The sequence below is a fragment of the Diadema setosum genome, chromosome 7 (assembly GCF_964275005.1).
Source record: "Diadema setosum chromosome 7, eeDiaSeto1, whole genome shotgun sequence".
Classification (NCBI taxonomy): Eukaryota; Metazoa; Echinodermata; class Echinoidea; order Diadematoida; family Diadematidae; genus Diadema; species Diadema setosum.
Window position 1 is genome coordinate 16,797,310 of NC_092691.1, and position 119,833 is coordinate 16,917,142.

Below are 119,833 nucleotides of genomic sequence, written 5' to 3' on the forward strand. Positions count from 1 at the left end.
GATACAGCGCTATAAGTATACTTTTTGGTAGCTTTTCAGTACTGCAAATACTGGAGAAGAGTTTAGGATGATCAGTTCGAACACAAAGACGTGGTGGGGGGGGGGGGTGGAACCCTGGAGGGGCTGAGGAAGGATCTCCTATTCATGACAGTACATTTCTGTTTCAAATTTTATTGTTGAAGAGGTCAGTTTGAAGAGTGTTCGTTTGTTGTTGCTATGTCAAACAGATACAGAGATTACAATCAATCCAAAACTCTGCTGCACGAGTAGTATCCAAAATCAAGAAACATGAACAAATTTCACCAGTTTTAAGAAGCTTACACTGGCTTCCAGTGAAAATCGGATTCAGTTTAAGATACTGTTATTAGCATTTGAATGTTTCTATATGTCTGCTCCACATTATTTAAGGGAGCTTCTTCAAATCTACACACCAGAGAGGAACCTTCGTTCAAAAAGTAAAGATTTATTCGTTATTCCACTCAAAAGGGAAGAACCAAATTTTACGGAGAACGAACATTTGCTTTTAATGCCCCTACCTTATGGAATAATTTACCTCAGAAATTAAGACAAATCACTGATATAAATAGATTCAAATCTGCTTGGAAAACGCATTTGTTTACAGTGTAAGCAAACATGAAGTTCGGTACCATCACTGTAATTGGAATTCTTGTATGTTTTTGTATAATCTTTTCATTTTTTGAGTGTATAGGGACATTCTCAATTCAATTCAATTCAAACTTTATTTCATTTTTCGAAAAGAACATAAACATTTCACTTTCATTGGTAACAGAGAATAAGGTTACATAATCAAAACAAAGTAAAATTGAAAAGAGAACATAATTGTGGAACCTTGGGGTAACAAATAATGTTGTAATGAAAATTGACTGAAGTGATATAGACGATATAACATTACACAAAATATCACTTTGTGTTATGCGCTATATAAGCACTGTCAATTATTATTATCATTATTATTATTTTCAGGAGCAGAATGCATTCATCTAAACTATTGTTATTGTTGCAACAAAACCTGCAAAGTTCTGAGATACATAAACGCGTTCTTTTCTTTCAGTCTCATAATCTTTTCATCAAAGCAGATGACATGTATATCAGAGTACCCTTTTCACAGGAATCCACGTTCTGCTAAGTATGCGAAAAGGTGGGGGTTGATGATCAAGTCTCTGGACATCACTAGAACCCTAATGGAAAAACAAGTTCGAAGGTGAAGTGCTACATGCTAATGTGGCTTCGGGGTAGTGTCGTTCACGCCACGCACTACGTGGCGGCAATTTGCGTCTCGTATATAGGCAGTTGTTTTGGTTTTTGTTATGGGGTTTTCCTTCTGACAGGACCTAGCTTAGAGATTATGTATGATGATACAGGTTTACGGTTAGGACTTGCGCCAACGGCAACAGAGGGCAGTATTTGCCGTAATTCGGTCGTGAACATTAGTACATGTACACGTAAATCTTGATCGGAGCTTTTGGCGTCTGAGCTGAGGAGCTAGAGCACCAGACGTTGTCTGGCGGCATGCCCTTTGTGCATGCCATTGCTATACAGAGTTATTATGATAATTATTATTGTAGCAGCTCAAAACTTTTCTCTCCCTCTCTCTCTCCACTCCGATCTCTCCGTCTTTCCCACTCTCTCTCTCTCTCTCTTCCTCTCTCTGTGGGTCATTGATCCTCTCCGCTGGTTCTCCTCAAACAATCAGTTTCTCTATCATATATTATTTCAGTTTCTCTATCATATATTATTTCAGTTTCTCTATCATATACTATTTCAGCCAACTCTCTAACAATACACAAACACACACACATCTGCGCTCACTAAAATATCATTTAGTGTGTGATGACATGAGGAAGATTGCAAATGACAATCAATCGTAACTAGCTTTATGCAAGTAATGCGTTTGATTTTGATGCAGGTTGCAATCTATCTATGCTGTATAAAGTTACGATGGATTGCAACCTGGATCAAAATCAAACGCATTAGTTGCATAAAGCTCATTGCGATTGATTGTCTATTGCTTTGATTCTTTATATTATCTTTACTACAAATAAATCATCATGGATCGACTGGCACAGAAATCAATGTCAAACTAAAAATCACGAGGATAGCATAAAATTATCGTCTACACGTCCCACTGGAAAACCATGGCGAGTAGGCCTGCCCTACCTTGAAATATGCAATCTATGGTACTCGTCATGTAAGATATTAAGACTAAGAGATATCTTTTAAAGTTTTCAAGCAACAGTGTTTCGAATAGTGATACAACGTCCTAACACGTTTAATCAGGTTGCTAGTTAAAACACTCTACATTTTTCGAAACCAGCTTTTCTCAAATATTTTGGCACAGACATAGAACTCATCACTGAGCTGAGATAACATGGAAAAACGTATCACAATTATAATTTACATTGTACCAAGAACAGTTCTTGAGAAATTTTTCTCGTGAGAAAAATGAAAATTAGCAGCATTTTGTGTACAAATCAAATGGAGAGCTGCTCAACATCTACATCACGCAGAGTTGCTAATTTGTCTAACTCTCAGTTTTCACTGATCTTCTTTTCTGATTTTTCTGTTTTCATGATTTTATCAGGAAGGAACCTTCCTTTAATCACTATGCATTAGCAAATGATTAAGAAAAGAATATAACTGGTGTAGATTAAGATGAATATTCCATTTTATTTTGCCATACCTTATCTAAACCCCTAAAATGATTGTTGAATACTCCTACAGACACAAAAGACCACTGTATACACTAAAGGAAATACATTGTATTGCACTTAGGCCTATATACATATAAACAAGCAAGAAGAGTGTTCAGTGTTATATTCTAATATAGCCTGCTGCATAATTATTCCTCGCCACATCTTCATTGCTATACACAATAATCATTAAGTTGAAAACTTATCGGGTTGTCATACAGATGGTATTTGAAGGGATATTATAAACCAAAGTTAAGGAAAAGAGTGCGATGAAGAGAAGGGGCATAAGTAAAGGAACAATAAGATAAAGGAGAGTTTAAAAATTATTTAATTGATTTGATTTATTCTCTGTATGCATCTTTTCCAAGTATATCATTTTTCTGCAATTTCATTAACAATGCACAAAATAACAGTAATATGACTATTTTCACCAATTATCGTCAAATATATACATCTGTAAGATAATCACATGAGTTACATCTTAATTTGCATAAGAGCGATTGCCAAGAATAAGCACAAAGTTTGACTGTTTTGAAACCGATAATGAATAACATTAATACAATAAAGAAAAGCAAGGGGTCCAACATGATGCTCGTGGAATAAGGGTTAGGGAAAGAGAGAGAGAGAGGGGGGGGGAGGAGATGATAAAAACCTCCCTATACTAGTCTTGCCAGATCAACTCGTCATACTTACATAAATACACACATACATACATGCATTTACTCATTGATTACAGTGACGAATTCACATAATAAAGAGAAAGAGAGAGAGAGAGAGAGAGAGAGAGAGAAGCAATCATTAACGATTTTGCGAAGCATAACATTCTATAAGGCGAATCGCCCTTTCAGGGCATAGAGAAGTATGAAAGTAGAGTTAAAGAGAAACAAAGAGAAAAAAAAAGAAGGGGAGGAGAAGATGAAGGAGGAGAAAGGAAGAGGGCAAGAAGAAGAGGGCAAAAAAGGTGTGTAAGCAAACAAAGAGGTGAAGGACTTTCCGCCGAACGATGGAAATAAGCTATGTCCATTATATATTAGATCGGATCGTCGCACGTGCATATCATTGCACAAGGCAGAGATTTGTAATAAAAAAGCAACAACATCAAATAAGAATAAATATACAAGACATGCAACTGACCTGTTCTTTACGAGCCTTGTTCGGCAGTATGATTCAAAGATTTTGTTACTGTCCCTATAATTATGATACAGTGTATATTTGTTTGTATATATATATATATATATATATATATATATATATATATATACATATTTATATTATAGCAGAGGGGATTTTAACGAAAGTAATACACAATGAATGTCTACTTTGTTTGCTTGTGTGTGTGTTTGTTTGTTTGTTTGTTTGTTTAGATATTACGCAGCCCTATAGCATTTTCGAAGGCCATGTATTGGTCACCTAGGATGATACGGAAGGCTCGTTTTTGTTTTGTTTTATTTTTTACCTTTTCAAGGCTTTCGTATTTTTGTTGATGTTGTTGCTTTGTTTGTAGGATCATAATGGTCTGGGGGTACATATCCATTATACATTGAGACTAAGGCCCAGAACACAATGACGTTTTCGATTTTTTTTTCTTTTTTAAACTATATATACCACGTGTGAATCCCATTTCAGGTCCTGTTGAATCAGTATACCCAGGAGAACAGATTGCAAATGGAGGAGGCATCGACGGAAATGCGAAGTGGAATTCCAGGGTTTCGTGCCAAGTCATATCCCTGGATGCTGTCGTGGCAGCTATTTTGTTAGCCACTCGCATAAAATGAAATTTATCATTAAGCAGTCTGTCGATTCATGGATTATCACAAAGAATAAAATATGTCACTGCATAATATAAACACTGGTATAGGCTGTTTCGTTTGCGTCGTATAGGTCCTAAATGCCTTGGGGCTCTCGGAGTTATCGTGTATACTCCTCTTATATAGCATCGTATTTGTGACCAGCCTAACAAACTTCTTTCATCTAATGAAATACAAGTGTATTATCCTTTTTCATTTGCTCGCAGGCAAACCATTAGTGAATTGCATTAAAAGTAGCTTCCGGAATCAATCCAAAAATGAGTAATCACAAATTTCTCCTTTTAATGATTAATTCCGTTAAAATAAGCTCAAATGGGACGTTTATTGACGTCAAGAAAGAGTAATTTTAGTAGCATATAGCAACATATTATTATGGACTTCACAAAGTGTATTTACGACCAAGAAGGTTAGTTTAGATGACTGTATGTTGAATTACTTGGAACTATAGCGTTCTTATGATTCCAACTGCTTCATGTAAGTCCTAAATCGGTTTGGATGGTCATTCGCGGTGGAAGTGTCCGTTTTCACATTGATATATAGGAAATCCATCTTATAGTGTGGGCACGCAATTTGATTTAGTTCATTTTCCTGTTGTGCTGTTGTTGACCTCAATGCACTCTTTTGTCGTGGACTAGTATGTATATTTTGCACGTCCGCCTGAAGCCGTTCTACTATTCCCACTCATTGCAGATACACTTTCTCTCCTCGTTTTATCTTTCTGGAACTTACCTTAGACGTTTGGCGGAGACTTTTGTCTTGACGTCCGTGTGTAAAGCCCGCCGCACACTATACGATCCGACCAGTCGTCACCAGTCTTGCCAGTTTCCAGTCGTACGACTGTCTTAGTGCCAGTCGTAGAGATTTGACATGTTGAATTTCCACGACCGGTCGTAGGCTTTCAGCCAATCAAGATACAGTAAAATGCAAGCGCACGCAGTAAGATGTACTAAAGACAGAACAGTCGTAAGCCTACTCGTAAGGTCAGATTGTATAGTGTGCCTTGGCAGGTCGTATGACTGGGTCTTATGGTCTCAAGGTCGTATAGTCGTAAGTCGTATAGTGTGCGGCAGGCTTAAGAAGACTTATGATTTCTCTCTTATTCAAGGGTAAGCCTGCACTGGCCATTGGAGGCACGGGACAAAGATCAACAGTAAAGTATTAATATCATAGGTATTAACACGCAACGATAGAGTGCGAGTCGTATCACGGGGGAGAACTCAACTTTAAATATTGGTGCAACACAGTCTCCGTTCTTGAGAATTGAATTCTGTAACTCCACGTGTTGAGGACGAAAAGACGAAATGATGAAATGACGAAATCGTTTTTATGACAAGAACTGCAGAAGACAAGCTGTTCAAACTCGGCAATTATCCTTGTTAAGACCCAAGAAGACAGGTTGCTGAAATTTGTCAGTCGACGTTCTTACTGCGAGCGGACCCTATACGTGCCTACAACGAGTTAATAAAACTGGGGAGGTAAAGCTTTGTGGGACAAAAAGCCGTCTGTTTAGGACAAGAAGACCAGAAGACATGTTGGAATTAGCAAGTCAATTCATATCAGATGTGAAGACAAGTTGACATCCAGAAGTCGAATTGCCCAGCTCCCACTTAATTCCCCATCACGAGTTTCCAAGAGTGGAGTACGAGCGAGTCATGCTGGGTTGCCCATGAGATTAGTTACCCGTTTAGAACGAGTACGGCGACTGACAGCGAGTTCGCTCGAGCCTTTACCGAAATACAGCGAGTTTTGCACTTGGATATACTTGATGGCGGTGAGTTATGAGCTGTATAGAGTTCATCTCGAGTTTGTCACGAGTAATGCGAGTGTATCACGAGTTTAGCACGAGTTGCAACAAATTGGTAAAATCTTTGAACATGTTCAAATAATCTATATTGAGGACTTACTCGCGACTTCACACTAACTTCGACGGTAAGATCTATGGGGCGCCAAGTGTCGCCTTGGAGCCCCATAGAGCTTATCTTCGAAGTTAGCTCATCCTTGTGGTTAAGGATAACCGTCTGAACGTAACTAGTGTCTTATTCATGGGGTTGAAAATTGCCTTCAATACATATCAACAAAACTGCAAGTATGACTGTGGAATTTGTGGAGTGGAAAAAAGGTGTCACGTAAGAAAATCCGTCAAACACTATTCTGTTCTTTTTCATCCTTTGCTGCTGCAAGTTATGCACTCTGGTTGCTAGATACGCCATTTTGTCTACGTCAAGAAAAAAAAAAGGTTTTTCACTCAATAACGCCACTTTTGGTTATACTGACCATGTGAAAAATCAGTTGAAGTGAAATCATAAATTTCTGTCACAATGGTCAGATATCTAATCATTTTGGGGCTCTATTATGTATAGACAAGTCCTTGCATGTGCACATGAGTGTTGTTCATTATAGCAAAATAAAATGCATTGAAGTTCTTTCAGCAAAATTCCATCTTGAAGTTATCTACTTTTGAAAATTCACATTGAAGGGGCATTGCAGACGATGTCATATCATGTAGTACATAAATTGACAGTTCCATGTATAGCTTTGTGGAATTAATTGCGGTCCTCGAGCAGAGAAATCAATACTCTAAAAAATCTTCAACAAATCACACTGAACAGTGTTCATGACATAGGAGCCTCATATATTTCAGAAATGTAACATTGTAATTCCATTACAATACCGCGTGCTTAACAAGTTTACCTATTCACTACATGCCTTCTTCTTTTGTTCTGCTTCCTTGAACCCTAAGGGTGGGATTTCACGGAGCACGCGAACGATTTGCGAAGGACGCGAATGACAAAATCCAACATTCGGAAAAGTTTTTCTCCGAATGTTTTCCGACAATGAAGCCGAAAACTATTCTTGCGCAATTTGTGCGAAGTTCCCACGACGTATGTGCGATTGTCGTGTGTATCATTGCTAAAGTACAGCATGTTACGTACACGAAGAACACGCGACGGAAATGCGAACAACGAAACATTTTCAATAATCATGGGAGAAAATGTAGCAAGGAGAGGTGGAAGCAAGAAAAAATCAACTCAAAAAGCTTTCTTGAGTTGATTTTTTTTCTTTCCTGTATTTCTCCTTTCTTTTTCTCTCATTTCTCTATCGTGTGTTTGCCTACATTTTTTTCCCCTAGGACGTATCTCCACTAGTAAAGCATTTGTTCCTTTTTTTTTTTTGCAGTTCCTCCAACACATAATCTCTATAGTTCAAATGAAATTTACATACTTAAGATTGATTTTAAGTGTATTCTGCGATTTTTTTTTTGTATATCAAATATTCTTTCTCTTTGCTAGTCTTTAATTTCTTTCGTTACTATAGTTGTTAATATTTAATTGTTTGATGTTTAGATGTATACTACGATTTTTATTTGTAGAAAACGTACAGGGCATACATCCCCAAACGTGCGCTAAACGTTCGCGAGAATGTCTCAAAAGGTACGCGAACAGTTCGCGATTACGTCGTAAAATGATCGGAAAAACTTCGCAGATTTCGCGTAACATACGCGAGACATTCTCCGAAGTTTCGGAGTCTGTTTGGGGTTTCACGAACATTTTGCGAACATCGCGCGTGTCTTGCGAAGGTCTTGCGCATATGACGAAGCTTTAAAGACACTTTCGAGAACAATTCACGAGCAAATCCCGACTAAGTGTGCGGAAAAGGTTCGCAAAAAATTTCAAACTTTTTTGAAATTATCGCCGAAGTAAAAACGACATTCGCGAACAATAATTGACGACGCTTCCGAACCCTCACGTTTGTTTGGCGATCTTTTGCAGACTAAAATGCGAATGCTGGATTTTGCCATTCGCGTCATTCGCAAATCGTTCGCGTGCTCCGTGAAATCCCACCCTAACTCATTCACTCTTATGGTGAGACTGCCATGTCATCATCCTTGTTAATTGCAATTTGTTATACATATTGAAAACATTCTTATTCCTCTTCCCAATCACTATAGATTCTGAAACTCTGTACTCAGTTAAGTAATTTATAGTTGTTCAAATGTAAAAGTCTGAAAATCATCCGTATCAAAGTTTCCTTTAACTCCTCATTCCACATATTAAGCATACACTTCTGTCTTTATCCCAAAGTTGATTTATATCCCTAGGATTATGTCAGGTTTATGTAAGCTTCTGACAACACGAGCATTAAATATTAAGGGTCTCGGGGATTAACACCATACATAGCACTTCCCATAGCCCAGTCGGCAAGAGCAACGGCCTACAAATCTGAAGGCCTTAGGTTGAAATCATTTTTTTTTTCACTCATTTCCGATCAGAAAATAAAAGGTTGTACTGTTGTATCAACATGTCTTCGCTTCCATTGATGTCTCCACGCCAAAATGAGAATTGCATGAAGCCACTAATTCACATGAAGTCACAAGGAATTAATTCATCAATGTATGTTGCTGGATCGGGCTAACCATGGGCAATTCTTGAGCAAGTTTAGAGTTGCCATTGAAGAGTGTGTTAGACATGAGCTCAAATTTGAACCTGACCTATGGAATCACCAATCTATCATGGGGCTTGTTTATTGTCTGATTCTTTACAGGCAGGACAAGTCTTGGGCTAAGAAACCCTATCCCCCCCCCCCCCCCACCTCCTCCCTCTACCCTATCATGGATTATCATTATGAAATGTCTATTCATTGACAACCATAGATATTTGTAACTTTCTGATTATTGGCTATTGGTCATGCCGCAATAAAGGATTCATTGATAAAAGCCTATGGTCAATAATTTACCAGATAGTGATTCTTTTTATATACATATATTAGCTATGTTAGACCAAAAAAAAAAGATTTCATGAAATATGGCCAAACCATATATCATTTTAAAGGTCTCAGCGAGACAAATCCAATGGTGAAGAGGTAATTGAAATTGGATATTTATTTACTGAGTTATGGCTTGTCGAATGTCGCACTCAACTGTATGTCTTCTGCGGCAATTTATGGAGAATTGCTTCTCCTTACTCTATTACCCCCCTAGGGCCCTATGCAGGTTTTCGAAACAAAAAAAAAAAAGATGGTTTTATGCACCAAAATGAAGCTGTTTCAATAACATGTATAGAGACAAAAAAAAGATGTTAAATAGCAAGTTAACTGTACTTCATCTTAATTTATTCTATTGTTTTTTCATACGGTTATATTTTTTTTTTCATTCACATTGTTAATGTTACTGATCGAGGAAGACTCCAAAAAGTCAAGTGGAGTTGGTGGGTATTCCACTATTCCTTTGTGAGTTTTACAAGTGAAGTACGTTGAATTTCGTCCCTCCTCTCCAATTTTCAAATCCTGGATCCACTGCTGGATAAAATGGCCTGAAAATATTGCAAAATTACATTTTAGATTAAAATCATAATATTCTAATCAATTCTAATCAATTAGGCATAGACTCTATGCCAATGTTATGATTAACCAAGTTAGTGCCTGACAATAAAACATTGATATTACTAATAAGCTTAAGATAAATGTTAAAACAATAATTGGCTTAACTGCAGAATACCCCGCCAAGATCTCCAGACGAGATTTCTTGACTATACTGATCGACTGTGCTTTATTTCGTCCGGGATACTACGCACAGAGTGCACAAGAAAATCTCGTGCATGCCTCAAAAATCTTGGCGAGATATTTTGCAGTTGTTAATGATAATACTAATGTTAAATATTGAATAATAATAGTAATTATAATAACAATACTGCCTAGACCAATGATAATAATTAATGATTAACCTATCTAACAACAATCATGTTCATACATACAGAGGGGCATTGGTAAACATTTGTACTTCAAAGTCAAAACCCAACATCTTCTTCATCAAATTAAACTCAAGACAAGATTGAATTACTTGTAATTTGCCGATTTAAACTTGGACTTTGTCTAACTGTTACATGTAATGTCAGAATTTAAAGATCTGAATTTGAAAAGTGAAACCTACATTATCATAAAGTTTTCTTCAGACCTGACGTTAAAAAGTCTATTTAGTAACTGGTTAGAACTATTGGAAGTGTTAGTGTTATACTAGTGTTAAGGTGGTTTGAAAGAAAAAAAAAAATACTTTACAACTACTGAACAACCGGCTGACAACGAAAACTTATTTTGGAAACGATCATTGTGGAAATCAATTAAATTCTATGGCAAAAACGACAGAGTAATGAAGTAATTAGCACAACACGTAGTAGCAGGCCCTTCACTTGTAACGGTTACACGTAAGGTGGCCTTAAATACGAACCTACGTAATCACCTCCGAAACCGTGATTCTGCGTCCCGAAAAATGCCCGAGAGATCTCCCGACACCGGCTTGCTTATCCTTGTTGCGACTGTTGCGACTGTAAATGCAAGTGGTTTCTAGTTTAAAAACATCCACAAAAATCAAATAAAGACCGGTTTTTTTTAAAACCCTTGAGATTTTGCCATAGAAAACAGAGTCCAAAGTCACAAAATTGATGCCTCTTTATCCAAACTTCACCAAAATACAAGATTTTTAGGGGGAAAACGAACTGCTCGTCGAGTTCTGACTGGTCATTTCTCATGTGCAACATGTGGAGATGTACCGACGTAAATATCTCTAAACACCTACGTCATATAACCAGGCAAGAGAGAAAAAAACAACCCGGAAGCAGAAATAATTTGGGGTCACTTTATTCAAGATGGCTACTTGCATGACGTACGTCGTGTAACGTGGAGCTCCACGATAATGTCATCGAATGCAAGTTTCCTGATAATTTTGGTGATCCAAATTAAAGTTTTTGTTTTTAGTAATTTATAGTGCATTTTATTGATATTTCTTAGAAGAATTAAAGCTGTATATATAGCCACAGTGCTTTGATGAAAATTGACCTTTTAACACGTCGGCAGAATAGGTGTGTTAAATGTGACCCCGCTGACATCGCTACATATATATATATATATATATATATATATATATATATATATATATATATATATATATATATATGTATATATATATATATAGAAGTATTGGAACAAGTTCACTCGGTTGACATCAGGTTCATCCGTATTTGACATCAGGTTGAACCTGATGTCAACCGAGTGAACTTGTTCCAATACTTCTGTCTAAAGCTCTTCCTTTGAGGATATCGAGCACTCTTCATAGAAGGATAGAACCACCAAGTGTGTATATATATATCTATCTATATATATATATATATATATATATATATATTTATCCCTAGTTGGCACCTTAGGGAGACATATTGGGGGGAAGTGTCTTCATTAGGGAGACAACTGGTCATTAAGGAGACAATTTTCGTGTCTCCATTGCGTAAATTGCCATTGAACATGTATTTAAAAATTTGCATATAAAACAAATGGAAATGTCTTCCAAATGACCCATCTAGGAGTATATATATATACATACATGTGTGTGTGTGTGTATATATATATATACATATATATATATATATATATATATATATATATATATATATATATATACATGTACATAGTTTATTATGTGTGTGTATGTGTTTATATGAAGAGTGAAAAATGGATGGTGACAGGGATACAGCAACCCACTGAATGGATATTTTTAGTGGGTGTGATTAACATAATTGCACATAGATACAGCAGTGAACAATATGCAGGACAAAATGGAGGTAGTGATAGTAGCCACAAACGTTTAATAGGGTCCATGACATTTTGGCGTAAAAAATTCCTATACAAGTATATACATTGACTCACACAAGAAAAATTGTGATCCCCTGTGTAACCTCTCACTGGGATAACGTGTACAAGACTTCAAAGTACCAAACACAATCACCTTTCACTAGATTTTTTTTTAACTTACTGTAACAGAATAGCCCTAATGTAGACAGAAAGTGACAAAGTCTGCCGATCAGTTTTAACCTTACTGACTCTGCCAAACATAAACACAAATGAAACAAATTTTGCATTTCTTCACTTGGGAAGTAAAATACCACATACACACTTTCCCTTATAATCCATTGACCAACCATGATAACACTGCTTACTGACGTTCTTTCATGTCAATTGTTCCTGTGTACAGACAAATCCACAAGATTGTGTAAAATGTCTGACCAAACCAATAACTAGGGTCTCTCATAACAATAACACTCATAAATCAAAGGCACAGTAGAAGTGAAACTTGTACAAACTTACTAATTTCCACACTTTTAGAGAGGGAAATCACTGAATGCTACTTCTTTAGAGCACAGGTCCACAATATGTGAAAATGAGCATCTGTCTTAGAATATGTCAAGAAAAATTTGACATCATAGTGTTGATATATGTAGCCCTGACTGCTACCTTTGATGTGACCTTTCTGTTCTTCCTTGACTCATCTCTGTGTAATGAGACAGCGCCTTATGATTGCAAAGTCTTGTCACAGGCATCTACTTGATCTTTGATCCCTGATCTTTAAGCCTTACTGTCTAATCATTTCAAAATGCCTTAAAACAAAATAAAATGTTGTTTTGGACAGTGTAAACAAAGCATGTGACCTTTGATTTCTAACCTGGGTCACATTTATATTCACCGTGTTCTGCCTTGTTCATTTATATATCGGGATTGTTTTAATTTTACCAATTACAATTTTATTTAGAGCAAAATGATTTCACATTTCACATGCTGAATGTTGGCCATTGACCATCACCTGCTCACTGAACAATCAAACTGAAGATTGCCCTTTTGCAATATCCTTGTCTTGCTAAATTTTGTGACACATATTCAGGTATTGTGTTCAATTTACAATTTCATAATTTCATAATGGCTCCTGACCTTTGGCTTTTAACAGCAAAAGCAACAACCTTCACTGAATCATATTTACATGAGTATACATGAAATTCATTGCTCAACCTTCAAGTCTATGTAGTTCATTGCGGTGACAAGATATGATTACAAATAATCTATTTATGGACAACCCACAAAAACTCCTGCCATTACCACGTGATCAAGGCATACAAAATCAATGAGGTGAGAAGAAATTCGTGAAGAACACAATATTATTTGGGCCAAAGAAATCATAAGAAACCACTGCCTCCTTTTAGATAAGATTATTGCTCCTTAGTGAATTTCTTAGTTTATTTTCTGCACTTTTCCCTTAGTAGGTATTTCCCATCGTTTTCATATACATGTATGCTATACACACTGTCAAAGTCCTAAAATATAATCTGCTATAGAAATTCTGCCTGATAATAATTTGATGACTTTTTTTTGTGTTGTCCTTTTGATAAATGACCTGTATTAATATGCATGTGTGTGTTTGTGTGTTCATTCATTTCACACCAGTCCCAATGGAATCCCATTTTCTTTGCTCACTTTTCCACTAATAAAAAAAAAATATGAGGATAAAAGATCTCTGCAAATCATGAAAGAAATCTTAATGTGTGGCTTTCAACAAAGGTTTTTGTTAATATCATATATTGATGCCATCTAAAACAAGCAGTACAACATGATTTCCTAAAGTGCCGGCATAAAGCTTCTTCCAAAATCTGATTCAATTCACAATACAAAGTGTAGAGACATTATTGGGGGAAAGAGATAGATAATGGCACAGTGTTGACTGGCATTCTTTCGTCTTGGACAATTTGAATTGCCAATACCATGAGAGCAGATTTGAAAAGATGGGTAACAGGAGCATCCGCTGGGATTAATAGACCACATAACTGCTGATTCAATGTTTGCTCTACTAGTAATCTGTGAGATAGCTACATTGCTCACAATGAAGATTTCTAGAGTAAATTTTGATGCTCTTGTTTTGAAAAATTTCATTTTGTTTGTAGTATTTTTCATTCATTTTGATGCCAACAAATATGATGTCACCATGGACCTGAAGTAGCAAGTGTCCTGTTGGTCACTTTAAATCTTTATTTCTCAAAAGTTCACTTTCACAGACCAAGGAATTGTCGATTCCAAACCCCTCTCCTCGAACAATGTCACTGTGATGTTGTGTCGACAGTAATTTTTCAAAGACATACACAAACACACATCACACAAGCAAAAATACAATGTACGTACATATACACCCCTAAACACACACGCACTGTCATTTTGTTGCTGCCCCCCCCCCCCACTTTAATCCCGACAGTGAAAGTGTTATCTTATATCAAGTGCATACAAATTCTGCATAATCTCTTGCATGTGAATACCAGTAAAGGGTTTGAGTACATGAAGTGCAACAGCTTCCTAGTTTCTTTACACATTAATTTCTCTTGAAACACCGAGTGGTTGCCTTTTGGCTTCATCTGCAGAGAAATTGACATACATGTATCACATATATGCTCTGAATCAATTTACAATTACGAGGTAGGCAAGATACCAATACATGGAGGAAAATCAATGAAACCCAAACTAACTTATCTGTTACTTGTCCACAATGGGTAAACAACAGAAAACCATTTAAACCATACCACTTCAACAGTAACTTAAACAAACAAGGCATCACATCATGTCAGAAATCTGCTGCCACTTCTAGAATGAATTATCTTGGACAATGAAGAGCAACAATTATGTTCCTTTTCAGTTGGTTAATCTGAAGTGCTCTTCCATGGTCATATCATACTGTTTAATGCTTTTCCGAGAGTTTCCAAAGGGGCATCCTTAAGAAAATCAAAGTCATTAACACTGGTGGTTACCTCAAAACAAATTCTAGAGATAGTGATGCTGAAGCTTGTTTTGTTTTGTTTTGAGGCTTCATCACTGCAATCCTTTGGTGACTCTCCAAGAGAAAGTGGTTGGTCTCTGTCACGTTGCATCATATTACTCCAAGATTTACATATAAGCAAAGAAATGGACAACATTTTCTTCATAGTACATCTGTTTCAAGAACATCAGAAGAATTTCTGTGCATTTTCAAGAGTCAAAGCTTTTGATGCACATTCCATGGCCCAACCGTGGTTGATGATGCTCAGTTTGACATGCCATTAACACACAAAAGGCATCAGCACTGGCTCCCTGTCACCATACATGCTCCATACATGTTCCATAATGGCAGGGGTGGCATAAAATTTTACACAATTAATTTGGTCCACTCAAATGCCAAGATACGGTCAGCTGGGGAGAGAAACAAGGAGCAAGCAAGCAAAAAAGAAAAAAAAAGAAAAGAAAAGAAGATGTCACAAAACATTCTAAACGGGAAATGTCCTTTCTGCAGGTTCTGTGTGGTCAAGCCAGTGACTAGCACACTTCACGCCACTCAGGTGCTTGAAATCAAGCTGTTCTTTTCCTTCCAGTCAAAGTATTAGTAAGCTGCACATTTTGAACTCTGAAGTCCTCTAGGAGTGCTGGAGGATTGTTTTTCCTGCTTCTTCTCTCTCTCTCCCATCAAGGAAAAAGTTATTGTTCATCGCCAATAGGACAGAAAACACAGAGGGTGGCTTTAGTAGATGACCTCATAGACTGTTGCTTTCTTGTCACCTGAGCCTGTGACGATAAACTTATTGTCCACTGAGATATCACAACACAGCACTGATGAGGACTCTTTGGACTGAAAAGGAAAAAGAAAAACAAACAATAGCATATCTGGATCATTGTGCCTTGAATCTACTGAATATCACTACAAATACATTATTTGGTCTATGTATCCAATTCATTTATATCTAACACTGTCTACGTTTACAGCAGACTTCAGGTACTGAAGCATGTTCAAATTTTTCATTCAACTATTTGCCTGAATCTATAAAATATTTTGGGAACAGCAAGCACATTCAAGTATAGGTCTACTGTAAAAGTGGAAATTTTCGCGGTGTTGAAATTTTTGTGCATTTCTTGCAACTCGAAACTAGCGCGAAAATAAAAGCACGTGAATATTTTTGCTTGCCATATGTTCCAGTAGTTGATGTCTTGATTCCGCGAAATTAAAAACATGCGAAACTCTTCTTACCCTGCCAAGCGCGAAAAATTAGTCGCGTGAAAATATCCACTTTATACAGTATTCTATACAAGCCATTTAAGAGACTGCACTGAGGTATTAAGTGAATAACCACATGACCTTTCTTCTAGTGGCAGATTGCAATAATATTCCTCTTCATGAATGGATACATTATCAACCCTGGCAGAAACATGGGAGATTGTGATAACTGTTACTGTAAAAGTGGAAATTTTCACAGTGTTGAAATTTTTGTGCATTTTGCGCAACCAGAAACTAGTGCAAAAAATAAAAGCACACAAATGTTTTTGCCTGCCATGTGTTCCAGTAGTTAACGTTTACTTTCTGTGGAATTAAAAACATGCGAAACTTGTCTTATCCACCCCCAAAGCGCGAAAAATCAGTTGCACAAAAAAATCCACTTTTACAGTATCTTTATGATACTGTCCTTCACAATATGGTTCATTCAAAAGATAAGTAACATGATATAAAGAATGCTCAACAAATGCTGAGTGTTACATCTTTGCTAAGCTACATGAGTTATCAGTATGACAGGAAATAACCAAAGGAGAAAATTCAAATGCTCTTTCCCTTGAGGTCCTTGGATCAACTCTTTACACTGAGAATTATTTCTTGAGGATTTTTGTTCATACTTTGCAAAGATATCTGTAGAAAATTCAAACACAACCCCCTGTCTTGGGACCTGCCTCTTCTTTGTTTGACTGCACTGCTCATAAATATCTTCCTTCACATCAAATGAGAGAAATGTAGGACAGTGAAGGCACTAACCTGAAATATGCTGGCCCCGTACGGAGTTCTCCAGGCGTTGAGCAGGTTGTCCTTGCCTGTACTGACAAACCACTTGCCACAGTGGGCAAACTTGAGGGAGAGCACACAGCTCTCGTGAAGGTGGAGCTGGTATTTGTCAGGCTTGGAGTGGTGCAGCACCTCCACATTACTGCTCTCCATCCTAAACGTGAAAACAACAGAGTATGACATAAACATAAGTAAACCTGTTTGCAGAAACTGGGGATCATCCACAACAAAGCTCACAGGAGAACTTTACGAAAAGATTCAGTTATCTCACAGAGAAAAGAATTGAATAAAAGTAAATTATTGGTGAATGCCTGGAACAAGATAAGACAACTAACTTTGAGAACCTCAATATCAGTGAAGTAATTATGATACATGATTGCAGATGTTCCAGTCATTTGCTGTACACTTCTTTTCAATGCTTCCAATTTAATCTTGATTAATCTGCTGCATTTTCACTTCCCTATTCATCCCTCCTTACCCTATAACTCTCTCACACAAATTTAATCAATAGCATATCATGAATCACAAGGTCTTTCAAGATAATTAAAATAAGTTTTGATGACTTTCTGGTACATGGAAACAAACCAACAATACAAAAAATGGCTCCAGCCACGCGACACATAATACAAGTTCGATGACTTTCTGGTACATAGAAACAAACCAATAACACAAAAAATGGCTCATGCATGACTCAATTTTTTTCCATTGGTACAACTGAATATGCCATTTGCAGGCAGCAATAAATCCTACTCCCACTGCTATCAGTACATTAGACTTTAGGGACAGTGTCTTGATTCCAGCGAGAGACATCAATCACAAATTTTGCACCATATGATTATACAAAGGAATCTGCTTTACAGTCCATATTTTATCACATTAATAGCGCATACTTGACAGTATATCATAAACACAGCAGAGGCATGATTACCCAAGGTGAACAGTTGCCAATTCATTGAACCTTTGATATAGTAGAGATAATAACTTTTTAAACTTTTTCTGTATTCATAATATGATTATCTGTGCAAGTATTCGCGTGCATGGTGTACAATTGTCCACCATTCTAAAACACAATAAATGTAAAAGTATGTCAATTAAACCAATTGCATCATCATCTTGTAATACCCTACATCAGCACATACTGCCCTCTAATCCCGTTGAGGTGAACAGTTTGAAGGAGCTTGTGTGGCTGACGTGACAGTTTATCACCAAGATGTTTAGCATTCACAAATCTTGAAAATAAACTTTTTACTATGTCAGTCCACTGAACTAAATCTGAACAATTGGTCAGAGAAATACAATGTAGTCTGTTCAAGATGCAAGCTTAGACCCAAGCACAGTGCGTACCCCTAGCCCCCGCAACACACACAAAGAGATAGAGACAACTCACCCAACGGCCAGCCAGTCACCAGAAGGGCAGTAGCCAAGAGAGAAGATCTGGGAGGTAAAGTCATGCTGCTGCAGTTGTCTCCCTTCTCTCAGGTCCCAGGAACGCACAGTGTTGTCCAGGCCCCCAGTCCATAGCTTTGACCCATCTGGTGAGATGTCAATGCAGCTGGCACCATCTGTATGGCCTTGGAATTGCCTAGTGGAGAAAGACATTCCAGCACAGAACATCAAACACTTAATAGCTTGGAGGTGCAGAAATTGCTTGTATATTAATATGTAAATATCAGTCTCAGTTATGAAGATATTTGACTCCTGTCTTTCCTGCCTTTGTGTGCACTGTCACTGTTCTAAATCTTGACAACATAATCTGGATGAAACTCTAAATCCATTTATGCTTCCAAATCCTACCAATCAAATATAAGAATCAGGTTGCAAATACCTAGAGATTGATAGATGTACGACAAGCCGCTGATCATTGCAAGAGATATGGGTGAAGAGATAAAAATACAGTGGATCCCAGTAAAATAATTTAGAGCTCATCTTATGTACATGGCAAAATTATCTGCTGGTTAATGCTATTAGCCACTTTTTTGTAAAACAGTTATCTTTTGCTGGAGGGCACCACACCCTACAAACAAGTATATCCCATCAAGAACCAGTCAAATAAATTTTCTTTTTCTCTCTTTTTTTTTCCTTCAATTAACCCAAGAAGAAAATCTAGATTCGTAAAAATTATGAAATCAGCTTCTTTTGCCTGCTATATCGAAGCTCTGCCTCTGGACCCAATTAATCTGAAAAAAAAAATGTATAAGAACAACTAACAAGCATCGATGATTCTGGCAGAATCTGGTTAAAATCCAGACCTGTATTTTCATGAATGTCTTGAAAATGTCCTTGCTAGTGCTCTCTCAAATGAGAAGTTAAACCCTACTTGTGAAGGATATATAAAGCTCATTCTGGAACCATCCATGAGAGGTGCAGTTTCCAGGATATCAAGCACACAGGATGACTGCAAAATTTGTTTCCACAAACACAGTCTATGTCTGCAAAATATCATTCTCATCAGTGGCGGATCTGGGGGGGGGGGGGGGGTGCACCAGGCGTGCACCCCCCCCCCCCTTCAATTGTGGAAAGGCACTCTTTACAGAATTCCTGGATCTGCCCCTGCTCATGGTATGTTTTTCTGTAGCAAAAATGCAAATGGTAGTATGCTGGCACATGTTACGTGGTATACCATATGAAACATTTCAAAAATTTAGAGGCTTAGAATGGCAAGCCACTTTTCAGTGCTTATTGACCTGCTGAGTACTACAATGCTCACTCTTGTATGAGCTTAACTGCCAATGATCTATGCTAAAACATGTGTGCAACCATGCAGACAGCAATAATACTGCTGAACCCAATGACGGGCGCAATAGGCATGTATGTTTTGGCTGGGTTTGACCCTCATTCAGGACATCGGCCTGGCAAAAAAATGACGGGTGAAATATTGTAGAGAGTGATTTATGAGAAAACTCTATAGGGTCTACACAATTTTACCCATGTGACATTTTTAGGGAATAAGTTTCCATTTGGAAGACTGCAATCAATCAATGCACTAAGCTAGACAGTAAAGTCATAGAGGTTAATATTAGTTTGGAAAAGGTATGCTGCCCTCTTTTGACAATGGGCATACAGTTGACAATAGTCACTGTGGTCAAAAGTATGCTCACACTACAGAAACTACAAAAACCAGTATTATTTGAGTACTGTCTTGTAATTGAGTAGTTATTCCTTGATACTGAGCTAACTTCAAAGCCAAAACCTTACAAAATAATGTAACAGTACTAATTTTTTGAATATAATGACAATGCAAGGTTCAGATGTACTTATAGGTTCCATGGCAACTACTAAAATATGATTTTTTTTTTAAAAACTGGCTTCATTGAGGATGCTGTTACTACGTATGTGTGGTAAATAGACCAGCAAATACGGTAATATTCACCTTAAGCAGCCACTAGCAGTTACAAATTATTGTCTATTTATGATTTTAGGACATTTGTGTGGACCGGCAAATAAATCGCCGAAAGGTTACAACCTTCAGTATTCTACTCAACCATGACTACATTCCCTATCAGACACCAATACAATTTATCATGTAGTGATTTCAATTCTTCCTGGAACACTAGATTACTTACTAATACAGGGGAGGATAGCAGCAACAACATATAAATTAATGCAAAAAGCTGAAATTACTGTTTGCACCGAAACAACTACACAAAGCTTTTTCAAATTCATGAAATTCTTCCGTCGAGATGTTTTCATTGCAACTGATTGACAAATTGCCCTACATCGACGTAAATAAGCACTGAATTGATCAGTGTTTTATAGGAAATAGGAAATAGTGCTGCCCCATCTTAAAATGTCTCAGCTCCTCATTAGACATTCATGATGGGTATGTTTTATACCAATTGGACAGTAATCAAGCTGGGTGGACTTCCTGCCCCCCCTCCCCCCCCCCCCACCCCTGCTGATGTAGATGTGCATCCACCCTTTTTAATATGACAACCGACCAAACTGACACTCACAGCCCCCCCAACCACGGATGTGTAGAAGGGGCATTTTTATGTATTTGGCGAACTGATGTTGAGCAAAGCAGCCATCCCAATTAGCTTGATAATCTTCATTTACATGACCCTTTCTCCTCCCGTAAGGTAAGGTTTTTGTATCTCGGGTGGTCTCCTGGTATAGTAAAGGGATAAGTGCTGAAGCCAAGTTCATTATTTATGTTATGTAAGTGCAGTGGTACTGTGATGACAAGATCTGAGTCCGCTGGCCGAATACTATTATCAAATCTGAAAGTTGATTGTATGCAATTTACCTTAATTTTCAGGCCTACTATACAGGAAGGTAGGCCTCAGAATAAATGTGCCGTCATTCACTTAGGTCCCACGTAAATTATGTCATTTTCCATTTTGTAACTGCCTTTACATTTGATCTATATTGCCTTTCATAAAGTTGTTATTTGATGGTGTTGTCTTTTAACAAGCCCCTGACCAGTGCAGGGATTAGCTATACAGACTATTTTAACATCAACCTGACCTTGTATCTGGTCAATCCTACAGTAAACTAGAATTATCACTGAAGGTGATTAATACCCCCGCCCCTAGTGTTGCTTTATAGTATGTGATGTCATGAGGGCAATGACGTTAATACCAAATTTGTGCCAACTTGTCGAATTGGAAACAGAATAATTTTAGTTTACTGTAAATAAAACTTACAGCAAATGGAAACATGCTTTCCCCCAGCATCACTACACTTAAAGACCATCATACACACCAAATTGCTTGAATGGTTTATTTTGATACAAAAATGAGTGGTTATGATGGCAACACATTTTCCTTAAACTAACACATTGGTGTCTTGCAAAACTACACTTCTAGATCATGATACAGGTAGATACTAAATTTGACTTTAATTGCTTGAATGATGAAAAAGTTATTCGATCTGCAAGGTTTGGTAAAATTGTGGTTACCATGGCAATGGTTTGTGTGACAAACACAAAAATTATGTGTTCCACATCTATACCTCGGGCCATAATGCCTACAAATTTGGTTTCAATTGCTTGAAAACTGTGGAAGAAGTTCACTCCACAGGATTTAAAAAAAAAAAAAATGCGGTTACCATGGCAACGCATTGTCCGATACAAATAAAAAGGACATTTTGCAAAACTACACTTAAAGAGCATCATACACACCAAATTTCACCTTCATAGATTAAACGGTTCAATTCGATACAAAAATGAGTGGTTACCATGGCAACACATTTTTCTTATATTAACAGGCCTGCCAACATTTGAAAATGAAAAAAAGGAGTCCACTAATTGCGCTATACGCTGCAATCCTAACGGCAGAGGTCAAGGGGCCCGCCTGGCGGGGGTGCAAGGGGGCAGCGCCCCCTTGAAGCTTCAGGATATTTGGGAAATTTCACCTTAAAAAGTAGCCTCCTGGAGCCGTTTTTATGCCTTCTCCTTTGCCTTCTCGGTCTTGGGGTTTTCAAGAAGAAGATGAAAATGTAAAAAGTTTACGCACGACGGACGACGCACGACGGACGCCGGACGAAGGGCGATCGCAATAGCTCACTTGAGCCTTTGGCTCAGGTGAGCTAAAAATGGATAATCCATGATAATAAAATTAAAAACAGCATGGCAAATTCCAGTCTCCAGCAAAAAAAAATCACATTCGCGAAATTAGTCCATCATGAGTCCGAGCAAGTATGAAGTAACAGCGCCGTCGGTACATACGAAAAGCTCCGAAAATTACACCGTACCTATATACCGGCCGCGGCCGTGTGTTTATTGTACGGGTATTTCGGATTTTCGGTACGAAGCTAGCAGCTATGCAATGTGCTACACATGTGTGACCAGCCATGCATATTGATTGTAGCTCCATGCATTTTGCATTGCAAGTTGTTCACACACTAAATAAAGCACGAGCTATGGATCCTCGCGACGGGCTAGCTGTCCTATGCCAATACACACGGTTGGTTTCAGATCACATAGCGCACTGATCGTGCACACGGTGCACACAGATATATCTAGCCCACAGAACTACGCACAAGTTCTGTGATCTCGCCACTGCATGCACTGCGTTGTTCTTGCATACGTACGTGTACACAACTAACACGTACGTAAAAATGTAGCATATTTTATGCATATCATATGTACGGAAGAGATCCTAGAGACACGGAAATTTACGCGATGTGTAAAAAAAAAGAAAAGTAAAATACAGGGAAACCGGAATTCTCCGTTTATTGGCCGTTTTAAAATCTTAAAAACGGAGAAACTCCGGGAAAAACGGAAAAGTTGGCAGGCCTGTATTAACACATTGGTGTCTTGCATAACTATACCTCCCGATCATTATACATACTAAATTTGACCTTAATTGCTTGAATGATGTGGAAGTTATTCAATCCACAAGGTTTTGGTAAAATTATGGTTACCTTAGCAACGCTTTGTCCCAGAAACACAAAAATTATGTGTTCCACGTCTATGCCTCAAGGCCATAATGCCTACCAAATTTGATTTCAATTGCTTCAGAACTGTGGAAGTTGTTCACTCCACAAGATTTCGAAGAAAACATGCGGTTACCATGGCAACGCTTTGTCAAGTACAAACACAAAGAGTGTCTTGCATAATTACACCTATAGATCATCATAGATACCAATTTTGAAATTGATTGCTCAAATACTATGGAAGTTATTCAATCCACAAGGTTTTGGTAAAATTATGGTTACCATGGCAACGCATTGTCCGACAAACACAAAAAACATGTCTTGCACATCTATACCTCAAATCATCATTTAACCTAAGTTTCATTTAAATTGCTTCAAAACTGTAGGAGTTCGCGACGCAAGATTTTGCAACAGACCGCCCGACCGCCCGACCGCCCACCCGCCCGACCAACATCAAGGTGATTCCTATATACCCCCTTCACACTATGTGTGGCGGGGGTATAATTAGGAGTATGCGGTTAGGGTAGACAAGAAAAAATATGACCCTGTATCTTGTCAACCCTAGAGTCAATTAGGGGTATGCCATTAGAATTAGGGGTATGCCATTAGACAAGAAAAATATGTACAGTATCTGGAGACGTGTTTGATCTTTTAACGACAACTGAGTGTGGGTATACATGTCAACCTTCATTTCTTGAGCCAGCTTACCTGACAAGTGTCTGATTGTGCAAGTCCCAGACAGCGATGTTCCCATCACTGCAGCAAGAGAAGCAGACCTTTGAATCTGGACTGATGGCCAGGGCATAGCAGGCTGGAGCACTGGACGTAAGCTCTGCTTTGATACGAGGCGTTGCCTGGACAGAACAAGAGAGACAGTGACAGAGAAAGAAAAGTTTACAGCTGATTGACACCCACTTTCCACACACTGACTATCATCACAAAGGTAAATCTCACTGATCAATGTGCTGGGGGGGGGGGGGGGGGGACAGCAATCATGCCTCCCATGGTCCATTAGCTTCATGCTGAGCAGACATTAGAACAGAGTTTTGTAGCTGTCCATTCATTTTATATCTTACTGTATGCCTTATATTTACCAAGTGTAAATTTCTGTAAATCAGGACTTCCTGACAATTTCAGAGGTGGTTAAATTCACGGCCATGGAGTGCTACAGTATCATAAAACACCTTGGTCATGTACTGAGTACAGCCCATCAGTACATGTATGCATGCATATCACATTCATGCCTGGATCAGAGTTGATATTTTTGCAAATAGCACCTAACTTGTGAAATTTCCGAAAATGAAAACCCAAAAAAATATATGGTGTATGCAGTAATTTCAATGTCTATCTGTGATTGCAGTGGTTTGAATATTCTATACCGGAAAATTTTCTTGTACTTTTCAGTTCTCACAAACGTTCGGTCTTCACACACTACTCAGCCCCAAGAAACCCTGTTAGCAACTATCAATTACTCACAACTTACTTGCTCTCAAAAAAAGATATCAGGAACCCTGTACTTACAGCAGCTAGGTCCCAGATGGAGAGAGTGCTGGCTTCACCACCGACCAACAGTGTTCTTCCATCAGGCAGCAGCTTGCAGGAGCGTATGTAGTTATCCCGGTTTAGGCAGTCCAGCTGGGAGACAGGACTCCTATTCCCAGACTGACTGATGTCCCACACCTTCACACAACCCTGTGCCACAGAATAGAAAATACATCACTTATTTGAGAACAGAACGATAGTCAAACAACTACACCATGCGGTAGACTTTGATGCCTCTGGGTTCAAGAGAATCTTCTCCTTGATGATGTGAAATGCTTTGCATGTGATAAATGACATTTCTTGAAGGGGGAAGGGACAGACATATTTGATATAATGAAATCATGGACAGTATGTCAGGAAAAATCTGTAAAAGAAAAATAGCATGGATTTAAATTATTCAATTTGCAGATGTGCCAAAGATCCATGGAAAATGTGTGAAAAAAGCAAAAAAAAAACCACTTTGCTACAGGCACATACCTGCTTGTAGAGGTAGCACCAGCAACACTCACAAGCACTCAAGAGCACTCAAGAGCTCTTTTGCATCTACCCTAAGTGGAGATTGAGACATTTTCTGCTCCAGTCCTTTCTAAGCCTCACGTAAACTGCCCCTTCCTCTGATCTACTACCCACTCTTTCATGACAAGGTCTGAATGTATCGCATTCCTCTCCCTTAACTCCAGCTCTACACAAAATGAAATCTTTGGGCAAACTTACCTTTCCTCCAGTGTAGACGTGCCTGGTGGGGTTGCTAATAGTAACGGCACACACCACCTCACCATGGTTGAGCGTGTTAATCTGACGGGCGTGTCTTGGGATTCCCTGGCCAATCAGAGCGTCATGGGGGAATGGCACGGGCTGCATCTGACCGTCAGCACTGACATGAAATGAATAGGCCCTGGAGCATTTGAGATGGCAAGAATGCAACAACAACAAAAATCAACAGCAAAACAACAATCACAGTAAACACCAAAACCACTAATAGAAATTGCAAATGGAAATACAGGTAGTTTAAACCCCTTTGTAAATTTCTCTCTATAAGATACTTGCTTCCTTCCCCTTTTGATACCAATGTGAGTCTCTCATTCTCAACTGTCTTTCAACATTACATTTTTATTTTAATTTAGAAATATTGACTTTTCAGACCATGGAATGTTGTAAGATCTTAATCACAATCTGTAAAATAAATAAGGTAACTTGTGCCTAACATACACAGATTGAAAAATATTCATCTGTCAAATGTTACCATAAGATGCATGTCAAGAATAGATAATCATCACCCCCCCCCCCCCCACGTCAGCAGCGAACTTGTGACACATATTGCACAACCGTGCTCATGAAGGTGTAATCACATGACACAGATGGCTTAGTATAATATCAGCATTTGTTGAGAGACTTTTCAGTCTTCCCAACAGGTAATCTGATTACTCACGGTTTGCCACCGGGTATGCCTGGAATGGAGGAGATTCTTGTGTGGGCATGGGGGTCAAAGGGCACTGGTCCTGCGTTAAACTGCAAAGTAAAATCAAACCATTATATCAATAGAAGTGCTTCCCACAGCCATCAAAACTAGGCTGGAATGTCTTGTATGGACAATGCAGTAGTTAAACTACACTCCTGGTTGTACATGATACCATAAAGGATATTTCTGGACCAACAATATCTCGATTTCAAAAATTGGAAAAAAAAATATATGCAGACTAAAAATAAGAAGAATATGGAATGTTAAAGACAGCTTTTTTTTTTTGCAACAAAACAATCCTAGAACAGTTGATATAAATATGCAAATGAGCTGACGATGTCATCACCTAACAATTTTCTGTTGACCCGTATACCAATGAAAAAAAAAAAATGATGGAAATTCATTTTTGTTACTAGAAAGTGTAAAACAAAATAATGATCAATCAGGTAAATTACAATTTGTGACTGGGGTTCAAATAAGTTTACAAAAAAAAAAATGAAAATTTCAAGATTTTGTGTACAAACCATATGGCAAATTGTGAGGCAATGACATCGTCAACTCACTCACCCATGTATTCATATTGACTTTTCATGAAAACTTTTTTTTGAAAATAAGCAAAATAATTTATTCACTTTCCTCATTTTTCTCAAATTTTCATCAAATTTTCATTGTTGGGCTTATGAAACTGTACTCTGTCATTTAAGAATAACTTTTATCTGGTCTGGAATTGTCCATAAAGCTGACTCCTCAATTTTCACTCACCTGTACATTAAATCAGGAAGCCGTAAACTGTTTACGTCTGTCATTACTGTTTATGAACTACATGTATTTGTGTCGACAATTATTGAAATGCTAGTCCATACAGGATTTAGGGAATTCACAGAATATTGTCAGTCTCATTGCAAATCCAAGTGCAAGTTTGTGATATAGTTCAGCAAATGATATTTTGATACTTGAAGAAAAACCTTTGATGATTACTCCAGTAAGTTCACGCCTCAGATATGATGCAGATGGCTAACCATCTCTTACCATATCACTCTTCTTTACTAGTGTCCTTCTACTCACTATTGGGTGTCTGTAGGGACCCAGAGCTCCTGGAGAGATGTTATTGTGCATCCCTGGAGGCATGTACGGGTTGTTGAGCTCATGGTTCATGCCCTGGCCTGGTAGAAAAGGATAGGATCCTGTGTGGTGTAGGGCACATACATCACAGCAAGTGTGACGAAAGCGGGTTGCCGAACTTTCGCATACTTGAGTGTTAGTAGACTAAAGTTCAAGAGCTTTAGTATACCGATGTGCCCCGATGGTTAAAGACACTGTTCAACATTGTTTTGGCTCACTTTCAGAAAAAAATCTTACTTAGCTGACTGAGCTGTATGGTAATATTCTAATGGAAGAAAAATACTCCAGCATACAAAAGTTTTGAGAATTATGCTGTCACCATTTATGAAAAAAGTAACACCTGCATTAATAAGTTAAAAAACAAATACTTTATTCTAACACTTTTGTCCTGGGGGAAATGTTGGGCTGTCACTGACAGACATTCACTTTCTTACAGAACAAAGTGTTTACCCTAAACCCTAAGTTTTCATAGCTTCACATATACACAATATCAGAGACTCTGGCTGCATGTTGGGCCATTTAGCTCAGATTTTCAGATTGGAAACAATGTCAAACAGCGCCTTTAACTTCACAAATCATGTACATGTACACACCTTTGATTCACAGAGACATGTATTTATATAACAATGCCAACTCATGCTACTGATGATTTTGGCTCCTTATAGATAGAGAGGGTATGCAATGAAAGGGATATGGGCTATTTCTTTTGGATCACACCAAATATAAGAAGTATGAAATTTTTTTTTTAAATGTTGTTTTTTTTTGTGTGTGGATCTGGCTTTAATAGCAAGTCTAGGGAGGGGAAATAGCCCCTCTGGGACTGTACTAGCTACATATTTTAGCATGACATATGTTCCATAAATTATATGTGTTACACACAGCATATCAAAATTGTAGCAAGCATAACTCTAACTCTAATGAAGGAGCAGCTCATCCTAAGTCCCCTTTCCATGAGAGCACCATACAGGCACATACATTCATGTGTCAAGGACAGTGACAGAGGGAGTTGAAGGGGTGGGGTGTAACTACTGACATACCCACTTACCTATACTGGGAGGTACTTTGCCCACAGGAGGCTTAATACCCTGCACACTGCTGCTGGATCCTGGGGTAGCTGCCCCACTACTGGTGGGAGTCTCAGACTTTGGCGGGGCTGGAGAACTTGGTTTATCATTCTGAAAGACCATAGTAACATCAAACATTGAAAATGATGGGCTGTACATGCCAACAGTCAGCACAGTATCATGACATGGCAAATTCTTTTGTTTACAATGACTGCCATTTTTATTGTTTTGTTTGTGTTGATTCAATCCAGTAGGAGAGAACATCTATTTTTGAGTATTAGCTGTAAGTAGAGGACAACCATATCCAAGCCTTAACGGACACAGAACAAAGTAACCTTGCTCATCACATGCGATGTACTGATGATACCCTGCATACACATATACACACATGCACAATTGTATCAATGTGACAAGATGTGGCAATGAGTACATCAGGACCACATACGAGATCCAAAGTGATATTCAGAAAAGAAAACAGGGCGATGACATCCACCCGTTTTTGTTTTTTTTAATTCCCCTTTTTCATTCGTTATTTACCAACTTCTGCCCAAACATTTGTCTCTCTGATAAGTGATCTTTTGTTGTCTCAAAAGACCCTGAGTAAACAGGCCCCACCTACTCCATCATACTGTGGCACAGAGAGACGGGTCAAACAAATCCAATCGTTCAAAATAGCGTGTCACTGCACACAAAGTAATCACTGGAATTTACACAATCGACCGTCTGTTAGTATGTTGTACTGTGTTTGCTTTCCAACCAAAAAGCAAACATATTCAGATGTCTGATAGAGGAATTAAAGAGGTTGTGAATCACAGGTGTTTACCGTCAGCCTCGACACCTACTTGAATTTTGAAACCATTCCCTTTGCTTATCACAAAGCATGTTTGAGTTCTATCTCCTTTTCCATCTGCAAAAAGGATCTAAGTATTGAGATTATGAGAATGATTAAGTGCCTCGATGACATATATATTTTATGTATTCCTAAGGTAAACATGTGATAAATATCAACTGATTGCTAGGACAAATGCCAATTATGGAAGACACCTACAATGATGTCAGCATGTTATTTATTTTAACTTTAAACACACACACATGCACACACACACAATCAGGCTAAATCCAAACACACTATTCAATACAGTTACAGTTCTCCAGAAGGCTGGCTTGGAACAGTTGATTGTTAATAGTTTGGGTTCTTCACCTTATAACTCCAAAGATACGTAAACTTCTGTAAACAGGCAACAGAGAAGCACAAACAGTGTGTGTTTGCCTGTGTAAATAAAGCCTTATCACTTGACATAGAGTGAAAAAATTTATTGTATTCAAATGATGCCGCCTGAAACATGTTATCAGACACAATTTGGTATTAAGACACTTCACTGGCATTCATATTATTGAGGGTCATATATTGTCTAAGGAGGTGATAACATCTTGTTTGTTCTAAGCAATTACCTCCAGGTAATGCAGTATCTCTGGGTTGACACTGCTTGATAGTACTAGGTTCATACAGTGCATATCTCCTTGATATATGTATATTAGGGTAAATGATTACACAGGTCACACAGCTCAACTGAATACTATTCACTATGTCAGCAGTCTGTGGGGTATGATGAAATATTCAATAATATACATAGTACGCTTTGTCGAACCCAATTCTAATTCACTAGTAAACATCCAAACCTAGGGGTTTAAAGAGAAACCTTCATATTTCCATGGCCCTCCAGCCTACTTAATTCCTTTATGATGGTGAAAGTGTATCACAAAACATAACTTTGGCACATTCACATCTTTGCCAAATTAACCGCAAAGGGATTCTTCAAATAACCTAACATCACTATAAATCATGACTTTATATATACATCAAACTCACATTTTGTACATCCACTATTATGGTTTTGTTGTGATCGGAACTCTTTCTTTTCAGACTTAATTGTAACTGGTCCTGAATTCCCCCTTACATTCATATATATGCATCATATGTAGCAATCTAGACCTTCTTAAAATGTAGATCAAAGGAGAAGTCACAGCAGTATACACAACCTCATTTGACCTCCAGAGTATAAGCCAATCAAAAGAAGAAAAAAAAAAGAATGAATTTTTGAGAATCCCCCTGTGGTACAATAGCACACCTCTTTGCAATCATCCACAATACAAGAAAGCTACCACATTTTAACATGGCATCTGCCTTTAGGTGGGTGGCAAGATGATGGTTGAGGGGGAGATAGATGGATGATCATCTTGACAGCATCCTTACCTCCTTTGGCTTGGATGGTGGAGAGCTTGCACTGGATGCGATGCTATTGGGTGTGCTGGACCTCTCCTTCTTTGTTCTGTGCTTGTCAGTATTGTTGTCTCTTGGTGACATTTGATTCCCATTTGGTGCTGGGGATGGTGGGTTCTGAGAAAAAAACATAGGAAAGATGCCCTTGGGTTAACAGCACCAACACTAAATGCTAACACTCCAACAATCAATTGTCCTTAACAGTCTGGCCTGCTAAGTTTGTCAATAGCAAGCAATACTTCTTTAGCCTTGCCAAGATCTGTTAAACATAATCCATCAAAACAATTAGAACATCCTCTGCTATCATGCATACTGTACATGTCTATTTCCATTTGATCTTCTGAACCTTACAGCAAAGGCATTTCCCAGTCTTCATGGATGACCATCATTCAGTTCAAGAAACTTTACAAATTAATTACTAGGAAGGGAGACAATATGAGCTCCCTCGTGGAGACGATATGAGCTCCCTCGAGGAGACTTGGTATGCATTTAATATTCTTGTTTATATCTCTTTAAGATCTATAATGTTTGTTTTATGTTATAAGTGCTGTCTGGGGCAAATTATTTGTATAGGGCCCCATTTCTCTCTCTCTCTCTTCTTTCGATCTTTAAAATAACAACAACAACTAGGAAGGGGTCTTTGATGGAAATCAGCTTACCTCATTTGAAACATCCACAATCAACTGGTCGTCACTCTTCTCCCCATCACTATCCTGAATGGAAATGAGAACATGAAGTTGTTTCACATAAAGTATTCTCCATTTGACATCAATGTATGTTAATGAGCTAACACAGATAATCAACAAGTGTTTGTGGCTTGACCATATACTGACAATATAAAGTACTGTAAAAGTGGAAATTTTCGCCGTGTTGAAATTTTCGCGCATTTCGCGCAACCAGAAACTAGCGCGAAAATAAAAACACGCGAATATTTTTGCTTGCCATACGTTCCTGTGCGTGATGTCTTGATTTCGCGGAATTAAAACCACGCGAAACTCTTCTGACCCGGCCTAGCGCGAAAAATTAGTCGCGCGAAAATATCCACTTTTACAGTATCTAAATTTCACAAGCTTTCACAATGATATATTCACATCCAATGATTCTACAAAAGAATGCACAAGTGATGACAACCATCCCTTTTGTATCCCAGCTCAAAACATGAAGAACTGATACTACAATTTCCGATCAACTGAAGTAATGCCTTCAAAAGTCTATTCCTCAAGCTACAGTGAAGCATTTGAGGTTTATGATCACTTGAAATGGAGTTTTCAATTCCCTGAATAGGTAACAGGAAATTTAGTATCCCTTTTTTTCTCTGTCACAGGTTTGACCAGAATAACATAACCTCCAACATTTTTTAAGCAAACATAGTCACATATGACTTCTTTATATGGAGCTACATTCGTACACAACCTCTGAGGCTCTCTACTTAAAAAGAGCTTGCATTGATCAGCTTTCAAAGTATGGGTCAATCTGTAAAGCACTCTATTATATTACTAGTGTTGGTACTGCTGAAGAAGCTATCCCTCTCTGAACCTCCTGTCTTCATTTCCACATGTTCAGCATCTCCTACTTGTCAGCTTCATTTCAAATAAAACTACACCCAGCACACATTGATCTGTGGCTGTACTTAATCCCCCTTAGCTTCTGAGCAGTCCCTTACCTGAAAGATTCATTGTGCATATTATTTATCAGCACAGAAGCACCAGATAAAGCAAACTTCACGTAAAAGGGCAAATCTTAATATGATGATCTATGATTCCTTGAACATCAGCAGGTGCAGCTGCATTTTACAGTAACTAGGATGCTACTGCAAAAGTCTCTGGAATTTGATATTCTATTAAAACAAAACGTTTTCTTTACACGTCATCAAAAGACATTATCACTTTCATGTACCCCCAGGCTATAATCCTCTCTATACATAAGATCATCATGCAATGAGTTCCAGTAGTTTTAACAAGCTCCTTCACTGTTTCATTCAAGCTCGTGACATGGTAGTCACCAATGAGCAGAGTTGCTGAAGGCTACTCTCAGGATTGGTAGAAATCAATTAACTCTCATTAGATGATAAGAAGTGAAAATCACTTAAATACAAAGGTGTAGTGAGCCTTAGTGTGTGAGGAGTGATGAGATTCTATGCAGATTTCAATCACATAGCCTTGATGCCAGCCCCTCCAACAGTGATGATGATACAGATTACTGTGCACTATGTTAATGTGACCCTCCTCCATTGTTGTCCAGTCCCATATTAAATGGATTCACCTGCTGGCATCAAAACTTAATGCGTGATGCAGTCAAAACACAGTACAACTTCTAACAGATAGCTTTAGAATGCGACATGTTCCAGTGTAGCGCCATTACTAGTTACTGACTCCATTATACTCTCCTGCCATGCCAGTGTTACTCCAGTGTAATACCATAAAAGCATGCACTTGCTGTATTATGTATATATCCCAACTAGATAGCTCTCACTTTAATCACTCACTGCTTTCGTGCTCATTATTAATAAGACACTGAGTGAAATGCATATTTCCACTATGAAAAAAAAAAAAAAATTCACTGATCCAACTTCACACAAAATACATAGTTTGTTGTATGTGCACAAGTATTGCAATTAAACTGGAAATATCAATGGTAGACTTCAAGTGGAGAAAAAAAGAACACATGTATATAAAACCACCCTGTACAAAGAAATCTTAATGCCCACTGAAAATTATAATATGAATGTATACATTTATACATCTGACATCATCCACTTTGAGGTAAGATTTACTTTCGTTACATCTTTAAGCACAAGTTTGGCTGGAAAGACTTTCACTATAATAACAGCAAAACGAGGCATTCTAATGTTCAAAGTGTAAGATGCACTGCATAAACAACAAAAACACCCACTCACCCCTGAATCTTTCTCCTCCCGTTTTCTCTTCACCATATTTTTTCCGCTACCGCTGCTCTCGCCATGGTCTGAGTTACGGGTATACTTATCTGAATTGCGCTCCATTGGGGAGATGGAATTCTGTGGTGAAACAAATGAAGAAAAAAAAAATGTGGGTTAGGTTCTAACATGTTTTCCATTGGTTAGATACAAAGGCAATTGGAATCTCACTGATATTTAGGCAAGCAATATGATCCTTAAGGTTACAGTATCAAATTATCCTTCTCTTGTGTAATTTTTATTATTTTTCTTTAAAATGATTGGAAAATAGTTTCTTTCATTTCAACTGCCTTTGCAATGTTTTGGCACTTGATTATGACAAATTCTGTCCATAGCTTCACCATGATGTTGAACCTCAGAATTTAATGTAAGTTATCTCTTCAGAGTCCCACATGCACCTTAAACACATTTTAAAGTTCAGGGAGCTACGTACAGCCACTGTAAACAACAACAAAACATGAACTGCTTTAGTTACATTATGTTCAAAGATCCACCAAAAATTTCGCTGCTTTATCCACTGCACATCTGCCTACACCATGAAAGTTTGAAGAAAGAAATATGACAATTGCCAAGATGTTATGGACATACAATAATAAGATCAGTCTTGATAGACAGAAGAGCTGCGGGGGGGGGGGGGGTGCAAAACCATCTCGTCCCTTTTTGTAAGTACTGGATTATGTTTCAAAATGATCAACCTGAAACAATAAATACCTAAAGCATCACAAGTCGTGTATGTTGTTTCATAGTTCATTCCATCTGAGCTTAGTTGCTTGGTGACACATTAGTGAAGGGCTGGTATTTTGGCACTCCTCTATTTTCTTTATCTCCTCATCACATGACATCATACACTGACACACACACTAACACACATACCTTCATACACAGGCTCATCAAACAGAAGAACATTCACACACACAAAAATGAGCACTGCTCAGAGTGTGCATACATGGTATTGGATGAAAACTATAGGCATAATAGCCATGGATGCTCAATAATGAAGACAGCATTTCACTCGGAATCACGTTTTACTCCCTAACGAAGGTTGGGAATTTCGTATTAGAGCTATTGAGCCTTATTACTGTGAGGAAGTAGATGGTGGAGAGACGTGTGGATGGAGGGTATGGTGGGGAGGGGGAAGAGGGACAGTCTGACATAGGTTTAGTCTGTTTGCTAGGTAAACATCATAACCACTCCCAGCATGGAGACACCAAGAATGGTGCTATGTCAACTAGCCAGGGCTTTCAGCTGAAGCACAAACACTGGCCACAAATACAGCCAGGGTATGAGGTCAGAGTGCCAATACAAATAGATGCTCTTGGTCAACAGCAACTTAGTCAACAGCAAAATGAATGAAAGAATTAAATGAAATGAATAGAACAATGAAGTGACATTACCAAATGACAGGAAAAAAATTCTGATGGTCCTTCATGATCATCCTTCAAAAGCATGTAGTTATTTGCAAAAATACCTGTACAATTTCACTCCACTTCATGTTGCAAAACTATACACTGTAAAGCCAGAATTGTTCGTGTGCATTTTTATTTGGCAAATTTTGCAAGAACCAAGATTCGCGAAATTAAATTGCATGCTAATGCTCTCATCTACACTATTATGCACTAGATGTCAGTGGCAGTTCACTAAAATTTAATGAGCACTGCAAAAAAGGCCATTGGCACCAATTCATGAAAACTTAATGTCGCTAATATTTCTTGCTTGACAGCAATCTTACAAACTATGTACGCATGCATATATCATGTACACAAATCACATACAGATGTAAGACTGCTGAAAAGTATGCTGACAAAGAGTTGGTGTTAACTGTGAGAACACAATGTATCCCTTTCCAAGGTACATAGGTAGCATAGATGGAATTATTTTCATCCCTGTTCATATCTTTCTTTTCTAGTGTGTGTTCTGGGAGACATGATCTAACAATCAAAACACTGCTTTCACATTCTGGGCCTTCTTCTGCAGTACAACACAGTGCCGAACACTAATTATTATTGTCAGCCTATAAATCACCTGCTACTAGAAGGAAAATAACCTGAATGATTATTATAATGATCAGGATACAGCCAGCATCTGTTATGAGTAGGCAACACTACAGCCCACAGAGAGAGAGAGAGAGAGAGAGAAAAAAAAAGTGAGAGTAATGGGAGATATCTGTGTTCATCAGCAATAGCTACTGTGGACCTCTGAGTTACCAGACAGTCATTTCACGCCTCTACCCTCAGCAAGCCAATAAGTACCTCGTGAGTACCACGCTCGACGCCAGCCAGCATGCAAAGTGCCTTTGTTCACGTGTCTCATGTCATAAGAGATAGCCTGTAATTGGGCAGTGTCAGCTTGCACATTATACCTGCTGTCACTACTGACATCATGAACAGCTCTGATGCACGACATTCTCTGTCATTTAATTACAAAACACACACACACAGATAGACACACACATACACACACACACCACACACACACAATCCTCTAATTACTCCTGATTACCTCAATATTTAGTTATATTGTCAGAACAAGAGTAAACTGAATTCACATGACTGTAAAAGGGTAATAGTGTATGCTTTCACAACCCATATAGGGCAATCCTATTAACACTAAAATATATTACATAATTATCCTTTATTATCCATCCCTGGTCCAATTCCAAATTAAGCTTCCTTGTGATCACCTTGCATAAAACTGATTTCATACACTGGAAGATGTGGATATTATGACAATAAAATGAGGAACTCTAATATTCACATTAAATACTATGCATGTAAATGTGCTGATTTTAAATCTGTCTTTTTCCATTCCTTCTCGAGAATTGACCAGGCACACACAAGTCCCTCGTGGAGCCAAATGAAAAGCAGCCACACTACTTAAAGAAATGTTAATGAATGCAATTATATTTCCTTCTCTACTTCTTACTTTCATTAACAGCATAGATTAAACTCATCATTACCATCATCATTACCATCATCACCATAAGTATTATTATTACCATCATCATCATCATTATTACTGTGATTTTAAAACCTAAATATCGTTCCACAAAAAGAGCTGAACTAAGACCAACAAAAAAAAGAAGAAGAAGAAGAAGAAGAAGAAAGCAGCATATTTATAATCATGTGACAGTGATGACTGCTTTATCCTCTGGTTCAGCAGCATACATATCATACATCCTCATCTGGTGGAATCCCCTCATTCTTCCAGCAATAATATGCTTGAATATGAACATATCCCCTCAACCCTTTCTTCTTTAAAAAAAAAAAAAAAATGAATAGAATGATTTGTGATACCACTGACTACGGTGACATGGCATTTGCTCGCGGGACAATTGCTCCTGTCTTATTTCTCCAAAGACTTATGGTTAGGGTTGTGATAGGGTTATAGGTTTGATTTGATGCAAGGATTAGGATTAGGGTTAGGGTTATGTTTGTACGTAGAATTAATGTTTGGCTAAGCATGCAGATATTGCATGGGAATGATTGTCGCAGGAGCAACTGTCATAGAACCTTCCACTATAGACATGAAATCTTTATTCTTTTTTGGACTAGCAGCATTCGATCTATGGTTCTTATTGTTGCCTGATTAAGAAGTATGTTGCCATGATGTTAATTCACGAGTGTGACACCCTGATGGTCTCTCTTCCACACTCCCACCCCATCCCAACCTCAAGACCAATTCTCACCCCCTACTCTCAACTCCTGCCTATCAGCCCACACTAGACAAAGTCTGTGTAAGGTTCACAAGAAAACATAGAACCTGAAGTATTGTAGGGTATAAGGCAAAGCACGAATATTTCAAATAATCTACAGTCAAACTGAGGTAAAATGTGTGAACTACTGAGCATTTCTACATTTTTGTGTCACATTTTAGCAATTCTGGCCCATACAAAGCTTAGTGAGATACGTCTGCCAAGTCCCATACGTATATAGAATCTCACAATTTACGCAGAGATGTATGATTTTGGCATTACCATGGTGTTCGGTAATACCATGTCTGGCTATCCACATGATTTGAAATTCTAAACTGGTGAATGAAATTATTTGAATAAGCAACAAATGCTTAAGTTAAAAAAAAAAAAAAAAGGTTTCACATGATCTAGCCTATCCTTTGATGATTGGAGCAGAGAATAGCCAGAGCATGTGGTGGCCTTTTTGGCTTGGATAGAGTCATGTACTGCGTGGTGGCCTCTGTGGTAATTGTGGTTGACTGGATGGAGCTAGGATGGCTGCAGGCTGAGGGCATGAGACACAGGCACAACTCTCCTGCTATGTCTCTACCCAAATTATAAACTGAGAACTAACAGGGCATTCAGATGCATTCAGACAACAAGGCAAGTGCCATAATGTGTCTCGCCCATTCGCGTACAATTTCGAAATTGTACGCGAATGGGGTATAACAGATAAAAAAAAAGAGATATAACAGATAAAAAGAGATATAAAAGGGTAAAAATTTATGGCAAAAAAGAAACTTGCCATAAAAACTTAACATTGGGCTCTAAAAGTTTGTTGACCCATGCTTGTGACCACTGACCTTGTGGTGACCATCCACTCCCCAAGGGACATCTACCATCCAAGTTTGGTCACAAATGGAGTTATGGATCAAAAGTTATGACCCATAATAGAAATGTGCCATAAAAACTTAATATTGGGCCCTAAAGTTCATTGATCCCTGCCTGTGAGCTTTGACCTTGAGGTGACCTTCATATATGGTAAAATGTGAAACTTTGTACGACCCCTCTTCCCTTTGATTGCAATTGAAGCCCAGAGTAAAGAGTTATTAGGCGCGGTCAGACTGTATGGCAAAAGATTGAGAAGTTTAAGATCGCGAAGTTTGGGCCATTCGTACGCGCGCAAGAAAGAGTGCGCCGTCCGATGGCTAGTGATTGTGACGTAACAATGCACATCTGTACATGACAATGGTCTCGCGCTTCGCAGACACCACCCGCAAACAGATCGAGAAATTTCGCAAGAAGTTTCGCGGGAAGTTTGCGGTCACACTGGCAAAACTTCAAGATCTTAAAGATCGCGATCTTAAACTTCTCGATCTTTTGCCAGTCTGACCGCGCCTATTGAAGTTTTTGTAGTGTTACGGGCAGATGACGGACGGACGGACGGACAAACGACGGACGGACAGACGCCGCAGGCGATCCCCTCACCTCATTAGATATTGAGAAACCTATCATGCACATCTTATGAAATTAGTGAAATAGATCCATGAAAGTCACTGTTTTTTCTCAATTTTTGGATGAAAAAAAAAAAGTCCTTCACTGCGTGAACGCGTCCGGATAATAGAGATTTCCGGATGAAAGGAGGCCGGATAATCGAGGTTGATCTGTACGTCGTTTCGTTATCGAGTCTTGGTATAAAATGCGTCTGAATAGGGGGTACGGCTTCCATCTCTCCTTTAGAAGTAAGAAAGAAACCCCCTCTCCTCTCCCTCATAAATAAACAACCGACCAACCAAACAAATAAACAAACATCCAACAACTAATAATAATGCCTACGCTAGATTTATATTTCACAGAAGTTATGGGAGCTCAAACATGTTTTACCTATGGCTTATCTATATGTGCACACCGATGTGTATTATATTTTGTATCTCGGTGAATTCACTACATTTTTATCTAAACGTGTAATTTGCTGTACATCAAAAATATATGACAACAGAAGGATGAAAAGAAAGGACAATGATGCATGAATTAATGTGTTGCCAAGTTTCTCTTAAAAACCTGATTAACAGAAGCAGCAGAATATACCTGCACATCCAGTTTGCTTTCAGTATGTAGGCCTATCACTCTCCCCCCCCCCCCTTTCCCATTTGAAAAACAAACAACACAAAAACACACACAGCATTCAAAACATTAAAAAGTTTAAATTAATCATAGTGAAAAGAACTATTGATGATGGATTGTACATGTACATGTAGAAACACAAGACAAAGTGCTATCAGCCACCAACTCGGTTTGAACTTTTTCACACAATAGATCTAGTTGTTAGATACCACAGTATTACACTTGTATTTGATAACATATTTCAGGTTTGGGCCATAGCAAACACCATCTTGCTACATTAACTTTTAAAACACTGAGAAATACTGTGGCAAGCTTAACGGTGCATATGATGATGTCACAGAAATAAACCCCATCATACCTATGTGTAAATATAAAAATTGACCCTGAGTGCCATATTTGCCATCACCTCAGTAGGTTCAATATAAAAATGTCCTCATCCTTTCTCTGCTGCCATAGCAAACCACAGTCTGTATCTCTGGTTTTTAGAGCAAAAGCTTCCCCATCAACTGTTGTATTTGTTCAGTCAATATGTGGTTAAACATGGCCTGTGTGTGCTGAGAGAGGGCCCTGCACCCACAGTGAGGTGGAGAGAAGAGGAAAATGGTGGGAAAGAAAATACAAACAGAATCCACCTGGTGTGATCAGATCGTGGTGTATGTACACCACCACGCATGCACACACATGCACACACACACACACACATGCTCAACACACGGACACAGCAGCCTACCTAGCTTTGTTTGACTGGAGCAGAGTCAACAGAAACACCCACAGTTTTCAGGTCTCAGACAAGAGAATTACACATTGCTCACACCAACAATGTACATATTTCTCTTCTTTTTTTTTTTAAAATTCATAAATAACTCTCTCTTTCTCCACAGGAACATGAACTTTACTATTTTTTCTTTACTCAACCGTAAGAACAGATATTGCAATATGCAAACAAAGCTGAATGAACACTTATAAGAGCATCCTGTGCAGCTATGCAGTGTGCTTTGAGGAGGTTCAATGTACATTGTACTGCTTTTTTTTTAATGTTCTTGTTTATGGAGTATAACTCTGTATAATATGCATGATAATACCAGAATGTGCTATCTTTCTAAGCATATAACATACCATTACAGTCAATAACCACAACCTGTTATTATAAAGACTAAATAATGTATGAATGCTTCTATGGTAGGTTTATGGCACGAGCAAGCAGAGAGGACCCTGGTGTAACTTAACCACTTCCAAATAATAATAAAAAACAAATGATTCAGAGAGTATAATGAAGGTATGTCTACTTGTTGCTAGTACTTCTGTAGGCACATGATACTCTTTGTGCTGTCTGCTCATTCTGTCTCTCTCTGCCCTTCTTGCTGATACATTGTAGGTCTATTATTTATATTCATCCCTCTCATGTTCTTCCTCCTCCATCTCTTCCCTCTGTTGTATTACCACCTCCCTCCCTTGCTTTCTCCCTTGTACTTCATACAACTGTAAAACATGATATATTCGCGGCATGAATTTTTCGCGAATTGGAGCCGACGGCCTTTTTTGCGACATGAAATTTTCGCGAACTGCCACTGGCATTCAATGCATATAGTGTAGACAAGAACTTTTGCGTGCATTTTAATTTCGCGAATCTTGGCGCTCGCGAAATTCGCGAAATTAAAATGCACGCGAAAATTCCTCGTTTTGCAGTGACCACATTTCTGGCTCAAAGAAAATTGATGAGTAAACTAGATGTATGTAACTGTCCCCCATCAGCTCAACTCATGTACAAAAATTGAAATTCACACTTTCACCTTTGTCATACACGTAGTTAATTAAGAAAGAGAATAACAAGGAGCTAGGGAACAGAGTATGTATACACTGAAAACATATATATTGTAAGACTTTGGGCAGGACTGCATGACAAAAAAAAAAAAAAAAATCCCCACAAGAAACTTCACTCAATATTCTGGTTGGAAAGGGTGCATACATGTAAGAAAACAATTAAAACAGTTTTAGTTAAATTGCCGACTTCCTCTCCAGCGGTTTTCAAAATAAGAAACAAACCTCATACAAGTCTCTACTCTAAGCTACTCACTGAATTTCTCTCACTTACTCACAGGCGCGATAGGATTTTCCACTCATTAATCATGTCATTATTTCCTAGATGACGTCAGGAAAGGGTGTAACCTTTCCCGTTAGCATTTCTGCAGGGATGAAGAAACTATCTCAGTCTGGGCTGCTCATAGAAAACAAACCACTAAGGGAAATGAAAAAGAGGGGGAAAAGAGAGTAAACTCCCTAAACTCTACTCACTGCTGAAATATAATAAAACTAAGTGACATACCACCCCCCCCCCCCTCCCCTTGTAGCACAGTGACGTGTCTCAGTGATTGGTTTGTGGTTTTTCACAGGCTTACACTAGAAGAGCTTCCTCAAGCATTACCTTCCCTAGTTCCATCAGTCGTAGTGTTATCACTCATAAGCGAGATATATGTGGCTTGAAGGTGACACATGATCACAACCGCACACATACGCACACACATAAGAAAAAAGAAACGATATACAAGTAACCTAATGCAAGAAAACGATAAAGAAATGATCGAGTGAATAGTACTCTATGTAGTGTTAATGGGGTTGACCTCTGATTTTTTTTTTTTGCAGGAGAGTCTAGGAGATATGTATCTCTGAAAAGGCCTCAATGATTAGGATTCATATTATGGCAGCTGCCCTAGACTGTAGATAGCGAGTACCCTTCAGTCTGACACTTGGCAAGCTACAATCACAGTATGTGAGACAGCAAGAGGGAGGAGACCCAGCGTTTGGTGGGACCTCCCTCATCACTTCGACAGCCAGCTTTAGATAGGATTCTCTCACTGACTAAACATGGGATCTCATGCTTTATGAGGATCTCATGATTTTGTGTCCCCCTCTTTCCTCCTCCTCCCAAACACTACCCAAACTCTCATGAATCATCGCTTGTGAAGTTCAGTAGTAGTAGCACTCCCATACATGCATGTATCAGTACCTTAGTGAACGCTCTCAATCTCCCAACCTTCTCTTGTCTTGTCTTGGCAAAGAATACACACAAGGTAATGGCAAGTAAATCCCGAATAACAACAATGGCACAAGATGCCAAGCATAGTTGAGCTTAACTCTGACATTGCCTCACTCAGCCCTCAGTCACCACCTATAAGGGCCTGTATTGTATTCACATGTTTATCTTGTTTATGCTCTCCTTCAATACCAAGAAGTGCTAATAAATATGCATGGTTGAAAAATGCTTGCTCCTTTAGCTTTAACTTTCCCCTGATACAAAGGATCTCAAAAATATTGCTTACAACACTAAATATAATTCAACATAATGTCACTACTTATGATATCCCTGCATAAATAATGGATAAATCTAATCCCCACATTACATAATGAACACACAATGTAATAGTCCTAATCGAAATACTGAAATTTGAAATTGGATCAACATATTTGTACATGTGGTATAATGGATGGGTTATAATGAGCCATCATGCCTCCCGCTAAATGTGGCAGACTATCAAACACTTTGTTTTATTTGCATGTTAATAAGGATGGAATATGTAGCTGGACAGAGAAGGGATGAAAGGGGAGAGAAACAGGATACGGTTTGAGGAAAAAAAAAATCGAGCTGAATTTGGCTATCAAATAGAGAGGATGCTTACGAGAGCGAATCGCCACTGGCAACAGGCAAATTGACGACAGTGAGTCGAGAAGCCTGTGCTGGCAAAACACACACTTATGCCTCGAGTTGGCATCTCATATTCAGCTTCCAAGCTAGGCAGCCCATCTCCCCTGTTTATCAATATCAATGAGGTACCAGTAGCGGGTAGGGAAAAGAGAGACACATAAGAAGCACAACAACAACAAAAAAAGGAGAAAAAAAAACCCAACCCCAAAACCATATGCATCACTTCACTGTGAAATGAGTGACCCCTAAGGTATCTGCTGTTGCTATAATGGTATTACCCATCCATCAATACATGGTAGGGCGCCCTCTTTGATCCGCTGTTTCCTACCAAAACATTATTTAAAAAAAAAAAAAAAATCTGTTTATAATGAAGAAATCACATCACATATCCAATACCGTGATGTTTCCATTGGTATGACAGTTTCATTCCTTTAAAGGAAGAAGACTAGAAGCATTACATTAATCCGCAAGATAATTAGAAAACAGTTGAAGTTGTAAAAACACATACATGACATGTTCATATGTAGGCTTACATAAAAACAAGCTCTGGATGTGGATAGTAGCCTTGAAGTATGTGGAAGAGCTGTTGGCCCGCTCCTGGCAGCAATTAATCACTGTTCAGATTTGTGAGGACTTAGTGTTGGCTAAGTGATCAAGCTGCTAATGCAGCAGCCAGACAGACATGTCTTTCTGGTGCCATTACAATGTTTCATTGTGATTCTAATCCTTCATTATGTTTCACTCTGTGTCTAATCCACATTTGATGTGTCAACTGATATGCCTGCTGACCTGGCAGGAGGTTTCCCCTCTTGGGATTTGTCTACCACAAGCTGGACACAAAGCAATGTCACACAATAGGCATAAAGGAGCTACAAGCATCACCCTGCAAGCTCCATGCATGGGCTCATGGCAAAATTCTCTGATTACACATTCAATGATGATGATATGGTGTGATTGATTTAATATGATAATAATATGATGTATACATAATCTATACACACATTTCATGTGTAAAAGACAGCAGCTTCACTGAACAAAAAATAACATTTATCATGGATGTATAACATGACTTGCATGGGACCTTTGTTCAACAACAAATCGAAGAGTTGTGAGTTAATCAACATCATCATCCCAGCTAATGCTATAGTATTAAGTATTATGAAGTGCCAAGATGTGAAACCTCATGACTCGATGACTTTCTCATTGCAACTATGAATTTGATGAAAAGTCTACCATTACCTCTGCCTGATTTTCCACAATCTATTAAAGTCAAGTATGACATGGTGTAAAATTACACTATCATATACTTCTGGTCTTCAAAAGCTTTGTTTCCTCAGTGCAGAAAGTAGCATATCATAGTTGCGACAGACAAACCCATCCCCTACTGACATACAAACAAACACATTCCATACATGCAATGCTCATCACTCAATACAAGATCATTGAGCCACAGAACAAGAATACACCTGTAATGACATACCACTGGTTCCATATGAAGGACCCATACATGAAAGCTAGATATAGATCTGACATCCCTCTAAAGAAATGCATCCCTGGCCTAGCAATATAGCATTCAGCAGAGACAATTTGGAATGTTTTCCCAATACAATCAATTCACCCACAAGCTTTACTGGCTACTCTCTGTTCATGTCATGATGTCCAGGCAGGTAAACATGGCCAACAGCATGCCTCAGTGGAGTTTGAGAATCAGATCCCAATCAATTATGCTTTCTAGGATGAAGAATGCTGTATTCAAACTGTCAGCCAATGCAATGCTGGCAATAGCTCTTCAAGGATTCATTTTTGATTTGGCTGTTATTGTGATCAGCTCATTTCCAAAGGCACAAGAGATGAGATCGATTCAAACCAGAGTTGAAGAGGGAAAAGAAGCTGATCCGAGGCACTGTCTGCTGTTATCCATTGTTCCCTCAGCAGAATTTGAGCATGTTGCAAATACATTCAATGGTTCTTACCCCTTGCAAAAGAAAGCAATCACCATCAGACCATCATTCACGCTATCTGCACATGACTTTGATTTATGTCTTATAAATATCAATATAATTGTTCTTAAGAGTGTATAGCACTGTACAGCATTATAGCTTCCTGGATATTGTAATTATTGTTTGATGTATTTGTTTACTGCCTAAAGTACATGTTGCAAGAGATTTTTTTTTTCTATTTTCAACAGCTAGCTCTATAAATTCTGCCAGTGCTGGCCAAGCATACTCCATGAAGAGTTGTCCTAGTTCCTAAATAACTAGATACAGTTGGGGTTTTCCTTTTTAAATGTAAGAGGACAAAAAATGTCTTGATGGACGATCTGTTTGCAGGCAGTAATTACCAATGGCTGGTTTCCATGGCATTCCAGCCACCCCTACAGGTTCTTCTTTAGAGTTGGGGGAAAAGAGGAGGAGCCAAAGGAGAACATGTCATGCCTCAGGATACATAAATAATTCCCAGACAATAGCAAGGTTTCTGTCCATGGAGGAGTATAATCAGTCTTAATCCTATTGATGTGCCATTGGTTTGGGGGAGGGATCCCTGCTGAGCACAGCTCTCCACATCCCATTGTTGGCTCTCTTCAAAATCGCTGGACACCATTGATCAACACTTTTCAGGGAAGGGTTACCACAGGCAAACAAATGGCCCAGACAGGATTCCTCCACAGTCCACCTCTCTCAGAGTGAATAGCATCTCACAGTTTGCCCAGCCATCCAAATCTTCCTCCCCCCCCCCCCCCCTTCCTCTTCACAGAGGAACGCAGTACACTCACACAGAAGAGAGAGAGAGAGAAAAAAAAGGAGGAAAAGTATAGATTTGCGGTTGGCAAAGCCGAGAACTTTTTCTTTTGGGATGGTTAGCCACCAAAGGTACTTGCGTGCCAGTCCAACAAAGGTAACTTAAAAGTTGGATACAATAAACCTGTTACCTGGATTAACTGTCGGACATAAAGAGGGGGCTGGAAGGTTGGAAGGTCTGTGAGGAGAAAATGGCATTAGTGGGTGAAATCAGCTTGACCTCAACCACTAAACCACTTTGAAGTTTAACGGATTCACCATGAGCAAGAGGAGGTGATTTAGGGTCATGTACATCCAGATTAGTATCAATTAAACATCAAGAACTTGTCACCCAGGTGAATGCACTGAATTGTTTGTCAAAGTGTCGGATAATTCACTATCATCAACTGAATAATGATGACAAGGAGGGCAAGGGGCAAAAATGGGGAAAAGCTGGAAAAAATGCAGTTCTTTTGTTCCATATGTTCACCTATTTGTCAGCTTTTCAGTTTTTCCAATGATTCTACAGAGTTTTTCATCCCTTGCTGGACCATGCACAGATTAAAGGAAACTTAAAGGACTGAGAAAATGTCTCACCATGTTACTAACAAATGTGCCTTAAACCTAACCCTTTTCATACATGTTGACTCATTTGATCTGTCTGAAACTCAAAGTCTGTTCACACACACCTGAAATTAATTGTTTTCAAAAAATGACTTTTACAGTAGGCAAAAACCCTTAATTCTTGTGTGAGTGTGATCTTAACACAAAAAACAGGTAACTCTCGCAAAATGCATTGCAATGAAAAAAAAAAAATTGATCGAGCTTGATTCTTTTGATGATTTTTGTGACAATTTGTCCTGTGCAGCATGTGTGAAAGGCACACTACAAAACATCTTTTTTTTTTTTTTAAATCCCATGATGCAACTTGCCTAACTAGGTCTACTCCCTTGAGTGCCCAATCTCATGCTGTGGTCATTGTTCAGGCATGCAGCAGTTTCAAAGTGCTTCCTTTGCAGAAAAAATGTGATTTTTTAGGCATACGTACACAGTAAGAAAATGGATTTCTGAACACCATTAAAGAAACCGATTATTTTGTTGCTAAAAATAGAAACAAACTTTCTGTTTATTTTTGAAAATGGAAATTTGACCTGTAAGCCTTTTGGTTTCCTAGTTCTACCCTCTATCACCCCCGCTATTACATATTCTCTACATGTATGATGTTTTGAATGTTGTGAAACACTATCATCTCAAAACTATTTTTTTATCTTGACTTTGTCGGTTATATTATTTATGATATTGTCCTGAAGGACCATAATGTAACTGTGCCCTGCCCTTTTTATCTTTTAATATCGTACCCCCCCCCCCTTCTTTTTTTTCCTTCTTTTTTTCTCTCCCCATTTTTTATAGTATTATTATGGAATACTGTGATTACTGATCATAATTATTTAGGCCCTATGTTATGTAACTTATGAAAATCAGTAAAGAAATTTTTTTTTAAATGGATTTCTTAATTGCAATATAAAAATGATAGCTCCCAGGGCTGACAAGTAAGCAGGATATAACATGCTCCCCACTGACTTTCATGTTTTTCTTGCAATGACCTTTGATACAGCTACCTGTAATCTAATCAGTAGTTATCCTTTACCAAGTGCTAACAAAGTTGATAAATCCATTAATAAATAGTATATGAGGCACATTTCTCTATCTCCACCATCTCCCACATGACATACAGTCATTCACACACTGTATCTTACAAGTGGCCAGAACCAGGGTTGTCTAGAACTTCAACTCACATGATTTGCTCTAGAAGATAACATGCACGGCCTGATACATTTTTGCTCTGTGGTACTCAGACTGCCTACGCTTCCAGCTGGGAACATTAACTACCTTGAAATGATACTTTGACTGTGCACTTCACTGGATACTTGTTTTCAAAGCATTTCTTCACAGTTTTTCCCTTTTTTTTCATGGTGGACTCTCCCTTCTCCCCGTCTCTCTTACTTTCCTTCCTTTCTCTCTCTCTCTCTCTCTCTCTTTATGAGGTCATAGAGCGATCAACATTAAGCAGTGAACAAATAATGAATTTGTTATAAATGCCATTATTTCAATGGTTTGTTCAATGTGGACATGAACAATTTAAAATCACATCAAACTTGTCAAACAGATACCGTGAATGCAAAGGTTAGCATTATTACAAAATTTACTTTGTGTGACACTATTCATCACACAATGTTTCAAATGTTCTTCAAAAATAAAGAGATCCCTCGCAACATATACAAACCAAAATCACTAGTCTCCTATCGAAGTCCAAATAAGTATGATAGCTGACACATTTGTCGTGTGATCATATTCTCATTACAGAAAATTAATGCACAGCTCTGCAACATTCTGCATATCACATCCAAAATGCTTACCACAAACATCAAGATGTTTATCACCAACACTTATACTTGATGGGATTCTTTAGATAGTGTTAACAACCATACACATCTGTCAACTTCAAATTTTTACTACAATGCTATAACAATCCATCAATGACAGACAGCACGTTGAACCTCCTTCAAAAAATGTGTGCATGAGATAAAGCCAAGCTAGCAAGGGATTTGATGAATATTTCATAACTCCCTTGACAGCTTCAGCAGAAGACTCATGGTTAAGAGGATTAGTGAACCTGCTAAGCAGCTTAGGCAATTGTGACACCCTCAAAGCACAAACAAGGCACTAATCCCCACAGAAAACAGCCTATCATTTTGGATGGTTTGGATCTGCTTGGCTGCTCAGGCAATGGGAATTATCAGCTGGCTCCCCACTTGCAGGGTTTTAAGCCTTCATTAACTTCAATTTTAGTATCTACGAGGTGATTAGGAGCCATGGCACAAGGTTTCTCTTTGAGTGCTCTAGTAAATGAGGCAACAGCCCGCTGCCTTCAATAGATGGTGTTATACCAGAACGAGAATGGGTTGGTGTGTGCACAATTAAACATCACTTTAACACTCTAACATTTCATTTCTAACCAGGTGTTGATCATACCAAGAGAGTTTCAATGCAAAATCCCAAATGAACTCTACATGTCAGAATATCATCACATTAACTCTTTGTGTGCCACATTTACAAGCCCTACTCAGTCCTCAGCTTGCCAACTTTACATGTTTTGCTAAAACATACAATCCCAAACAAATTGTCAATAAATTACAATATGCCACAGTATAATGAAAGTGTCATAGACACAGCTTTGTCAAGGAATTTACATCACTGCAAAGCTTTCAATTTTCTCTACAATTTTGCTGTACCACAATTCTAGCATAACTGCTTCTATTAAAAGTTACATGTCTTTGAAAAAAACAACAACAATGTTTTCAGAAAGCCCTCATGCATTACCTCTCAATGAGCCACATTATTAGGCCAAAAAAAAAAAATTGTTGCATTGGCGTAACATGAGATTTTCAAATAGGGTCGGTCGGGCGGATTCTTTTTTTTTTTTCTTTTTTTTTTTGCTGCCTGCATTTTACGTGTAAAACTCGTGCTCAGCTCAGTAAACAGTTACAACTGCTGCACCGAATGTGCCGTGTTCATCTATTCTACAAATCATTTATGAGGCCGATATTACTGGAATTATACCCCTTCACAGAATTTAAAGATGTTGAAATCCCTATCCTGAATGTTTTCACTTCATATTTTACTATTTTGACTTAGATAAGATAGATGCAAATTGACCCATATGTACGATCTTTTCATCGCACACGGCGATCTCTATTACAGTCCCACATATACAGATTCGTGTAAGTTCTCCACACAAGAAACCTATGGCAAAACTAACTGTGCACAATACATCGCAGTCTGAATGCTACGTATACACTGAATAAATCTTGTTAGAGTACGTGTCCGTGTTGGAAACAGATGACGTACTGATCAAGGAAGGCTTATGCGAGGCGCTAGATCTCTCCCTCGTACATCCGATATCCCCAGAGCCGTTTCCACTTCCGGGTTTGTGCGATCGCGATCGCAATCAACAAGATATTTGATATCGATAGCAAAAAAAAATAATAAAAAAACATGGGGTCGGCGGGATTTTTAGGGTCGGGCGGGTTACGCCAATGCAACATTTTTTTTTTTTTGGCCTTATGTGGCACACAGGGGTTTACATCGTGGTACAGATACATTGTATCTACAATGTACACCAAGCATTTATTATGCACCAAGAAAGAGGAAGGCAATAAATGGCCCACAATAGAAATGGGAGAATGACTGGCAAAGCAAATAGCCTTTGTAGCTTAAATAAATGATTCACGAGGGCATTCTTTAATCTTTCTGGAAACAAAAAGCCAATTGAGCCTTGAGGCTTTTATGCTAATCAGTATAGTACTCATAATATCTTTCAATTATAGTCTTTACTTTCAGGTAAAATTTCCACTTTTGCAAAGCTAGATAGGACAGGCCTACTACATGTGACTGTGGCATTTAAAAGAAAAATGATCACTTACTTTGTCACTAATTTCTCACTGCAAAATCTATTAGTATTTTTTACCTTGACCTACAACCTATACATCTGTCATTCCATCTGATAAAACAGTTTGGCAGAGAAGTGAGATGTATTGAAGCAGAAGGTTTTAAAGTGCCTTTGATCATTTACCTCCTGAATGTCTAGCAGTATGCCCATTCAAAAATCATTGACTTACCCAGAGAAAAAGAGTGTGTGTGTGTGTGTGGGGGGGGGGGGGAGAGGGGGGGGGGTATGTGGGAGAGGTATGTGGGAGAGGTATGTGGGTTGAAGTACATGTAAATGTATCTATTCCTTTGCTTTTTCATATCATCCCTGTATTATCCCACTCTGCAATTTAATCTCCATAAATACATTATCAATCCATCCACATCCATGCAAAGTTGCATGGATATCATGAATGCAGGTTGACATTGCTACTGACTTATGGTTATAAGATACTTCAAACTGTCACCATGCTTTGAGAAAGAGAGAGAAGGAAAGAAAGACTGGTTCGATCAGAGGAGTAGACAGGAATCTATGGAAAGGGGTTTCATAAAATGCTTTGGTTTTCCTATTCTGACCCACTACAGGAACCGGATGTTCCACGCACTGAATCAATGAGCGATTAACATACCAATGAGGCAATGCTAGTACATTCCATGTGCATGTGCAGTGTAACTGCCTTTCTCTCTCTCTCTTTCCTTCCTTTATTCAGGAAAAACAGGCAACCGTGTGTACCCAACCGTCCATACTTATCTACAAACCCAATTGAGAGTTTGCAGACATGCATACACTGCTACACCAGGAGGCTCAGTACAGATCCGTAGCAGAGGTTGTTTCAAATTCTGATATGTGGTTGTGATTAAGTTAGGACTTCTATTCAACCACAAAAGGGGAAGCTGATATTTGCCTGTGTAACCACGATCCAACTCTTTGTCTCCTGGTCACCATCTCTCTCATATTTGTTTGGGAATCAAACAGGTTATCTAAAACACTTCCTCCCAAATTAAGGATATTAAAGACTGGGAAAGAGAAAAACTGTTTCATAGTATGTTGTAGAGTCAACAAGGGAAAATTGTGAGCAACTACAACTTGCAAGAGCACTTATAATTCTTTTATACCTGTACAATGAAGTTGTAGTAACATTCCCCAACTTGTTTGTGCATATCACTTTAGTCTCGTTTTCTCAAGCCGCAAATGTCAAATGAGAACAAAGAGTCATGTTTTTTCTTAATCATATGAGGAACAATGGCAAATTATAGGTGTGAAAGACATGTTTCAGACCAATATTTCTCCAATTCATTAAATTACTCTTTTCCCCTCTCTTTAGTAAAAGAAAATGTGAAAAATCACATTCACACTTCCTTGCCCATACATCCCACATTAGTTTGATGTTGTGTTGTTGAAAGTTTTAATAATTTTGGGTTTGAAAAAAAAAGCAATATTGTATGTGTGTTTACTAAAGGCCTGTTTTCCTTACAGGGTTTATGGCATGCACAGTCAAAAGCAAATACAGCAACTACATGCATCATTTAGAACATTTTATTACACTGTGTGTGAGTATGCATAATTGATTATGGGTCAATGATCACTCAGGAGTGGGAAAAGTGTGACATACTTTATAAGATTCTATTTCTTCATATTAAAAAATCATGCATGACTGAAGAATTGGTACTTAAAATATTAATGTTTGAGTGTGCTTTGTCGTAAATACTACCTACCAATCCTCCAGGCTCTTGAAACGAGGGCTATTTTGCATTATCATTTGGCATATTTTTCAACTTAATCTTCATGCACTATGGCATGATCTTGATAACTGTATGTAAGCCATAAATCAAATGTTAAAGATTTCGGAAATTGAGGTCTAGGAACCAGGCATTTGTATTACTTGTTGAAACTTGGACTTTTGTACTGATGCCATAACCCCCAACAAAGTATTTTCTTTAGAAGTGTCATTTTTCATAAGCCAAATATTGTATGACAACATGATATGAAGCTTTAAGAAATAATTTCTTCATGGATCAGCATGCTCATAGTTCTCAGCAAACAATATATTGTGGTACAGTTATTACTGATCTCTGAAATTGCATACTAAAACTTTGTATGGTTCAAGCTTTTAAAATCAGTACAAATTGCTGCTATAGTTAGATGAGTACAAGAAGGAAACAGGCACAGACATATACACAAATAACCACTTCCTAGCAACACCCTGGCCTTCATCAGTTTATCACACCTAGCATGTTTCCATAAAGCTGAGCCACTGATTATAACTGGCAACAAAAAAAAAAAAAACCCTCTTTGTCTCATCCACATCTGTACACTAACATGTGTAATTCCTCAGAAATGTGCATTCAAAATGATAGTGAAAAGACCATAGGCCATGATTTCTATCAAACTTACAGAAATGGCAACTCCTCTGATTAGAATTCTTGTATTTTTCAACAACATAGAGGAAATGACGAGAAACCAGTGCAGGGATAAGCCTGATTGGAAGATGCTGCTTTGACTTTGTGGATCTCTTAGAGTACCAATATGTACCTTGCACAGGGACAATCAAACTATCCCACATGACGCTAGGTAAAAGCAGGTATGACAATGATTACAGAGATATGCATGGCTACCTATCACTACTGTATATTGTAGTTAGCGTGTTATTCAAAGTCTGCTCTAGCAAAGGGGCTCTTGATAGACATGAAACAATGAAAAACTAGGGAACACTTTTTTGTTTTCACTGTGACTTCTGCAAAGTATTCCTACTTCTGATGCATCGCCTAAATTTTTCTTTGGCCCAGCATACATCAGTATTTGTGCAAGACTTCTCTTGTTGACATTGCGGTTAGTGTGAACGCTTGGCTGACAGAGAAGAAACCTTTTGGCATGCAACCCAATTCACAAACTTTGTGTGGGTCTTCACAAGAACAATTCATAAAATGGTCTGCTGTTTTCTTGTGCATGATCCAAGACACCAGTTCAGTCAAAAAAAAAAAATGTTTTATATGTCTATTTGCATGATCCGACCCACATCAATAGCTTTCTTCATAAAGCTGTGGTATCTACACTTAGTATGCTTGCATAGAATCTACCAATCACACGCAGGTAGATTCTGCATGTTAGATTTCCTAAATACTTTTGGTTTAAGATCATGTGACTTTGTAATCATAGAGGTCATGCCGACTCTGTTCAGCACAAAAAGACTGTCTACTCTGTTAAATGGAAGATTCTTGTTTTTACTCACTGTGGGCCTGTATTTCTACATATCAGTTTCTGTTTTCCGAGTGCAAAGTACACTGTAGCTCCTATAGTTTGAATCCTAAAACCTGACAAGGAGTAACATTGGAGCTAAATTCCCAGTGCCACATATAGACTAAAGTTAGACAATTTTGACAAACTGGAAGAGAACCACACGGCTCTTGATAAAATAAGGTGACCATCCATTTCTTTTATCACAATGTGGTAAGAGCACAGATTCATGTAAAATATAAAATACCACTTCCTTCTAGTTTCATTCTTGTTGAACTTTTCTAATTACATTCTTAAGAATAAGTAAAGTTACTCAAGTGAAAGAGTTTCAAACTTAACAACTCAAAGTGGGGAACAAATTGTGCATGAGTAGGTCCCTATATGACGATATATAACATAATTAAACACACTAATCTGAGCCGTGATGCAAATAATGTTTTGGGTTTCCACCCTCCATCATGACCTGAAAAGAGTATAAATGGAGATTTATGGAGAATCTTTTCAAACAAAATACAAGCACACTGTCTCAAATTATGCAAACATCTGAAATAACATAAAATATGTATGTCAACATTAAACTTGTTCATGACATGCAATACTGGTTTATAGGCACACTTGTCATCAATGATGTTGGCATTGGAACTTCAAATATAAATTTGGTTGAACATTGGCAGGTATGAAAGCTATGCATAGGCCCACTGTATATAGTTTCACTACAGCATGTGTGTACGCATAGTAAGAAAAGAGAAGTCTCTGCAAACCTGTACAGCATGTTTTTGAGTCTACAAGAGGAAGTCATTAATTGCAGACAGTTTCAATATCATAACCAGAGGGGGCAAATCCCTATGTTGGATTTTTGTTTGACAATCCAGCACCTAATCCCCATATTAATCATCACAGAAGAGAGATTTGAGCCAAGCTTCCCAGAGGGAATAGACTCATCCCAGCTGAGAGAGCTTCTATCCCACATGCCATACCAGACTCAAGGGGTCGCTTCATCACGCATGTGTATGTGTGTGTGCTAGTTGTTGGAAGTGGCAGCTCGTTTGACATGCATAAATCACGCCAACCTACATGGTGTGGTTAACCAGGAACACTCACAAGTTTTTACATCTTCCCTTGTAAGGAAATGGGTATGAAGCACAGCACAGTAAAGCCACATACCGTCCTCACACCTGGTGAATATGATATAATTCTGATGGGAAGTCTTACACTGCAGCTTCAAAATCACAAAAACCAACAACGGACACAAAATATATGGAAATCTCCCCCTACCCCCACCCAATTTTTTAACTGCCAACCTAACCCTCAGTTAACTTACAGGGTCTATAAAAAAACAAATGATATAATCTACTACTGCAAATAACAACTTTATTCAGAAACAAAATGACAAAACAGTCATACAATCATTGGCAACTTTTGAGCAAAAACTATGCAATGCTAGACAGTAAAAGGACCACTGCATTTTGTGCACTATACACACATGCATAAACAATCACACAAAGGCCCATACAACACACACAAACACAGATAAACACACACACAGTTCTCCCTCAAATATTTCCATCCACCTTTACAGCTCCTACCGGTACACTCTTCAATACCCATGCACCTGCTGACATGCTTGCACTTGTATTCTCATTTCTCATCCCTATGGGCAGTCTCATATCCTCCATGTTTCCTTCTCTTTCCTCCCTCCTCAGGACACCCTCCTTGTCAAACGAATGGAAGTCTTCTACATCTTTCCTTTGAATGCTCCCCAACTATTGATTGACAACTATTGCTACTAGCAAACTCTGTCTCTATATACTAATATGCCAGTGTGATTAATTCAAGCTCATCCCTGTGAGATTCAGTAATTTCATGCACATACAGTATGTTACAGCAGTTGAATTTTATTCCATTCATTTAGTGTTTAAACATTAAGAGGCAAGAATCGATAGCCAAGAAATAAGATAATTCTCAAGACTTCTCTGCTTCTTTTGGGGTTTTTTTTCCCCACAACCATTACAAACATTTCTATATATCTTATCCTATCCAATCAATTACAGAGCCTCTCCCTGCACTATGCACATAATTTCAGGTTTGTGATGTACTCTACTGTCACTTGATAACTGTCTCATTACACTTAAACTTTCCCTCCACAGATAACTGAAACTCCATGAATGATTTATAATTCTATAGTTGTTATATCTTCTGGATTATACTATCACTCATCACTATTAAAAGGAACACTACATTCATTGTCAGGAGATACCTTACAGGATAGAGAAATTAAATTACAGCAAATCTTGAAATCGCAGAAGTTTTTTGCAGTATTTCACCTGCAGAAAAATTGAAATGAAAATACATTATTTTAAATTTGATTATGGGATATTCTTTCTTAGTGCCCAAGCAAACAATTGAAGCAGCTTGCTAGGTGCGAAACAGTGCACAACACCTAGTCACACTTCAAACTAGAAGATAGAGGCCATACACTCCACTTTATTTCTCATCTCAAAACAGGCTCTACACCACCGCTCATAGCGACTTCTTTGGATTCAAATGTAAACATCAGCAGAGACTTTACAGAACAGTCCTATACCCCTTTCAGTAACCCTCTTGGCTCGGACCAGGAGCAGACCAGGAGCGGACCAAGCCGAAAATTTTGAGTTTATGAATGGGTGGGGGCCAAAGTGGCCCGCGCCAGGTGCGGACTATTTTGGCGCTGCTGCAGCTAGCACCAGGTGCAGACTAGGCGCAGGCCTGGCACTGATCAAAGAGTTTATGAACAATAGCAGCGCCATGCGTGGGCCAAAATTCCTTTCACGGTCAAAAGTCACAGCTTACACTGCTCAGCTCACAAGTGCGTGACATGCACATCAAATATCGTGCGAAAATGCACTTCCGCTCTGTCCATGAGGTGTTCAGTTACCATGGCAGTTATCCCTTACTTGACCGAGTTTATGAATGGGTCATCGTAAAAGTAGCGCGGCTCTACTATAGTTACTGAATGCAATTTTTAATGCTTGGCGCGGGCTAATTTAGCTCGGACCAGGAGCGGGTCAAAAATGCATGAGATACTGAAAGCGGTACAAGAACCCAAAGAACTACTCACTGGTTTGCTCCATGGTCTAGAGTGCAAACAACATTAGAATCAGCGCTGAATAGAGTGGTTGCTGCATACAAGTACAGACAGCAGTTTAGTCATTGCAAGGACAGAATTAAATGGCACGTGTAATGACCAGTACAAACACAATAAATACATTGTTCATCTGTTACTATAAGCAACATAAAGGGTAAGAGAATATGTTTGGTGTGTGAACTACACTGCACTTTTTGTCTTTGCTATTTTTACCTGTGTCTGGCATGTATTCCTTTTTTTTTTTAGAAAAAAAATCATATATTTCACACTAATGGCATAAAAGATGTATGGACTTACCCTTGGGTCCGGGGCTAATGATTGTGAGAACAGAGAGAGAAGGAAAAACACAAATGAGTCCTCATTAGTGACAATTCATCAGCATTGATATTTATTGATGTGTTTTCACTGCAATATGCTTTATGAATGCTTTGTTTACAAAACCAATTTGAGCACTGCCATGACAACTAGGCACATCATGCAGTATTCACGACGACAGTTCATGCATAAGGAAATAATTTCCAATACAAGCAAAGTAAAAACATTAGACAGCAAATATTCCAGGATGTATTGCAAGATATAATGAATTATTAAAAACGATTGAACTGCTGCCCACAGTCTACAGGATGCTGCCACTTCTCACACAATCACTATATTTGGTATTACAGGGGTGTGAGGATACTTGCAGAAAAGAAATCTGAAATGAAAAAAAAAAGCATGAAGTGCATGAAACTGTGAACATTTCAATCCATTTAAATTGCCAAAAAAAAAAGGTCTGAAAGAGGGTTTTATGCAGAGTAAAATAATCTGAAATCAGAATAAATTCTGAACTCTCATAGCCTTGCCACTAGCGCATGTCCCTCCAGTGACGTTTTGATGAAGCTCAGACTACTGACCAAGGTTTGACATTAAAACTCTTTTCACTATATGTGGTTTAGTACATATCTCATTATAACATATCATAACACTTTTGTTAAAATGTTCATTAAGATGTGTCATATCTTGAATGCAATTAAGAATTTTTTTTTGGCCATTATATAAGATATACACTGAACATTTCTAAAGTTCTCATATGAACTGTAGCCTTCTGACATATGACTCTCTTAGATTAAACCCCTGAATTTTGCTCAATATCCTCTCAGAAAGTGTCATTTACATTCCTTATACCAATTGATGAGCTTGCCAGACGTTTATTCAAATTTAAGATGATTTTACTACAAATGAAAGTTGGGAACTTGATTATAAAACTATGACCCAATCTTCCTCATATTTAGCTTTATATCTGTTAGATCAGATATTTTTCACATCATATATGCTCTCAATTTTTTATTCTATTGATATTACATTAGCAATGAAAGACTGGAAGTCTGACAATGATCTCTGACTCTTTGCTCTGCTCTGAATCTTTCTTACGATTCATTCAGCCCCATTCAACAAATGTCAAAGGTGAAAAACTGAATTCCTACTTGACACACCCTAGTTATGACACAGAGCACTATGTTCATACAGATAAAAGTAAATGGACTATTGACTGGTTTGGAAACAGGAGGACATGCGCATACATGACTAAACCAAACTACACAAATCTTTTCCTAGAGAGTATAATCCTTCGAATGAATAAAAGAGGAGATCTGCATCATCAATTATGTCTGAGATAGTGGGTGGAGGTCAAAAACACATGTTGTCATGTGTCTTCTGAATGTCATGCTTTACAAACTGATCTAAAATGCAACAATTTTTTTTCCCCCTCTGAACTTACATTTGAATGCAATTTGATTGATGTAAGTGATTTCAATTGCCATTAAAGCAATTTAAAATTTCACGAATCGCTCAACATATCATTGTGAAAATTTCCTTTCATTTCTCCTTGCTGGAGCAAAAAGACATCAAACAACACATAACATGCAAATACAAAAAAACAAAAACAGTTATCATATCAACGGACGAATCATTTTTTTTATTTATTCACAAACATCAATTTGATAAATGAAATCCATTTCCATGCAATACTATATACACCATATATTTAGCGAGTGTAATTCTTCATAAATCAAGACTTCCAGACAATTTCACAATTGGATAAATTTGTGATCTTGGAGTATAGTACTAAATGGAGAAAGGTATGCGTGCACATCACATTCATGAAAATAAAAACCTAACATTTTGCTAATTGGGACTTGCAAGGCAATGTCATGTGGTGAGTAAATTGATTTGCAACCAAGAACCACAGTCACAAATGAGAAATGATTATTATCCCTTTTCAGGAGGAAAGCTAGTGGTTTCGAATCTTGGAGACAATATACTACAACACATTTGTGTTGAGAGAGGTAATATTTTCGACGTTGTTAATCTTGCAAATACCACTCAACTTGCATAATTTGTAAAAACAAAAATATTGTGTAAAACACCAATATACAGTATCACATTTTGTTACCAAATTTTGTATTGTGAATTTGAACTAAATTTTGTCAAAGCTGATTTGAATATTGCCATTCTGTACATACATTGTTTCCATATTTGTATATTGTTTTTTATTTTGAACTCACATATCCCAAATGGGGTGACTGAGTTAATATACTATCAAACTATCAAGCATTCATTTATGGTAAAGCTAACCATTTAGAGCAACATTTATATGGTATCTTTCAAAACAGATTTTTGCCCAAGTCGATATTGAGAATTTTGTCATGGATCCATGGGTCTCCCTACCTTTATCCTCTTTGCTGGATGAGAGTGGTGGTGCTCCGCCCATGATACCTAGCTGCAAGAGACCAGAAGACATTCCTGATGGCATACTACTGGGCACACCAGGCAGGCCTGCAGGATGGGGTGGGATTGGTACAGGCGGGGCATGTGCATGTGGAAGGGGGTGCTGCATTGCTTGACCCTGTGGGAAGAAATCAATGCATTCACACTTAAAAATTTGTTATTTTGTTGAACAGTGGTATTGCCCCCTCCCCCATTTTGAAACAAGTAGTTTTATCAAACTGCACATTCTGATCAGAAACTGTTAATATGTATGCTTTGACAACCAGATACAATTAAAGTGGACCAATGCCCTGGAAATCAAATTTTATTACAGCTAGAATACATGAAAAACAGCCATAATTCACTTATGATAGCCTCAGAGATTATACATATTTCGATAAATCAGATCATACATGTATCTTTATAACATTTTGGCAATTGTGTTCCTTGCCTTCAAGTTCTGCTCTGTAAGCGCTGGTACCGATGTGTGCAAATCCTAGCTATATGTGCACCTTTTTACAAATAATATTGAGATTCCATGGTTAGTGAGGTATCGATCCAAGTATAGGTAGGTGTGCATTGCATATCGCTATCGTTCACGACGTATTTGGAAAAAAATATTGATAGTGCGATCGTTCCATGGAAAGAATTAGGTGATCGAGCAATCTATTTCAAGTCGTTTGCATAGCTCAAACATAATATTCAAAGTATTGGTGCACGGTAAACACACTGTTTTTAGTCAATGTCTCGTCATGCAATTCTGTACAGATCTTTGCACAACTGAATATGAAGAGTTTGTTCGCAAAAACCAATAAGTCCATTTTTAAAGATTTTGAAGTACGGTCTCTGTCAGAAAGTACAAAATAATACCTTTTAAATGATATATTGGTCACTATATATGAAGGTACATTTTTGAAGTAATGGTCAAAAGAAGCAAAAATTTTCTTATTATTCTCTTAATTTTTCTTGACCTTTAATCTCAAATATCTCCATTTGGCAACTATGGACTTATCGGTTTTTGCGAACAAACTCTTCATATACTCCAGGACATACTGTTGTCATATGGTAATGAATTATTAATTTGATACACAGGTCTGTAGAAACTACTCTTAATAAGAATGGAAGAGCAGATGCTCACATTGCATTTTTTTTTTTTAATTGTGTGTGTGTGTGTGTGTGTGTGGGTGTGTCAGGGTTTTTAAAGTACTTCTGCATACGCTGTTATTTTTGTGTACAGATATTTTCGCGAATGACCAGGTCATAGACATTTTCGCAAGATGTTGTTTTCGCGAATCGACGCCAACGCTTACGTTAATTCTCTATTAACAAAGCGCATGGAGATATTTTCGCGTGTTGTTCAATTCGCGATCCAACTGTGATTCACGAAATTCATGAAAATTAAACCCTCACAAAAATAACAGCGTATACAGTGATTTAAAAGAAACAATCAGCAAAGAAGTCTTCTATGTGCAATGCTGATTGATATTTTTTGCAAGTATTTTTTTTTTCATTTGTTTTTTCTCGATCACCTTCCATTTCCCTCACTCCTATTTAAGGTGACCAATCGATTACACAGTCATAAATCCAGTGCAATGACATCAGAAACCCTGCTGATAATCATAGTGATCATGTACAATGTAAATTTCAACAGTGACACATACCTCCTCACATGGAAGGTTACTCATACTGAGGCAGACATTAAGGAGGAACACAGCAACCAACATCTCACACCAAATTTTAAGGTCAATAGCACATGAAAATCATAAAGCTGGACCGCAAAAGGTTGCTTTGATTCACACATCAGTCAATTCTAGTTCTGTGATACTATGATTCTATTGAGAGAGCATACAATGTAAGTATAATTTACACCGTACAATATATGAAGGTTCATACTCGGTGTATTTCTTCCCCCCCCCCCCCCCCATTTTTGCACATTTGTATGAGAGGTAAGATGAATTATATCATGCTGTTACGACTATCATCTATACGAAACTGAAACACCATTTAAAAGCTTATTAAAATTATCGGCACACTATCCACCACAATTTCATTATTGTGCCCAAGACTTTCATTAAAGCAGTGACAGTCATCAACAATTATTTCAATGTCGAAATCAATAATCATGTTGCTATTACCAATGCCATATATTAACAATCAACATTCTCTGAAATGTGGTGTTACTTCTATTGGATATTAGTTACACACTTAAACCAGCATAGCAATTACCAACAAACTGCAGGTTTTTATAAAAATGCAACAATACAAAAACAAACTATGAATGTTGCTATGATGCCTGGTATGCTCTGCCACATTGAATGGTTCTCCCAGTAGGTCTAGAGTACCGGTATGTCCTGATAATATGAGACAACAGTTCCCCATTTTAAAACAAAATTGAAATGACATGTTCAATACAAATGAGTTCAGTGTTTACTTTCCTTGAACTAGGTTTCATTTGGATGGATGGCTAGGAATTTGAACATTTTCACTTGACCTTTGACCCTTGCCCTTAGACCCCTTGGCCCACAATTCTTCAAGTAATCACTAATTGGTAACATCCATTCTCCTGACAATACTTTCAGCTATTCTCAAAATATGGGGAAAAATTGTGACATGTTAACATTTTTACTTGACATTTGACCCAAACAAATCTTTCCCTTCAGAATCATTGCGCAGTAATGCATGTACATTACTTCGTTTAAGTTCGTGCACTGAGTAATCTCCAAGGTATGGAGAAAAAGTGTAATCCCTGCATTAAATATCAGAATTTTAGCATTCTAACCTGACCTTTGACCCTATGACCCCAAAATTCCAAAGAGAATCATTGTCAATAATTACATGCATATGTACTAAGATCAATGGAGATACCTTGAGCCATTTCCCTGATATGGAGAAAAAAGTAAAATTTCAACATTTTCACTTGACCTTTGACATTTGACCCTATGGCTCAAAACTTTCTCTACAGATCTTTATCTGGTAATACACACTAAGTTTCAAGAAAATGCCTTCAGGCACTGCATAGATATGGGAGAAAGAGTGAAATTTCAAGAATTTGACCATGACCTTTAACCACTGACCATGAGCATGTGCACCAAAAAATTGGCAGGCACAACTTCCTCCCCACTCACATGCATATATGCCAGCTTTCATTAGGATACCTCAAATAGTTTAGTTATGCAGGCAATTCATCTATTTCTAGTGGCACTGGGCCTCCAAGCTACTGCTAATGTCAAGCCATAGTGCAGAGTGACCGACTATATCAAGTTTGTGGATTAGTAGAGAGCATGGATCACACTGCATGTCAAAGACTCTGATTTTACAGTTTTTTACTTATTGTTTCTCAGCCGCTCTGAGAAAATTCAGTACACAAGACCCCCCCCCCCCCTTTTTTTTTTTTTTTTCATACCAATGATGAACATTACACCTGCAGTTATTACAAAGCTTGGCTTTAATATTTGGTCCATCAAAAATTTTTAATTATTAAACCACTGCATGGCAGCATTCAGAAATGACTGGTCAAACAAGTCTTTATCCAGAAGGCTATTATTCAAATAGCCTGCGAACAAAGATGTTGTATCCTTCACATTGAGTGCTTCAGCTAATTCACTTGCTTCTTATATGATGCTCATCACATTGACCTTTGAGTGTTGCTACCAGATAAAGAACTGATTTGAAATATAATTATATCAAGTGGAAAAGGAAATGATGATCATATCAGACTAAAAATTTTCTTTAGATAAGCAAATATAACCTTCTATAATATAACCCTCTTACCGAGCTCCAATTACACAAAAGCTGCATACAGTGTACACTTCTACAAAGATGAAAGGAGAGAGAGAGAGAGAGAGAGAGAGTGTGTGTGTGTGTGTGCGTGTGTGTGTGTGTGTGTGAGGGAGAGAGAGGAAGAAGAAGAAGGAGAGACAGATGAGGGGGAATTTGGTTGGATGGAAATTGCCAGAGACCAAGGGCCTCTAGCTCAAGTCTGTCTGACGCTCTTATAATAATAATAATAGGGGGCCTAATAATAATAATAATAATCTGGTTTCCAGAGGCAGCTCTGCACCAGTGCACAGTGTGGTATATATGGCTTTCCCTGCAGCCAGCTAGCTAGCATGCATGCCACACTGAGCACTCATACATATTGATGGCAGTTTTTTGGAGGATGTTCAGGCTGCTGCTGGGTTTGTGATCACCCGCTTCTCAGATTGCCCTTTCCTTCCACTTGCCTGCCATCCGTCTCCCTCTGCCCAAGCTATACACAGTTGTGCCAAATGATATCTTTCTCTCACTTTAACATGAAGACATGTACACACAACAGACATACATATACACACACACACACACACACACACACACACATCCTTTCAGGCTTCAATAGAGGTCTGTGATCCTATCAAGAACCGTTACCTGTATTATCAGGTGCTCCGTGAATGATCACCGATCACCGACTGTATCCGTGCGAAAACTTCCTTTCTTTCCTTTATTTCTCCTCAGTCCTTGTGCACAAGTCAACTCAAAAGGTTTTTCGACAATCAACTTCCAACATATGTTATCTATGTACAATGTATCATGTCCTAAGGACGATCAATCTAATGTACATCCTACTGTATCAACGTGATCAATCATCCATGGCATCAGTATGATGTTATTATCTCAAATCACGTTCTCGATCATATCTCCTCAACGGAACCATTTTTTCATTGGATGTCGGAATCACACCTTAAAATTTTTCCTAATCAGAACTTCATTTTCTATTGAGGGAGATATTGTGGTATCAAGGTAAAACTTTACCCCATATTTAATCAAATGTTAAAAAAAAAAAGGAAAATAAAGCTGAGAAAGCCTCATGAAGAAAATAAAAGACAAAGCTAAGAAAGTTATTGAATGGCACAGTTCTACAGCTTTCATGTATACAGTGGTATAAATCAAACTCAAATGCAATGTTGATGGGGTGTCAACATGAACTTGTATAGATTTCCCTTTAATACTATGTACATGGCATAGCATTACTATCATAATATTCTTTCCCAATGAGAATGAAATGTAAGCTTGTTCTGAACTTGTGCCCTGTGCTTGTGCCAAGAGCAAGCTTGGCACAATGCCTGGGACTTAATGCAATATGAATGGGGTAAATGCACACAGTACCTCCAATGAGACATACAGATCTGTACACCACTGAATAGTAAACAGAAAACAAAACCACAAACAATCCAAAAATACTTGGTCATACATGACATATAATCAAGAGACTAGCAACCTGACCACCAGTTTTTGTTTGTTTTTTCTTTTACCTCTTTGGCAAAGGAAATTGCAGATTGATAACTTAATAATAAACTATGGATATCTTTATTGTAGTTACAAGAATGACACCCAAATAAGAAACATGCAGCATGAAAAACAAACACTGAAATTAATGTTATATAATATTACTACCAAAAAAAAATTGTGGCAAACACTAAACAGCCTGTAACTGCAAACTCTCAATACAGTTAATTGCTATTCTTATTTTGCTTCAATAATAAAGAAGGAACTTCTGAAGTGTTCAGATGCAAAGTTCACACAAATCTCAATTCTGATTAACAATTAAAAACATTTTTAAAAGGACTTTTTGAAGGCACTGTTTGTCTCAAGCACAAAAAGCATTTCCTAAGAATTACAGCATATGTTATTACGGGATACCAGTATTGCATTGAAGTTACAATGCATGGTTGTGCGATGTAATGCCAAAACAGGGAAAGCCATATAAAATATATGATCAAATTGAAGTGTCACTAGTAAGAACATGTCATTGATGTTCACATGACTCAACTGAGGAATGAATAGAAATAATCATTTTTTTTTTCACTATGAGACAATAAACACTGATGTGGCAGATACATTGTATAAAGTTTCATGCACTGAATCTGAGGATTGGGATGAAGATGAAAGCAAGTTACACATGCAGGCCCTATGATTTGTATTCAGCATGAACATGCCCAACCTACCTGTTAACATTCTCCAATTTACAAGCCACAAGTCACAAGTCATAGAACACACATTGTCACCCAAATGTCATCAAGTGCTCCAATTATGGTTGCTGATCCTCCAGACCAAGCAGTGTGTAAAACCATCTTATACCCAATTTACACGGGGCATTTACAGTGCTCCAGGAGTGCTCCTGAATCCCTCTGAATTCAGTATGAACAGAGACAATTAGGCCCTGGAGCACTCTAAAGTTAGGCCCTTCTCAAGGCTGGCTTTAGAGGTTTCCACGCACTTGAATGTCACGACAGTTATGCCATTTTGAATACAATTTGAATACAACAATACGTGACCACATAGCATGGGGAAAAAAACCCTAAGGCATACACAAAGCGATGTCTTGCCCACCCATATACATGTACATATGTTATACTGTTTATTGGTATATAATTATTGTGATTACAGGGTTTTTCAATGTAAGTTCATTAACCTGTTGACCTTTGACCTTGTCGGACTTAATGAATATTTGAACTTCACCTTCATCTTTCAGTGATGTACCTGTGGTGTGAGTTTTGTGGTCATAGCTCAAAGCTGTAGAAAGGTATTGAGAGCACAAAATATACGGTCCTTAAATCAGGAAAAGTTCATTGACATTTTGACCCTTGACCTTGTCAGAATTCACAAATATTTAAACTTGACAGGCATCTTTAGGCCAAAAAAAAAAATTGTTGCATTGGCGTAACCCGCCCGACCCTAAAAATTCCGCCGACCCCATATTTTTTTATTATTTTTTTGCTATCGATATCAAATATCTTGTTGATTGCGATCGCGATCGCACAAACCCGGAAGTGGAAACGGCTCTGGGGATATCGGATGTACGAGGGAGAGATCTAGCGCCTCGCATAAGCCTTCCTTGATCAGTACGTCATCTGTTTCCAACACGGACATGTACTCTAACAAGATTTATTAAGTGTATACGTAGCATTCAGACTGCGATGTATTGTGCATAGTTTTGCCATAGGTTTCTTGTGTGGAGAACTTACACGAATCTGTATATGTGGGACTGTAATAAAGATCGCCGTGTGCGATGAAAAGATCGTACATATGGGTCAATTTGCATCTATCTTATCTAAGTCAAAATAGTAAAATATGAAGTGAAAACATTCAGGATAGGGACTTCAACATCTTTAAATTCTGTGAAGAGGTATAATTCCAGTAATATCGGCCTCATAAATGATTTGTAGAATAGATGAACACAGCACATTCGGTGCAGCAGTTGTAACTGTTTACTGTGCTGAGCACGAGTTTTACACGTAAAATGCAGGTAGCAAAAAAAAACAAAAAAAAAAAAACAAAAAAAAAAAACAAAAAAAAAAAAAACGCCCGACCGACCCTATTTGAAAATCTCATGTTACGCCAATGCAACAATTTTTTTTTTTTTTTTGCCTTAGGGCATGTACTTGTTGTGTGGATTTGGTGGCCATAGCTCAAAGCTGTGAAAAGTTAATGAGAGTACACCACAATACTAGGTGTGCAGTGCTTTAGTATCTGGAAAAGTTCATTAACCACTGACATTTGACCTTGTCAGAATTCATCAATATTTGAACTGGACCAGCATCTTTAGGTGATGTACCTGTGGTATCAATTTGGTGGTCATAACTCTAACTGTGGAAAGTATTGACAGTGCACCACAATAATAATATGCGTACAGTGCTTACCATGTAAAGTTCACAGACCATTTGACCTTTGAACTTGTCAGACTTAACCCATATTCAAACTTGACTAGCATCTGTAGATTACGTAACTGGTGTGTGAGTTTAGTGGTCATAGCTCAAAGCTGTGGAAAGTTATTGAGAGTACACCACAATACTGTAGGGAAAGTTCATTGACATGTTGATGTTTGACCTTGTCAGACTGCACACATATTCAAATCTGACGGGCATCCTTCGGTTATGTACCTGTGGTGTGAGTTTGGTCACAGCTCAAATTTGTGGAAAGTTATTGAGAGTACACCACAACACTGTGTGTACCTTTTGACCTTTGACCTTGTCAGACTACACCTACATTCACACTTGACCAGAATTTTTAGGTGATGTACCTGTGGTGTAACTTAGAGAGAGTAAACCAAATTGTTGACGACACCCGCGCCACCAACGGAAAAATGATGCCTATGTCTCGCTTCCATTGTGTGAACTAGACAAAAACCAGCCAACCAGCTACAATTTTTGTAGCCTGACAAACAAACAAACAGACAGCAATACACCCAGACACACAGCCACCCCCCCCCCACACACACACACACAATATATATGATAAACATACCAGATATGCACCACGTATCAGAAAAAAATCTTTGTGATCATTTGTAAACCTAGGTCCATTCACCCAGTTAGTTTTATCGTAATAAATGATTTCTTTCTTAAACCTGAAAATGCTCAACACTACAGAAGGTTGATTAACAAACAAAAGCCTTCCCTTTTAAAAAGAGGATATTGATGACAAATGGAAAAATAGCAGTTTAATATATGGCATCTTTCTTCTTAGACATGGGTGACACCTGAGAATTGAAATCATAGCACACAACTTTGCATAAATATACTTACTGAGAAATGTGGGAAGGCAGACTGTTGCTGTGGAGATAGGGAGAGAATAGGGGAGAAAATGAAATGGGAGGATCCATACATGTCTGTTCAGGCAGAAAATGAAATACAAACACATTTGGAGCTGGACCAGAATTTTTTCTCATGATTGGCAATGAAACAACACAAATAATAAGATCATGCCATGTGCATAAATAGAAGCAGGTGTTGCAACAATCAAGTCAATTGACATAATCTTTGCAGGTAATCATGATATTGATTTTCTTTCATAACAAACACTGCCTAGTCCATATATTATTTGCTCTAGGCAATTACTCCATTCCCCCACCCCATCCAACACCCACCCCCAAAAAATATAAAAAATATAAAATGTGTTCACATAATGTAAACTATCCATTGTAATTTGCTCTAACAGTAGATCTACTCATTGAAGGACAATCTGTCTATGGGCAAACTCATCGTGAAAACCGAAGGGGCACAGCCTTCTTACTCCGGCACCGTAATTTGCACAGATGAAAGAGTTGGAAATTAATCTGAGGGGCAATTGTCCTCGGCAGTTTTTCGATGCCTAATGCACTGTTGACTTCATGGGGGCAGCCGAGCAAGGCGGTGGTCCATGCATGGCTGCCACCATTGCGGTTAAATGGGCAGAGCTCATGAAGCATGCACTACAGCATGGGCTTCGCTGCGGAACCGATGCTATCAAAGGAGTCACTGGGTAGATGCTGGAGTAAAAAAGAAAAAAAAAAATAAAGATGGGGGGGGGGGGGCCTGATGGAGTAGAAGGGGAGGTTAGACCAAAGAAAGGGAACTGTGGTGTCTCCCTGCATGGCTGGCTGCTTCCCACTGGTGCGCATCGCTGCTAATCTACGGCAACATGATCATATCAACAATATCTGCCTCAGTGTGTCTGGCTACCCACCACCCATCCAATGGCTGCAGCAGATAGCTCATTTCTACATTGGAACAGCTCAAGCAGAAAGATATTGTGTTTTCCAGCCAATTGCAAGATGTCTGAAATGTGGTGCATTGAAAAAAAAAAGAAAAAAAAATGCTCGCTACTCGCAAAGTATGCTGCCGCATCAAAGAGATGCATGCACGTATTTGTACAATGTATGGGGCCAGACACACGCAATAGTGGCACTTTCATTACTTTCTAAACGGCTAAGAAAAGGTGTAGGAATGACCAGACTTACCCCAATAATAGCATTCAGTTCTGTCATTGTAACCTGCTTGGCTCTCTCAACAGCTGCAGCAACTTGTTGCTGATGCTACAGAGATGAATGTTCAGATACATATATCATTAGCATAAAAACACAAGTGCTGATTAGAAGGGGTTTTGCTTTACAATATCAAAAAAATAGCAAATAATAGCTTTAAGGAATTTATGGTAAAAAAATACTTCTCTCTGTAGAATTTGTCAACTTGCAATAACACTGATGTATTTTAGTAATTACCTAAAAAAAAAAAAAAAAATCAAACTATGTTTTGGCATTCTATCACACAGATGTACTATTACTGCATTTCCTCATGTCTTGTTTCCAAGGGTGAAATACTCATACAGTCATATTTCTTTTCAACTGTTTTGAATTTATAAAGTAAACAATGTTTTAAAGCACTATTCAATAGCCATGTAGGATTAATTTAAAACTTGAAGTGTGCTGTTTGAGCTGTACATTTTCAAATGGATGATAAATCACTCAAGCATAGAAACTTTGTGAAAACCTTCCTGTCATGATCAAAACATCCTTATCTGAACTACATTCATTCATGATCCACATTCATGTAACACAATGGTTTGGAATGTCGCTTTACAATAATCAAAGGCACAAGTTAAACATTAAGTCTGTGTAAATAAAAGCAAAATTCCTCTAAAAAGGAACATGCCTATGGAAATTTGAGTTTAAAAGAACTGAGCAAATACGAAAGTAATCACAATGAAATCACTTTTCAAAAATAACATCAAAAGGGATGAGACCTCTAATAATCATCTTGCTGATGCAACTGTAACATGGAGGTTTTTTTTGTTTTTTTTTAAACCTCTGTCACATGTGTCAAAGGCTATGAGGCTGCTTTCAGACACAAAGATATATTGATACATCATATGGAGACATTGCATGGATACCATCTCATTCAGACACAGATAAACATATGGATGGATTTATATGAGAGCATTCAGACACAACATCCAGATATCCATTTATCGCATGGCAGCATCAGACCTCGTACACTGTCAGGCTTCATGGGAAGTTCATGAATCATGTACATGTACGAGTCTCTCCCTTTCACAATACAAACTTTGCATGGACTTTGCATGTTGTGTGCTAGTTACCATGTTTTCGATATAAGACTACATAATGTATCCATGCAATGTATCAATATAAGAGCATTTGATTCAGACACATAAAAGCTTGTTAAATGTCCATACATTATATGTCATGTCAGGAACTCTCCAGTCTGAAAGGAGGGTAAAGCAAGTGCTAGGTCCACTTCAAAATGCGTAACCTGTCTACCAAACCCGAGTCTGGAGTTGCATCAGGTTTGGTGTATCTACATGTAGGGCCCTACTAGTTAAGAGGTGATGTGACAAGCACTGATGCAGCCATGACCATGTGTTATCACAAACTCTGCTCAAGCAAGCTTTACAGCCTCAGTCCATGAATTGATCATGTAATAGCTTCCATTAGCATGTTTTGATTGTTTGGAAGTGCGTTTCTGTTTGTATGCTTTTTGCATCATCAAATCTATAGAGCTAAAACTATTGTAACTTCCACAGTGGAAGGAGGTTGCAGAAGACTAGTGATTTTCAAGTATCTTTTTGCATTAACTAATGGAAGGGTTGTGGGTAGCATCAAATATGCACCTGCCAATGAAACTTATATCACTGTTTTGTCAACATATAAAAACACATTCATATCTTATATTTAATTTTGATGACACTTCCACTTTACAACTGGTTTAATTTTCACCTAGTCACTACAGCCATCTCAAACATGGAGTGGTTTAGGACATCCAGTGAATGAAGCCACACATGATAAAACTTTGACTTTGACATATAAAAAAAAGGTGTTCCAACATGGCACAGTTTTTGAAGCAGACATACTCTGGCCCAGATGTAAGCTGCATCCAAATGATGCATTGCTGAAGCCACCTCTGAGGCTAGACTGAAGCAGACCAGGGACTTTCTGTCCTGCAGCCCAGCAATGCCTGTACCAAAGCACCCAATGTCAAAAAACACCCTACGCAGTCGACTTTATATGGCTACTTGACGTACACCGTAGTTCACAAAATATCACTTCAAGGCCCTCTACATCTTTCAGATTCTGTCTAAAGTCATCTTGCATCAAACTGTCTGTGACTTGAGTTGTCAAATTTGATTTCAGATATGTCTACTATATAATTTTAATTTTTAGTGTTGTTCATTTCTTCAAAATCATTCTGGATGATATGAGGGGATGACTGTAACTCCGTTGAAAATGTTTATTTATACATTACGAAACTTTCAGGAACTCATGGATGAACTTACCTCTTGTGATAAGAAGGGAATTATTTGAGCACAGATGGCATTCAACCTTTTGGCAATTTCTGTCTGTATTGGGAGAAGGAAAATAATGAGAGAAGCAAATTCATCATTCATTTGGAGACTTACTTGTGACAGTTATTTGCAACTTAGACTATTATAAACGATACATCTCTGACTACTCAAGTCTCCTTGATCTTTGTTATTCTATCTCAGTCATGAAGGAGTGATGGCACGCAATAAAAATGCGAAGTTGATAAAATTCAAAATTATCTGTTTCTACTTGCCTGACTTTGCATACATGTAATCTTTTTCCTCACAACAAGATCCTTTGATTATCTTTTTTTCACTCTCCAAAAATTAAAGAGCAGACAGTTTTGTCACGTCATCTACAGTGTACACTGTATTGTATGTAAAGAGAGCAGTGTTGAGCTGCATTAACAGACGTGAATGGTAAGGTACACATGCTGGCATGCAACAACCACATCTCTAGCCTTCCAGTTTGATGCAGCCCTTTTGATGTTCACACCCTACTGTTTTTTTTTTTTTTCTCTCTCTCTTTTTTTTTTTTTTTTACTTAGGTGATATGTCACACTATGATAAGAAGATAAATCTGCAGACTAACAATGATCTGTAGACTTGTGTACACATGAAAGAAAGGGATTGCATTCACTGTTGAGGGTGTAAATATTTCATCATTTTAGGATGGGTAAAGACATGAGGAAATTGATAATGATTGGCTTCTGACTCAGTACCACAAGGTAAATATTCCTTGAGGTGTTGCCTGACAACGTCAAAGGGTAATATAACCGTGGTATTTTTTTTTTTTCGGGGGGGGGGGTCTCTCTTGTATAGTACATTGTGTATGCACACGCGAGTTTCTATAAGTATAAACAAATCATCTTTTGGTTAGCAGATTCAGGATGAGTTGGTTTTTGTTTTTTGTTTTTTGGCTAAACAGGAGCCTTTTTGGGGAACATATCAAGTAGGCCTACCCGTAGAATGCTTTAAACACTCTGTATCTGTACCTCATTAATATCATTAATAATCAGGTTTACAGTGCCACCAGCTAAAGAAGCTTGAATTGCACTGTGTAGGGCTATAGCAGTGGCAAAATCTATTTTTATATAGCACAGGAACTTATGCATGTATGCTGTATGTACAGCTTTCATTTGACACACATGAAAAGGTACACACACATGCATGCCCATAATAACCACACAATATGTACTTGAGGAAAAGCCAGGAAAGAGTTGAGAACTATTGTACTATATTACATCATCACCAATCACCAACAAAATCATAAAAACAACAACAACAACAAAAAAAAAATCTCTTTTTATAGGTAAATTGACAGGTATGCTAAATGTCATACCACTTGTACTTGCACATATTGTTATTCACCCATTCATATTTGCAAAGGAGATTTGGGAAAACAAACAAGTAAACTATGGCCATTGTCCATGCTCTCTTAACAGTCTTGATTAAATTTTGTTAGGTCAATTAGATCATTGAACAGTTGGATTTCTTCAGAACTGTTATTTATTGCTAATGTTATTCTCTGACCCGCCTACCCAGCCTTGTTGTGAAATGCAAACAGAACAAGAGCTTTTGGCACAGCTAAATCCAGTAGGCAATAATTGTGTCTTGCGCAGCTTGGCACACATACAGGACGGGGTGGGGCAGCCAGCCCTCTATGTATGCTTGCATTTCAATTGGTACCCAAAATACACAGCGCGTTCTCGAGTGTCCGCGCTTGTTGTGAGACAGCTTTGTTCACGCAGAGTGGCTTTAGCCTGAACAACCCTGTACAGGCCAAAACCACTGTTGACTCTGCAAACCACCCAGAGAAGCAACACGGCTGCTCAAACACCATTTGCTTGTTCAAATACTGCCATGCTAACAGAAACCACATCATACTGAAGTCCGTCTCTCTGATGCTTCACCTCCCTCTCTTGCTCTTTTTCTCCCTCGCTGCCCTCTCTTTTTCCTCATTCTGTCATATTTTTTTTCTACCTCACTGGCCAAATAGAAGAAATACAGCCATATTCAGGTGGAACTGGCAATATTTGCTATGCTAATATTTGTTGAATTTTAGGGGCTGGGGATGAAGATTGATGAAACCAAGTGGAGGGATCATGCGGGAAAAGAGGAAAAAGTCTCAAGAGTACAAACTGACATACCTGGTACTTGTTAAAAAAAATGATAGACGGACAGATGCAAATGACTAATAGTAGTTTCTCCTAGAGATCTTTGTTTTTCATGTTGTGCTAGGATTGGACAAAAACCCACATCTGTGTTCTGTGTCACATCTGTATCAATGATTATATAATAAATGTCTTTGTGTGTACAATAATCAGCATAGTAGGAAGGCTCTCCACAACTTTTTATGTCCCATGTTGTGTGAATAAAAGGAAAAGGCACCCTCACTGGCTATAACCATGCCGTTTACTTACCACTATCACCAGTAACTACCATGAGAGTAGGAAAAGTTACACCTAAGGGCCTTATCAAATTACTGCTTGGGCACTTCAATGACTTTTACCCTACTGAGAGAAAGGGGGGTACAGGAAGGCTGGAGGAGGGGGGTTGGGAAGAGAAAGGAAGTGTGAAAAATGGATGTGGTTATCCCCTATTGATGACCACTAATCCATGTTCAAGACCCACACAAGTTTACCAGAGGGATAACAACTCTCTGATGATTAGTCAGACGGCCTACATGGTACTCCCTATAACTCTGGGGCCCAACAAAAAGCTGATGAAGCCAAGCCTACAGTGAGTTCACTTTTTTTTTTTACTTTGCCTAAGCACTAAATACACAGAGAAGCTTAATCAGTGCAAAGACATGAAAAAAAAAAATGATATGTCAAAATGAAATAGGGCTGCAACTGGTCAGATGGCTAAAATGGTAGTCAATATTGTACCAACAGAACCTGTAATGTGCTACAGAGCAATTAGTTTAATAACATGAGTATGAAGACACACCATATATGCATTAAAAAAATATATAGTTCATTGTCATAAGAGTCATTGCATTCTCTTATCAAAATGAAATTCATGACACCAAACAATGACTGCTGATATGCAAGCCACATCTCAGGCACTGTAGCAACTAGTTCAGTACGAAAATGAGTGGCCGCTGGGTGTGTTAGGCAGGTGACCACTATATATAAAGGGTCTATAATACAGCAATTTTGAGTGGGCGATTTTTCAGTGGCTGCTGTAAGCAAGTGGTCGCTTTAGACATGTGGCCTCTACCGCAGGTTTGACTGTACATGAAAAAAAAAAAAAAAAACACAAAGAATAAAAAATGTGTACATCATTCCAGAGAAGAAAAGTATTAGTGGATTGTGTTTGGAGAAGAGAAAGCCAACTTAGAAAAGTGTTTCCTGTTTAAGTGAGCATAATATCATAAACAGGTTATCAACAATAATATCTGGTTCCTACATTACAAAGCAAAGAAGTCATAAAGTTAAACGAAGAAATAAGGAACTTTTTCCCCTTCATAATTCAACTTTGTAATGGCAATGCAAATATTGCATTCTGCAAAGCTGGCTTGAATTTGTTTCTTGCATTTGGTTTCTGTTCATATTTCCTGTGTCACAACCCATGACCTATACCACTATTTTGAAATGCCCACAGGATGCTGCACCCATTTGAAGGTTTCCTGACATTCAAGTGGTGATATATCTCAATTATTTGTGCCTTTTCCCTGATATTGTATGGATAGTTTGCAATTGTTGTTCTGCTGATACAGGCAAAGCAGTTGAGACAGGCAGTGTTAGAGTCCTGATCATTTTCACCTCACATATCATATGTCAGCAGTCCATCAGCCAGCAGGCGAGTGACTCAATGCAAGGGATTGTGGGAATGAAACCACACAAGTACCCCCTGGTAGCTTTGCGGTGTGCTCACTGAGATGTCAACAACCCTACCGGGGTAAGCCACTAGGTCAAGCGCACAAGCAGGCAGTACTTTCATGTGTAGAAAAGGGAATAGGAGTAGAGACGGGTGAAGGTGTGTGGAAAAAGAGAGAAACCACTGCACAGCGTCCCAAGTGGATTTGTTGCTTCGCTTCATCACTCTGGCTTCGGCAAGCTGTCTCTTACCACATCATATGCTCATCGCTCTCTTTTCATACCTGATTTTTAACTACTTGATACCAAAGTAGCCATTAACATAATGATAAACTATGAGGAGAAAAGGTTCCTATGGTGTGTAACATGTAGTCTTTGGATATGAACCACATTCAATTGATGGACAAGAACTGAATACTACACGACATTTTAGAGAATGGCTGTCACAAACATGCATACATGCTCTTATTACAAATATCCATAACATAGTATTCAAAATCTCAGTAGATAAAACACAGCATATTGAAGTGAATGACCAAAATGAATGTTCCTATAATGCTGTAAGCACCTACAAGAAACACACAAGTATAAAGTTTTATAGCTTACCGCAACAGTCAAAAATTAAGTGACAGGACTGCCTTGTCCTACTCACTATTTTGAGACATTTCATAATTGATATCTTACATGTATTTTCCAAGGTACACTTTTACATAACCCAGCATAAAAGTCAAGCCGAAAACAAGACTGAAACAACAGAGGAAAGTGATTAATACCGCGATGATTTGAAATTTCAAATTACCAAATGTTTACAATGTATTCCTCCTCATACTGATCATCCACGTAAAGGTACATGTACAAATGTACAATGTACACTTTCCCAGTCCCATGGAATCTCACCTGTTTATGCATTTCAACGTTGAGTCCATATGACATCTCGTAGTACTGTGGAAAAGATACAGGAGACAATGAGACAGCTAGACAACCAGAACAAAGAATAGATAAGATAGGACTGGCAGAGGTCTATAATGTCACTGAATTTACAAGATAAAAGAATAAAGAGAAACTAAGCTCCGCTAATGAGCTTTTGCCATGGGCCAGAGTGGGCAGGTATTGTTCTAAATAATGACTGAATGTTGTGAGAGCAGTTGTCTGCTGTTTAATGACTGGAAACACTTGAAAGAACTCTACACAAAATAGACTATAGGTGAGCCTACACTTTCAAATTACTCACTCCAGAAACGCCATACATTTAAACCTTGCCTTATCAATAGATCATAAGCAAGCAGGGATGAAAGAACATTATAAAGAAACCAGGAAGTACTTTCAGTGTTTAATGAAACTTATGTTCATTTGTCTCCTCAGAATAAAACTGGTGAATTGTCAGGTAGTTACTGTAGTAGAGTACCTCAAGATGAAATACTGTAAAACATGATACAGTATTCGCGGCATGAATTTTTCCTGAATTGGAGCCTAACTCTACACAAAATAGGTTTTATAGAGTATTGGCATTCAATGCATATAGTGCAGACAAGAACTTTAGCGTGCATTTTAATTTTGTGAATCTTGGCACTCGCAAAATTTGCAAAATTAAAATACACGCGAACATTCCTCGTTTTACAGTATATTGGCTATATTCACAAGAATACATTGGCTATAATACGATATTTAGATTTAGATTGATAGTCACAGTGAAAAAGTACATAATTTCACCATTTATTGAGTCACTGCACTTCTCAACAGGCAAAAAGCAAACTGTGCCAACACAGTCATGATAACAATGACATAATATAAAAACAAACAAACAAACAAACAAACAAACATAAAGGAAAGGAAACAGTTCTGTATGAAACAAGCTCATACATATGTAAGAGTTAACCATTTACAATACATGTACCCTACATATATTTAACAGTGTTGGACTGACATACTACATGTAGGTACAATAACATAACTGTGATTTGATTCAAATAAGATACAGGGTCTTCTTATTTCCAACATAAAGAAACAATCACTGCATTTACAGTTTCAAAATAGATGCCGCTTTTCCTTTAACATTCACGAAAATGAACACATTGTATCTCAATTACTTATAAATGTAAAAATTAAGATTAAATGTACCTTCATATCTATTTTTTTTTTATTACAGAAAAATTGATAAATGAACTGCAACAGTTCCTTTGCAGTCAAATCTGTACAGAAAGGCCACTCTAGGGAAACTTTAAATGTGGCCTTTATACACAGATGACCATTCTGTAGAGTCATGGTGGCCATTTTGAATTTAACAGCATCACTCAAGTGCATCACTCGCATTATCATTACAATGTAACCCAGAGGTTGTAAACAACACAATGTATGTATGCACTGCAGTAAAGCATACTATCATGAGTACATACATCAGTGTTGCTTTTGTGACTGCTTTTACTTGTGATGTACAACTGTATTTATCAAATAAAATGTGAGTTCTTTGTTATCAAATGAACAACTTAAGCATATACACTGTAGTACTAACGTAAATAGCTGGTGGATGTGCTTTTTTGTTTTACACCATGGAGTAGGCAAGCGTACTGACTACATGTACCGTATAGTGTACTGACTACATGTACCGTATTGTGTACTGTGTATGGGGAAATTTCCTAGGCCAGAGTGTAAAAAGAAATTCAGCGTGGTAAGATTTTAGCACAAATGATCAAACAAGTTTATTCATTTTTATGGCCAGTTAATATGACTTTATTAATATATACTGCAATATGCCACCAAAATCATTAATTAATAATATTAGCTATCTGTAAATATTTTTTGCTTGATTATTTCACCACTAAAATTCGCATAAGTTTTTTTCACTAACAGAAAGTTCTATAATGTTTATTGTTATGAATCAATAACCTGGATTTTCCATTCATTGTGTCGCTGTACGTAAATGTATCAATTGCTAGCACTCTGAATGTGTACTATAATGTAGTGTCCCTCAAGCATAAGAACCAGCTAGTTGAGTTTGCAACTTGGGCTTACTAAGTGCTTGTTTTTATAAGTTTGTGATCCCTTTTCAAGGCTTTTATGATGGATATTCTTTTGTAGGGAATACATTATGTAGCTATGTCTTATTTTATTGAAGACGTTTTATGTAAATGAAGAAGCTTGGTGCTTACAATGGTAAGATTACTGGCCGTTATATGTGGATCTAAACTGCTGAAGGGATATTAATTGGGTGGCCGCTGGCTGCATTAAGCCCTGGTCATACAGCACTCCACATCTAAATCACGTACAAAAAGTTATGAAAATCTGGTGGACGTGGTCATAAGTGGTAATTTTTGGTCAATTTTGGTATGGCCATCGGCGGCTGTTCCACTGCTGAAGCAGTGCCTAAGCACGGCTAACCAGGTCCAGCCACGTGTATGTATGCGGAAAAATCCATTTGTCAGCACGAAGCCACTAAACACGTGCTATTTCCCGTGATACCAACGCGTAACACGTGTCCGATGACCGTGCTCTGCCCATGACAGACTGCTAAACTTTCGCGTCTTACCGCATCTCCCCAAGTTTTAATCACTGCCGGAACACGGATTATCACGTGTGCCGCCCGTGGTTGTCCGTGGGCTAAAATTTTGAGCAGTTCGAAACTCTTTGCCGCCTCTGACGCCGTTCCAATTTTTCCCCGCATCCTGCCACGTCTATTTAATCATCCGTAGCTTGTCTTGAACTCGACATCAACGTGAACAACATCATCTGCTTCACGGGAGACCACTTTTGACGGGTTTTGGCCGTGACTAAGCCGTAAAGCGCTGTGTGACCGGGCTTTCAGACAGATGGCCATTGTAAGTTAACAATTGCGTGGCTTTATTCGTTGGGAGACATTTTTGTGGCTGTTATGGGGTGATTGGCCATTCTACAGAGATGACCACTATCGCAGATTTGACTGTACCTACAGTCCGACCTCTTTTATCCAGCCATGTTGGGACCAGCACCCATTGTAGTAAGTGATACGACCAGATAAGGGAGAAACAATGTTTATGTACATGCATGAGTACAGGTAAGCTCCCAACCCAGTGGTAGCTTTGTAGTACTTGTACACAGTTGCAAAAGTTGTACTTTGTGCTTGCCTACTTAAACTCTTAGTCATGAAGTTGAAAAATTTTACTGTAATAATCATAACATGTTTCTGTGGGAAATATAGGAAAATTGCAAGAGTTTTGTAGGAAATTCATTGTTTATGATTTAAGTTTTAAATCACCTTTTTTTTCACTGCTTGGAGGCATCTGGATAATGGAGAAGTCCAGATAAGAGAGGGACGGATAATTGATGTCGGACTGTACATGTATGATATTTCAGCACTTTTTTAATAGCATGCAATACGAATACTGGCTGAGTACATAAGTACACATTCTGTTCTGGATCATGTGTACCTGTTGAATTATATCTGTGCACACAGACCTGTAGAAGACACTGTACAGCTGTTCATATTGTACATGAACAGGCATTAAAACAAATTTGTAATACAATGTATCAGGGATTAAACCTTCCTTCCACACGGTGCCATCAGAGATGTACATTATGTGAGCACAGGGAAAAAAAAACAACTAAAAATGTCGCTATGGCAACTGGTATGCCTCCACCACAATGCATGGTTCTCCCAGTAGCTCTAAGAGTACATCTTGACAATGTGAGACAAAAGTTTCACATAATTGGTCAAAAATAAAATTTGTTTGGAACAAATGTGTTGAGTGTTTACATTCCTTGTACATGTACTAGGTTTAATTTGGATGGATGGATGGATAGATGGCTTAATTCTTTAAGAGAACCGGTATTTAGAGATTTGATCATTTCCACTTGACCTTTGACCCCATGACCAAACTCTTTCCCTACAGAATCATTGTGGTCGGTAATGCACGTACATGTTGTACATAGTTTTATTTAGTTTACATGTTGAGTAATCTCCAAGGTGTTGAGTAATCTCCAAGGTACTGAGTTCAGCATTAAAGGGAAGATAAACCCCAAGAACAATGTGGATTGAGTGAAAGCAGCAACATTAGTAGAACACATCAGTGAAAGTTTGAAGAAAATCGGACAATCGATGCAAAAGTTATGAATTTTTAAAGTTTTGATGTTGGAACCGCTGGATGAGGAGACTACTAGAGGTTATGAAGTACGAGTGGACAACAATACCAAGAAAATATAAAGAAAATTCTGCAAAAATCCATTTTTCATGAAAATTACAAATTCCATCAACTTGATATTGATATATGTTAAGGGTAGCAATTATTCCCCCTGCTTTCTGAAAGCGGTTGGTCCATTGTTTTTTCATAATTCTAGAAAAGTGAATTTTTGTTGAATTTCCTTTATATTTTCTTTGTATTGTTGTCCACTCATACGTCATATCCTCTAGTAGTCTCCTCATCCAGCGGTTCCAACACCAAAACTTTAAAAATTCATAACTTTTGCATCGATTGTCCGATTTTCCTCAAACTTTCACTGATGTGTTCTACTAATGTTGCTGCTTTCACTCAATCCACATTGTTCTTTGGGTTTACCTTCCCTTTAAGTAGTAGGCTTTTAGCATATAAACTGACCTTTGACACCTGATCTTTGGCACCCGACCTTTGACCCTGTGACCCCCCAAATCCCCAAAGTATAACTGTCAGACAGTAAATTTCATGATGATACCTTGAGCCATTTTTTTTTTTTTTTTTTTTGCGATGGACAAAAAAGTGAAATCTTAGGTCTGTCACTTGACCTTTTAACCCAAAGCCCAAAACTTTCCCAGAGAATCTTCATCTATCAAGAAATACCTTTAGGTGTTGCATAGACATGGGGGAAATACCAACATATTGAGAAATTTACCTTGACCTCTGACCCTTGAACCCAGTACATGTACATGTATATGTACTAAGTTCCATGAAGATACCTCGCACCATTTCCAAGATATAGAGGAAAACAGTGAAGTTTTAGCATTTCATATATACATGGGGAAATTGTGAAATTTTTAGAATTTGACCTTGATCTCTGACCTTGAGGATGGAGCACCCAATGATACTAGGCACAACTTCGTCCACTCATACTATGCCAAGTTTCATTATGATACCTCAAACAGTTTTTGAGCTAAAATACGCTGTCCACAGAATTCATTACAAAGAGAAGGACAAATGGACGGATGATGGATGGACGAATGGACGGATGGGCAGCCCAAAAACATTATGCCTCTGGCGACACTTCGTGGCAGAGGCATAAAAACTCCTCAGGAATACCTTTTAAACAACATATAGTGTGCATATGGATAACATTCACAGTTGGGACAGAAGTGTTGTTTTACTAAATGTTAGCAACATTGATACTGTACCACTCTCAGACATTATATTTTTTTTCTCCCAGAAATGCACGAACTTATTTCTTTTTGTTTAAAAAAAAAAAAAAAAAAAATGTTTTGTGGGGTTATATTTTTAGCATATTCCCTATTACATACTACACGAAACCAGTCCCTTGATAAAATGCACAAATATTTTGTTTACTTTACTACTAAGTATCAACAGGCAGCAAAGTTACATGTAAAAGCATGAGACTTGCTTCTTTCTATACCAGGAGTTTTTAGAACACACACAAATTGATATACAAACATTACAATGCAGCAAACTTACCATAACATAATGCCTCTGCATTTCAGTTTTCTCCTGAGCTAATTTTTCACAGTCCATCTTTAGCCTGGATTATGCCATTAAAAACAACAACACAACAATGAAGAGTGTTAGTCAAGGGCAAAAATAAATAGTTGAATTGTGTGTTGATGTCATAATGCCAGAGGGAAACCCAAGTGAGATGAGGCAAGCTGTCATCGTTCAGATTTTGGGCATTATTTGTTTTTGATTAGCGTGACTTATGTCTCATTTCCCTGGATTACTACATTGTGGCAATGACATCCATCTGGTAAATTCCTAAAAGAGTGAAGTACTGGCCACAAAACCAGCATGACTTGCAGCATGCACACTAGAATGATACTATTTATGACAGTCTTACACAAGTACTAGAATTCATGAAATACAAGGAACCCGGCAATAATCATATTGGGACAAAGAGCACTGGGGATTACACTGTGCATATGAGAGTGTGTGTGTGTGTGTTTGTGTTTGTGTTTGTGTTTGTGTTTGTGTGTGTGTGTGTGTGTGTGTGTGAATGATTAATTTTCATGTGTGCATCTCTGCTTGTGATCTTAACCAAAGACACGACTGCCAGGCCTTATGCACTAAACCACAGACACTAGGGTTTGGGAGGCGGGATGCTACGAAAGCCCTTGATGGTAGCCCTCTGGCAAGCCTTCCAAATTTGGTCTAGAGAATGAAATTTAAAAATAGCAATGGCTCAATCAATCCTTCATCATCCTGCATAAAGAATGAACGATATCCCTTCGTTTTCTTGAAATGCTACATGTGAGTAATGTTTGGTAACTGGGTTATGATTTTGAGTATCAAAACTTGAGACTTCAAGCTTGAATGAGTATAGTTTGCAATCTCACACCGAGTTTTCAGTCTGGGTTGTTCTGTGTTTAAACAGGTTTGATGCTCTGATATTATGCAATGTCACATCAAACCTCTCAAAACACTGTGTTTTTCAACAAGTGCTTCGTAGACATGCCTTTAAAAAAAAAATGTTCTGCATGACTGCTCATTTCAAATTCCTCAAGCTCCCAGACACAATGTGACTTGGTTGAATGGCTATGAGCAAATACAACATACAGTACTACACCAACAGCAAAATACTTACAAACCATGTTTATGGAGATCTCTTCAATTTCTGTATGGGGGCTATACACATTTACATGTTTATAAAACCTCTAGAATTAACTGTGTATAATACAACCTTCTAAATTCCTCTCACATACAATGTTAATTTCAGCATTTGATATTTCTTTTGTTGGATTGTTTAAGGTTTTTTGTGCTTTTTTTGTTTTTTGTTTTTACTTGTAGAATATTGTGTATGGTTGTAAACACAAACACACACATACACACACACACTGTGTCATCTTGTTTTTCCATTCCCAACTTTAATACATGTCATGTACAAACCTGGGTCAGATGTTAAAGGAAAATGGGATGGAAGTATCAATTGACTACAGATTCTTGGTCAATGATTCCATCATGAAACAGAGTGAGAGTGAGGCAGAGTTACAGGAGATGAGAACAAAGATAATCTGACCAAACAAAGATCCTAATGCTGGGTATCATACTCAAAGGCCCGAATTCACGAAGGTGGTACAAATGAAACCATGGTTTAAACCATGGACAAAAACCATGGAGCGCCAAGTGTCGCACGGAATATTTCATTACGAAATTGGTCATTTCATTGACAACATAACCGTTTCGTTAACAAAATTATCATTTCGTGGTGTGGACGTAATGTTCATTTAGTTACAAAATGTTGTCATTTCGTTACAAAATAATCATTTCATTGACGAAATGACTGATTTTTTAAACGAAATATTCCATGCGACACTTGGCGCTCAATGGTTTTTGTCCATGGTTTAAACCATGGTTTCATTTGTACCACCTTCGTGAATTCGGGCCAAAGAGGCTTAAAAAAAAAAGAAAAAAAAGATCTGGGAAATGTGTCAGGAAAAGAAACGATCTTGTTTTAAACTGTGTAAACAGACCTAAATTCTTCTGTCCATCAACTTACGTGTGATATTGTGCCTGTAGAAAGCTAAACTCCTCCTTGATTCGGTCACATGACTCGGGAATGGTGAATTTAAATGGCTGCCCTGGTTGATGAGGGGTCTGTGGGAAAGGGGCATTAAAACAAAAAAAGGACAACATGAGATGAAGAAAAACAACGAGGTATAACTCTGAATGCTCACAATCCTCTTAAACCTCTACATGCAGAGTACAATACAGTAATTTTAGCAGTTATACAATTGTACACTTGTATGGAAAACAGTAACTGTAATTCAAGCTTAGTACACAACTGTTCTGATGTTCATGATTTAACAAATTAATCATGGAAGTACATGCAACAACAGCAGCAAAGAGTTATTTCCGTAAAAATACTAAAATCACTCATATGCAAGCATAGCATACAGTGTACATGAACAAAATCTGTACAATGTACACTATCACTGGGTATCAATGCATGAGGCATTGCAGACATGTGTACATAATGTATTAACAATCCATTTCTAATGCAGCACCAGCAACACAACTCACTAGTTGCATTTACATATTTCTGGAAGTTGACATGCAATCTTTGAGGCCACAGGTTTGAAATGTACAATATACAGGCACACATCTAAATTCATGTTTCTTTCATGTCTCTTTTACTTCTGTCGAAACCCACTTCTGCATGACTTGAATAAAATACAGTGTACATGTACAGTACAACATTTGAATATTGTTGTCCAGATGAAATGATTACACTGGATGAGTGCTGATGTTATAGAAACAGTGTGTTATGCAGTTTAAGGAAACATAAAAAAAGAAATAAATTTCCAAGAAAGATGACTCCCAACAACATATTTGCAAGCATCTATAAATAACAATCTGTTGACTGCACAGAAGGTTTGTAATCTGTTTTCCACCTGAATACTGTGAAGAATATGATATTAGCAAAATATCTTTCAATTCTGCTTTGTGATATCTTTGCTCTGTTTCAATTTTGAATACTGTCTACTTGATTTCCATTTACTATCTTTGCTTCAGTAACAGCCTTTAACAAATGGTCATGCCAGATTACACTTCTGCAATCATGCCTTGCTATGATGCCCACAATAACATTTCACTGTGTCTTCCAAACTGAGAACAGGGTATTGTCTCAAGTCACACTCAAGAGTATACCAATAAGCATTGAATAATTACAATGTAGAAGCCACTCAAAAAAAATCAAAATGAGTCTGTAAAAATACAGCTGTACCAGTCTATTTCAAGATCTATGAGAATAATAAACTAAATAGATATGAGACAAACACTATGCAGAGATTTCATCAAATTCGACAAAATACTGAGAAAGTTAGACTTTTAAGTACAAATGGTAGCACAAAATAGCTCAAGGGATGATGGTCACAAACATGTACAAATATTTGCAACTTACATGAGGTGATAATGCCATCACCTCCACATTTCTCAAAACATGCATGAACATAAATCATTTTTGTATGTGAAATAAATTGAACACAATTACATTTCATCAGCTGAGTTCCACCAGAAGGGTGCTATCATGTTCTATGATTTGAGCATAAATGAAAATTAAACAATCAATTTTCATGCAACCAAAAGTTTACGTAATTAAAAGTGGGTAGATTTATAAGCAATGTTCCAATCAGTAATCCAAATACTGGGTAAAATAGTGCCCTTGAGGTTTTGATCTGAACATTTTACTGATGATGAAAATAATTTAAAATGGACACCGAAATACATCTGGAGGAAATTGAGCTCTACAATTTGATACCAATAACTCAATACCTCAAAAATATTGCAATAACGCCCTTCTGGTTCTCAGGCAATGATATAATCTGAGCCAAAAACAAGGCATCACTATACATTAATTAGCAACAGTGATTTTTTGATGAGCGTTTGCTTTTGCCAAAGTACATTTGAATGAACGACAAACATTCATGATTCTGTACTTTTTTTTAACAAACTGTGTTACGACCAAAATCACTCTGAGAATGATCGCACAAAAAAAACAATCAACTAATGTTCAGGCGGTTTATTAACAGTGATATTGTGGGTACAGACTCATAATCAGTTCTCACATCAGTACAATAATGATCAATAGAAACAATTATAAATCGGTAGTGGAATTACTTACACGTAGTACAGCCAAATTTAAAAGCAAGCAATCCTTTGACAGTGTCCAGATACGATGTTCGATGCACAAATTAATGGTCCTTGATGCACTGATGAATGATTCCTCCAATGTAAATCCAGAGGCACTGATTGCAATAATCCACGTTATAGATCCGGGGGTAAAATCCACGATAATGGCCACGGCGAAATGTGCAAAATCCAAACGTTATGACGACCACGTCCAGTTGATGCGTTGAATGATGATTCACTTTATAATGTCCAGCAAGGAATCCAGCCCGTCCCAGCTTTGCCGTAATAATGTCCGTTGACACTAAAATATGGAGTCTATCTCCAACGTAGGCAAATTAATCCTCTGCAGGCAAAATGTCTCCCAGGCCTTATCTCCACAAACACAGTTTGTATAGCAGGTCAGCAGGTAACACAGGACTGACTATAACAAGTCGCTTCAGAGCCAGAAGTGACGTAACTCTCAGAGCAGAGGTGTTGGGTACTCTGCCTACCTCAGAATTTCTCCTGCTTATATACTATCCATTCACCCCTTTCTAGTACATTCTGTAATTTTCTCCAACCTGGGGCTACATACCTGAACATACTAGCAAGTCCAAATTCCAGGAATCCTGGATGACTCACTACCTAATATGTGCATAACATCATTGCCAAAATTAACTACCAATCACATTGGGTTACAAGGGCAGTGCCTCACTCAGCCAGCACTTCCTAGAATTTTCTGGAATGGGTTAAATCATTCTAGATTGAGTGAGCTATAATGTATTTCCTGTCACATGCATACATGTACTGTAGCTACATGTACATTGTATACCACATAGAAAATTCTCCACTGATCTGGTCAGCCTGTATGTACTATATCTATATCATATAGAATGTTCTCCATTAATCTGGTCACCCTGTGTACATACACATTAAACAACCATGCATACAGCCTTGATACATGTACATAACTACTTGTGTGTACATTTGTGACACCATCCCCCATGGGAAAAAGAAAGCCTTGCTGTAGCAAGGGTTTCTTTTACCTTCACAATTTCTTATTGTTATTTACAACGAATGTGAGGTAAAATCCAACTCAAACAACCATAATCACATACTATCACATGCCTTTTGAAAAGCTGCATTGATTCCATGTTCTCTTTTCATGGATACCAGTTACATTGATATTGCTTGGATTCTCGGAGCTTATACAATCATGTCAAACTGTTTTGCATACATTAATGGATATGCTAAACACATACAATGTACACTGTAAGTGATATGCGGTGAAAACTTTTCACCTTTGATACTCTCTTCATGTTACACTCTTGACAAAGCGTCAGCAATGACATTATTTTTGCCTGCCACATGTTTGATTTTGAGAGCATATGGCTGCGTCATCATGCTCCATCTGAACAGTCTATTGTTCTTCATTTTGAACCGGTCTAAAAAGACCAAGGGGTTGTGGTCAGTATAGACCGTGATCTCCCCTTTGCTATTTGTCAAGTACACTTCATATTGCTGGAGGGCAAGGATGAGACTGAGAGCCTCCTTCTCGATAGTTGAGTATTTCTTTTGGTATGCGTTCAACTTTTTGGAAAAGTAGCTAACCGGTCGTTCAGTGCCTTCTTCATCTTCTTGGAGCAAAACCGCTCCCACTCCTACATCACTAGCATCGATTGCCACTTTGAATGGCTTTTGGAAGTCAGGAGCTGCCAGAACAGGCTCATTAGCAAGGACTGCTTTTAGTTTCTCGAAGGCCCTTTGACACTCATCAGTCCAGGTGTACTTTGCCTTACCCTTCAGCAGGTTTGTTAGGGGGGTGACTACAGTGCTGAAATTTGGCACAAATTTCCTGTAGAAACCAGCCATGCCCAGGAATCTGAGCAACTCCTTCTTGGATTGGGGGATGGGAAAGCCTAGTATAGCTTCTACCTTGGCTTCTCTTGGCAATACTTGTCCCTGACCGACTACATGCCCGAGATACACCACTTTGGCCTTTGCAAATTCACTTTTTGCCAGATTAATCACCAATCCGGCTTCCTTGAGTCGATCAAAGAGTTGCCGCAAGTGTGTAATGTGTTCTTCCCACGTGTCACTATACACTAGGATGTCATCAATGTATACTACACAGTTGTCAAGTCCGGCAATGATTTGGTTTGTTAGCCGTTGGAAGGTGGCCGGAGCATTTTTCATGCCAAATGGCATTACTTTGCATTGGAACAAGCCATCTGGTGTAGCAAAGGCAGAAATCTCCCTGGCTTTGTCGGTCAAGGGCACTTGCCAGTATCCCTTTAGAAGGTCTATTTTACTGACATATGCAGAATTTCCGACCCTGTCAATGCAGTCTTCAAGTCTGGGAATGGGGAAAGAATCTGTTTTCGTCGCGGCGTTTACCTTTCGGTAATCTATACAGAATCTTTGAGACCCATCCGGTTTGGGCACCATGACGATTGGGGAGCTCCAACTGCTTTTACTCGGTTCTATTATGTCATTGTCTAACATGTACTGAACCTCTTCCCGTACTTTTTGCAGTTTGCTCGGGTTTAGTCTATAAGGGTTTTGCTTGATAGGGTCAGCATCTCCTACATCAACATCATGTACAGCCAGAGGGGTGCAGCCTGGTTTGTCTTTACACAATTCTTTGTACTCATGTAACAGACTAGTCACATCTTTCTTCTGATTTTCAGGTAGGTAGTTCAGTGCCTCATCTACTTTCCCTAACATCTCTGAGTTAGACAACCTGGCACTAGAGGGCTCACTTCCTTTCTCATCTTGAGCTTCTCCCTCTTCATCTACTTCATCTTCTACCACCTGAGCTACGCCTACAGGCTGACTAGCCTTTCTCTCATAGTACTCTTTCAGCATGTTTACATGACACACCCTCTGATCTTTTCGTCTGTCTGGCGTACTGATCACATAGTTCACATCATTGAGTTTCTTTTTGACATAGTATGGGCCACTGAACTTGGCTTTCAGTGGTTCACCTTGTATGGGCAGCAGTACAAGAACTTTGTCACCTGGTTTGAAGGTTCGGGCTTTGGCATTTTTGTCTGCCTTTCTCTTCATTGAGTCTTGTGACACTTTCAAGTGTTCCCTAGCTACCTCACAAGCCTTTGAAAGCCTTTCACGAAACTTTGACACATAGTCAAGTAGGTGGACCTCATCATCCTCAGTCATGAATTTCTCTTTGATGAGCTTCAGTGGGCCCCTAACTTCATGACCGTACACCAACTCAAATGGGCTGAAACCCGTCGACTCATTTGGGGAGTCCCTCGTTGCGAACAGCAGGAAAGGGATGCCCTTATCCCAATCCTCCGGATACTCCTCACAAAATGCCCTAATCATTGTCTTTAGGGTCTGGTGGTAGCGCTCCAACGCACCTTGGGATTGGGGATGATAAGCTGACGACTTCAGCTGCTTCACACCCAAACGATACATCACCTCTTGAAATATGCCTGACATGAAATTTGACCCTTGGTCAGACTGCACTTCCTTGGGCAACCCATACCTAGTGAAAAACTGCACTAGAGCATCTACCACAGTCTTGGCAGTGATATTTCGCAATGGGATAGCCTCTGGAAACCGTGTAGACATATCCATGATTGTCAAGAGGTACTTATGACCCGACCTAGTCCTAGGCAAAGGTCCAACACAGTCAACTAGAACCCGACTGAATGGTTCTTCAAACGCAGGTATCGGAATCAATGGCGCCGGCTTCACTGAATGCTGTGGTTTACCAGCCACCTGACATGTGTGACAAGTCTTGCAAAACTCAGCCACATCCACATTCAACCCTGGCCAATAGAAATGCCTCATGATCCGATCCTTTGTCTTTCTGACGCCTAAATGGCCGCCAACTGGTAACTCGTGAGCAATCCTCAAGATCTCACCGCGGTAACAGGGAGGGACAACAACTTGACGGACCACCGTCCAATCCTCATCAGCTGGCCTATGGGGAGGTCTCCACTTCCTCATCAAAATGCCATCTTTGACATAATAGCACTCAGGGACCTTTTCAGCCTCAGCCTCAGAACACGCCGTCTGAGACAAGCCTTTCAATTCAGAGTCTGCCTGCTGTGCTTCAACCAAGGAAGACTTGCTAAACAGCCCATCACTGTTAGCCTCGGAGCCTAATACAGCAACCCCATCATTCAAATCCTTGAAAAAGGTTTCTGCCAACCAAACACCGGAATTCTCCTCCACATCAACAGAATCCGCGTCATCTTGAACAGCTCTACGAGCCTGAGACCTAGTCACAACACAATCTGGGAAAATCCCAGGAAACTCCTCCTGCAACTGCTCAGTTTCAGCAACCACCACTGGTTTATCCGAAACAACTGGAGACGCAACCACCTTGTCCCCAGCCAAGTCATTCCCCAACAAAAAGTCAATGCCTGCCATGGGCAACTCAGGAACAACTCCAACAGTGACAGGACCAGAAACTAGGTCACACTTCAAATCCACTCTATACAGTGGTACTGACATATAACTGCCATCAACAGTCTGAATCAAGACTTTTGCATTAACTGCACTATCTGGTGGAAAAGTCATACCACCATCCACCATCAACGACTGAGAGGCCCCCGTATCCCGCAGGATGACTACTGGTTTACCTGCCTCACCAGAAGTACATGGGGTCACCTCACCATCAAACAAAAAGCTACGATAGCTCTCATCCACCTGCTTCAGCCTATCTTTGAATTTGGGAGATTGACTTTCAATGGCCTGTGTTTCACTGAAAGGGACACTATTTTCGGGTAGGACACTTTTTGACATGACAAATCCCATGTCCTTCTTTGCTTTGTTTTGCAACTTCCAACACTGTGACTTTACATGCCCTGTCTTGTTACAGTGAAAACATTTGATGACATTTGCACTTGTACTGGACCCTTTGTCAGATTGAGGCTTTGGTGCCGATGAAGTTTCAGAACTCGTGCCTTTTTCAGAACCAGCATTCTTTGGATTGCTCGACTGATTTTTGTCTCTCTTATTTCCAGAGAAATTCCTGAAAGGTGGTCTGTTGTCATTTCTGTGGGTCAGCTCATACTCATCAGCCATCAAGGCTGCTTTATGCAGACTTGTCACTTTGTGATCATCCAAATGCGACCTCACACTGAAAGCAACACTCTTTTTGAATTCTTCCAAAAGAACAACCTCACGTAGGTTATCAAAATCCTGATCCACTTTCAGGGATCTATACCACCTATCGAACATCATTTCTTTTTCACGAGCAAACTCAACATGTGTCTGGCCTGGTTTGCGGTACGAATTTCTGAACTTGTGTCTGTACGCCTCTGGCACCAACTCATAAGCATTCAACACTGCCTTCTTGACTGTAGCATAGTCACGTGATTGCTCTTCAGAGAGAGATGAGTACACATCGGCAGCTTTGCCGACAAACACACTTTGAAGGAGCAAGGGCCAAAATTCCTGTGGCCAGTTCAAACTGTTAGCCACCTTCTCAAATGACACAAAATATGCATCAACTCTGTTTTCTTCAAACTTTGGCACCAATCGAATGTTCTTAGCCAAATCAAATTCAGGGGGAGCCCTGTCACGATTTCCAACAGTTTGCGCATGAGTCAATTCCATCTCACGCAATTTCAGTTGTTGCTCCATTTCCCTCTCAAATTTCTTCTCTTCAATTTCAAGTTTCTTCATTTCCAGAGCCCTTTCCCTTTCCTTCATTTCCATTTCTCTTTGTTCTCTTTCCCTCTCTCTTTCTAATCTCATCTTCTCTTTCTCCATTTCCATTTTAGCAAGCTCAAGCCGTGTTTGATCAGACATTTGAGTTTGATCTGAAATTTGTGTTTCTTCTTTTAGCTCCATGTGACCAGCTACTAAGTCAAGAATCTCTGCCTTTCTTACACCTTGTGGAACATCAACATTTAAATGCTGTGCAATTGCAGTCAAATCACATTTGCGCAACCTTTGCAAATCTTTGAGGGACAAATCTGTCCTCTGAACAAATGCCTGAACATCCATTGTACTGATTGACATTGTCACAATGTATTACACACAATGTACACTTGAACAATCAACTCACTGGTATTTTGTCTGTACCAATATTCTGGATTCCGGAACGTTCCAAATTCTAAGTTTTGGCTTTACATTCACTTCTCGGACACAAGCCCCCAATTTTGTTACGACCAAAATCACTCTGAGAATGATCGCACAAAAAAAACAATCAACTAATGTTCAGGCGGTTTATTAACAGTGATATTGTGGGTACAGACTCATAATCAGTTCTCACATCAGTACAATAATGATCAATAGAAACAATTATAAATCGGTAGTGGAATTACTTACACGTAGTACAGCCAAATTTAAAAGCAAGCAATCCTTTGACAGTGTCCAGATACGATGTTCGATGCACAAATTAATGGTCCTTGATGCACTGATGAATGATTCCTCCAATGTAAATCCAGAGGCACTGATTGCAATAATCCACGTTATAGATCCGGGGGTAAAATCCACGATAATGGCCACGGCGAAATGTGCAAAATCCAAACGTTATGACGACCACGTCCAGTTGATGCGTTGAATGATGATTCACTTTATAATGTCCAGCAAGGAATCCAGCCCGTCCCAGCTTTGCCGTAATAATGTCCGTTGACACTAAAATATGGAGTCTATCTCCAACGTAGGCAAATTAATCCTCTGCAGGCAAAATGTCTCCCAGGCCTTATCTCCACAAACACAGTTTGTATAGCAGGTCAGCAGGTAACACAGGACTGACTATAACAAGTCGCTTCAGAGCCAGAAGTGACGTAACTCTCAGAGCAGAGGTGTTGGGTACTCTGCCTACCTCAGAATTTCTCCTGCTTATATACTATCCATTCACCCCTTTCTAGTACATTCTGTAATTTTCTCCAACCTGGGGCTACATACCTGAACATACTAGCAAGTCCAAATTCCAGGAATCCTGGATGACTCACTACCTAATATGTGCATAACATCATTGCCAAAATTAACTACCAATCACATTGGGTTACAAGGGCAGTGCCTCACTCAGCCAGCACTTCCTAGAATTTTCTGGAATGGGTTAAATCATTCTAGATTGAGTGAGCTATAATGTATTTCCTGTCACATGCATACATGTACTGTAGCTACATGTACATTGTATACCACATAGAAAATTCTCCACTGATCTGGTCAGCCTGTATGTACTATATCTATATCATATAGAATGTTCTCCATTAATCTGGTCACCCTGTGTACATACACATTAAACAACCATGCATACAGCCTTGATACATGTACATAACTACTTGTGTGTACATTTGTGACAACTGGTAGAAGAATTGTAAGGCAGTGACATCATCACCTTGAGATCTATGAGGTAAAAACAGGCAAAGTACATACAGGACATGTATGAAATTCTCAAATACTATATTTGCTTCATGGTGCAATCTTGATGGAACTTCTACCATTCTCTTTGTTTGATTTTATTCCATTCATTAAAGTCCTCTCAAACATGGTGTGGCATCCCACTTACAACTAAAGGAGAAATCCAGTCCAAAAATAAGTCAGTCTGATAAAAAAGAGTAAAATCTTATGAATTCAACGGTAAAAAGTTGACTGAAATCTGATGAAAAATAAGGAAGTTATGAAATTTTGCTAGTTTTTGCTAATCTCTGCGTAACAGTTCTTGTACAGTGGATATGAATATATATGGGTCAATCCATGTCAAATCATCCAGTGCTTGTCACCCGACCCCCTCCGATTTTCTTTAAAATCGCACCAAATGTTCCCCGAAGTGTCTGACGGAAAATCCCAAAATATTTTGCCCCAAGGTCAATTGGTTGCTAAGATACAGCCTCACATAGCAACCAATGCGCATTCCAAAATATTAGTTAAAAGAAAATTATGCATTTTTGATTGATTGTGGTAGCATGGATATTTATGCAAAAGTGTTCATTATCTAGAAATTGAGAGAACTTTATAGTCTTTGCAAGAAAAATTGACTGTGATGCGAAATTGACTTTTCGTTAACGTGCACGAGGTCACCGAAAATGGTATTAAATGTTAATTTCGAAAATTTTAATGCATATTTAGAGGCTAATATCTTCCACATTTCATCACCTTAGGTTCTAAGATATTATGCTGTTGAAGGCTTTGACTTGCTCAGTAATTCTGAAAAAAATCAGCGGATTCGTGCCCACAGTTTTTACGGAGAGCGCCCTCAAAGTTGACAAAAATGAAAAATGTGCCAAATTCAAGGTCACGGATCACCCTTCGTCCCACCTAGGAATGGCATCAATATTTGTGTATTGATAGACATTTACCTATATTATCTTGGGTTACCAAAGAAATTTTGCTACCGAAATGTTCAATGGTATATTTACCCCACTGAAAATGGTCGTAAACGGCCAAATTCCCATGAAATATCACATATTGGGTTTAGAGGACATTTCAAATGTCCATGCTTTCAAGATGAAAAGCTCTACCCCTGTGATATTTGCTGTAGGGGTAGTCTGTTACACATATTTTAGTAATATATACCACAAAACACTTTTATTACATAATAATGACCTTGAAATTTAACCCAAAATTTGATAAAAACAATTAGTTGCTCCATTTTCCTCATTGCACTGCATTTAATAATGTGTTTTGAAAGACTTTTCACAGAGCAATATTTCAAGAATTATGAAAGCTGACAGCCTACCATATTAAGGTTCTAAACTATTTGTGCTCTTCTTTCAGATTTAGTATCAATTTGATCATGAATGTTATACCCTTGACCCTGAAGTGCTTCTAAAAATAGCTGTAAATTTGTTAACTACAAATTACACACATGACAGGTATTTTTATGGCATGATATACTTGTGATTCTTTCACAAACACAAAAGCTTTTTATAGTGTAAATGTTGTATACTGGAATTAATCTATACGTGCTTGCAAGTATGTTACAATAAACTACTTTGTTCTGACAATGACCCTCAATTTCAATCACAAAAGGGGACAGTAATATTTTGTGATTTTGTGTGCATTTCCTATGGAAAACAGTGCTTTGTGGTGAAACTCAAAAAAACTTGACCATTTTTACTACCTATCACTTTGATTGATTAATTCTATTCAAATTATGGTAGATAAAGTGGGCTATGACAATTTCCAATAAAAAAAAACCACAAATGCTGTAGAAAATAAAAAACAAAGAAATACATAACAAATTTTCCAAAAACAAGAAAATACATAAGAATGGAAATGATTTTGGAAGTTGTCATAAGTTACAGAACAAATCCCCCCATAAAGAAGACTCTCAGTGCTTTTAATGTGCGTTTCACAGGCTAGAATAAGAATCTTATGTGTTGGGCGCAATGTCCATAATATCAACTATTATTATGTACTTAAATACAGGTCTTTATGGGCAGGAATAGGCATTTCTCCTGATTTTGAAGGTCATAAATTCAGGGTCATTGTCAGAACAAAGTAATTAATTGTAACATATCTTGCAAGAACCTATAGATTTATTCCGGTATATAACATTTACACCATAAAAACTTTTGTGTTTGTGAAAGAATCACTAGTATGTTATGCCATAAAACACCTCGTGTGTGTGTAATTTGTAGTTAACAAATTTACAGCTATTTTTAGAAGCACTTCAAGGTCAAGGGTATAACATGCATGATCAAATTGATACTAAATCTGAAAGAAGAGCACAAATAGTTTAGAACCTTAATATGGTAGGCTGTCAGCTTTCATAATTCTTGAAATATTGCTCTGTGAAAAGTCTTTCAAAACACATATTACATGCAGTGCAATGAGGAAAATAGAGCGACTAATTGTTTTTATCAAATTTTGGGTTGAATTTCAAGGTCATTATTATGAAATAAAAGTGTTTTGTGGTATATATTACTAAAATATGTATAACAGACTACCCCTACAGGAAATATCACAGGGCTAGGGCTTTTCATCTTGAAAGCATGGACATTTGAAATGTCCTCTAAACCATATGTGATATTTCATGGGAATTTGGCCGTTTACGACCATTTTCAGTGGGGTAAATTTACCATTGAACATTTTGGTAGCAAAATTTCTTTGGTAACCCAAGATGATATAGGTAAATGTCTATCAGTACACAAATATTGATGCCATTCCTAGGTGGGACGAAGGGTGATCCGTGACCTTGAATTTGGCACATTTTTCATTTTTGTCAACTTTGAGGGCGCTCTCCGTAAAAACTGTGGGCACGAATCCGCTGATTTTTTTTCAGAATTACTGAGCAAGTCAAAGCCTTCAACAGCATAATATTTTGGAACCTAAGGTGATGAAATGTGGAAGATATTAGCCTCTAAATATGCATTAAAATTTTCGAAATTAACATTTAACACCATTTTCGATGACCTCGTGCACGTTAACGAAAAGTCAATTTCGCGTCACAGTCAGTTTTTCTTGCAAAGACTATAAAGTTCTCTCAATTTTCAGATAATGAACACTTTTGCATAAATATCCATGCTACCACAATCAATCAAAAATGCATAATTTTCTTTTAACTAATATTTTGGAATGCGCATTGGTTGCTATGTGAGGCTGTATCTTAGCAACCAATTGACCTTGGGGCAAAATATTTTGGGATTTTCCGTCAGACACTTCGGGGAACATTTGGTGCGATTTTAAAGAAAATCGGTGGGGGTCGGGTGACAACTTTTCTGAAAATTGGATGATTTGACGTGGATTGACCCATATATGCAAATGTGTGAGCTGACCATGTCATACCGTCAAAATTTTCCACTGATCGTGTACAAAAAATGACGAAAATTCAGTGTTTCTGTCATTGAAGTCTGAAACATGATGTTATTCCTGGTTAAATAACTTCAGAGTACATGTAGTTATCAGTTAGATATATCAGGATTTGAGCCTCGGGCATAATTGCGTTTGAATGAAAAACTGGAAATTTCAAAATTTTACATTGTATGTACATACGCTCTGGCAAGTTGTGAGGGTATGACATGCTCACTTTGCCATTTGCATATGACTGTTCAAGAACTGTTTCCTGAAAAATAAGCAAAACTTCAAAATGTCACAACTTCCTTATTTTTCACCCGATTTCGAACAAAATTATACTGTTGAAGTCACAATATTTTATTCTTTCTGATCAGACTAACTTATATTTGGACTGGATTTCCCCTTTAAAACCAAGCAGTTACTAAGCCTGGAGTATAAAAAAAAGGGGGGGGAGGTATTACAACGCTGTATGTACAATGCTCTTTACTTTTTAATTGACAGTATTGTTTATAAGGGTTTGTTTAGCAATTTTTTATACTGGAGCAAGCATTCAATCAAATTGGGCCTAATGCAAAAAACAAAGACAAAAAAAAGAGAAAAAGAGAGAGATAGAGACAGAGAGAAATTGTACTCCATAGGGCTTTTTACACTTGCAAATTTTTGCTTAGTCCCGTACCAACAGTGGGGCTAAGGGGGGGCCTTAGCCCCACCGTTGGTACCAGACTTTCCTTAGCCCACTTTCTGTTTACACTTGTTTTTGCCAAAGTGGGCTAGCCCCACCGATAATCCCGTACTATCTGGCCCTGCAAAATAGCAGGGTTAGCACCGCAATTGCGGTGCCAAGCAAGCGAGTGTAAACAGAACGAAAAAATAATCCTGGGCTAAGCGACGGAGACGAAGTCCGACCCGCACTGACCACTCAGAAAAGAGGTACTCAAGTGCTGCCGGTGCGTGCGTGTACTTGTACAGTGCACAGCGTATAACGAATACCGTATTCATGTGGTACAGGACCAAGAAATACGAGTGTAAAAAGGTCAGTTTTCTCCTTAGCGAAGGACCAAGAGCTTAGTACGAAATTTACTGGCGAGTGTAAAAAGCTGAAAAAATTGGTACGGGACTAACGATAGTCCTAGGTCAGAGAAAGTACGGGGTTAAGAAACACAAGTGTAAAATGGGCTAATGTTTTATTTTGACTGTCTATGCACTAAGATCACACATATGGAGCTTGGCTTGCCGCTCAATAATTTGCACCGTCAAACTACCCTTGTGGAACGATTCAGTCATCACAGTGAAAAAACATGCATCAGAGCAAAGCAGGAAACCTTCTCTGGAAGGCTGGCGATAGTAGTGATGAGAAACAATCTCTCAAACATTTGGAGGTCACACTGTGGTGACAGAGTTGTGTACTTCTCATTGCACAGTTCCGCTAATCTAATACTGTAGCTCATACAACCTTACAATAGATACAGAACTACATGTGGCAGTGAAGCTTGAAATGCCTCTGGCCATATAATGTAAAATTTGATATCTTTCTGGTACAGGTTAATTGGCATATAGGTACAATGTATGCCTTAAGATTGATTTTGACTGCTTTCTCAGATAAAGATTTATTGCCAAGCATTTGTAGCAATTCATCACAGCTATTACTAACATTGTCAGGTATACTGTACTTCGTATTGATAATGACAAGTTTTGGTTAAAATATTCTAGAATAGCAATATCAGTGCTTTTGAAAACCTCAATACGTGCAGCATTAACTCCAAAGTTCACTGACCCTATCTGCGAAAGAAAAAAAAAAAAAATCCTTCAAAAATCCCATACAATTCCTGGATCACTACCAAAATTGAATCATCTGTTCCTTACGTCATTATCAACTTTTCCTGCAAGTTTCATTCAAATCCATTCATAACTTTTCATGTTTGGGGGAAGTGTTCTGCAACAATTTAAAAATCTGCTTGGCTTGCCCGACAGGTCAAGTGGTAAAAAAAAAGAGAGAGAGAGAGAGAAAAAGGGTTATATAGCACCCTGTACTCTCTAATTATTCACAACTCTGCTGGCTACATTCTTGGATTTTAACTCATCATGCACTGCCCATCCTAAAAGTCAAGGGTCATCATTTTTACTTGGCTATTAATTAGCACTTCTGTTACCCATATATACAAGTCTTGTAATAAGTCTTGAAATACTGTACAATTTATATGCCCTTGTATGGGCTTCCCCACTCATTAATTTCCATCATGGATTCAATGATATTTAAACAAAAGCTAAAGAGCGCACAGCTCGATTAGATACCATTCCCTCACAGACCGCTATCAACGTTGAGTGATGTTCCGGATGGAGCTTTTCAACCGTGATACCGTGAAACCGTGAAATGGGGATATACAAGTGTACAGCTTATTTCAACCAAGTAAAGAAACAACACCTGTATGGAAATTCACATCCTTTGATCAGAATGATACTAAATCAGGCAACATATACTATGTATACCATGTAATTATTTATGCCACTCTTTGTGCTATCTAGAATGGAATCCTATGATGTATTAATGTTAAGAATATATATATATATATATATTGCTCATGATGCATGTAGTCAGTACTTCAATGCTGTTTGCAAAGTGTTTTCTAGGACAATAATTTCATACATATATAATTCACCATGAATATATGCATTTCCACAAGAAAACATTTTCTCAACTTTTGTCCTTGGATAGGAATCCCTAAATATATAAAGTATACAATAATTATATTATATTGGATGGCTATGAATGGGATACCAGGGAATATTGCACGAGTTAGGGCCAATATTGCACGAATCGAAGATGAGTGCAATATTGGCCCTAACGAGTGCGATATTCCCTGGTATTCCATGAATCAAGGCCATCCAGTATAATTATTATCATCTATACAATCAAGTAGAGCAAGCATTTGTAAACTGCACAAAATTACCCGGCTTCTACTCGTCTTTGAAGTTGACTCAGCAGTCTATCCCAGCGCTGAAAAGGGGAAGCCCCTAAAACTGCGTACATGAAACAAACAATTAGCAAGATGCTTGCGTGCTTGTGAATTGTAACAAAACGATGCGCACTAGTATCAAGCTTTGCGCATTCAGCAAGCGCTCGCACAATAAACGAGGCAGAATTGAATATGGTATGATCTTGAACGGCAAGTAACAACGGTAGCCTATGGGGAATAATACGTTGGCCTATGCGTTTCGTTCAATATGCTCTGATATTGAACGGTAAAATTGAGCGGACTATAATACGCGTTTTTAATGCGCCGCTAAAGCGTCCTATATAGATGATAATGTATAATATCCCGCTCTTCCCTCAAAACTTGTACATTGTATCTATGTGATGTATACATTGTATGTAAACACACATTTGTCTTTCACTCCCAGAAGAGAAATAGTCTTACAAATTTATTCAAAACGTTGTACTTCCATCCAGTTTGCATAGAAGAGACAAAAGTGCAACAGAATTATTGGCAGCAAGAATGAAATGAATACCGGTAGTTATAATTCAAGCAAAGATCACACTCAAAAGACTACATGTATATTGTACATACAGTTCTATGAATGCGACCACATGGGCCTCAGTCCCACCTATAACCAATGCACAGGAAGTGAGATGGTGAATGGGCACAGGGCACCAGTTCTGCCTGCCTGGTTACTGGAATGGGATGGGATGAGATTGGCAACAATGCATGGAATCTCGACTCTAGATCTGAATTTTATTGTATTGTGCCTTTAATAGTCATACATGTATAGTTCTCACAATATTTTGTAGATCGACTATTCCTATTGGATTCTTTTAAAAGTTCTCAAAGCAAATTGAGTAAACAACAAAATAACATGTAAGCAGTGCCCATGATCCGGCCACAATGCCATCCAAAATTTGACCATCTGCTACATGCAGAAACCTCTATGTGCTTCTGTGCACGGTCGAACCTTGGCATGGGAGGTCGAACCTTGGTGACGTGCGGGTGCCATAATTCCAATCATCTGCAAATTTGAGTCGAGTATGGCTATTGATGGACTTGTAAATGAGCACCTGCTCGTGTTACAAGGTACAGCTACATTAGGATGTGTGGTCCCCTGTTGAGATGCCCACAGCCACCGAATGTGAGGAACCAACATGAAGCAGCATACAGATGCAGCAGCATAGCAGGCAGTAGCAGCAAGCTAAGCAGATGCCAGTATATAGTAACAACCCACTGCATTTTATAGACGTAGACATGGCCATGGGCATTGGCCATTGCATAGGAACAAGTTAGACCCTCCGTTTTCCCTATGACCTAAACAATGCAGTGGCTTCAACCACAAAAAAGTGGGAAAACAACGTTTATATCCTTTAATGTCGGTTGAGATAATCTTACTCAAGCTACGCACTAAATGGTTATTGTGGATACTAGAGAAAGAGGGAGTCATTAACGTACACAACACTTTTGTCAACAGCGTATATCCCCATACCCCCACACATTATCGTATGCACCCATCTTTATCTACAGATGGGACTAAGGAACCTGCTGCAGTCCATAACGGTACGGAAGCAGCTATGCTTCACTCTGCAGTATCATATATTGTATGCGTACATATACTTACAGCATGTCTGCTCTGAGGATACATATCTGATGGGTATTTCCAACCTACAGATCCAGTAAAGAAGACGGTATTCCGGTAAAAGTTACCCTCAAGAGGTGCCTCGATCCCGGGGTGACGTATTCCAACACTAGTTCCAATGGGTGGATAGAGAACACATACTGCATGTGTGTGTGTGTGGTGGTGGTGTAGAATATGACCGCGTTACGTGAGTAGGCGAATATTCGACGGAGTCAACGAGAGTATACACTTGTAGTTACAGTTCAGCGAGGATGATCCAATCAGTGTTAGTGTATGAAAAACAGATCACGATAGCTGCCAAACATAGACCGGTATAGCCCATACAGTTTCCAATTTTGATACTATGGCACGGAATGCAATTGTAAATACACGTTAAATTTAGTTGTGCCTAGTAGTCCCGTATCCACCCTAAGATTCTGGAATAATATTGAGCAGATAGGCAGCAAAATAGATACCACACAATAAGTTATTTTCCACGCGGGACGCGGACGACAAAGAAACAAGTGATATATTCCATAAAAGGAAAGTAATTGATTGGCTGTATCACCGACGGCGATCGAACGTGACCAGTAGGAACGGTGGAATTCACGTGCTGCTAATTTATGTCGCAGTTGTGGATCAGTTGACCAATCATGCGGTTGCTTCAAAATAGCCACGCCCCTGTGAGTGACACAGCGATCACGCCTGACTAAGGTTCGGTTGACAAATTGCTGAAAGCCTCACCTACCACTTATCCGCGGAATGCGGGCATAGAAAGCGATTGCATTTCACGCTGATATGGCCTGGCAGTCTGGCTGCAGCGGTGCAGACGCGCCTGTACACTATTCCATAGGGATTAGCTACCCAACAACAAAGCAAGGAAAATTATCAAGTTACCCTGGGGGTAGTCGCAACGGGGGTTCGAACGATAAGATTGCACTTACGTGAGCGAAAAAACTCGCCCTTATTTATTAAAAATAAACACAGGCGATACAGTGTACATGTATCCGGCCGAGATGGTGTGTGTACCCGCGAGGGTTTGCCGTGAAAACAAGTCAATCAAATATTAGCGGAGAGATCTCGCTTGAAATGAGAGGGAAAAGTTATCGCTGCGCTGCTTGTACTGCTCTATGCCATTGATTTTTCTCCTTCTCTCTTCATTATTACGCACCTATAGAAAGGCCATTTATATTCAAAGTAATTGCATTACTTTCTCAGATAAGAGCCGCGTTATTTTATTCATGTTTTGGCCACTCACTTTATTTATCATCGCGATTTTGTGAGCTAGACAGACTGGCGTGCTAGATAAACACATTTCTCATGGTTGGTTGAGGGAATATTTACGCCCACCACAAGCTGCTTGGCTAACAACTAATATTCGAATTTCCAAGCCTTATGCAAATGGCCAACGTCAGCGCGATCGTCAGCCGTCCGTGCCGGGTATTTATTGGTGCAAGAGTCGCGTTTAGTGACTGGAAAGGGAGGGATGTGTCAACGCCAATTCCAGACTGCTTTCGTCAGCCTTAAATCATCGCGCTGTAGAAAATGAAGGCAAAACTAGAAGGGAGAGAACTGTGTGTTTATGGTAAAATGGGGCCTCGTAAAAACAAATTATCTTCTAGATTGAAAATTCCTGACATTCAGTGATCTAGGATTCCAGCAGAGGCATCGCCACAGCGTTTCATGTAGTAGAGATATTAAGATGGATGGGTGAGGCGAAAGACTTGTTTTCCGGGAACATCGGTCACGGGGAAGCACAAACAAATGGTATTATGTTGGGGAAATCGTATAACGAGATAGCCATGCTAGGTGGTAATAATAACCCGCCGCCAAATATTATTCCAACTTTTGAAGGTGCAGCCCGCCTTGCCGCATTGTATTCCACGGCCACTTGGTATCAGCATGGGCTGACCTCACATGGGCGCTCTACGACTACTGCGCACACAAGACACGCCTATATCGTCAGCAAAATCGGTGACTTGTGGTTCTGACTTGTCTGATTGGTTAGAGGGGAATTCATCTCATTAGTTTCACGTGACTCTCGCCTGTTAACCACAGTGGCTATACGGTTTAACCGCGAAGGTAGTACAAGGGTCACAAACATCTAATCCAAACGTTGGCAAAACAAATCGACTTCTCTCCCGTTCTCTCTCTCTCTCTCCCTCTCTCCCCTCTTTCTATTATTCCCTCTCTTTTTATCTGTTATCTCTCTGCTTTTTTCTTGAAAACCTCACTATAAAGACAAACACCAAGAAAACAAAAAATACACTAATATTAGTAGAACAAACAAGAGAAATGATAGGTGTAGGCTATTGTGCAATATACTGATGCACCATTTTGCATTTTATATATAATCATTATGCACATAGATCAATCGTATTTCGTAATAAGTAATGTATATAATTTTGTTTCCAATCATTTTTTTTTTTTTTTTTTGGTAGGGCCTGACCATCGTAAACAACATGACATATTGTGATCAATGCCTGTTTTCTAGTAAAAGGAATTTGTAATTGCATCCTCTCTTTGTACAGTTTCTATGTTTGGCAGTTGTCAGTCATAACGGTTATCATGGTTGGTCTATCCGGCACCTCCCTGGTCTATCCAAAGGCCTTGCAGAGTGAAAGGCGCTGGCTGACTGACGACAGAGTTAGGTTGTCGAGCCCGCTAATGTGACAACGCCCACAAATAAAACAAACTGATTAACAGCGTGCAAAACATTAGTAACTTCTTTCTCAGAAAAATGCGTCAGTGGTTCTTTTCGTTACAGGTTCTTGTCTACGAAATTCTTCCCAGGGTTTGTCCTTGTCGTAAAAGGAAAAAAATTATATATCATCACAATTACTTCGGTCTCGGTCTACATGTAATCATGGAGCTACTTTTTGGTAGCTCCATGATGTAATTACGTCACACAATTGTTTCCATTACGAATTATGAGGGCGACACCTTCGATGAGCAAGGAGGACAATTCAACATTTTCCAAAGCACATTTTTTGCTGATCTTGCTAGTTGTTGCTTTCAGGTCAAACAAGAATGGGTAAATGTACACAGCTCCTTTTCAGTAGTGCCTAACAGGCATATCCTTAACATAACGTTACATTGTGTCATATTATACGAATAATTATGACGATAAAATAATATTTATACGGTGAAGCTCATCGAGGGCACAAAGAGACAGTGGTATATATAGGATGGAAATTATGTTCTGCAAAGGTAGACAGTTTGTGGAATACCTCTCCACTTTCTAACTACGCTTGATTGCGTTAATACTCTCTGAAAGCACAAAGCTATCAAGACTGCACGATGACCATTACACTAAATAAGAATCAATCCGCAGCTGCCCGAGCATATTTTGTTATAGTGGGTCTATGATTTCTTTACATGGATGCAAGATCAAAATATTTGCTCGCTTTTTTTTAATGAAGACCTAATTGTTGTTATGATTTTATGCCATTAAGGCCAATACTTTTCGTGTTGTATAAATGCACAATACTCCGTTCAGTAGCAGTATGAAGGATTAGAGTATTCCACTAGACTGTATATCTTTATTTCTTTGTAAATTACATTTTCAGGTCAATTTTCTCGCCATTTCTTACCTGTATAATGTATATCTCGTTCTTTTCTATTACCCCATCCCTTCATAGTTCTCTCTCTCTCCCTCTCCCTCCCTAAAGCCACAAAAAAGCATTGATCTTTGTTCTCGTGCCGTTGCTCCCCATTCCTTCATTCATTTTTCTTCTATTCTTAATTCTCTCTTCACCAATCTGAATTGTATAATGTCATTTCTGTTGCCATGAATGTGCTTATCATTATTTGACGTCAAATTATTTTTAACAGTTCAGTTAAGTGTATAGGGCCGACTTTTTTTTTTACATAATATAAGGCCTATACATTGTTCATCATCTTCTCCCTGACGGAGCATATCCAATGGGAATGATGCCCTATTATTGAGTCTCAGTGGAGTGTAAACCGACCGATGCAACGAAATAAAAGTAATGAAGAAAATAAGATATAACTGCCTATATAAAATACAGACATCCGTACGTGACAGCGAGACGACTCCTTTCATTCACCATGGACATGGCTGTGATAATACACTACGACACGAATATAGAATAGCGACGATTGTTAATGCTAATGACACGTCACGATCTGACCTGCGGTCACGGGGTCAAAGGGCTGAGAGCTGATACCATACATCGAGAGTTGATCCTTGTCACGATTGAAAAACGTATACCTATGACAAAAACTACAAAAATGAACTTGACGATGACAGGATGTGACAATGGGTTGAGGAGATGGGAAGAGCGAGGTACAAGAGCACCAGAGACAATCTAGCCCATCTTCTGCTATGATACTGCTCTGTATCTCCTCCTTTTATACTCATAACAATAATGTAACGATGACAATTAAGAAGCAGCAAAAGAAGAAGTAGTACTACTAGTAGTAGTGAGGCTGTATCAGTACTTAGAAGAACAATATGAATCGGTATGAAGAAAGGATACTAGATGATTGCTAGATGAAGGCAAAAAAAAAGTTAAAGATCATGCAGTTTCTGATAGCAATCAGTGTGAAAATTAAGAAGAGAGCTCAAAATAACCATGCGCTCCTGGATAATGAACGCGTAATAGTTTGACACATACAATACGTTTGACGGTGATTGAATTAAGTGTGAAAGATATCACTGCTTCTGTTTTTCCCCTTCACTCAGTCATGGACTGACTGACATAATAGGGCGAATGTTGTTTCTGCAATTAAAAGTCCTGTTTACCTTCGGGAGCAGTGATTTAAAAAAATGTTCAAGAAATTACATTATTGATGCATATGCGTAGGTCAGTTGTATCACAAAACATCCTGCCATACAAAATGTTTGCAATAAAGCCTAAAATAATAAGGAGATATCACTGTTTTTCTCATTAAACCATAACTTTAGATGGTTTAGTCTGGAAACATTTTTATCATAACTATTGTTCACAAAGTATTGACATCGATTACACTGGTTCAAATTCTTACATTGGTTGTTTCTATCCCTAACTCACATTTTAGAAGTATTTTGAAGCATTAATGCTGGGTTTTTGTTTCACATGCAAATGATAAATTATGCCTGGTTTGCATCATCCACCTATTTGTTTGTTTGTTTATTTTCTTTTTTCTTGAAATAAGTCCATTGTTTATGACTTCCCCATCACCCTGGCATTTCACTTCAATTTTATCGTTTTGTCGTTTGGTTGATTGTGCATCGATCAAACGGGGTCATCCCACGAGACCGACACCCATGAGTCATACGGCCCACGAGCCATACGGCCCACCGGTTCGACACTGGACAAATAAAGCCCATGAGTTCGACACTAGGTAAAAACGGCCCACGAGTTCGACAGATATAACACTGGGATTAGTGTGTCCGTCTCGTGGGCCTAATATTGACTGTTTGATTATAGTGTCGAACTCATGGGCTGTATGACTCTTGGGCTGTATAACTCGTGGGCTGTATGACTCGCGGGTGTCGATCTTGTGACGTGCACCCGATCAAACAGAACCCGCTTCCAATAAACTTGTATGCCTAGCTTTAGCAAATTGTGAAACATGATATAGCAAAGGTTCATATTGCAATGATAGAGAAACGATTAGCATCGTGCGCATGGTTATCAGTAATATTTGGGTTTTTTTTTTTGCTTTGTTTTGTATTTGCTTTTGCTTTTGCTTTTACTGAGGATCGATCGACAAAATCAAATTGCTCCCATCAAGCAGTGGATGTTCGTTCTTCTCTGAAGAGGACGAAACTAGCTTGTGATTGTGATATGCAAACTTACATCATCACAAGTCGTGTCGTATCTTGGGAAGATTTTGTGACAGCTCAGGCAACATAGAGCATGGGACCCAGAGACGAAGGGCAGTGAAGCAGAAACTTATAGAACATGACAAAAAAGACAGTAAAAAGAAATATTCCCCTTTGCCTCCCCCCCCCCAAAAAAAAAAAGAAAAAAAAAAGTCCGACAAAATAGAGGAAAGGGTCACACAAGGTCACACCCCACATCGATAGAGGGCGGCAAAGGCGGCGAGTCCCCTGCAGCATAATATTATGCTATAAATGCAACAAGTCCCCAATTCAGACTTTTTTGGCAGTATCCTTGAACTTCTCATCGAGTTCTGTGGACATTTTGCTGCAGAAGTTATCGTCTTGTCATCAAATTTTGGTAAACCTGCATTTCACTTTATCTCTTATTTAGAAAGATAAAGGAACTGACTAAATTCAGTCGATCTTAAATTCACTTTACATTGTATCATGATATTCGCCAATAAGAGAGATAGTCACGAATCTTCATCTTCTAGTAAAATAATAATCTGAACGTCTTCAGTGGAAACAAATAATTGTAGATGGACATTTAGAGACTTCATATGAAAAAGATCTGTTTTCTCTATCTTCTGAAAAAAAAAATAATGAAAAAGATACAGCATCAAACCACGTTTATGCGGTTCCTTGGACCCGTAAATGGTCAAAGCCATGCAGTGTAGCTGCTTTCAAATTGTTGCACAAAGCAATATCTGATAGTACTGCATGGATGCTGTGTTTGATGCCAAACCAACATTATCTCCTTGAACGTTCTTCCTTTATTATCTGGGTGTGGGTTCTGTTGTTGTTGCATGCTGTCTTTTATTCATATATTTTTGTTAACCCTATTTTCCCCCGTTTCACTTCTGTCTTAAACTGCTATATGTGAGGATATTCTCCTTTTCTTGAACAATATCGCTTGCCACTACACGACTCCTCTTTTCTCAAATTGCTGTCAGCTGAGAGGAATGAAAATATATGACATTCCAGACTCAATCTGTCGACTGCTACATCTATCTAAAGAGGAAATTTAGCGTGGGCACTAGTGGATGAGAGAGAAAAGAGAGGGAGAGAGAGAGAGGGATGCGGGGGGGGGGGGACGGAGAGAAGGAAAGACGGAGAGAGGAGAGAGGGAGAGAGAGAAGGAGAGAAACACCTTCGGGAGGACTGTGTTGTTTTCTTTTCTTAGTGACTTCGGCACAGGCTGCAATAGTATCTACACAGTGTACGTTCAACTATCATAGGAATATAAAATTTTATCTCAATCATGAGGTATCCAACATCTCGCAAGAAGGGGAGATAACGTGGTTTATCCATTCGTTTGATCATGCTTTTTTTGCGCTGATGTTTTGATGAGTTTATTAATGGCTGTGTCAAAATTTAATGTGTTCCGTGCTTTGGAACATAGAACAGGTGAAACGAGTATTTTACAATTGAGTGACTTGGACTTTACTCCATGAGGACATTTGCTATCCGTCCATTTAATCGCTGCATGCTTTTACTCAATTTATTTTTTGTTCTTATTGCATGTATTTCAGACGTCTACAAAATAGTCTTTGGCAAAAAGGGGCACAAACAACACATTGAAAGGAAAAATATGTAATAATTCAGTGAATTGTAATTCGCATGCCGTTCGCAAAACAAGAACGTAAATGACTGCATGGGTATATTATTCCAAGACCTCGAAATATCCTCCATTTCCATCAAGTATCCCACCCCTCCCTTGTAGAGTTTGACCAAAATCAAACGAGCAGGAAGTTATACGGTAATCAGGCTCAAAAATAGAATTAGGCTCTAAGTAAGAATCACATATCGAAATTATGTGAAGTGATGCAGTCGCCTTATAAATCTTCCCCTTCATCGATACAAAGTTTTTGAATTTGAAATAAAAAGAGAACCCTTGTATCTTTCGCATAAAACTTATCCATCGCGAGTTGGTCTTTACTTTTGACAAAAAGCAAACTGTGCTATATGGTTATTATATGCTGAATATAATGAATACAAAGAAGTAGGAGATAAAATTAATGCAAGCTATACACGAGCCTTGACCCATAAAATCACCGTGAATCTATTGAAGTAATATGTCTATTGAAAAAAAAAAGAAAAAATTATCCTTGCTCCTTGCCCCTGCTCATGGCCAACAAATTTCTTCAAATAATTACTTTAGGCTAACTGGTAATATCCAACATTATACTTTCAGCTATTTTCAAAACATAGGGGGAAATCGTGATATTTTTACTTTTTCACTAGACCTTTAACCCCATGGCTCAAATCTTTCACAGAAACATTGTGCAGTAATGCATATGTTATATACATAATATAGTTTAATTGAATATGCATTAAGTAATCTCCGAGGTACGTAGAAAATAGTGTAGTTTCAGCATTAAAATAGTAGAGTTTTCAGAACCTTAACGTTACCTTTGACCGTTGACCCCATGATACCCCCTCCCCCCCCCCCCCCAAAAAAAAAAAAAAAAAAAATCCCAAGAGACTCTTTGTCAGGCAGTACATGCATTATTCCCTAAGTTCATGAAGACTTTGAGCTAATTCTGAGATATTGAGAAAAGGTGAAATGTTACCTTTTTTCGGTCACTTAACCCTTGGCCTTTGACCTTTGACCACACTGCCCAAAATTTAGTCTTAATCTGGTAATACAATGTAATGTATACACTAATTTTCCTGTGAGTATATACCTTCAGGCATTACAGATATGGGAGAAATTGTGAAATTTCAAGAACTTGACCTTGATCTATATGGGTGCACGTCACGAGACCGACACCCACGAGTCATACAGCCCACGAGTCATACACCTAACAAGTCATACAGCCCATTAATTCGACACTAAGCTTACAAGGCCCACGTGACCGACACATTAAGCGCCGTGTTGTATCTGTCGAACTCGTGGGCTGTTTTTACCTAGTGTCGAACTCATTAATATGGGATTTATTTGCCTATAGTGTCGAATTCATGGGCTGTATGACTCCTGGACCTGTTTTCAATGTCAAACTCGTGGGCTGTATAATTCGTGGGTGTCGGTCTAGTGGGATGACCCCATCTATATGACCTTTCAGTATTTCCACTCAAAATTTTTATCATTATTATTATTGTTGTTATTATTATTATTATATTATCATTATTATTATCACATTCATATCATCACATGGTTTGACATGTAAAACTACTATAGCTACTATTACTACTTTACAGTCATAATTCTTATCACCATTTTGAAACTTGCAAAAGCTTGCAAATCTTATAGATTCACTTATTTACGTACAGTGTATCACACTCACTGGATGAAAGTTGAATTGAAGCAAGAGAATATTAAAGGTCCAGTTTACCTTTTGGAGCAGTGATTTTAAAAATGTTCAAGATATCACATTATATCACCATATAATTTTTTTTTGCAATAAAGCCTAAAATATATGGAGATATCAGTATTAATTTTTTCTCAATAAACCGTAACTGTAGACGGTTTAATCTGAAAGTATTCTTATTATAACTATTGTTCACATTTTGTGTATTTAACAATACTTAACATCGATTATACGGATTCATTTTTTTACAGTGGTTGTTTCTATCCCTAACTCGCATTTTAGAACTAGTTTAAAGCACTAATGCTGGGTTTTTGTTTCATCTGCAAATGGTAAACTATGCCTTTAATCAGAGGGGTGAAGGTTGAGGTGGAAATTTCTTCAGTTTGTCTCCCTCAGCAAATCAAATCTGTAAGATCACAACTGCTGACCTGCTTCATCCCTCCGATTAATATTCTTTTGCTTTCATTAAAACCGCGTCCACTTTGGACTACTTTTATGAACATAACAATGTCTGAATTTCTGAGCTTGGGTATTTTGTTCCAAGTTCATCGTGTCACTGCAGGCAACCACGGACAGCCTGGTGGTATAGTGTCGCTGTAGATGACAGGTTCGAGTCCCGTGGTTCCTTTCTCCCGACATGTCTCTTAATTAAATTACAGCATTATCAGTAGTTGTGATCTTACAAATTTCATTTGCAGAGGGAGACAAACTCAAAAGTTGAATTGTTTCCTTTTAAATGGAATAGGGCATTTACAATGGTCTCTTTTAATAACAAACTGTGATGTGTCTCGTTGTTTAGGCCGAGTCACACCTTTCCGGGCAAGCTACGCGGGCTTGTTGCGAGTAGGGATTTTCCAGCACGCAGGAGAATTTTCTACGGGCGGCCAAGAATGTTTGCGAATTTTGCACTTGTGTCTTACCTGCTAGACGCGTGCTACCTACCTTTTACTTGCGTGCTTTCGTGTCACCTGCGTGAGAGCGTTGAAACCGATCCGTTTTCTGTTACAAGCGACTTACGGGTACTGCGAAGTACCTGCGTTGGAGTTGCCTGCGAGGCTCGGCCGGTAAAGGTCTCCTACTGGTGTTCTGCCTGTACCTCCGCGGGCAAACCCCCGCGAGTCACTCGGAACAAGTTTTGAGCATGCTCAAGGCTTTGTCGTTTTGCAGGTTGACTTGCGGAGAAACAAATTTGCTACCCGGAGCTCTCCGCAGTTGGTCCGCACCTGACAGTATCTAGCGTGTATCTCGCCCGTAGTTGCCCGGAAGTGCGCACGCAAGTCCGATTTACCCGCAGCCAAGTTTTGAGCATGACCAAAACTTTTCCGGGTGATCTGAGTCGCGGGGATTGCCCTCAGAGGTCCACGCAGAACGCCAGTAGAGGCCCTTAGCAGCAGCACCTCGCAGGCAACTCCCACGCATGCAGGTACTTCGCAGTCCCTGTATGCGCGGTGCAAGATAATGACATTCTGTGGGACTTCTGCCATTCCATCAGAGAAATTCCTTCACTGAGTTGTCAGCCCCCACGCGTCTGGCACGCAGGTCACACAGAATACCCGGAAGTAGAACATAAGTAGAACGAGTCCAGCAAGTAAGACACATGCAGAACTCGCCCAAATCCTTGCCCGCCCTCAGAAATTGTCCGGTATGCTTGAAAATCCCCACATGCAACAAGCCCGCGTAGCTTGCCCGGAAAGGTGTGACATCGCCTAAACATGGCTGCGGGTAAAAGGGATTTGCGTGCGTACCTCCGGGAGACTACGGGTGAGATACGTGCTAGGTATACTGTCATGGGGACCTCCGGGGAGTAAAGAAAATGTTCTTCGCAAATCGCACGCAAGGCTTGCCCCCGAAAGGTGTGACACGGCCTTTAGGCATATAGTAATGCATAGGCAATAGACCTATGCCGAAACTGGCACAGCTAGCATGCATTGGCGAAATCCATCTTGTTCATCAGTTCTCTTGATGCACAAAATGTTCGCGGATGGCACGCACACAGGTGTTCGATAGGGACTCGAACAATATTGGTGCATGTTACTGGACTAAAACTTATTTGTTATCCATCATCATCAACGGCAGTGGTAGCGATGGATAATACTCATTGTGATTCAACTGTTTCCACCTTCTGCATATATGTTGTTTGCTTAATTTATAATTGGTAACACTATAACAACTACAACACGTGAAAGTTTCATAATGGGTAACACTCCACGTGAAAGTTTTTCCACCAGGTTGAGTGTTGCCACTCAAAAAGACTGAGGACAGGAAATAACTAATTGGATTTCATAGGCCGAGATTATGGACCATAATAAAATCATAGACTAGAAATCATTTTTTACATCCAAAGTTAAGTCAATTACAGCAATCGAACAGCGTGAAATGGACAGCGAGACACATTAACAACGGGGGGGGGGGGGGATAGGAAAAATATGAGACGGAAATGCGAATGAAGACGAAAACGAAATCAAAACCGAAATCAATGAGAATAGTATCAATATGAGACGGATATTTCAGAAAAAAAAGTAGAAAATATAGGTATAGGGGAAGAGGAAAAAGGGAAAACATGGAAGACACGCAAACCAAGTGAAAGTGGTACGATGTACTCGCAAGGATCAGAATAGATACGGAGAAGAAGCGGGAGAAATAAAGAGAGAGGAATAAGAGATGTGAGCTGGTCTCGTTATTTGGACGAGTTGATAGCGTTTTCCTTCGTGCGTCATCGTTGTCCCCAAACTCGGTTTATAAAGTTCTTTTAAAGAAATTGGATCATGCACCCGTCTACGTTATCCAAAAGTACAGACCACGCGTCAAACGTTTTATATTAATATCGAACCGGAAAAATCTCGGTGCTTTCGAATTCACCTGCGCAATATCAAGCTTGGTTGCTACTTTCTTGGATCAAAGTTCAATTTCTGGTGTTGGAAGTCATTTCGATTAAACCTAAACTCAGTATTTCCCAAATGGATGGAACTGTAGCGAATGTAATGAAGAATAATAACCGCAGAAATGTCAGTTTATAACAGCAAGGGATTTAAATTCCGGCAATGAGGCCAGCAAGAAAAGGAGATACAGATTAAAGAAAAATACCGACTGGAAAAAAAAATAATATTCATATATATATATATATATATATATATATATATATATATATATATATATATATAAACCTCGTCTATCACGTTGCCTTGGTCGTGTAATAACTTGTCAACTAGCATGTTGAAAACCTGAGTAGAACCACTTCTCCAAAATGAGTTATTTCTTCACTTTGGTTGAATAAATGCAGTCTAAAAGCACTATCGGGTGTTTATCGTTCAAAGAGAAAGTATAGAAGGATTTTTTTTCTGTAAAAAGTCGGACATGATTTGCCAATTCTCAATCCCTTTTTGTTGACGAATCGTCTATTGCTATATAAAGAAAAAGTCTCGATTTTCATTTGTCATTTCAGTTTACAGAAAGTTGTGATAATTGAAGCTGGAAATTATTAGTATTTCAAAGAATATATTTATATAAATATGTTTGTGAAAATCATCTTCGTCCTCTTGATGTTAAACTACTGTAGCATGTTTCACACGCTGCATAAATCGAGCTGATATCATTTTAAATGTAGATGTCATAAAGCAGTAAATTTTAGTCCCCCACTGTAATAATCAATGTTTACTAACCGTATCGTTATATGAGAAATAATAATAATGATATAATAGCGTCTTATATAGCGCATAATACAAGCATAAGTCTCTATGTGCTTCAAATTCATAACATTATGCATAAACAGAAAAACAAACAAACAAAACTTAATCTACAGAAAATTATAGAGTATAGTGCAAAAAAAGGTAAGTTTTTAGTGAGTTTCTGAAGTTATTGACAGTACAATGATGCATCTCGGAGTTGAAATGTGTTGCAACACCCTCAAAGTGGTATGTTGGACCAAGAACATTGTAATCTTGGGTGCAAAGTTCAGGTGTTGATGACTTGTATAAACTTGACATATCGATTCTAAATGTATATCAAATTGTACAACACGAGTGTCATGGACAGTATAATGCACCTTTCATACTATGCGAAGGTTTCTAAAAGTGTACATTTTGCGTTGCAGGGTATATCAAGATGAGTAAAACATTATACGTCATTGTATATATGTCTTGCTCAATCGTTCTCATTATTTGATCTATATCCCACACTCCTTTGCAAATTTAACGTTGCAGTTGAATGCACAACTGCAATGTTAGAATCTTCCCCGGGTTAGTGTGGCTTATCGCAAGTTCCGCAATCAATAAAATCAGTAGTTATATCTGTCTATGGCCATGATTGTATCTGGAAATGATATTAGAGTAATAATCACATTTAGGTGGGAAACACTTGGAGACACAGTGATGAGTGAGTGAGAGAGTGGCACTTTAATACTATGATTATTATTTTTGGGTATAGTCATGAATATAATAAAAATGCTTGTAAACGTGTTGATAATGATTATCAACGATACTTATGATAACACCACAATAACTATCATTACTTTGTTGGTTAACATATCATTGTTATCGTTGTCATTCCTAATAAAGTATCATTTCCATCATCATCATCATCATCATCATCATTTTCATCAGAAGTATTATCAGTTTATGGTAGGATTCTCCTCTACAATACAACAGCCTACATTATATTCCTTTATCTTAATGGGATCATCATGCTATATACCCTCAACTCAAGATTAACATAATGTGCGTGGTGATATCAAAGTTTGACATTGGACAATCGAAATCTATTGTTTTTATGTCAGTATCAATGACATTAACTAAAGTTAACCAAGTTACTCATTTTGGTCAATCCGTGGTACCTCGTAAGTAGAACCAAGGAGGTACAACGCAAGAAGATTGTAGTTTTGTGAATTAGGAAATGCATGACACGTTATTTTCTCAAATTGTATATTCTAAGCGGGACTTGTGACTCTAGCGAAAGTCTTTATATAGACAACAGATAGAGTTAGTAGTCCCTTCATTCTTCGTACAAAGCACTACGGATGACTTACACTTGCAAAAATAGTAATTGCTCACACCAAATCCACGATTCCAAAGTTAATGCGGTAATGAGATTCATATTCACTGAGCAAGGGCAAGTTGTTATATTGTCACCTTTGCTTGATTGTATGCTATAGATCATAGGTGTTTGTATTGATGATTTATTTATTATTATTTTTTTTTACGTACAGAAAATTAAATCCCCGAAGGGTTGTCAACACAGCACTTCAGGTTTGTAATGATTTTTTTTTTTTACATATTTTTTGTAACGTTACTTCAACGTCACACACTTGAAAGACCTACGATGATACCTTGTCTCGGCAATGAAATTAATGATCACAGTGGTTAATTACGATGAAAAAAAAATCACATGAGCTACGATTGCAGCTATTTGTATGTATACAAATATTTCTGGAACTATGTAGATGAAATAGGTGAATGCAGTAATTAAAAGTTATAATAATCATAAACTCTGTACTAAGTTTATCAATGATCTGTGAAAACAAGCATGAAGTATAACACTACTTGAATTCTGGGAAAATGTAACATTTCAGAATCATTATGTGCACTGGCATACTCCATATTCTTTTCTCTCTTTTTTTTTTAATTTTCGTTTGCTTATTTTCATTCAGTTGAGTTGTCAGCCTTCCATGTTCTACTGCATACATAATCACAGCATTTTGTCACGTTGCAATCTTCTGTCAATCCCCTCCCTTTCTCTCACTTCTGTCAGTGTCATTTTGTCTGTTTAAGTCTGACACTAGATGTGACAGTCTTTATAAGTTTTGAGGCACATTTATTTCTTCATAGATAGCTTCGTTCTCCTACTAAGAAAGACAATCCACTTAACTTTAAACAAACCATAGATTTTTTTCCCCTGCCGTATGATGCAGTGACTGCTAAAATTAGGTTTATCTAGTTTTTGCATGGTGTTCCACTCCTACTGATCTTTCATGCAACATCGGAAGATGTTTTCTGATCGTAATATGCATTCATCAACAACTAACCTTCATTAATGATATTGAGATTTGAGCATATTTGGACTTCTTATGCATTCCTAATAAGTGTGAAAGATGTGAAAAATCAAACACACATTTGATAAATTGTTTTGTAGTATTTTCCTCTTACTACATTACATGAAGTTCAAAGCAAACTTGAAATGAAGCAAGTAAGTTGAACAGAGTCAAATGAAAACAAAAGGTTCACATGGGCATGCAAATTTTAATGGATAAATGATCATTGTGCCGAGGCCTTCGGGCTTGTGAGTACAAGAAAATAATAATGCTTACATCATTATGAAAGAGCTTTCAAAACTCTGTACAGCATGCCACAAACAAAACTTTGAATTTGGGGTCTACATATCATGCTGGGGCCCTTCTGATGGACAGGTATTGAGATATATTCTATGTTCTTATTGGTTTGTTTGTATTTATATTGCATAATATTTCTTCAACTGGTATATAAATGCATCAATAGGTAAAAGTTTAGACACGTTTTCCTGACCAGAACTCATCTCCCAATTTGGATTGTCCCTATAAAACTACTCTGCTTCCTGTGATGTGGAAAGTTTCAAGCTTCTCAGCAAACATTGTCATATAAATGTTTGCTGAGAAATATTATCAATTCTATTGTTGATCCATTAGTACACGTTTTTAATTTGTCTTTGTGTAACGGAGTTGTCCTTTCTAACCTTTCTAACCGTAAGCAATTTGTTTATGTTAATGGACATACATCTGTCATGCAAAATGTTAATTGTGGAGTGCCTCAAGGAAGTTTGCTTGGACCTCTTTTATTTATCCTTTACATTAAAGATAATAAAAAGTTTTGGTACCTCAAAAGTTTCCCTGAATTTCCTTGTCTTGGTTTGTGTTTGCTGAATTCATCAAGTATTCTTTCCTTTCTATTATTTGCTGATGATTCTAATGTTTGTTTGTTTTTTGTCACATTCTGATCCTAATATGTTAATTGATGTTTTAAATGTTGGATTGGACAAATTATTTCAATGGATAAGAGCAAATAAATCGTCCATAAATAAAAAAAAAAAAACTAAATGTATGATTTTTAGCAACTCTTTGGAAAATGTACCTAGGAATGTATATCTGAACGACACAGTTATCGAAGAAGTTTCTTCAATCAAATTCTTAGGTTTGATTATTGACCGTAAACTTACTTGGAATTTACATATTGATTCCATAAGCCGTATTATTTCAAGAAATATAGGTGTTATAAATAAAGTTAAATTTTGTTTACCCAAAAATGTTCTTTCAATGTTATATTCATCTCTGATTTTACCTTATTTAAATTATGGTATACTCGCCTGGGGAAACACACATTCTTCTCAGTTGGAAAGACTACTTTTGTTACAGAAAAAAGCTCTTCGTATTATTTGCAATGAATCGTGGAGAAGTCATACTGATGTGTTATTTCATGAAAACAAAATCTTAAAAGTTAAGGATTTGTATTTTTTACACCTAGGACAATTCATGTACAAACTTACCAATAATTCTCTCCCATTTGTGTTTGAGTCCATGTTCACTAAAAATAGATCTGTTCATTTTTATCCTACCCGGCAATCCAACTCATTTCATTTGCCATTAACAAGACTATGTTTGCTAAATCTATGTTTTCTATTACTGGCCCAAAGTTCTGGAACACTCTCGATAATAGTATGAAACAAGTTCTAAGTTTAAACACATTCACATTTAAACTGAAGAAGTTGTTCATAAATTCTTATATAGTTGAATGAGTTATATTTTAATTAGCCTTAATTTTGAGCTCTCTTTTATATTTGTTATACTCATTCTTTTCTTTTATCTATTCCTTTCCTACATTATGTACATATACCTCGGTGATCCACCGCATCATGTGCCTCGCGTGTGCTGGTGTAGACCCTTCATCTCTTCTCTTTTCTCGCCTTTCCCTGTCCTCTTGTCTCCTTCTGTTTCTTCTTTCAAAATAATTTCCTCTTTTCCTCTTTTTCCTTTACTGTGTTTTGTTTTTCTCTATCTTTCTCTTTACAAGAGAGGTTGCTTGTGTTTGTTTGTCCGTCTGTTTGTTTGTTTATATGTATAGGTCTGTATGTGTTGTACACCTTTTATATTATGTCTAGCTAATTGCTTTTTGATGTTATTTAGTCTTTTTGTCCACGAGGAGACTGCAAAATACATATGTACAAGCTTAGCTTTTTAGCATGTCTCCTCCATTTCCTGCAACTTTAGTTTCAATTCAATTTTCATTGTTTACTTTGTTTTTGTGATGCCTAGCATTGTCAACTTCACATATTTTCTTTGTTACTACATTGCATTGATGTTGTGTTATTTTCTGTATGAAAATGTTGTTGGAAATGAAATAAATGAAATGAAAAAAAAATGGTGAGATTATGATATGACGATGATGGCAATGATAACGATGATAATGACGTCATCATTATTATCATTACACTATAATCTTGGCTGTTGATAGCTCTAAACATATCTACACTGTAAACACACACACACACACACACACACACACACACAACTATGATTACCAGTACAATGGTATATGCATCCTCTAATATACACAGTAGGAGTGCTCTTGAAATGTACAATCTTTCTACTTAATATCCTAGCTTGAATAAACAACCCTTCTGTCCTTATCAGTGGCAGTCACATGGAGAACACAATTAATCTCAGGCTGTGGTTCATGGTGCTCACAAAATATATCAATATATCAAATACGAGTTGTATATAGATACTGTACATGTATATGACAGAGGGTAAATTCTCTCTGGGGAGCCAGAGAGTAAAGTGCACCAAGGATAGACAAACTTCCTCATAAAGGGGAGAATCT

The 119,833-nt window shown here is 38.2% G+C and overlaps 1 protein-coding gene across 2 annotated transcripts; it reads right to left on the reverse strand.

The window, feature by feature from the left end:
• Window positions 1-12,127: 12,127 nt before the first annotated feature.
• On the reverse strand, window positions 12,128-102,475 carry LOC140230920 (transducin-like enhancer protein 4). 2 transcript variants are annotated; one of them, XM_072311059.1, is made up of 21 exons: window positions 101,853-102,475; window positions 84,409-84,506; window positions 82,377-82,440; window positions 76,648-76,692; window positions 71,900-71,962; window positions 69,570-69,644; window positions 68,377-68,403; window positions 59,777-59,954; window positions 57,368-57,381; window positions 33,914-34,033; window positions 31,677-31,730; window positions 30,991-31,134; window positions 28,718-28,847; window positions 27,616-27,734; window positions 26,521-26,600; window positions 25,806-25,986; window positions 25,071-25,241; window positions 24,258-24,403; window positions 18,559-18,753; window positions 17,145-17,325; window positions 12,128-15,974 (listed from the first exon to the last, which is right to left on the reverse strand). In XM_072311059.1, exons 1-21 carry the CDS (start codon window positions 101,874-101,876, stop codon window positions 15,867-15,869), a joined length of 2,217 nt encoding a protein of 738 aa, XP_072167160.1. In that variant the 5' UTR covers window positions 101,877-102,475; the 3' UTR covers window positions 12,128-15,866. The 2 variants fall into 2 exon arrangements, with proteins under 2 accessions (XP_072167160.1, XP_072167161.1); XM_072311060.1 differs by having other exon boundaries at window positions 27,616-27,713; window positions 101,853-102,474.
• Between the last annotated feature and the right edge of the window lie 17,358 nt (window positions 102,476-119,833).

What these genes read in the sequence shown, in the direction of transcription:
- LOC140230920 (XM_072311059.1), bottom strand. Translation starts at nt 101,876, where the DNA reads ATGTATCCTCAGAGCAGACATGCT. An exon ending in GGGAGGAGAAAGATTCAGGG is followed by an intron (nt 31,731 to 33,913) that starts GTGAGTGGGTGT and finishes ATTTCCATTCAG; the next exon opens with GATAGTGATGGGGAGAAGAG. An exon ending in CAAAGTACCTCCCAGTATAG is followed by an intron (nt 27,735 to 28,717) that starts GTAAGTGGGTAT and finishes TACACCACACAG; the next exon opens with GATCCTATCCTTTTCTACCA.